The sequence below is a fragment of the Triturus cristatus genome, chromosome 7, assembly GCF_964204655.1.
Source record: "Triturus cristatus chromosome 7, aTriCri1.1, whole genome shotgun sequence".
Taxonomy (NCBI): domain Eukaryota; kingdom Metazoa; phylum Chordata; class Amphibia; order Caudata; family Salamandridae; genus Triturus; species Triturus cristatus.
This window is the reverse complement of record NC_140590.1, coordinates 626,486,913-626,631,091: the sequence shown is the minus strand read 5'-3', so window position 1 is coordinate 626,631,091 and position 144,179 is coordinate 626,486,913. Positions and strand designations below refer to the sequence as shown.

General features: G+C 47.5%; 1 protein-coding gene across 2 annotated transcripts; it reads left to right on the top strand.

The window, feature by feature from the left end:
• The first annotated feature begins 48,183 nt into the window (after positions 1-48,183).
• LOC146810238 (sterile alpha motif domain-containing protein 9-like) lies at positions 48,184-117,704 on the top strand. Of its 2 annotated transcripts, none has more exons than XM_085617231.1 (3): positions 48,184-48,387; positions 112,144-112,189; positions 112,276-117,704. In XM_085617231.1, the coding sequence occupies exons 2-3, from the start codon at positions 112,186-112,188 to the stop codon at positions 117,042-117,044; spliced, it is 4,773 nt and encodes a 1,590-aa protein (XP_085473357.1). In that variant the 5' UTR covers positions 48,184-48,387; positions 112,144-112,185; the 3' UTR covers positions 117,045-117,704. The 2 variants fall into 2 exon arrangements, with proteins under 2 accessions (XP_085473357.1, XP_085473356.1); XM_085617230.1 differs by lacking the exon at positions 48,184-48,387 and adding an exon at positions 100,560-100,841.
• The last annotated feature ends 26,475 nt before the right edge of the window (positions 117,705-144,179 follow it).

The following is a 144,179-nucleotide window of genomic DNA, read 5'->3' as shown; positions in this document are numbered from 1 at the left end:
AGGGCCAAAAACAAAACATTTACACATGAAGTCATGTCAATAGTCCACATACACAAGTACAATGACTACCAAGGATGCCACGAATGATGCAGCTGGAGAATGGCTCAGCATGCATGTGCCAAGGTGAAGGAGTCCGTCACACACCCAGTTAATGTACTCACAGCTCTGCACTAAATATTGGGAACACCCTGCAGGGAAGAAGTCAGGGTACACAGAGGAAGGAAAACACCTTGGGACAATTGCAACATGCAGCAACTGCTTACATGAATGGAGAAAGGTAGCTAACACCGTGTGAGGCACACTGATACCAGGGTCCCCCCTATGAGCAGCACACCACTACATTTCCCACACACCCAACACATGACCAACACCCACAACCATGTAGCAGCCCCACCAACAGCAATGCCAGCAATGCAGGAGTGTTCCAAGGGCAAAAAATAAATAGCTTTATTCAGCATGAGCAAAAAACTAGTATGACGTAAGTCCCATCATAACAAAGGCCATAGGGCAGTCCAGGAGTCCAAGCTGGATGGGGGACACAGTGGGATGCGTGTCCCCTAGCTTGCCTGCACAGTTACGAGTCGTCGTCTTCCACAGGGGTGAGGGCATCATGTGGGGGGGAAGGAACAGGCACCGCAGGGACAGGAGGGCAAAGGGTAGGCGAATTGGGTGCAGGGATGGAGGAGTCCACCACAGGGGGTGGGGCAGGGCCAAAGGTGGATTCTAGGATCTAACTGCACACCTTGGCAAGGTCCTCCAGGGACTCCCCTGCACCCGAAGGAACCACAGGCCCCAAGGAGGGGGGGGGGGGGTCAGAGGGATGGGTCGCAGCGCCACTGGGGGAGGATGTGGACAGGGGGGGGGAATCAGGCACCCTGACCGAGGACTTCCTTGACCGCTTGCGTGGTGGCGTCACTGTGGGGCTCAGGGACAGAGTGGCCATGAAGGAGTCTTTGGGGGAGATGTGGCCAGGAGAGCTGAGGGGAGGGGATTTGGAGGGAGTGGATTTGGTGGAATGCGGACTCCCACTCTGGCTGCGTGTCACACGTTTGCCCCCCGACCCAGTGGGTGTGCCTACTGAACCCTGTGTGTGTGTGTCAGGAGGTGTGCGGCGGACCTTCCCTGCTGGTGTGGTGCCTGTGTCTGTTGTGGTGGGTGCATGCTTACGTCTGTGTGTATGTGGGACAGGCATGGGAGTGGGAATTGTGGAAGGAGCAGGGGTAGGGGGTGGGACGTAGCGCTGCAGGAGTCCCACTGCTGCAGTCAGTGTGGAGTCTATGGACCTCAGCAAGTTGCGTTGGTCAGCCTGTGACGAATGAATGCCCTCCAAGTATGCCTCCATGTTGTTGAGGACCTGGCTGTGGCCATGGAGGACATTAAGGATCGCAGTCTGACCAATCTGCAACTGCCGCTGGATGTCCACAGACTCAGCATTGGCGGCAGCAGTGGAGACAGGGGCAGGGGGTGCGGTGCCTGGCAGGAAGGAGACATGTGGGGACCGGGCACGCTGGGAAGGGACACGAGCACGTGGGAGGCGGCTGATGGCAATGGAGGGGGCGGTGCCAGATGTAGGGCTGCTGTCAGATGGTGGTGCAGCCACCGCCCACTCGGAGTGATCCTCCTCGGACCCGTCGGCTTCATACTCTGTTGTGCCAGTCGACAGGTCCCCGGGTTCACTCTCCACCGCCTCAGTCCCACTCGAAGTGCCATCCCCGATGTCACCGCTGGCACTGGTGCTCCGTCCCTCCACGCCGTCTGTGTCCATGTCTCCCTCCGTGTCCCCCGACGATGCTGTGGGCAGGGTGAAGAGACAGAAAGTAATCATACACCTGTATACATATGTCACATGAGTCAAATCTACGTAGGTTACGGTGCATAGCCTGAAACAAAGGAAGAGTTACATCTACAAAACAAGGTACATATGTAGGGCATGCACGACACAGTTCCTCTACCCACCATGCCATGGAATAACTATGGAGAGCATGACACACTAGCAAATGAGATGATATGGAATTTTGACTGAGGAGCAAGGCCCTGGGGACAATCCAGCACTGCATCAGCACCACACAGCGTGGCAGCAAATAGGGATGAGCAGGGACCATAGGCAGGAACAAGAGGCACATGCAGCATAGGTAATACTGATAACATGCCCACCCTGACTGGCACACTGCACCTTGAGTGTATGTCCAGGCAAACATCACACACTGGCCAGTCCTAGCAAGGAGATGACAGGTCTTGACATGTAGGCCATGCCCGCACCACCCACCCCCTACATGAGACAAATCTATGGAGACACATGAAGCACGTACATCTCTTAGTCTGGGTGAAATACACATGGGATGCAACTAATCAAGGTTGCACACCAAATACCCAAGGTGCGCCTGTCCAAAGAATCATGTACAAATGGGCATCATCTGATGATTGCTACAAGACACACAGGCAATGGCCACCGTGAGTATGTACTTGGAAAATCCGGTCAGGCTGTACAGTGGACACTTGCAATACATCGCACGTCAATATACATGGTGCCAGGGGACAATGGCACAGAGCACAACCTATGCTGTAGACACAGAGATTGTCAACATATTCGGATTACACACATGATACCTAGGAAAAAATGCCCCTGGGGACAGTAGTGGCCACACAACTCCATGCTCCTGAATGGGAATGACTGCAACACACGCTAACATCCCTGCACTATGCGTAACGCACACTCATGCACATCATGTCACAGGCCACCACATAGGACATGCATACTGTAAGGCCTCACACTTGAGAGACTAACTCCCATGTCTGGACTCAGCATTAGTGCCAACTGACATGGAACCCACAAGTCCAGAACTGTACAGGGCACAGGTAAGGTCCCAAATCCTGTTACACACCACCCCCACACATTATGCTGCAGGCATTGTACACTTGGAGAAGGTGTCAGGCTACATGACCTTGTGATGGAGCGACTACACACAGACCAGGGAACACATTGCAAGGAGGGGAAGGGAGGCAGGAGAGCACAGCAAGTCTGTGGGGGATTGGATCAGCACAGCACCATAAACCCTGGAAGTGTATCCATGGAACATTGCACTTACAAATGCTGGTGAAACACAACAAACACACACATGTACCTACCCCCTTCCGGCTGCTGCATCTCCTGTAGACGCCTCTCCAAGTCAGGAAAGACCACCGCCAGCACACGTTTCTGGATGTGGGAGAGACGGCGGCGCCCGCGGTTCTTGTGGCTCTCAGGTGAGTCCCCCAGCAGGACCCGTGCGATCCTCCGCGTCCAGCACCGGATGTCCTGCCAGCGTTTCCTCACCTGGGACATGCGCCGCCTCCGACCTTCCGCACTCCTCACGGCGCTGACGGCGTCCAGCCATATCTGCTCCTTGGCAGAGGCGTCTACCTGTGAGGATGGACAAGTGACACTACATCAGTACACCTGGCACATGTCACAGGGACACAGATTAGAACACATTTGCTGTTTACAACAAGGCCTAGTATGCATCCAACGCATTGCACCTTTGTCATAGGGACATGATCCTCTGGGGGAAGGCCAAAAGCAGTACGTGCCATTGAAAGGACACAGGTGGAATGAGGGCAACTACACAATCAATGATCCAGGCTCACACTGTGCATCACACCCACCCCTCCTGTCTCAGGGCACTGCTGGGAGTGATAGGCCCCCACCCCACCTGTCGCAGGGCACTGCTGGGAGGACTCTGCACCCACCCCTCCTGTCTCAGGGCACTGCTGGGAGTGATAGGCCCCCACCCCTCCTGTCTCATGGCACTGCTGGGAGTGATAGGCCCCCACCCCACCTGTCTCAGGGCACTGCTGGGAGTGATAGGCCCCCACCCCACCTGTCTCAGGGCACTGCTGGGAGTGATAGGCCCCCACCCCTCCTGTCTCAGGGCACTGCTGGGAGTGATAGGCCCCCACCGCTCCTGTCTCAGGGCACTGCTGGGAGACATCAGGCATTCCCCCCCCTTGGGACCCCTCCTACAGTACATGGCATGTGTGTCACACCTGGACACAATGGCAGAAATCACAGTCACAAAAAAGGGACACAGTCTGTGGCAGTGGACACTGCACTCACCTGATAACCTGGTCGCCCATACAGCATGGGGTACCGTGGGAGGATCACATCCACCAAAGCCATGTTCTCCTCCAGGGTGAATGGCTGTGACCTCTCCACAGCCCTTGACATGGTTCCAGGGAATCAGTAGCAGCAGCTGGGTCGTGGAATCCAGAGATGTGCAGGCAAGTGCTCCCTCATGGGACCTGGCTGCCTTATATCTGCCTTGCTGGCCCATCTCATGCACAGGAGTACCGAGTGATTGGTCACTCACATTTGCATCCTATGTTTCCTCCAATCCCTTCAAACCTAGCAGTCTGTGGGTTCTCTATCGGTTTCATTCTCCTGCATGATGTCAGCCCCACAAACACATTGCAACAAAGTAGAAGTATTCCAACTGACATCTGCTGTGCACCTTCCAGAACAATTTCGAAATTTGAACTTGGTCTCCATGACAACCAGCATGCATGTAGGCCTTAATACTTGTCCCCTATGTAATTTTCAGCGTCACACACAGGTACGGTGCGTTTCGGGGCCCTAGGGCACCCCAAATGCATTGCAACGGCCCCTACACGCGTGCCTACGTTCACTATCATTATGGGTCTCCTCGCGTATGCGTACTCGTAGTGATAGTGAGCGTACAGGCGTGTGTACGGCCCGTACCACTACGAGTACGCATACGCATACGCGAGGCCACCCATAGTGATGGGGAGCGTACAGGCGTGTGTACGGCCCGTACCACTACGACTACGCATACGCGAGGACACCCATAGTGATAGTGAGCGTACAGGCGTGTGTATGGCCCGTACCACTACGAGTACGCATACGCGAGGCCACCCATAGTGATAGGGCCGTACGCACGCATGTACGCTCACTATCACTATGGGTCTCCTCGCGTATGCGTACTCGTAGTGATAGTGAGCGTACAGGCGTGTGTACGGCCCGTACCACTACGAGTACGCATACGCGAGGCCACCCATAGTGATGGGGAGCGTACAGGCGTGTGTACGGCCCGTACCACTACGACTACGCATACGCGAGGACACCCATAGTGATAGTGAGCGTACAGGCGTGTGTACGGCCCGTACCACTACGGCTACGCATACGCGAGGACACCCATAGTGATAGGGAGCGTACAGGCATGTGTACGGCCCGTACCACTATGGGTGGTCTTGCGTATGCCTACTCGTAGTGGTACGGGCCGTACACATGCCTGTACGCTCGCCATCACGATGGGTACACATACGGCAGCACTCCCATAGTGATATGGGAACATACACAGGCCCTCTTCGCAGCAGTACAGCGGTTTTCACACATCACAGTGGTGACAGGCGGCACACAGGTAGGGATAGGGCGGACATACTTGTCCATGGATGGACATACTTGTCCATGGATGGACATACTTGTCCATGGATGGACATACTTGTCCATTAATTGACATCAAGGCATCGTCTGTGCATTACTACATGTGTGGGGCACAGGTGTGACGGCCTGTGATGTGGCACATGACTCCTGAGTCGAGAAGGCACCAGATGTATGATGAGATGTGTACAGATGTACTGTGTGATGGTGCTATGTGTGCCAGGCATGCCCTTGACTCCTTTGACATGTGTGCATGTCGTACTGCACACTTGGGGTGAGCGTCACTGGCATGGCACGGACACCAACACACGGAAGTGTCCCCTGATGCCCGGTACAGGGGTTATCACACCTGACTTGTCACTACCCACGGTGCACAATGTGACTATGTCATGTATGTGTGGGGGCTTCCCATCAGGTTGATGTTGGAGCACCCTCAAAAGCTGCAGCCGTTGCAGCAACCAACATGTGTCTGTGTGTAGATTGTCATTGCACACTGTTCCGCACACCATGCCACATGTGGTATCGGATGTGAGGCGCACATGTATGCATGGGACACAGAGTAGCGTGACAAGGACATGTCAGCATCCTCACAAGGAATGTGTGGTGAGTCATGACATGTGCACCTTCATGGCAAGGTGTGTGGGCTGTCCTAGTGTAATGTCATGTGACCTGTGGCTCCAGTGTTCCGCTACCAGTCTCTGCAATCGGCATCCTACTGCTGCTGATGTGTGGGCGTATGTCACTCCTGACTTGCGTCTGGCTGTTCACTTGCACTGGGACACAGCTATTCCCATGGCGTGGCATGGGGAGGTTCTCAATCTCCGTGTGTAGCTGGGTCTTGGTAGGAGTGTCACCTGGCAGCCATACGTGTCCTGGGCATGTAGCACATACCTGACTCCCTATGTAGCATATGTGTATTGACAGATTAACATGTGCTCAGTACATATGATTTGTTGTCGTAGTGCACTCACTCTTCCTTGTCATTTCCAAATTACTGCAGAGCGCCGCCTCTTGCCCGACGAATTCCGGACTTGGCTGCCATGCAGGAGAATGACAGCATCCGGCTCTACCGCTTCACCCAACCGTTGATTCTGGAGTTGACGGCGAGACTGGCACCATACCTGCAACCGCAGCACAGGTATCCTACGGCACTGACACCCCAGCTGAAGGTAATGGCTGCCCTACATTTTCTTGCCACGGGTACCTTTCAAAATACCATAGCTCATGTTGGTGGCATGTCCCAGAGCATGTTCTGCCGTGTGCTGCATGATTTCTTAGAGGCCATGTTGATTCACCTGGATGACTTCATCAAGTTCCCAACCCCTGAACAGATGACTGCGGTCAAGCGTGGATTCTATGCCCTGGGAGGGATGCCCCATGTCATTGGGTCCATAGATGGGACACATGTAGCTTTGGTACCACCACACGCACGGGAGGTGGCGTACCGCAATCGAAAGCACTACCACTCCATTAATGCCCTTGTGGTGTGTCAGGCCAACATGGTGATTTCACATGTCTGTGCTCGTTTTCCAGGATCAGCACACGATGCCTACATCATGAGGCGTAGCAGGATGCCTGAAATGATGATGCAGCTGCGCAACGAACGGGCATGTGTTGTTGGTGGGTACAGTCTGTCTGTCCTGTATTTTGCATAACCTACCAGCACGACCGCTTCACCACTTCTAACGATGTCCATGTGCTTCCCATGTAGGGGACGCTGGCTATCCCAACATGCCTTGGCTGCTCACACCACTCCGCAACCCCATCACGCCGGCCCAGCTCCGCTACAACACCGCCCATGGCCGGACAAGGCGAGGGATCGAGAGGACGTTTGGCCTGCTGAAGAGCCGATTCAGGTGCCTACACAAGACCGGCGGCGCACTCCCATATGCCCCGGCGAAGGTCTGCAAGATCTTCATGGTCTGCTGCATGCTGCACAACATGGCAGTTGAAAGAGCTGTGCCACTCATCCTGAATCAACATGACGAGGACCATCCACCCGTGGAGGACGAAGGGCTTGGCAATGGGGCTAGTGATGTGGAGGATGAGGAGCCGCAAGAGGACATCCGGACTCGGCTCATACGCGACTTCTTTGCTTAGTGGTGAGTACCAGTGTCTGAGTGTGCACGCATTGGTCCCCGTGTGGCATGTGTTGTGATGTGTGTGTCCACCTGCATGTATGGCACGTGAGTCAGAGGTGTGTGTGGGTGTGTCACTGGAGTGATGGTGGCAGTGATGGTAGTATTTCCCCAGTCATAATTGTGACCTAGCATGTTGTCATCCATACATGTGTCGAGTAAATGCACATGCAAGTGGCTGTGCTTTTTGTGGCTGACTTCTTGTGTGTCTCTCTTCCCCAGGTACTTGCGCATGACGTCTGCTGCTTGCATTGTTGTGGCACTGCTATTCCTCATGGACATGACATCATGGGCTGACTCAGCGTTACAGGCACGGACACGTTTGGAAGTCTCCATAGGGTAAGGGATGCATCTGGGGTGTATTGGGTGTGGCAGGTGTTCACGATGTATGCACACTGGCCCTGTCGATGTTTGGTTCCTCTGCAGCCATGTAGCATCACCATGGGACACGACATGCAGCTGTGTACACCTGAATAGATGGTCTGCCTGGTAGACAGTCATCAGTGATGGGATAGGGGATTGTGATGATGGCATCAATGTGTGTGACACTGCCCTCGGACACATACGGTTAGCATTGGCTTGACATGGTGTGGGACTTCCACATCAGCGGATCTATGGTGTATGGCAGGCTCTCCGTGAGCAGCTGTGGGTGTTTAGCTGTTAGCCGACGCTTGTGTGCCAGTTCCATGGCGAACACGCATTTGTGCTGCAGAAGGGGGGTGCCAGTGTTGGACCCACATGTTACTCCACATGATGTGTTCATGTGTACTTCAAGAAGCCTCTGCAATCCCGAAAACATGACTAATAAAGGTGTCCCTATGCCTCCAAGGTGCCTCTTCTCAGTCAATGCTGGTGTGTTGCCACGGTGCATCCAGCATGTCTGGCATGGTATTCCCTGATTGTGGCTATGTGTCAATGTGTCGAGTAGCAAGATGCAAGCTGTGTGTGTGGGCTGAGACTGTGTATTGGGCATGATGTCCATGAATGTGTGGGTATTGTGACATGTGCCATCCCCATGCATCCAACGTTGTCCAGGACCCCATTCTCTGCATCCACCGGACTCAAGCTTGCAGGACATGGTTCTGCCACCTGTCTACACATACCTGGGTGCCCCCCAGGACACTGGACTGGATCCCTGACCTCTGCGCATGACTGTTGCTGTACTCAATGTGTCTGTCAGCACGGTTGTTCGGCCACCCCCTCAGCTGGTTGGGCCATCAAGGGTGTGTATGGTGCTCCATGTCTGTCTTGCCTAATACACTGTGACCCATGTGTCCTGTGCCAGACTCAGGCCCCAGGGTGTGGATGGTTGAAGACAAAAGATGACTCAGGCATGTTTAGACTTTACATGACATATGTTAGGTAATAATGCAACCAGCAGGCATCTACTCTTCATAGTGTGATTTATTATTGGGGGGGGGGGGGACAAAGTGAGGGGCTTTCCGGGAGTTTGGAATCCAAAGTTCAGTAGGGGAGTTGGTGTCCTTGCCATTTGAAATCCTCAGAGTCCATGCCACAGTCTTTGTCAACATTGGTCAGACAGTGACCAGCAGGGCCATGTGGCAGAGAATGTCTCTTGATGCTGTGATGCTGTTGCTCCAGTGGGCCAGGTGCCAGGCCAGGTGTCCTGGGAGATGGTGATGTAGCGCCGACCCTCACGGTCCTTTACGTGGACGACCCGGCCTCCTGCGGGGACCCTCAGCAGCAGGCCGTGACGACGTCTGGGATGCTCCATCGGATGTTTCCTCCTCCTCCTCCTGATCCCTCCCTGTGGGTGGTGATGTTCTCCGCCTTCTGGCACAGGGAGGGTCGGCCATGTTGTCGGCCATCGGACGGAGTGTATCGTGAATCCCCTGGAACGCCGTCACTTGCTCAGCCTGTCTGTCCTCCATCCTCCGTTGGTGTCGCAGTAGACAGGCATGTTGCTGGGCCTGCTGGGTCTTTATCTCATCGAGGGTCCCCTTGATCTCATTGAGGGTGGACACAACCTGGGCCATGCCCGTGGTGTCCTGCCGGTATGTGTCCATGATGTTTCGGACATGGGCAAATACCGGTTCCCCAGCCAACTGGTCAGGCTCGCGCCTCCACCGTCCTCCACTCCCACCACCCCTGCCCACTTGCACCTGGCCTGCCCTTGTGGGTACATCGGGTCTCCGGGACCCCTGAGGGGTGGCATTGGCGTTGTCACCTGCCTCCTCCTGGGTGCCCGGGACACCGTGTCCCTCCTGGCCAGCCTGGCTGCATTGTGGTGTTGGGGCAGGGATCCTGGGTGTCTCCTGGGATGTGGCAGGAGTGGGGGTGGTGGTTGGCACAGTTGTACCTGATGCAGGTGCTGCAGGTGGTTGGACACCAGAGGTGCCAGGTCGGTCGGGGTCGTCCACAGAGTGGTGAGAGTGGTCGCTGCCGGTGGGATCGGGCTCCCGCAGATCCGGGTCCTGTGAGTCTTCCCCCCCAGTGTTGGGGGTTGAACCATGACGTTGACCCGTGTGTGAGAGAGACAATGTTAATTTTGGTCCATGCAACATCCATGTTTCATCTGTTTCAAAGTTGGGACATTTCCTCTTGGAATTGGGATCTGTCTTGCATTCCACTCACAGTGCACTTGTGCATGGGTGTGTCCCTTGGGCACCACTTTGGCCCCTTTAACTATGTGTGGCACGGTCTTACTTGCTGCGTCAAGTGTGACTGCAGTCAGCAGTGGAGTGGGCAGGTGTGGCGAGCCATGCATTGGCGCCTTCCGTGTAGCACTGTACATGTGCACATGGAGTGGATCCACACACTTATATGATCCAGGTAGCTGTTGTTGTGCTCGTGAACAGGTTGTGACATGGCCCTGTGTTTTGCCATGGGGAAGAGGGGGGGTTCTGGGACTGGCCACCCTTGTCTACATGCACGCAGTCTACCTGCTGACGAGCAGACATTCGCACACGCCACACGGCTGATTTGCTCTCCCTGTGTCTCGCTCCCTCTCTGTCCCCCTCTCCCTCCCTCTCTGTCCCCCTCTCCCTCCCTCTCTGTCCCCCTCTCCCTCCCTCCGTGTGTCAGCCTCCTTCCTCTGTCCGTCTTCCTGTGTCTCCCTCCCTCTCTGTCCCCCTCTCCCTCCCTCTCTGTCCCCCTCTCCCTCCCTCTGTGTGTCACCCTCTGTCACCTCAGCCCAGCTTCCTAGGCACACACTTTTTGCAGATCTTTGAATTGCCCTTGGCTTGTTCATGTGAGTTTGTTTCTGATCTCCAGGCACCCATTGGGTGTAGTGTCTGTGTGTGTGCTGCTGCTGTGGTGGTGTGTGCTGCCACTCTTTCACAATGTTGGCTGTTCATTATCTGCTGTCATGTGCAAATCAGTGCCTTCACCCCCATGTGTTGATGCAAGGTGTCCCCCATTTGCTGGCAAGTCATTCCTGTGTTGGGACACACTGTTTGTCTGGCTGTGACCTGGGCCATATGGGCAGAGGGCATTGTTGTCTGCTTCGGAGTTGCACTATGTGATTTTTGGGGCCCAGCCTCCCGCCATCCGGGTTACCGTGTCATGTGTTGGTGTCTTCTGTGGCCTGTGACTTGACATTGTCCAGCTGGGTGCATGGGGCATGGTGGCAGCAGTGGCATGTGCGTGTTCATGGAGTGTGGTTGAGTAATGCGATGGCTTGGGGTGGTTGCGTGCCTGTTAGTGATTTTGGTTGTGGATGCCGTTCCCCCCATGTGAGGTGCGTTGTTTGTGTACTCACCCGGGTCTCGGAGTCCTTCTAATCCTTCGACTGCCTCCACCGGCAGTATGGCCATCACCCTCTCCTCCCAGGGCTGGTAGTGTACGGGTCTGCGGGAGGGCCCTCCTCCGGTGGCGTTGGCCTGGTCGTGTTCCTCCTGCCTCTTGGCTCGGACCCTCCTCCGCAGATCGTACCACCTGTTCTGGCATTCCTGCCTGGTCCTTCTGGTGTCCCCAACAGCATTCACAGCATCGATGATGGTCTGCCACATGGCTGTTTTTGCTACCATGCTGGTGTTTCTGACCAATGTTCCAAAGAGCTGTGGCTCGACTCTGAGGATTTCATCAACAAGAACCTCCAACTCTCGGTTACTGAACTTTGGATTCTTGGTAGTGGGCATGGTGAGGGGTGTGGGTGTGGATGGTGGGGGGGGTGTGGATGGTGGGGGGGGTGTGTGGATGGTTGTGGGTGTGTGGGTGTGGTTGTGCAGGTGTGTGTGTGTGTGAATGTGATGAGGGTGTGTTTGTGAAGGTGGTTGTGTGGAGATGTGCAAGTGTAAGGTGTGGTGAAGCTTGTAGTAAGGTGCTGTAAGTTGTCTGTGGTGTCTGGCAGCAGTGAGTCTGTTGCAAAGGCTCATGGTTTGTGTGTGTGGGCCCTTTTTATTGGTCCATTGGTGGGTGTGGCTGTGTTTGAAGTTTGGGTGGGTGTGTTATAAGGAGTGGTGGTGTTTTGGGCCTCTGTTTGTTTTTGGCAGTTGCAGGTCAGTGAAGGTGTGTTTTTTAGTGTTTGTTGGCCATGTTTAGTGGCTTTGTGCCATTCGAATAGTGTATTCTTGTGTTGTTTTGTTTTGTCCTGGTTGTGTACGTGCGTTTTGAGCGTGTGTACGGTGTGTACATGGGCCATTTGGTTGTACGGTGCTGTCCTTGTGTGTGGCTTGGCACGACTCGTACATGCGGTTGTGATGTTGGGGCATGGGGTGCGCTCCGTACTTAGGAGGTTGTGGTGGGGGTGCGACTCGAACGTACTGGGGTGTGGGTACACGGTGGTACGACACGTACAGGGGTGGGGGTAGGACCCGAACGTACTGGGGTGTGGGTACACGGTGGTACGACACGTACAGGGGTGGGGGTACGACTCAAACGTACTGGGGTGTGGGTACACGGTGGTACGACACGTACAGGGGTGGGGGTAGGACTCGAACGTACTGGGGTGTGGGTACACGGTGGTACGACACGTACAGGGGTGGGGGTAGGACTCGAACGTACTGGGGTGTGGGTACACGGTAGTACGACACGTACAGGGGTGGGGGTAGGACTCGAACGTACTGGGGTGTACATACACGGGTGGGGGTTCGACACGTACAGGGGTGGGGGTACGACTCGAACGTACTGGGGTGTGGGTACACGGTGGTACGACACGTGCAGGGGTGGGGGTAGGACTCGAACGTACTGGGGTGTACATACACGGGTGGGGGTTCGACACGTACAGGGGTGGGGGTACGACTCGAACGTACTGGGGTGTGGGTACACGGTGGTACGACACGTACAGGGGTGGGGGTAGGACTCGAACGTACTGGGGTGTGGGTACACGGTGGTACGACACGTACAGGGGTGGGGGTACGACTCGAACGTACTGGGGTGTGGGTACACGGTGGTACGACACGTACAGGGGTGGGGGTACGACTCGAACGTACTGGGGTGTGGGTACACGGTGGTACGACACGTACAGGGGTGGGGGTACGACTCAAACGTACTGGGGTGTGGGTACACGGTGGTACGACACGTACAGGGGTGGGGGTACGACTCGAACGTACTGGGGTGTAGGTACACGGGGGTATGACACGTACAGGGGTGGGGGTACGACTCGATCGTACTGGGGTGTACATACACGGGTGGGGGTTCGACACGTACAGGGGTGGGGGTAGGACTCGAACGTACTGGGCTGTGGGTACACGGTGGTACGACACGTACAGGGGTGGGGGTAGGACTCGAACGTACTGGGGTGTGGGTACACGGTGGTACGACACGTACAGGGGTGGGGATAGGACTCGAACGTACTGGGGTGTGGGTACACGGTGGTATGACACGTACAGGGGTGGGGGTAGGACTCGAACGTACTGGGGTGTGGGTACACGGTGGTACGACACGTACAGGGGTGGGGGTAGGACTCGAACGTACTGGGGTGTGGGTACACGGTGGTACGACACGTACAGGGGTGGGGGTAGGACTCGAACGTACTGGGGTGTAGGTACACGGTGGTACGACACGTACAGGGGTGGGGGTACGACTCGATCGTACTGGGGTGTACATACACGGGTGGGGGTTCGACACGTACACGGGTGTACATACAGGGGGGGTGTACATTAACGGGGAGTACGACTCGAACGTATGGCTGCTGGGGGGTGTGTTTGGCGCGTATGCGGGTGCCATATCTCCATGGTTGCAATGGGAGTTCGGTGCGGACGGTGTTTTTACCATACGGTTGTGAGTTCGGACGCACGGGTGGGATCGTGATTCATCGGTCGGACTTGACTTTTCACGTTTGTACGGTAAATCGTCCGAGGACGTGTCGGACACATTTTCCGACCCGAGGACGTGTGGGGAATGATTCCGAATGCGGTTCGTATGGACTTTTTACCATGCGAATCGTGATTGCCAGTTCGTACGGAACTTGTACGATTCGTACGGTAAAAAGACCGGATACGAGTCGCACGGGGATTTTTTCTACCGGATCGTAATCGGCACCTAAATGCACTGTTAAGTGTTGATTACATGGAACAGTCCCACCAGTTTCAAACACATGTAAAGTATTAGTACTATTTATTCGCAACACTTGTAAAATTGATAGCTATACAGAATATCAAACCTACTCTTTTATGTGCACTCTCCTACAACTTATATCATGTATATAATCCAATACAATAGTGTCTACCGCACACTTTCTAACGTACACACTGTAGCACACACTATTACACAACAAATACACAACACCAATCAACAAACGTTTGGTTCTCATGTTCTATCCAATAAACAAAGATACAGCTCAAGTGTGTACTATCTATGCAAGAACCAATAACAATGATTGTTTATCAAATTTGACAGGAGGAAGAAACAAAAACAGTATTCATTGGAGGACAAGAAACAAAACTAAAATCAATAACAGTCAACGATGCAACAGACTCGGTGAAAATAACACTGTGGAGAGACGCGGCGGACTTTCCAATCGAACTTGGAAGCTACATCAAAATAACCCATTTAACAGTGCATGAATTTAACAACCAAAAAATATTGAATTCTACTCGAAATACACAATTGCAAGTAAGTACAAAGTAAAATAAAATGTTTCTAAATACAAAAAATGCATTCTTTACAAATAACTTACTTACACATCTAGAACACAACACTAATTAAATTCACCATTTTTATATCACACGTAGTAACGTCAGTTGCTCTTTTTTCAACATACAATTTGCAATTCTACACATAACTCTCATACACATAGATAACACACCAAAATACTATATCACCTTTATATACATGCATATACATTCATACAAAACACTCTCTCTGAATATCTCAAACTACTTTTCTGTTTACCTTTCCTACAGCTCAACGCCTAACGACAAAATACAAAACATGTAGGAAAATACATTGCAGATCATACTACATCTTTAGGTCTAATAATTTTTGCACACATTTTAAAATGCTAGTCCATAACCATACCATAGTAACTATTTTAGTCCCTATCTATACCTTACCTACTAACACATGCAAACATCAAATAGCTTACTTTATATATAGCACTAACTTTCAATCAGAATAGCAACAAAATCATACATTACTACATCTCAAGCAAAGCAACATCCAACTCTCTATCTATGTCTATATTTACCTTTTCTGAAGACATACTACTAAACAACTTCCTTAAATGCACTTTTCGTTTTTACCTTAACTATTACTTAAATTCTAATTTATTTGCACTATATCACTACTTTCCTCTGCATATTCAAATTCTATTTCAAAGTTTTCACATAATGCACTACACAAACATACATTTCTATAAATATCTTTCACCTTTAGTTCATCTTGCATTACGTTTAGAAACACTCTGCATCAAAAAAATACAACACCTCCTTCATAAATTCCATAAGTACTAACACATAAGTACGCACTTTGGGTCTTTGCCTTTAACTAACCATACACACACTCTCCCAACCTCGCAGAAAAAATGAAATTCACAGTAATATCTTGAAGAACTTCATTCAGCATCTATTGAACTTTTCTATTTCTCTCAAAAGCACGTTCAAAAAAAGCACAAAAAAAGCATATACAGTAAAAATGGGTTTCGTAACAAATGTTTTTTTCTTTTCGCAGAAAATAGAGCCACCCCAAGAACAACTGCAAATCACAATATATGGACTAGAAAATACTATTCAGGAAAAAAGCACCATCACCATACAAATTGAAGATAATGAACATTTAAAATCTGTACAGATCAGCAATACACTTTTAATGGACCACCTAAATATTCCAGCAGATATTGATGACTTTGCAGAGGCTCTTATGCCACACCTACCAAAAACATTAAATATCATATTTCAAAATGAACACATTATCGGAATTCTAGACGAAGATTAAATTATGCAATATGCAAAAAAAATAACAGTTTTTGTAACTTTGAATAAAATAATAAATACAAAATAAATATTTTAGTTAATAAAAATCTCAAATAACATTTGGCTTACTGTTGCTTTTTTCAAAGAAATAATACTGTTTTATATGTACTTGCATGTATTTATATGCCCCATTCTGATAAGTAATTACACAATGACTTATGTATACATTTTGCAGGAATTGGGTACTAGTATTACAAAAAAAAAACCATAAGACATCACGATAATTTCTCAGTAATACTTACTGCACTCTGCTAATAATACTTACTCCTCCATTTAGAATATACAACTTCCTATTCAAACCTTGCTCTTTCTCTTCACAACTATTACTCATGTAATAGTACACTATCTAAACACTAACTCACCCAACAATACTACTATTGTTAAAGTTAGAGCTATTGGCATTGCTCATGACATTTTGGTTTGCTTTTGTTTATAAAACATGTAAAAAAAAAAACCATTAGTATTTACTGTATCAATAGCTTACTCAATATGTGTGTAGGTGACTGTGTGTGGGTGCAAATGCAATAGATCTCGCATTTAAGAGTGATTAAGCTATTGACATTGGAAATAACAATACCTTTTCTTTAACCCCTTCCCCGCTCATGACGGAACCGCTCCGTCATGAGCCACGGTTGCCGTGTGCTCATGACGGAACGGTTCCGTCATGACACGACCGTTGGCGGCCGCTCCGCCCACGCGGCGCTGTTTCCCCGCCTGTGCGGGGGGACAACGCAACTGGGCAGAGTCATGACGGAACCGTTCCGTCATGAGCACAGCTCAACTGTGGCTCATGACGGAGCGGCTCCGTCATGAGCACAGCGCCACCGCGCTGCCCCCCCGCACCCCCCAGCGCCGCGGCGGAATTCCCGCCGCGTCGAAGGGGTTAAAAGTTTTAAAAACAAAAACATAAACAAAAATAATGTCGTGAACAATGCCAATAGCTCTAACTTTACCAATGCCGAGACCATTGCATTGTAAATGCTTGTTTGTATATAGGCACTATTACACTTTGATTCCAGGATGGTGCGGGACCCTCTATCAGAATGGTGTTAAAAACATTTGTTAGTAGGGGGACCCACATGTCGTAAGTCTCCTGGAAGAAATCAATAGGGACTCCATCAGGCCCGGAGCCTTTCCGGGGGCACAAGCCTCCAGCCCCTTTCTAACCTCAGATAATGAGAAGATTAGCCTGCCTTGGGATGTGGGATCTGAGTCGGGGGTGAGAATGTTAAAGGGATGGTGGAGCCAAAAATAATTTCAAAATGTCCCACCCACGCTGCCTCATCTACATGTGTATTTAAGGAGGGATCTTTGGAATCTTTAAAATAGGGGGCATTTACAATTTTCCAGAAATCTCTACTACTACCGAAATAGCTGCTTGTTCAAGATCTTCCCTGGCCTGCTCCCTAAGATCATTCTCTTTTCTTCTTCTCGCTTGTTTGTAATCATTGCGTAGTGCTCTTATCTTAGTGGGATCTCTAGGGTAAATTTTTAGAGGGTTAACAAGGGCTTTTTTGGCAGTGGAGCATAGTGAATCAAACCAACGGGTGGTAGAGATAGTATTTGTCGCCTTTGAACGAGTAACTGCTTCTTTTAATTTCATCAAAAGAGCTCTAAACTGGGTGACAAAGAGTGAAGGGGAAGAACTCTCCTCCAAGCAATATATGATTTCTTTCTTGGCTTGAGCTAATATTTCAGGGACCAAATTTAACTTATGAGCCTGTGACCACTTCAGTTGATAGCTGTTTTTCCTAGTTAGAGTCATACCATCCATTACCTGTTGATTATCTTTTGCCTTGGACAGGATGCTTAGATGGAGAAATAAGATGGCATGGTCACTATAACAGGAAAATAAAGTGCCTGTATGGACCAATTTCCCGTCTAGCGTGGGAGATGCTAAAATAAATTTGATTGTGGGTTTTTGGTTTCCCCTTCTAAATGTTATCCCTATCTCACCCGCTTTTGCATAGTTTATTATTCCCAGATTCTACTTATGTAGTAATCTATTTAAAGCTTCACCATACTCATTATGCATGAAATGTTGAAGAGGATTACCATGAGGGTCTTCTCAATCCACAACCCATAGTCCCATTTAATTTGCTAAGGTGGATATTAGAATCCCCCACCCCTATGAGATTTACACGGCCCGCTTATGACTGCAATGAATTTCTCTATCTCATTTTCTAGAGCGTCTACCACTACCTTCAGATTTCTCCCAAATTCGTTATTATAATAGTTGATAATTAACCAGGTTTTTTCTTTCCTAAAATCAAGTTGAAGGAGCTGGAAATGGCTATTTGGTGAGCCAACCTGCCTGACTTGAAAGGGTATAGTGTTAGAAATTAAAGTTATGAATCCCCCCTTCGCCCTACCAGAGAGTGATGGAATTGCGGGGTTGTGAAAGATACGAAACCCAGGAAAAAAGACTGGATCTCCTGGAAGTATATAATCTCCAGTGATTGCCAAAGATTTTGCCAATAGGGGTTTCCTATTTTGGAGGCCATTCCTACCACATTCCAGGATGCCAGAGTGGTCGTAATTTCCTCTGTGACAGTCGGAGGAGGTATAATACTCAGGGCAGTCTCCTAGCTACTGGGGACAGGGGTTACTGCTATGGAAGCCCTCTCTAGAGATAGTGGCGTTAATGAGATAACCTGTGAACTGAGCACTGGAGGAGCCGGTGTAATTACACTCCCTATTAATAAGGGGGCTGGCGGGGTTAGTCAGTCACAGGATTCCAGATATGAAATAGCTATCAATCTGTTTTGCAACCTTATCCTAGAACTAGTGTTGGAATCCTCATTACATCTCAAGAAGGGGTGTTCCGGCATTCGTCTGACCCTATGATCCCTGCATGAGATTATACCCTGCTTATAGAAATGCTCCAATGGTAAAGGGATAATCTGCGAGTTCCTAGGAGAAAATCTATAAAGATTATGTAAGAGAAAATGTCTCGTAGAGGCATTATTAAAGTTAATCACCACGCAATCACCATTTATGGATTTACTTGTACTGCCCACCCACCCCACTCTCCTGGCCGATGATAATTTTATTACCCAATTGATGACTCCCCATTCCTGAGTCCTTAAGATTGTCTGTTAGCCAATAAAGTCCATTAACTGTCTCATAGATTCACTCTGGTTTTCCTGGAGGAGAGGAACATTCGCCAGGACCAATACCAGGAGGAAGGCTGCTGGTGGAAGGTGAAGAGCTTGTTGCGGGTGATCATCTCGCGCTCCGGAATAATTTTCTTATGTTCCTGCTGACTGAATGAACCCTCTTGTTTCCTCCTGGACTGTTGGTACTGCCGGAATACCTCCCTTGTACTCCTCTCTTGGGGGTTCCGACCCTCCCGTGGGGTGTTAGGGTTCGAATGACTAATTAAAGGCTGTGCTAAGACCCTAGTGGTGACGACCGGTGTAATTGACGTTGTCAGTAAAATGAATGGCCCCTGGGCCTCATTTAGTTGAACTGGGTTTCCGTTTGTGGGTAGTTCTGGAAAGGGGTCTCTTGGAGGCTGCGCTCGGGTAAGTAGTAGGTGGTTCTTTGATTAAAATAGGGTCCATTATAATGGTTATCCTTTTGCTCACTTCTGTCTATACTACATTATCCGGAACAGATTGTAACAATAAAATATTAGCAGATACTGGGGAAGATTTGCTGTGGTCGCCCTGGTTTGTGGGCATTTAAGTTTGGGGGCACGGGTTATTTTAGATTGTTTTGTCTTCAGAGCTCCCCCCTCTCTGCAGGGCATGGCAGGCGGATAATGCATGGAATCCTTTGGAGAGATATTAGGGGGAGAAAGATCCAGCCCCATCCTTGCTTTAGCCAGAGGAGTTAAATTGGAAGGGGGAAGCCCACATTGACTCGGTGGAAGATCCGAAGATGTAATCAGTAATGATGGCTGAGTGACAGGTGAGGACTCTTTTGGACTAGGCGACCCCGGAGGAAAAAGGAGCGGCTCCATTGATAAGCACCTTTCGGTGAGGTCTATTTTAGGACCCTTGCCGCTCTAATCAAAAACTAGTCCAAGGTCGCTCCCACCCCTCCTACTGTTTTTTTCACCAATTCCTTTCTTTTCACCATAATTACAACTGAGTATAACAGTACCTTATCTCAGATGCGGATGTTAGAGGGGGCCCAGCCCAGCATCTTCCGGGCTCGGACGGGCCCGCCCATGACCCGGACGCAACCCCATGCGCATTCTGCGCTGCAGGTGCTCCCTATGCTTTTACAGCGCTTGAAGGCGGAAGAAGCAGGAATCAGGTAGCTGGGGGAGCTGGAAAATGTAGTCCAGGCAACACCGCGGGGATTATGTATGGCTCCCCTAGCTCCCAGTTTAGGTGCCAACAAACCGGGAGTGCGACTGGGCTCCTGGTGGATTGTATACACTTGATTGCTGGGGTTTACACATAAATACCCAAAACATCACACGTATACACTGAAAACATGGAAGTGTCACACATAAGCAAAATGAAAACTTGGCAACTACGGGCACACACACACAGCCGCACCCGAGCACTTCACAGGTCTTTAAAAGACCATTTACGTGTTAACGAGGCTTTGTTGTTTTTCACCCCTTCTTAGAGCCCCTGCAGTTCCACTCTGCATTTTGCTGGAAGAATCAGCTGCCCCCATCCAAAATTTGGCTCTAGTTGCGCCTCTGTAGCAGAGATGCTCTGCTGTTTAAAATGTGGGGGGCAGTTACTTACCCGCATTTGGTGAGGAAATTTTCCTCAAGGTGGGAAGTGGCGTATTTTCAGAAGATGCTTAAGATCTTCTCAAGGATTTTCTTTTAAATAAGAACCGTGGTTCAAATGCTCAGCTCTTAAAATGATGTTTAAACAGACTTGCTTTATTTAATTACAGCCAATCACTCGGTGAAAAGTGGAATAGTCTGTGATCTGCGTGTGGAAACCAAAACTGAATGTGTTCTCCTTGTGTAAAGTAACTGGTGCTCAGGCAAAGCACTCCAATAATATGGCAACATTAAACGTGAAATGTGGCAGACAGCGCCTTACAAATCAGATCACTCAAGATTCCAGGCACCTGTCCTTTGGATCGAATGCACCAGCAGCGCTATGTCTTTATGCCACAATTGAGAGCTCTGGAGCGGAGACTGAGGGCACTGCACTTTCCTCATAGTGCCTGCTGTCAGTCAAAGCTTTTTCAAAATACATGGCCATCCAGTCTTGGCCTCTCGGCAGAGAGCACAAAGTGGTCACATACTCCTGTTGTAATTGTGATTCTGTTGAAATAGGTGTGATTGGACCTTTTTGATGGGGCTACACAGTCTTCAAAATAATAAGGCTAAAGTAGAGTAAAAGAAAATGCAGTGCTCGCTTGCTACTAAAGTCATCCCTAACTTTACGCCTCACCATTTTCAAATGTCACTAGCTGCCACTGGCAGCGACATTAAGAAGGCCAACAGAAAATGGCCACTGAAATTTAAAACGTTCCTCTGAACGTTATTTTTCTTCTTCTATGAGTTGCGTGATTAGGTCTGGGCTCTTTCTCACAGCCCCCCCCCAATCACGCATCTCCTTTTAGAATAGGTGGGCTGTGCCCCTGCGCACTTGTGCAGGTAGAATAGGGGCATGGCTAAGGGGACAAATCCTTTCTTTGACAGGAATGCAAGACAACAGTAAAAATGTCCAGATAACTCTGGTGATTAATGATCCTGCTGGAGAGCAATCCTTTGTCTGTTGGTAGTTTTTAAATGCAGATAAACTGTAGTTTATGTGGATAGCTCAGTAGGTGACTGCCTTGGTTACAAAGGTCCTATTGTTACTTGCAGTTCAGAAGTTACAATCCTAACAGGACAGTGACCTATGAACTGTCATCAAAGAGCCGCATACAAACCTGAAAGGTATAATTAGAACTTCTTTTTTTGTGTAGTTAATATTTCTCCAGTCTTTCATTATTCTAATGTTGCTATAAAGTGTTTGTTAGGGCAGACACACATTTTAATCAGTAAAGCCCCCCCCCCCGCCCCCACACCAGCACTGGCTTATGCTTTAAATCCTGTGTTTGTGCTTCTCCAGACCAAACTCTCTGAAAACATACTGCCAACCAGTATGGATGACATGTGATTCCTACTCCTGGTAATCCTCATTGGCTTATGCGACATTCCCTATAGGCTGATTTAGATACTTGTATGATTGATTGTCTCTGCATAATGTGGGCACGATGTAAAGTACTGTGACACCCTACACTATGAGTAGCGCTATACAACTAATGAAGTGCATATGAGAGAGGGGCTACGGAGATATGAGGGGCACTGGTGGAGGGTGGTAGTGAAGGAGTCTGAGGAGGAGGTCATGATGGGGAGAGGCTACGGAGAGATGAGGGGCACTGGTGGAGGGTGGTAGTGAGGGAGTCTGAGGAGTAGGTCATGAGTTGGAGGGGCTATATAGAGATGAGGGGCACTGGTGGAGTGTGGCAGTGAGGGCATCCGAGGAGGGGGTCATGGGGCGTAGGGGGATACAGAGAGATGAAGGCACTAGTGGAGGGTGGTAGTGAGGAGTCTTAGGAGAAGGTCATGAGGGGGAGAGGCTACGGTGAGATGAGGGACACTGGTGGAGGGTGGTAGTGAGGGACTCTGAGGAGTAGGTCATGAGTTGGAGGGGCTATGGAGAGATGAGGAGCACTGGTGGAGCGTGGCAGTGAGGGCATCCGAGGAAGGGGTCATAGGGGGAGGGGCTATGGAGCGATAAAGAGCACTGGTCGAGGGTGGCAATGACTGAATCCAAGGAGGTGGTCATGGGGTGTAGGGGGGCTACAGAGAGATGAGGGGCACTGGTGGAGGGTGGTAGTGAGGGATTCTGAGGAGGAGAAATGCAAAAACAACAGTTGATGGACAGAATGCAGAACAATGTCATACATTCACCCCAGTACAGAGATCTGGGCCTAAATCTATCGTTTTTTTGCTCACCATGCCGTTCCACTTTGAACCCAGCCATATGCAAACCAGTCTTGACCCTGTGCCTCATGGGAACAGTCCAGCCCGAACTGCCAAGCCAGGTCCTCCCTGGACTGGAAACAAGCATCCTAGGACCGGTTTTGGGGTTTCACCCCTCTTCAGCCAGGATAGCTTGATTCCAGTGGCATGGAGAGCACGGGCCCACGTCTGGGCATACCCTTCCCACTCGGGGTGACAAATGCAAAAACAACAGTTGATGGATAGAATGCAGAACAATGTCATACATTCACCCCAGTACAGAGATCTGGTGCTAAATCCAATATTTTTTTTGCTCACCATGCCGTTCCAGTTTGAACCCAGCCATATGCAAATCAGTCTTGACCCTGTGCCTCATGGGAACAGTCTGGCCCGAACTGCCAAGCCAGGTCCTCCCTGGACTGGGAACAAGCATCCTAGGACCGATTTCGGGGTTTCACCCCTCTTCAGCCAGGATAGCTTGAGTTCAGTGGCATGGAGAGCACGGGACCCACGTCTGGGCATACCCTTCCCACTCGGGGTGGCAAATGTAAAAACAACAGTTAATGGACAGAATGCAGAACAATGTCATACATTCACCCCAGTACAGAGATCTGGGCCTAAATCCATTGTTTTTTTGCTCACCATGCCGTTCAAGTTTGAACCCAGCGATATGCAAATCAGTCTTGACCCTGTGCCTCATGGGAACAGTCCAGCCCGAACTGCCAAGCCAGGTCCTCCCTGGCCTGGAAAAAAGCATCCTAGGATCGATTTCGGGGTTTCACCTCTCTTCAGCCAGGATAGCTTGATTCCAGTGGCATGGAGAGCATGGGACCCACGTCTGGGCAGACATGGCTTGGCAGTTCGGGCTCGACTGTAAACCCAGATCTGTGACTGGGGGTGAGTGTCTGAACAGTGTCAGCGCTCCGTCCATCATCTCCTTGTGTTTGCTTTGTTCGCCCTAGGTTGGCAGGGTATGCCCAGACGGGGGTCCCTTGCTCACTTTGCCACTGGATTCAAGCTAGCCTGGCTGATGACGGCTGATTAGCCAGAAACCTGTCCCAGGATGCTTGTTTCCAGTCCAGGGAAGACATGGCTTGGCAGTTCGGGCTGGACTGTTCCTGTGAGGCACAGGGTCAGACTGATTTGCATATGGCCATGTCTGAACTGGGGTGGCGGAGTGAGCTAAGGAATGATGATGGAGTAAACCCAGATCTGTGACTGGGGGTGAGTGTCTGAACAGTGTCAGTGCCCCGTCCATCATCTCCTTGTGTTTGCTTTGTTTGCCCTAAGTTGGCAGGGCATGCCCAGACGTGGGTCCCTTGCTCACTTTGCCACTGGATTCAAGCTAGCCTGGCTGATGACGGCTGATTAGCCAGAAACAGGTCCCAGGATGCTTCTTTCCGGTCCAGGGAAGACATGGCTTGGCAGTTCGGGCTGGACTGTTCCCATGAGGCACAGGGTCAGACTGATTTGCATATGGCCATGTCTGAACTGGGGTGGCGGAGTGAAGTGAAGAATGATGATGGATTAAACCCAGATCTGTGACTGGGGGTGAGTGTCTGAACAGTGTCAGTGCGCCGTCCATCATCTCCTTGTGTTTGCTTTGTTCGCCCTATGTTGGCAGGGTATGCCCAGACGTGGGTCCCTTGCTCACTTTGCCACTGGATTCAAGCTAGCCTGGCTGATGACGGCTGATTAGCCAGCAACCGGTCCACGGAAGACATGGCTTGGCTGTTCGGGCTGGACTGTTCCCATGAGGCACAGGGTCAGACTGATTTGCATATGGCCATGTCTGAACTGGGGTGGCGGAGTGAGCTAAAGAAGGATGATGGCTTAAACCCAGATTTGTGACTGGGGGTGAGTGTCTGAACAGTGTCAGCGCTCCGTCCATCATCTCCTTGTGTTTGCTTTGTTTGCCCTAGGTTGGCAGGTTATGCCCAGACGTGGGTCCCTTGCTCACTTTGCCACTGGATTCAAGCTAGCCTGGCTGATGACGGCAGATTAGCCGGAAACCGGTCCACGGATGCTTGTTTCCGGTGCAGGGAAGACATGGCTTGGCAGTTCAGGCTGGACTGTTCCCATGAGGCACAGGGTCAGACTGATTTGCATTTGGCCATGTCTGAACTGGGGTGGCGGAGTGAGCCAAAGAATGATGATGGATTAAACCCAGACCTGTGATTGGGGGTGAGTGTCTGAACAGTGTCAGTGCGCCGTCCATCATCTCCTTGTGTTTGCTTTGTTTCGACTAATTTGGCAGGGTATGCCCAGACGTGGGTCCCTTGCTCACTTTGCCACTGGATTCAAGCTAGCCTGGCTGATTAGCCAGAAACTGGTCCCAGGATGCTTGTTTCCGGTCCACGGAAGACATGCCTTGGCTGTTCGGGCTGGATTGTTCCCATGAGACACAGGGTCAGACTGATTTGCATATGGCCATGTCTGAACTGGGGTGGCGGAGTGAGCTAAAGAATGATGATGGATTAAACCCAGATCTGTGACTGGGGGTGAGTGTCTGAACAGTGTCAGCGCTCCGTCCATCATCTCCTTGTGTTCGCCCTAAGTTGGCAGGGTATGCCCAGACGTGGGTCCCTTGCTCACTGGATTCAAGCTAGCCTGGCTGATGACGGCTGATTAGCCAGAAACCGTTCCCAGGATGCTTGTTTCCGGTCCAGGGAAGACATGGCTTGGCAGTTCGGGCTGGACTGTTCCCATGAGGCACAGGGTCAGACTGATTTGCATATGGCCATGTCTGAACTGGGGTGGTGGAGTGAGCTAAAGAATGATGATGGATTAATCCCAGATCTGTGACTGGGGTTGAGTGTCTGAACAGTGTCAGCGCTCCGTCCATCATCTCCTTGTGTTTGCTTTGTTCGCCCTAGGTTGGCAGGGTATGCCCAGACGTGGGTCCCTTGCTCATTTTGCCACTGGATTCAAGCTAGCCTGGCTGATGATCGCTGATTAGCCAGAAACCGGTCCCAGGATGCTTGTTTCCGGTCCAGGGAAGACATGGCCTGGCAGTTCGGGCTGGACTGTTCCCATGAGGCACAGGGTCAGACTGATTTGCATATGGCCATGTCTGAACTGGGGTGGTGGAGTGAGCTAAAGAATGATGATGGATTAAACCCAGATCTGTGACTGGGGGTGAGTGTCTGAACAGTGTCAGCGCTCTGTCCATCATCCCCTTGTGTTGGCTTTGTTCGCCCTAGGTTGGCAGGGCATGCCCAGATGTGGGTTCCTTGCTCACTTTGCCACTGGATTCAAGCTAGCCTGGTTGATGATCGCTGATTAGCCAGAAACCGGTTCCAGGATGCTTGTTTCCGGTCCAGGGAAGACCTGGCTTGGCTGTTTGGGCTGGACTGTACCCATGAGGCACAGGGTCAGACTGATTTGCATATGGCCATGTCTGAACTGGGGTGGCGGAGTGAGCTAAAGAATGATGATGGCTTAAACCCAGGTCTGTGACTGGGGGTGAGTGTCTGAACAGTGTCAGCGCTCCGTCCATCATCTCCTTGTGTTTGCTTTGTTCGCCCTAGGTTGGCAGGGTATGCCCAGACGTGGGTCCCTTGCTCACTTTGCCACTGGATTCAAGCTAGCCTGGCTGATGACGGCTGATTAGCCAGAAACCGGTCCCAGGATGCTTGTTTCTGGTGCAGGGAAGACATGGCTTGGCAGTTCAGGCTGGACTGTTCCCATGAGGCACAGGGTCAGACTGATTTGCATATGGCCATGTCTGAACTGGGGTGGCAGAGTGAGCCAAAGAATGACGATGGATTAAACCCAGATCTGTGACTGGGGGTGAGTGTCTGAACAGTGTCAGTGCGCCGTCCATCATCTCCTTGTGTTTGCTTTGTTTCAACTAATTTGGCAGGGTATGCCCAGACGTGGGTCCCTTGCTCACTTTGCCACTGGATTAAAGCGAGCCTGGCTGATGACGGCTGATTAGCCAGAAACCGGTCCCAGGATGCTTGTTTCCGGTCCAGGGAAGACATGGCTTGGCTGTTCGGGCTGGACTGTTCCCATGAGGCACAGGGTCAGACTGATTTGCATATGGCCATGTCTGAACTGGGATGGCGGAGTGAGCTAAAGAATGATGATGGCTTAAACCCAGATCTGTGACTGGGGGTGAGTGTCTGAACAGTGTCAGCGCTCCGTCCATCATCTCCTTGTGTTTGCTTTGTTCGCCCTAGGTTGGCAGGGTATGCCCAGACGTGGGTCCCTTGCTCACTTTGCCACTGGATTCAAGCTAGCCTGGCTGATGACGGCTGATTAGCCAGAAACCGGTCCCAGGATGCTTGTTTCCGGCGCAGGGAAGACATGGCTTGTTAGTTCAGGCTGGACTGTTCCCATGAGGCACAGGGTCAGACTGATTTGCATATGGCCATGTCTGAACTGGGGTGGCGGAGTGAGCCAAAGAATGATGATCGATTAAACCCAGATCTGTGACTGGGGGTGAGTGTCTGAACAGTGTCAGTGCACCGTCCATCATCTCCTTGTGTTTGCTTTGTTCGCCCTAAATTGGCAGGGTATGCCCAGAAGTGGGTCCCTTGCTCACTTTGCCACTGGATTCAAGCTAGCCTGGCTGATGACGGCTGATTAGCCAGAAACCGGTCCCAGGATGCTTGTTTCCGGTCCAGGGAAGACATGGCTTGGCAGTTCGGGCTGGATTGTTCCCATGAGGCACAGGGTCAGACTGATTTGCATATGGCCATGTCTGAACTGGCGTGGTGGAGTGAGCTAAAGAATGATGATGGATTAATCCCAGATCTGTGACTGGGGTTGAGTGTCTGAACAGTGTCAGCGCTCCGTCCATCATCTCCTTGTGTTTGCTTTGTTCGCCCTAGGTTTGCAGGGTATGCCCAGACGTGGGTCCCTTGCTCATTTTGCCACTGGATTCAAGCTAGCCTGGCTGATGATCGCTGATTAGCCAGAAACCGGTCCCAGGATGCTTGTTTCCGGTCCAGGGAAGACATGGCCTGGCAGTTCGGGCTGGACTGTTCCCATGAGGCACAGGGTCAGACTGATTTGCATATGGCCATGTCTGAACTGGGGTTGGTGGAGTGAGCTAAAGAATGATGATGGATTAAACCCAGATCTGTGACTGTGGGTGAGTGTCTGAACAGTGTCAGCGCTCCGTCCATCATCTCCTTGTGTTGGCTTTGTTCGCCCTAGGTTGGCAGGGCATGCCCAGATGTGGGTTCCTTGCTCACTTTGCCACTGGATTCAAGCTAGCCTGGCTGATGACGGCTGATTAGCCAGAAACCGGTCCCAGGATGCTTGTTTCCGGTCCAGGGAAGACCTGGCTTGGCTGTTTGGGCTGGACTGTTCCCATGAGGCACAGGGTCAGACTGATTTGCATATGGCCATGTCTGAACTGGGGTGGCGGAGTGAGCTAAAGAATGATGATGGCTTAAACCCAGGTCTGTGACTGGGGGTGAGTGTCTGAACAGTGTCAGCGCTCCGTCCATCATCTCCTTGTGTTTGCTTTGTTCGCCCTAGGTTGGCAGGGTATGCCCAGACGTGGATCCCTTGCTCACTTTGCCACTGGATTCAAGCTAGCCTGGCTGATGACGGCTGATTAGCCAGAAACCGGTCCCAGGATGCTTGTTTCCGGTGCAGGGAAGACATGGCTTGGCAGTTCAGGCTGGACTGTTCCCATGAGGCACAGGGTCAGACTGATTTGCATATGGCCATGTCTGAACTGGGGTGGCGGAGTGAGCCAAAGAATGACGATGGATTAAACCCAGATCTGTGACTGGGGGTGAGTGTCTGAACAGTGTCAGTGCGCCGTCCATCATCTCCTTGTGTTTGCTTTGTTTCAACTAATTTAGCAGGGTATGCCCAGAGGTGGGTCCCTTGCTCACTTTGCCACTGGATTCAAGCTAGCCTGGCTGATGACGGCTGATTAGCCAGAAACCGGTCCCAGGATGCTTGTTTCCGGTCCAGGGAAGACATGGCTTGGCTCTTCGGGCTGGACTGTTCCCATGAGGCACAGGGTCAGACTGATTTGCATATGGCCATGTCTGAACTGGGATGGCGGAGTAAGCTAAAGAATGATGATGGCTTAAACCCAGATCTGTGACTGGGGGTGAGTGTCTGAACAGTGTCAGCGCTCCGTCCATCATCTCCTTGTGTTTGCTTTGTTCGCCCTAGGTTGGCAGGGTATGCCCAGACGTGGGTCCCTTGCTCACTTTGCCACTGGATTCCAGCTAGATTGGCTGATGATGGCTGATTAGCCAGAAACCGGTCCCAGGATGCTTGTTTCCGGCGCAGGGAAGACATGGCTTGTTAGTTCAGGCTGGACTGTTCCCATGAGGCACAGGGTCAGACTGATTTGCATATGGCCATGTCTGAACTGGGGTGGCGGAGTGAGCCAAAGAATGATGATCGATTAAACCCAGATCTGTGACTGGGGGTGAGTGTCTGAACAGTGTCAGTGCACCGTCCGTCATCTCCTTGTGTTTGCTTTGTTTCGACTAATTTGGCAGGGTATGCCCAGACGTGGGTCCCTTGCTCACTTTGCCACTGGATTCAAGCTAGCCTGGCTGATGACTGCTGATTAGCCAGAAACCGGTCCCAGGATGCTTGTTTCCGGTCCAGGGAAGACATGGCTTGGCTGTTCGGGCTGGACTGTTCCCATGAGGCACAGGGTCAGACTGATTTGCATATGGCCATGTCTGAACTGGGGTGGCGGAGTGAGCTAAAGAATGATGATCGATTAAACCCAGATCTGTGACTGGGGGTGAGTGTCTGAACAGTGTCAGCGCTCCGTCCATCATCTCCTTGTGTTTGCTTTGTTTCGACTAATTTGGCAGGGTATGCCCAGACGTGGGTCCCTTGCTCACTTTGCCACTGGATTCAAGCTAGCCTGGCTGATGACGGCTGATTAGCCAGAAACCGGTCCCAGGATGCTTGTTTCCGGTCCAGGGAAGACATGGCTTGGCTGTTCGGGCTGGACTGTTCCCATGAGGCACAGGTTCAGACTGATTTGCATATGGCCATGTCTGAACTGGGGTGGCGGAGTGAGCTAAAGAATGATGATCGATTAAACCCAGATCTGTGACTGGGGGTGAGTGTCTGAACAGTGTCAGCGCTCCGTCCATCATCTCCTTGTGTTTGCTTTGTTCGCCCTAAATTGGCAGGGTATGCCCAGAAGTGGGTCCCTTGCTCACTTTGCCACTGGATTCAAGCTAGCCTGGCTGATGACGGCTGATTAGCCAGAAACCGGTCCCAGGATGCTTGTTTCCGGTCCAGGGAAGACATGGCTTGGCAGTTCGGGCTGGACTGTTCCCATGAGGCACAGGGTCAGAATGATTTGCATATGGCCATGTCTGAACTGGGGTGGCGGAGTGAGCTAAAGAATGATGATGGATTAAACCCAGATCTGTGACTGGGGTGAGTGTCTGAACAGTGTCAGCGCTCCGTCCATCATCTCCTTGTGTTTGCTTTATTCTGAGGAGGAGGTCATGAGGGGGAGAGGCTACAGAGAGATGAGGTGCACTGTTGGAGGGTGGTAGTGAGGGAATCTGAGAAGGTGGTCATGGGGTGTAGGGGGCTACAGAGAGATGAGGGGCACTGGTGGAGGGTGGTAGTGAGGGAGTCTGAGGAGGAGGTCATGATGGGAGAGGCTACATAGAGATGTGGGGCACTGTTGGAGGGTGGCAGTGAGGACATCCGAGGAGGAAGGCATGAGGGGGAGGGGCTATGGAGAGATGAAGGGTACTGTTGGAGGGTGGTAGTAAAGGTATCGATAGAGAAAGAGGTCAGTGGTGGGGCACCAATAAAGACTTTTGCACCAGCGCTAAAGCTGGCCCTGTCATGGCCTTTCTGTTTTTGTTTATTCAATTAGCAGTCTGGTCATTAGGGCCTATGTGTAATCTATTTAAAAGTGTGTGCTCATTTTCTTTACTGTTATATTCAATGATTTAAGTTTGAGGGTAATTTTCCTAATGTTTTTTACCGGGAATAATGAAAATGGAGTCAGATGGTGGCTGATATGGAGCTGGAGCCAAAGGTCAGCTGTGAGCTAAGGTGCACGGGAAATGGATGGTAGAAAATGGATAATCAGGCCGGGATGGGAGTGTGCTGCAGAGTCCGGGGTCTCTGCAGGTAGTAATGAAGAGAGATTCTCTCTGAAGACTGGCAATGAGGGAGGCTGAGTAGTGTTACTTGCCTTATACTCCCACCTCAGAAACCTCCTCTTCCCATCAAAGGGACCTTACATCGGATACATTTCAAAAAGAAAAATGAAACGTTTGTTTCATTTTCTAAGAGCAGCCAGTGCTCCGTGGGACCACTGCCTGCTCTTACAAAATATTTTGGATCCATTCACAAAGGGGAAGGGATCCCTTGGTGACTCCTTCCTCTTCCCGAGTGGCTTACAGCCTACTTGAAGTAGGTGGTAAACTGCGAGTGTTTTGCAATTGCGGTTGAAAAAACAATGATACATACAAATGCGGCTCGCTATTAGGAAGGGACGCCCTTGGAATGCCCCTTCCTAATACAGTCTGGCACAATAGCGTTTGTACATACAAACACCCTTTTTTTGCAGTCGCAAACGGACCAATTGCCCGTTTGCGACTGCAAAAAAAGGTTAACCATCTGGCCCTTAGTAAACTAAAAGGCAATTCTGTTGTTATGTGTGCCTTACTTGTGGCTTAGATTCTTAGTGCAGATGAAGCACCATTATAGTAGACTAAATCAAACAGAAAATATGTTTTTAAATAAACTCTGAGTTGGGTGATAGGGCCCGTTTGGTGTTGGTACTCACTCTTAACTGTATTATCCTAATTCGTAAATAGTTGCTATGGTGCTCAAGGGTGGGGGAAATTACCCACACCCCCGATATGTGACCCCTAGGATCTACCTTACAAGTGACAACAAGCCCAAGCACTCATACATCAAATGATGTATGAGTGCTTGGGCTTGTTCGCATAGAAAATGTGTTTTGTACAGTGCACATCTAGAAAACATGTATTTGAAGGTGCCCTCTTATGTGATGATGAATAAAGGAGGCTCAGGGAAATAAAGGTTTGGCTAGGATCACACAATTTGGTCAAGCATGGAAGCTAGGATTGATCCCACGATTTCTAGTTTCACATTGTGCAATTCAGCAACTAGATGGGTGTCTCATTCTCCTGTATTGCATTACAGATTGATGCTTTATCTTTCATAATTTGACTATTTTAGCACATGAGAAAGGAGCTCACGGAAACCTATGTATGGATGAGTTTATAAGGGAGTTTTCAAAGAATAATAGAAGGTTACCTCTATGACTGGATGTAACGAAGTGGATTTCTGTTGCAGTAACCCCTCCCACTTTTTGCCTGATACCTGATGCACTTTTCCTTGGTGTGCCCTGCGTCCCTGCCAATCAGGTACCCAGGGCCTGTGTTCCTTCCCTAAAAATTGTACTAAAACCTACACCCAATTGGCATCTCTGGCCTCATGTCAGCCCCTGGTAAATGGTACCCTAGGTACCCAGGGCATTGTGACCAGAGAAGACCCCTAAGGGATGCAGCACTTATTGTGCCACCCTTAGGGGCCCTGTACCCTGACACACACTCACTGCCTTTGCAGGCTGAGTGTCCTGGTGCAGAACTAAACACAGAGTCGACATGGCACACATCCCTGTGTGCCATTCCCACAAACCCACTGCCCTGGCATACATCAGCCACCCCTCTAGCTGGGTGCCCTATGCCAGTGGTGAGGACACAGGTGCATGAGCCCTGTGCCCCTACAGTACCCAAGGGCCATTCCTGGTCACTGTAAGTGCAGTGATGCCATTAAAAGTAAATGGTGCTGGAAGGTTGTCATTACGAACTCCACAGCACCATAATAGCTACACTGAAGACTGACAAGTTTGATATTAAACTTCTCAGCACATTAAGCCCACACTGATGCCAGTGTGGGATTTAATGTAAAATGCACTACAGAGGGCATCTTAGAGATGCCCCCTGACACCTAACCTAAAATCCATGTCTTGTCTGAGAGGCTGCCTAGGCTGCCACACAGCAGACATGTTGCTGGACCCCTGGGTGGAGAGCCCCCACTCTCCTGGGCCTGCAACAATGCACATCCTGGGCGAGGTGCTAAGTCTCCTCCCCCAGGATGGGCAAGGGGAAGCTTCAAATGCATGCCGCCTTTGTGAGCTTCTCCAGGCCACTTGCTGTACTCAGCAACTGGCCCCCACCGGTTCTGACCCCCACTCTGGCGGGAAGACTGGTGGGAAACCCTACGTGAGGAAAGGGGGTGTGCCAGCCTGTGCCAACTCCACCCCTCAGGTGGGAGAGGCGAGGTGAAGCACAACTCCAGGCTCCGGCCATCTTGAGGATGGGGAGCCCTGCCCAATCACAGCTAGGCTCCTGCCCCCCTCCTACCAGAGAGGAGCAGGATAGGGGGTGTACTCACCCCAGGACAGGGACCCATTGGTCCCTGCCCTCACCCTACCTGTAATGCCCCTAAATTTAGTACTTAGGGGCACCCTTAAGCTTCCTTCCTCAGATCCCAATTCGGAAACAAGCAAGAAGATCAAGAAACCGGAAGACCCGCCGCGCAGCTGCTAAAAAGAGGACGACACCAACTGACTTGTCCCCAGCCCTACCGGCCTGTTGATCCTTGAATCTGCTCCTGTGGAACTTCGGCGCCTTCAGTGGTCATCAACCTCAAAAATCCCAGAGGACCTGACCACCTTGAGACTCTACCAAGACTGGGACTCCCACGAGCAGTGGTTCTGCTCAAACAGCAATACCCCTGGTGCCAGCCAGGAATCGCAAATCCAGCACACTCTGCATCCGCCGAGCCCGGCCTGTGCCCAAGTGGACAAAGACCCTGAGGACGTCCCCCCGGCGATTCTGACCTGGAATCCAGTGCACAAGGACCGTCCTCGACGACCCAGACGACGCCGGCAGTCTCAGAACCAGGGACCCCTCCAACCGCGACCAGCAGGGGGTAAGATTTTCTGACGTCAAAAGACACCCCTGCACCCGGCGCCCCACGGCCCCCTGTGCCCAACTCCTGGGGGCCTACCTATCCTCCAAGATCCCAACTTACCCCTTGAAGTGTTGGTCGCTCCTGAAGAGCCTCCGTCCCCGAGCCTGCAGTCTTTGTTCACTTTCCAAGATCTCCATTGAATAACATTGAGCGCCCGACGGCTCAAAAGCACCCTGCACCCAGCCGCCCGAGTGCCCCTGGCAGTGCAACCTTAACCTAATCTACTTCCCCATTTGCCCTGAGCAAGTGACCAGGAGCCCAGCTCCCACAGCCGCGTGGCCTGCTCACCAGCAGCCACCAACCGAAGAACCCCTGCCTCTCATTGGATAACATTGGGCCTAACAACCTCTGCACCCGGTTGCCCCTGTGCCGCTGAGGGTGTACCAACTGTACATACCTGACCCTGGGAGACCCCTGAGTCTATGCCCAGAACCTTAACTCTGCCAGTCGAATACTTACCTAAAAGCCGATAGCTCACTTTTCTTCCATAGGCTAACATTGACTGGTTTCACTTGGAAATTCTTCTAAGTGTGGAGTTTTGGAACTTTTAAATATTCATATAAAATCAGCCGAACACCGAATTCCGATTTACTCACCTGTTATCAGGAGAGACCTCAGTGCTGCATCTTGTAGCTCAGTACTGACCCTGAAAAGTAATTTTAACCGTACTTACCAGTAACTTGAATTTCCTTCCATAGGATATCATTGCCTGCTTTTTGCTGAAAAAGTTTCTATGTGTCGAGTTTTGAAACTTACAAATATCCTTTAAAAATCGTGCCAACGATAAAAACATAATTACTTGCCTGTTTTAGATAGATGTCCCAGTGCTGAACCTAGGAGCCCAGCACTGGATTACAAAAGTAACGAGAACATACTTTACCCGTAACTCGAATTTTCTTCCATAGGAAACCATTGACTGTTTTTCTGTGAAATTTCTTCTAAGTGTCGATTTTTCAAACTTATAAATATTCCTTAAAAATCGCCTGTATAACTTAAGCGCAGTTTCTCAACTGCTTACAGGGGGTACACTAGTGCTGGATCCTGGATCCAGGATCCAACACTGACCTAGAAAAAGTAACCATAACCCCACTTACCTGCTAAGTGAATTTCCTTCCGTAGGATAACATTGGTAATTTGATCAGAAAAAGTTTCTGTCAACTTTTAAAATAGCAAAATATTGCTTAAAAATCACAACAGTAACTAAAATGTATTTACTCACTTGTTTCCAAGAACTGTCCCAGGACTGAATCTAGGATCCAGTCCTGGAGTTAGAAAAGTAATCCTGAAAGTAATCAGTTGCATATAACTTAAAATTCCCATTGAGCTCAATGTATTATTGTGTTTGAAATGGTGTTGCCTATTGCAACAAATTGTAACTATTGCATTTCAAGTCAATTGCCTCTTGCAAAGTATTTAACTAAAGCATCTCATTCTGAGAAAGTATATTTTGATACCTCTTGTTGGTTCTAAAATAAAACAACCATATATTTTTATATACAAACTATTGGCCTAGAGTTCAGTTCTTGAGTGTGTGAAACCATTTGCTGACTGAGTGTGTACAACAAATGCTTTACACTGTCCTCTGATACTGCCTTACTGCTCGACCAAGCTACCACTTTAGAGAGTAAGGTTATATCTAACTTTAGCATCTGCCAAACCTCTGGGGACTGTGGACTCTGTGCACACTGTACCTATTTGGGAACAGTATATACAGAGCCACTTTCTCACACTGGACTGCTAGTTTTGAAATGGTCGGTGTGAAAACTGCTGACAGTTTTCATAAAATACTCATTTCTCTTTTTTCAAATGCGTTACTGTTTTTCAAGAATTTGTATCTTTGAAAGTCCATCGCAGAAGAATGACAAGAAAGTAAAATATATCAAGTTAAAATTTGTGCAGAGAAATACGTTTTGGACAAACTGCAACAAGTAAATAGCCAGCCTTTCTAATACGATGATGTCAAGGCTTTCGTGTGGTAATAGGTACTTCCTTAATCTTGAACTATTATAATATGCTTGGTATTCAAGTACTTGTATTGAAGCGTGGCCTGCTGAAATTCGAGGGTTTGCAGTTAGGTCCAGACATTGCTCTTACTTTCAAGAAACTCTCCATATGCACTGTATACACACAGAATCAATCCCTGGTATCATGGTGACTGTTTGCAAGTCGATATGATGTAATCTAGGGCTTGTAGACTACCTCCAGAAGCAACAAATTGGGCCCGAAGTGCATGGGTGGCTCCTACACTAGGGCGGGGGAGCGTTGCCCCACTGCTTTCTCGCAGTGTGAGAAGCAGAAACCTGAAATGGTAATAACTTTCAGTTATTATCGTTTTAGGTCTCGCCTAGCTATTGCGTTTACGCAATCGCAATGCGAGACTCTAGTGAGAGGGGCATTTCAATGTGCTCCCAAAAGTGGATTGCATGGCGAGCACGCGCACAATCACGTGCATCGTGCCGCCATGCAATCCATTTGGGGAAGCGCTTCAGCCCACTGGCGCCCTCGGCATCATACTTCAAAGGGTCCGCTCCCCCGCCTGGAATGCGCTCCCCCGCCCCCGCCAAGCGCGCGCGCCACGCTCCGCCGCGTCTCGCCGTGACAATTAAGCAAACATTTGGACAGGCAGGAGGTTGCTTCTGGGTCAGTCAGTGGGGGAATGTCACTCTTTACCAAAAGATTAATTATAACCCCCCCCCCCCCACCCTCCTCTTCCCGCCAACCAACAAACCCGCATATTCTCCTGTCGCACCGATGCTATGATGGGAACCGGTGACCAATCAGCAAAATATGCATTCTGATATATGCCTGTAAAAGCGCATATGATTAAACAGCAACACCTGTTATTAATATTTTTTTCCTTCACATATAGCGCACTGTTCTCGTTCCATAAAAAGAGCGCTAATACCACAGGTGCAGCTATGCTGTAGAAATCTGTTTAAAAAATGTACGTATTGGAAGCCAAAGTATTTTGGAAATACACAGTATATCGACAATTGGGGTTTTCAAGAACATTGTCGGATTACATTTGCGCAGTTTTATATAGCGCGAACTCGGCCCGAGGGAACTGAAGCGCTTTACATGAGAACCAGTTCAGATTCATACGGATTTAGGGGTACACACAGAAATGACGATGAGCTGTGGTTGGTGTTAATACAGAGGGCGCGACAGTATAATGGCTAGATGAAAGGACAGACTTTTTCAAATATATTTAAAGCGCCTCGTGCAGCAGGGGGCTCAGGCTGCCTCCCAGCGCTAAGGGTGGTTTAGAAGTGCACGTGCAGGAATATATCATGAGTTGGCCGCAGGTCCTTGGCCTTCAGCCATTAAAGTCACTGGTATTCAAAGCAGCAGCCGTTTGGGTAATGGAAATTAATAGTTGACTCTTCAAAGTCAATAGTTTTTGGTGCCCGAAGGGGCGTCAAAATCGTGTTTTCGAACTATCGTTACGGTGCTACTGAGTCGCTTTACTTTTTATGCCATAAATTAATTCCTTTTTAGGAGAGCAAAATATTGGGGAACCATTTTGGACAACGCAACGGTGGTTTAAATAACAATAAAAGTAACGTTGTTACAGCGCTCCATTCCACTCTTTTCCCGTTTCAGAGCACTTTAAATACCGCATATCACAATGAACCGATTAAATAGTTCTCAGTTTGCCGACCAAGGAAGGATGAAAGGACAAGTTGACCTTGCCCCACGTCAAGCTCCTGGACTTCATATCACCATTGAGAGCTAATTCCACTTAACCATATTGAGAAATAAATCAGATATAAATGACCTAGAGTTTAAGCACGATATTCTGTGATTGTGCTCTGGGGTTACGCCGGCAGGCTGATAAATATATATCGTACACAATAAATGACAAACAGCCATGTTTTAAAATGACTTAGTGTTAAGATTTTGCGGTTTCTAAGCGCTGTAAACTGCCATTTTTACTGTCCCCTCATTTCATTGTATCAACGCGTCTACACCCTTTATCAGTCCGCACGTTTACACGAGAGCTCAAGTGGAACTTTCTCTTTTTAAGACATAACCTTCACCAGTAACAGACGTTTAACTCGATTTTCAATTTTTTTAGTGATAGGAGTCAAATCACAAAATAAAGAAACATGAAGCAAACACTACCACAGGAACCAAATAGGACAAACAGGCAGGATGAGATCTGAGCGCTCTTGTGAAGATTAACCTAACTCGGAGATATATTCCAGGTGACCAGTTATAAATGGCTTGTAGCAAAGTCAGCATCTGTGAAACTACTACGGGCAAACCTTTAGACCCCAGTGACTTCTTGCAGCACGGTATTCGTCTCTAGAGGTGTATGATGCTTTCAGTCTCATATTTACTTCATGACATGATTAAAGTAAGGGGCGTGAAAAACACTGATTTCACCTACCGAGTTTTGCTAAGAGGGAAAACGACAATATTTCCGCAGTTCTGAAATGTTTACAGGTAGGTGACATTTTTTTTTGTTTTGTTGCAGTTTTATGTAGGGCAAACTCGGCTCGAAGGTTTTAGAGCTTTTTGCATGAGCACCAGTTACGTTACACAAGGACACACTCACTTTTGGAAGGCATCAGGAGATTAAGTGATTTGCCCAGAATCACAGGATGTTGTGGGGACCCTTAGACCACATCCTCTCCCTATAGGTTGTTTGTTTTCAAAAGTTGATTTTGCTTGTGTGGCTCTCATAGAAGCCTCTGTCGTTTATTTCTGTTTTAAATGGCACTACTTACTAGACATAGCAACAGATGATAAAAAACAAGCATTGGCATAGCCAATAGGTCTCGCCTTTGGGACCTTATAAGTGTTTAGCCAAGGATATTGTGCTGGATAACTAAACACGTATAAGGTCCCAAAGGCGAGACCTATTGGCTATGCCAATACTTGTTATGTTTGGTTTGGGTGGGCGGGGCTGCTCTGCGAGCAGGGCAGGGGAGGAGTGGTGTGCCCACTCCTGAGTGGGTAAAGACTATTTGGTCGGCGCTCTGGGGCCGCTCAAACCAGTCATGCACACTCTGTCCTTCTCCATGTTGATTAATTAAAATAAATATTATTAAATTAAACCCCAGCGAGACATCCCCCCAGCCCCTCACCCCTCCCCCGTCATGCAGGCCGTGACTGCTGCAGTGGTCCTCCGAAAGCACCCTTGGCCTACCCAAATAAAAATTCCTGGAGCCGGGCCTGCCCCCGATGCTGGTTATGATATTTCTCGACGTTCTGAGGTACACCAGAATAAATGCATTAATTCTATCAAAATAGGAGTTCATTGATTCACTCTTGTCAGTGGCGCAGTGCACTTCATTCCGCACGAGTGTATTGCTATTTTACGTCATATTTCTGTTATTCAGAACCTTTGGATTATCTTTCCAACCCACCATTGTCATTACATTTGTCTGCTAGCTGCGCCTTTCCCAGAGCATCAGAAACGAAACTGAAACTGTACACAAGTATCCCCACCCACCTTCTAAGTCGCTCCTACAAAAGGGTGGGGCGGCTCCTCATATTTTCGCCCTAGTTGCTAGAATACCAGTTGAAACGGACAGAAACGTGATCGTCCGCTGGCAGTGAGTCAGTCAGTCTGTCTCCGTGACAGGAAATGTAAGGCTGCCCGGGGTGGGGGTTGCGCAGCGGCCCGCCCCCTTGAGGGCGGCCGCCTTAGTGCCACAGGAAGGCACAGGGGTGGGAGGTCGTGTCCCTGGGCTTGACCTAGGGAGACCCCAGTCAGGTAGCTGCTTCCGGCGGGGAGGAGCCAAGGGGGGGGTACATATTCGGTCCCCTCCCCCTCCTCGCCCCCTTGTCCGCTCGTTTGCCTTGCCGGTCGTCCGAGTCCCTCGCCGCCGTCTGCGTTGGGGACAGCGAGGTTAGTGTGAATTGTATCGCGCCAAGCGCCTGGATGACGTACTCCGGCGCTGCGCTGTGGCACCGGGTTGCACGAGTGGATGTGGCACTTCAGCTTGGCCTGCCGACTTCGGTGCGGGGACCAGTGTTAGCACATCGGTGAGTCTGTTGCGACTAGTGTAGCACCCCCTACAAATGAATTTGTCTCGCGCTGCTCGGGTCATAATGCGAATGGGGGTAGCTCAGTTGGTAGAGCTCTTCGATTGCGTGTGGAAGGCCCCGGCAGGGCCAGATTTAAAGCATCGCAGCGAGTCCTGGCTTCTTGGGGGCTCCGAGTTTGTAAGTTAGTATTCCTTTTGAAGCACCGGATGCTGCGTTTCTTTCTTTCCGCGGCAATTAGCAAGCCTCACATAATTGTCAAGATTACTGGTGTGATTAATTATCTTCCTGGAGAGCGAGCAGGATTTTGGATAGTTGGGGGGTTTGACTTCTGTGAAGTTCGTGCAGAGGGTTAATACGCCTACTGCAAAGAACGTGTGCCAAGTATATAACAGAGTGCGTATGATGTAAATAGGTCAGCTGGTTACTATTTGCAAAGGAGGCCTCCTTTTGTTACTCGCAATTTATATTAGTCCTAATACTCAACAGTGAGCTACACACGTTCGTATAGAACTGCAGATACACCGCAAAGCGTACATTATTTGAACATTGATTAAGGTTGCAAATGGGTGCGCCCATTTTAAAAAGGTGACCCTCCCCCCCCCCCCACGCCAAGATGCGGCGATGGCGCAGGATTGTCAAGGGCTCTGAGCGCTGGAGGGGGAGTGTGAGTGCAGGCCCATTGAGCGCGGGTGCTACATCGGTGCAGGTTCGAGTGCTTTTGTTGTAGGCCCCTTGCGTAGTTAGCAGTGGCACCATTGGGAATAACCCGCGCTGCCCTGACGCCGTTGCTAGCAGCGGCTGTGTCTGCGCAAACATGCCTGTGAGTAACCGCGTGAGCCGGGATCCTACTGAGATGGCGCCAGAAGGGCTCCTGGGCCTTGCACTTTTATGGAAGTGACCGGGGGTCAAGTTTGAGAGTGGAAGAAGCGTTCGGAGGACTATAGGAGAGAAGGGGCAGGACTGCGGCAGTCAATGAGTAGGCCGATCCGCACCGGGCTGTCCAGCAGACTGCTTTTCTTGCTGGTCTGTTTTCGATCCGGGTAGTGTGCACGGGCTGTTGCAAGCTCATGTGATGGACTCCGATGTCCATCGTAGGTAGTGTTTATGAACGAGAGCGTTCACTAGTCTTGTAGAAGTGTGCCATATTGACATCGTCCCTATATCTTAAGGTGGAATATGCATGTGTCCTACATATTCGGGGGCTCTACAAATTGGTTTGCACACGGCAGGCGGAGAATGGCACAGTGCCGCCCTTATAATTGTAATTGTTTTGAACGCGATAGCGTGTGGATGTTGTCACAATCCTTATGTGAATCTCCTGAAATTAGTTATTTAGGCATATTGTTTTGAGGTGGGGCGGCCTGTTGCGCACGTGGAGCGGGGTCTCTGGGTGGCGGGCCGTGAGCAGCGCTGGCGGTCCCACACATCCGGGTGCCAGGGCCCTCCCGCGCGGGGGTGGTAGTGGATAACAACCAGAGCGCGGGTTACCACCCGGGGGGGGGGGCGGACCCCGAGGCAGGGCTCTGCTGGGTTAGCGTGGGGCTCCACTCGCACTCCACTTTTGGTTCGTATTCAGACAATCCATGCCTACCACTTACGCTGGGGTGAGTCGCATTGTATGGGGCCGGCTAGTAGTGGAGGACTTTTTGTTCCTCAGCCTATACAAGGCTAGAGTTGTAAATGCTCAGAAAACCCCTAAGAAAAAGAAGACCTCTGATGTAATATACAAGATTATTCCGTATCGAAGCCCCTTTTTTGTACAGGAGGGTGTGGTGCCCCTGAAATGTGCCCTCTCGAATGATGTCTCGTCTGCACTGGAGTATGGTTAATAGTATAATTACCATTCCCTGTGTTTTTAAGGTTATTGGTCCAAAGTGAAACCATATTGCTAAGCCGGAGGTTAGGAGAAGGGCTGCATTGGCTCCTGTGAGGGGTCAAGGGCTTGGGTCTACTATATGATAGGCGTGTGCCTGGTGTGCCATTAGACGTTTTCTTGTAAATAGAGGCTTAATAGAAGGACGAAGACGTAAGCCTGGATTATGGCCACTGCAATTTCTAGGAGTGTTAGCAAGAACAGGACAATTATTGTAATACAGAGATGGCTGGCATTAGGAGCATCGGGGCCAAAACGGCTGTGGAGATTAAGTGAATAAGCAATTGGCCTGCTGTTAGGTAGGGCGGTGCACCGGGGCCCAGCGCACCAAGTGCTTGTCTTGGGGGGTGCCGGGTTTGGAAGTTTATTTCGCTTCTTGAAGCACCGGATGCTCCGTTCACCCCGCGGCGATTCCAGGCCTCACATAAATATCAGGACAAGGCGTGTGATTCTTTCTTCCTGGAGAGCGAGCAGGATTTGTATAGTTGAGGTTTTGACTTCGGTGAAGTTCGTGCAGAGGGTTAATTTGCCTGCTGCATAGAACGTGTGCCAAGTAGATTACAGAGTGCGTATGATGTAAATAGGTCAGCAGGTCACTGTTTTCAAAAGAGGCATCCTTTGGTTATTTGCAAAGCATACATTATTAGAACATTGATTATTGTGGCAAAACAGGTAATTGGGCCAGAACGCGACTCTGAGCATGTGATTTTCTGCACTAAACATCCTTTAACTATATTGCCTACCAGTAGGGATGACATGAGACTCATACACCTTGAGTCCTTTGGCTTAGGTAACATTTGTGATACACCGATTCACACGCATATGAATTATTGGCTCTGCGTAATGTGTGTGCGATGCAAAGTGTTCGGACACTCTACAAGGGTAGGAGTGTCGCTATATACTAATTCAATGCAGCTGAGTGTGGTTAGGGAGACTTGGTCACTGTTAAAGGGGGCTAGTGAGAGAATGCGTGGTGAAGGTGGCGTTGGGGGTGCCAACAAACATGGTTGCACAAGGCGCCACCAACACCTAGGCCGGCCCCGGGTTTTACCCCCGGCACCTCCAGTTCTATCCGGTCGAGGGGGGGACCTCGCCTGGCTTGGGCGCCCCTCCTGTTCGCGTGCCTTGCAGTCCAGGTGCCGGGGCTCGCCATGAGCGCATTTCATCCATATATCCAGCAGCATTGTGTGCGTGGATGCGTGCACCAGTTATGGATAATTTTAATCAGTCTAAGCAGCCTGGGCTGTGGAAACGTGCTAGCGCTGGACGCGGGTTTCTGAGCAGCGGCCCGTGCACAGGCACACATTCATTTACAAATTAAAAACTGGTGAATAGCGAAAACAGTCCAGGAGCTTGGCTTTTGCCTGGTCTCAGCGCGGTTTCTCCTGCGGTCGGGACAATGCAGTGATAAAGTGTAGTTTGGTAGACTGTTGTAATGGAGATGCAACTTCTAAGTGACTGATTAGGATTTACAGTCTCATCATTCCGGAACAATTACATGCACATCGGAGCTACAGTTGTTGCTTAAGTTACGGAGGCAACTATCCAAAAAAAAAAAAAAAAAAAAAAACTGGGGCCGCACTTGCCACTCCCGGGCCCAATAGAGGGGCTTGTTGTAGGTAGTGCCCGTGTGTAGTAAATATAGGGATGAGATGACGTGCGCAGGATGTCAGGTCGCTGGAGTCAGGTTTAACGTTTCAACACCTTTGCGTTCACATACTTCTAATGAAATGTATTTCTCAATGTGCATAGATTCACGCCATGAATGGTGATCAGTCAGGTTCGCAGTAAATGTTGTAAATAGACCTGGTGAAGCAATGATCTGCCTGACCTTGCCTGGGTCACCAGTAATGACTACGGCTCTCACTGTTGGTAATGCACATCCTTCTCGGGATGGGCTCGGGGCCCGTAGGTATCCCATGCGCCTTCTGATTCTAATAATATTGACACTGCAAGGGCTTGGGAGTGTAAAACTTTAGTAAGTTTGGCTAGTAGTGTTGGTGACCCGGCCTTACCATGCCTGATCGGAGGCATTTTTCAAGAGGATATGCCTGTTAGCCACAATGATGTCGCATTATCCTATGCACCATAGAGGCTTAGTCTAGCCATTATTGATGTGAGATGGGAGGTTGATTGGGAGTATTCCTGCCTCAGCGGTTCTGGGGGGGGCCTGGTTGCAATGCTTTGTTGCAACGGCAAATTAGGCCGAGTGGACTTGGAACGCCTAGTGTTGAGTGAGTGTTATTGTTACCTGGTCGTTCTTGGCCTCCTGAGGGTAGGAAGACCTAGCAGCAAGGAACAGCTAGGGGTTTTCGTGTGCTTCAGTGATCAAAAAAAAAAAAAAAAAAAAAAAAAATGCACCGGGGGCCCTGGCTCGCACGGTAGTGGGCAAAGATCACTCACGCCACAGGTGCTGAGGCCTGGCGTTGGGCTCCCAGGTTACGTCGGAAGGGCTAGGCCTCCAGATGCTGAAAGGATGTCCGTTGTTATTTACTCGCTTTTGTACGATGGGTTATTTCCTGGGTCTTCCAGGGGTGTAGAGCATTAGGTGCTTGTCTTTCCATCGGGTCGGTTTGATGCGGGATGGTGGTTTTTTGGGGCAGGTCACAGGCTGCCTCCTCTCGCTGTTTTGTATTTCTAGGTGTGGTCGGGTCAAGTGACGGAGGAGAGCATTCATCGCCTGGTATGGCTGGGCATGAAGGAACGCCAGGCAAGATTGTAGCATAGGCAGATAGTGGTACTTATCGGGGACGGGATGTTGGTCTCAATGGCATGCCGCCATGCTAGGGGACCATGTACCTAGGTCACGTACATCAGGCAGTGACAGGTGAACTGGGACCATGTGTACTAGAATATACAGGAGTGGTTCCCACCTCGGTCGGTCAGATGGGAAGTTGTCATATTGATTCTCACTGGATACCCTCACTCCATCACGCCTATTGTAAGCTGAGGATGCCTGTTGACGCTGTTAGACCTGCTATTAGTTAGTACACTCACTGTTGTGCCTTGGCCCGTTTGTCTCGCATCAGGGCCAGTTTGGGGGGTACCGACGAGTTGTTTGCTCCACGGCTGAAGCGGGCGCTGCTAGAACAGGGCAAGATTGATGAGGCCAGGCAGCATGACAAAGGTCTTTTCGGCACTGGCAGAATGGTGCAGGCTGCGAAGTAGTGCCATTACAGCACATGGATTTGTCAACATTCAGCTAGGAAATGATTAGCAGCAGGAAGGTATTAAAGCATGTGAGCAATGTATAGCACCAGGTACTGTAATGCTGCCATCTTCACCCTGGGCTGGGGGGTCAATGCCTTCCAACTTTACGCCCAGACTCTGAGCAGGCAAAGGCATACTTGCGATGGTGCAATGGGCACTCAGCAGTCGAGTTAGATGGGTCATCATACCCCGGTATGACGCAGTGATGAAACCTAGGTTGTGGCTACACACGACCAGGCACTCGAGGGCAGTTGTGGCGGGGGTGTGCCAGTGCCAAGAGGGTGCGGGTTGCCTGAGTAGGGCTGCTGGCTTGGAGGGAGCACTACTCGGATCGCCACAAGGGCACGTTTGTTTCATAGAAGGTTGAATTGTTACTTTTATGGCATTGTGCCAGTTGCTTTAGTTATGCGCATGTTTCTTGGCAGCGTCAGAAACATTCAGAACTCAATGCTGGTGGTTAGCTTGTTGTCAGGCTGTTCAGAGGTATTTTAGCTCAGGCATGGCCAAGCATGGATTATAGGCCGGTGGTCTGCCCTGGGATTCGTGTTAACAGGCAGGTGAGGCAGCAGAACTTGGAGGGGCTTGGGTTTGGCCTCGGGGTACTAGGGCGGAGCCTGGTTGTTCACTTAGTAGCACGCCCTTGAGTTAGACGAAACAGGTACCTTTGATGCGAGCATCTGGACCGGGTAACTTCTCCCGACCTCCAGCACTGGCTGGCAGCTATGCAGGTGGCCTTCCAACAGGGCCATGGTCCAGATGATTAAGGGAAGCACCGGGGTAACACTTTGGGCTACAAACATGCAGGAGAACAATTTGGCTTTCCCAGTATTCAAATAGAGAAGCATTTTACACGTTGTTCTCCTCTGTGGTCACTCTGTCCTGTCTCTCCCTGGTATAAATGCAGAATTTTGGGAGGGCAAGGCTTCACATTGGGTGGTGACTGATGGAATACGATGGGCGTACTCCCAACGGAGTGAAAGAGGAAGGAAGGCAGGCTTGTCAACCCTTACCTCCTCCCGCACGGGCACTGCCAGGCAGAAGTGGGCGGAGCCTGGTTGCTCACTTAGTAGCCCGTCCTTGAGTTCGACGAAACAGGTACCATGGATGCGAGACCGGTACCGGGTAACGTATCCTGCCCTTCAGCACTGGCTGGCAGCCATGCAGGTTGTGGAAGTGGCCTTCCTCGGGGGCAATATGGTCCACACGATTGAGGGAAACCCCGGGGTAATGCTTTTGGGCTACCAATTAGCAGGAGAACAATTGGCTTACTCAGTATCCAAGATAGTGAAGAACTTTACACGTTGGTCCTCCTCTGTGGTCACTCAGTCCTGTCTCTCCCTGGTATACTAGCAAAAGTTTGGGATGGCAAGGCTTCTCATTTGGTGGTGACTGATGGAATGCGATGGACATACTCCAACTGAGTGAAGGAGGAGGTAAGGCGGGCTGGTCAACTCTTACCCCTCCCGCATTGGCACTGCCAGGCAGGAGTGTCTTGTCAAGGGGATTGTTCGTCAGCCATTCAAAGGCTACATTGGTCCAACGCCTAGTTATAGGTTTACGGTCATTGCAGTCAAAATCCACGGGGGAGTTAGAAAGGATGAGGGCACCTGTCCTGAGGGGCAGGCCGCCCGCCGGTCCAGCTGGGCGTAGATTGTCTTGGCTGGACCTGGGAGAAGCCCGGTATCAGTTGCTGTAGGAAAATAGGTCTACCTGGAGCCATGCGCAGTTGCGCAGAGCAAAGAGGTTTTGGGCTTCAGCAGGCATGATCTTATACACGCCAAGTCCACAGGGTGCCGGGAGGGAGATGGGGTGCACCTCTCTAGTTTAGGCACGGTTCTTTTCCTACTGGACCTAGGGGAAGCTTTGGCTGCAGCAGGTTGTAAGGAAATAGGTCTACCTTGGTGGGGGGCCCTGGTAGTGACGGTGGCCACTCCCAAGGCTGTGGAGGAGTTACAGGGCGATCCAGGGTCTGCACATACCAAGGGGTATAGCATGCAGCAGCACCGTGTGGTGCTAAGCCAGGATACCCAGGGATCTTTTAGCGTGTCCACTGGAAGACCTACGGCGCCCCGCTAACCGACAGGCGGTTGTGGGTCTGAGCAACCGGGGGCTGCCATGTATGCTCCGCCCACCCATCACGGGGGGGCGTGGTGAAGCATGTGGACTGGAGGTCCACGGATGGGAGGGGGGGACCCTCCCAACATTTGGTGGTCACCAATTGGCGTTGCCATGGTGACTCTAGGCTTATCAGACGGGCAGGCGGCATGGGGCTGGCCTGCCCTGGGATCGCCCGTAAGATAACCCACCGTGTTTGCATATTTATTATGCTAATAAACCTGCAGCAATATTTCTCCACTTACATTCAGTGTCATGTGTTTTATTATGATTATGTACTGATGTATGCTATGATAACGGTTGCCGATATTGGCACTATGTAAGGCTGCCCGGGGTGGGGGTTGCGCAGCGGCCCGCCCCCTTGAGGGCGGCCGCCTTAGTGCCACAGGAAGGCACAGGGGTGGGAGGTCGTGTCCCTGGGCTTGACCTAGGGAGACCCCAGTCAGGTAGCTGCTTCCGGTGGGGAGGAGCCAAGGGGGGGGTACATATTCGGTCCCCGCCCCCTCCTCGCCCTCTTGTCCGCTCGTTTGCCTTGCCCGCCCATCCGCTTACCCGGCATCAGGAGGGACAAGAAGGGGGGGGAAGGTTTTTCTAACAACTTTCACTTTTGTGTTGCAGGAGGAGTTACAGGGCGATCCAGGGTCTGCACATACCAAGGGGTATAGCATGCAGCAGCACCGTGTGGTGCTAAGCCAGGATACCCAGGGATCTTTTAGCGTGTCCACTGGAAGACCTACGGCGCCCCGCTAACCGACAGGCGGTTGTGGGTCTGAGCAACCGGGGGCTGCCATGTATGCTCCGCCCACCCATCACGGGGGGGCGTGGTGAAGCATGTGGACTGGAGGTCCACGGATGGGAGGGGGGGACCCTCCCAACATTTGGTGGTCACCAATTGGCGTTGCCATGGTGACTCTAGGCTTATCAGACGGGCAGGCGGCATGGGGCTGGCCTGCCCTGGGATCGCCCGTAAGATAACCCACCGTGTTTGCATATTTATTATGCTAATAAACCTGCAGCAATATTTCTCCACTTACATTCAGTGTCATGTGTTTTATTATGATTATGTACTGATGTATGCTATGATAACGGTTGCCGATATTGGCACTATGGGCAGAGAGCGCCATTCCTCCTCGCGCCCGGCTCACGGCGTCGCGTCCTCTCTCTGCTGGTAAATCTCTTCCTTGCATTGCGCACTTGGAGTCGGTCCTCGGCAGGACAGTGGATGAAAAGTCTGCAGATCAAGGGATCGCTTCATTCGGAAGAGGAGCCCCTGCTGACTGCCTGAGACGATACAGACCCCGTTCACGCATTCGCATGTAAGTATTCAGGGGTGTCAGACATTTTTAGAGGGGGGAGCTCGCGCGTTTGTCGATCCCTGGGTTTGCCGTCTATTACTTTTGACAATGACACTTCTGTTTCCTTTCACTGGCAATGGACGTTACAACAATCACTGTTTATCTTGTTTTAGGGAACATAGGCGTACCTAATGAACGAGAAAACGGTCCACGGAGCGTGGGGATAGGGGGAGAAAGGAGTCTCGGTGAAGTGGAATGTAAATAGTTTCCGAGAGAGAAAGAATTCGCCTGGCACCTTGGCTCGAAATAAAGGCTCTGAACCTCCCTTTCTATTTTTGCTACATTTGAGTTAAAAACCTCCAGAGGGTTACTGTTAACCGCATAATCGTGTGTGTTATTGAGCCAAACGTTCCACTCATCCCCAGATATTCATAAACTATCTATAGAAGGTGGTTGATGTGCACGATCGGGTGAATATATAATTTAAGTAATTTGTTTACACCTTGGTTGATTGGCGAATGTGAAGCACCGCAACACACAGGCCACAGAGGCAGCTGTGAACAGTAAACAATACCTAACCATATCACATAGCCAGGACACAGAGAGTCGCAATTCTATACAATAACACCGTGGATCCAGACCAAAGCTTGTAAGCGACCAAATAGGGTAAAGTATCGCCAGCAATACATTTTAAGTGTGTTACATGTCAGTACGGCGTTCTGTGACTATATAAAGCACAAACTGCTTGATGATGGGCAATATCCTGTAAATATATTCTTTGCAATACTTTATTTACTATTGCGTTTTGTCACTTCAGGCCAGGGGGGAGATCTGTAAAGTGATCAAATGTAGGTGGATCAGGTTAATATCTATTCTAGCATTACATTATTTTACGTTCATTATCGAACTCGCCATGACTCGCACTGGGTCCTTGAAGTAAAGCTGTAGATCACAGCTTCTTAACTTATCACCGTTTTCTAGACTAGTCCAACTCACTAATAGAACAAGCCTTACTCTAGTATGTTCCTGACTTCACTGGCCTCATACAGAAAACAAGCATTGGCATAGCCAACAGGTCTCTCCTCTGGGGCAATATGTGTTTAGCCATGCAACAGTTGATGTTGCACCAAGGATATTGTGCTGCATAATTAAATACTTATAAGGTCCCAAAGGCGAGACCTATTGGCTTTGCCAATGCTTGTTTACATTGCTATGTCGCTAAGCCCCACCCTAGTGCACTCGAAAAAAACACAAAGGTCAATTTCCTTGCTACAAATGTAAACAATGGTTATGTAGCAAAACAATATCCAAGAGAATTAGTCACCCTTTGCATTATTTTAAGCGTGACACATAAAACAAAGGACACACAGATGATGGACGGAATGCAGAGCAGGGAGTGTCTTCCTGCTCACAGAATAGTGCAAAAATGTGAAAGATAAATGGTGGGGTTCATATGTGCCCACTACAAATTATATATTATTTTTAATAAGAATTATTTTTGATTTGGATATTTCTATACACTTGTCTGTTTTCATTTTGTTGGTTATTCTTTTATTTTCTTATTTCAAAGTATTTTCATAGAAAATGTTAGCCAAGAACCAATAACCTAGCCACATCCTACCATTCCATGAAGCACCTCATGCACAAAGCATGCATATATTTATTTCATTATTTAGCAGTTTTTATAAGGCGCAATTATTTAGCAGTTTAATAAGGCGCTATTGTGCATCATTTTGGTTATGTCAGAGTGTTTTACAGAGTGGTGAAACAATAAAGTTGTATTGTAGGGTGGAGAGTTTAGAGCCCAGATGAACAGATGAATGACTAGATGCGTCTGAAGTCCTTTTATTGCAATCTCTGTTCTGTGTTAACTTTATTCATTTATTTATAGTTATATATGGCATAAACTAGACCTGGAGATAACAGAAGGCTTCAACTAAAATAAGATAAAAAAGTCCAATACAATAATCGGGGCCACTGGAATTCTGTGATTTTTGGGGCTGCAGCCTTTTCTGCATAATTATGGATTTATCTAATTTGCCACATAATCCATCATCTGCTGCATATTATGCAGATTTTAACAACAAAAAATGCTCCTAGCTCAAAGGAATCAAAAGTTCCTAAAAACGCACCAACACATGTTCCTGTGCAGTGAAAGGCCCATTGCAAAGGTGGACTGGTCATCTTTCAATAGCTTACCGCTTTATTCGGATGTTAAACTTCTATTAATAAGGTTAAAACTTTTCCCAGTGTTAACGTGTAAAAATGGCAAAATATTGAAGTAATACGGTCACAAAATGTGCCGCTTTACACCACCCAGTTTGCCTTTTCTTGAGGCATAATTCTAGTGGCCCGAACAATGATTTATGAATGCATCATTGAAGGTACCGGTCATCAGGTCCCACATCTAAGCAGAGATGAAAGAAAGAGAAGGGGCAAGCCACGAGTGTTAAAACCCTGCTGAAAGCGTGAGACAAGCCCTGGGACTGACAGAAAATAAAGGCCTGTATTAGTGAAACATCATCAAAGACTTGTAGACGACATGAGCGCGGACCCGAAGGGAAACTGCCAAGTGATGTAATTCCTGAAGCACTTGCCAGCCTCAGTTCTTCGCACCACAATAATTGGTAATGAGCACTATGCAAACACATCATTTGGTGTCCGGCCTGATCCAGGGAATGCATTTCCGGGTTGTGTCATTTCCATTATGGGGGTTGAGCCGCGGCCGGTCTTGTGTATCCTCAGTAAAAATAGACATGGCGACTGTTAATAACCCAGATATGTTTTTTAGGGCACATCCTGCTCATTTTGCATGGCCATCGCTTCTGCCCTGCCTGCTTTCGGCGCCAATAAGCAGCTAATGAGAAGGGCCTGGATTAATGTGCATTGACGTCCATTCCGCCCAGCTGAGCTCCAGTCCTGGGATAAAGCTTTTGAGAATACCCATGCATTAGCTCCGTTGACATAATGTGCAGCTGTCATACATTCCCTGGCATGCAAACGTGCAAACCTGCAAAATTCCCAATTAGTCTTTGAGTCTTCGCCCCAAGCCTTTCGGATACATATTGTGAAAAACGTAATTTACAGCGATGTACAGTGTATCACTTGTGGCAGACTCCATCGTGTGAATTAGCACAGAAGGGGGCACAGGAACCTCGTTAAAATCAGGATAAAAACTCTTATTATAGTGCCTAGAGAACAGACACGTCCAAGCTTTGAAAGCAAATGCATGTCTGTAACAAGAAGCGCGAGAGAAGCGCCAGCAAAAAACAGGAGACAGAGAGGGCGGAGCGAGTGAGTGGCCGGGACGTGTGGGCGAGGAGACTTATTACAGTGTCCAGAGAATAGACACGTTCAAGCTTTGAAAGCAAATGCATGTCTATGACAAGAAGCGCGAGAGAAGCGCGAGCCAAAAAAGGAGACAGAGAGGGCATAGTGAGTGAGTGGCCGGGACGTGTGGGCGAGGAGACTCTTATTACAGTGTCCAGAGAACAGACACGTTCAAGTTTTGAAAGCAAATGCATGTCTATAACAAAAAGCGCGAGAGAAGCACGAGCAAAAAAAGGAGACGGAGAGGGCTGAGCGAGTGAGTGGCCGGGACGTGTGGGCGAGGAGAGAGGTGCGCGCGTGCGCTTAGGAGAGCAGTCTTCACTTTTCAAGCACTGCACTCGTGCTTGTGGCGCACCGCTGCTCGCTCCCGCAAGGTGGATCCTGCCACAAGCATGAGTGCAGTGCTTGGAAAGTGAAGACCGATGGCTAAAGGCCCTCCTAGAGCAGCGCATGCGCGCTGCCTAGGCGAGACCTAAAAATGCAGTCAGCCCCAACAGGCTGTACAGAGCCACCACTCAGAGTCATCTCCCGGTGGTCTACACAAAGTGTCTCCTCTTCAGGGGAGGCGCCTCCGCAAAGGCGGAGGAGTGTCGCCCCACTGGCTCAGAGCCAGCAAGTGAAAAATAAAATGTTATACCATAATTGTTAAAATTTTCATTTGCTTGTGCAGGGAGGGTCTGGTCCAGGCATAGGAGGGAGGAGGAGGAGTGCTACGTGCACTTTGTTTGGCCTGCCGGCTCAGTCCGACCAAGCACACATGCACACCTAGGTTTCTCCAACAGGCTGTATTGAACAGCTGGGCTGGAGAAACAGCACAGACCCCCTGCCCTGAGCAGAGCGTCTTTTCAGCACACTCAGGGCAATCCCAGCTCTTCTCTCTTAGAATCAGAGCATTGCAGGGATTGCACAGGGAGTCTGATGCTGCCCCAGTGCTTGCTGGGACCAGGAAGCAGCACAGTAGAACACTGAGGCACGAGGAGCGATGCGGCCAGCAGCTTCAGGTAAGTGTTTTTTAAATGAATTATTCCCACCCACATCCTCCCCTCCTGCGCTCCCCCTCCACCCGCCCTATCACCTCTTCATTGTTCCGGCCGCCACTGTCTTGTGTATTGGAATACACTGCTAGCTGAGTAGAGAGGTACACAGCTCTCCCACCCAGAGATAATGCTACATGCACTTCTTGTCTGATGCATATTGACTGCCTTCTCACTAGCCCCTGGCTAGTGTGGCATGCATCAGGTAACCCAAGAGTGGTGTCTTCCATTTGACTTCAGCCAATTCTGCTGTCAACACGTCCATATTTATCTTTTAAATGGTGCTTTCATTTAGAAACATACTACTCATTTAGAAACACACTAGTCATAAGAGGTGCAGCAGGCAGCTTGTTTGAGAAATGATTTTGGAAAAGTCATGGCAGCTTATAGCAAACATCTTAAGGACATAATAGGCGCGTATACGGCACATATCACAGATGCGCTGATTACGTGTATTCACATTATAAATGTTGACATTGCAGGGGGTAAGGCAAGCAAAAAGTGTTGACCATAAACAAACGCCTACATTTGAAGGTATTCACAAACACTTGGATAAATAAATTGTTCGCAGTGGACAAAAAAAATGAATTAAAAAAGGGGCTTTTTACACATGTGCCCCAGTGGAGTATATACCATGTGGTCAGTCGAATTAAGTATACACAGCAAATACACAATGTACCTGAAAATCTATGATGTACATAGACTTCCATGAGTATTTCTGTTCCATTTTGTGCATTCGAAAAATGCGGAGAATCTAGGCAAATGGTAAAGTTCAGTCAGGAGTTCGACAGTTTTGCATGTTTTTCCTAGTCAGGCTCTGCGAGAGACTGTTGTAAACATAAAAGGGCTTGGAGCCTGCCCATTGCTTACCATTGTTGGCTTGCTTGGCACTCTTCTTTACAGCATTGTAATTCATCAATAACAAACAATGGTTCTGTCGGGTGTAGCAATTCTCCCCACACCAATCCAATCTACCCCAATACAGGCCTATCCAATCCACCCTACTGCAAAACAGTCTACTACACTCCAATCTGCCCCACTCTAATCCAGAACAATCTGACCCACTCCAATCCAAAACAGTCTGACCCACTCCAATCTGCACTACAACAATCTTCCCCACTCCAATCCAAAACAATTTGTACCACTCCAATCTGCACCACTCCTATCAGCCCCCCTCCAATCGACTCCAATCCAAAACAATCTGCCCCACTCCAATGCAAACCAATCTGCCACACTTTGATGCTCCCCACTCCACTCCAAAACAATCTGGCCCACTCCAATCTTCCGCACTCCCGTCTGCCCCACTCCAATGCAAATCAATCTGCCCCACTCAAATCCAAAACAATCTGCCCCATTCCAATCCGCCCAACTCCAGTCCAAAACAATCTGCCCCACTCCAGTCCAAAATAATCTGCCCCACTTCAATCTGCTCCACCACAGTCTGCCCCACTACAATCCTTAACAGTCTGCCACACCCCAGTCTGCCCTTGTCCAAACTAAAACAACCTGCCCCACTCCAGTTTGCCCAACTTCAATCCAAAACAATTTGCCCCACTCCAGTCCAAAACAAATCGTTCCACTCAATCCAAATCAGTCTGCCTCACTTCAGTCTTCCCCACTCCACCTCCAATCCACCTCACCTCAATCCACCCACTCCATCCCAATTCACCCCACTCCAATCCACCACAATCCTCCCCACACCAATCCAATTCACCCCAATACAGCCCAGTCCAATCCATCTCACTCCAATCCATCTCACCCCAATCCAGTTCACCCCAATCCTTCCACCAACCCAATCCACCCACCCAACTTCAATCCAAAACAATCTGCTCCACTCCAATCCAAAACAATCTGCTCCACTCCAATCCCAAACAATCTGCCCCTCTCTAATCCAAAACAATATGCCTCTCTCCAATCCAAAACAATCTGACCCTCTCAAATCCAAAATAATCTGCCTCACTCCAATGCAAAACAATCTGCCCCACTCCAATACAAATCAATCTGTCTCACTCCAATCCAAAGCAATCTGCACCACTCCAATTCAAAACAATTTGTCACACTTCAATCTGCCCCACTCCGATTCTCCCCACTTCAATCCAAAAGAATCTGCTCCACTCCAACTCTCCCCTCTCCAATCCTAAACAATCTGCTCCACTCCAGTCTTCACACTCCAGTCTGCCCCACTCAAATCCACCACAATCCTCCCCACTACAATCCAATCCACCCCACACCAATCCCAATACAGCCCAGTCCAATCTACCTCACTCCAATCCATCTCTCCACAATCCAATCCACCCCTGCCCCAATCCACCTCATTTCAATCCAATCCACCCCAATACAAAACAATCTGCTCCACTCCAATCCAAAACAGTCTGCCCCAATCCAATCAACCTGTCCCACTCCAGTTTGCCCCACTACAATCCCAAACAATTTGTCTCACTCCAATCCCAAACAACTTGCTCCACTCCAATCCAATCTACCCCACTCAAACCAAAACAATCTGCCCCACTCCAGTCTGCCCCACTCCAATTCGCCACACTCCAATTTCAATCCACCTCACCTAAATCCACCCATCCCAATTCACCCCACTCCAATCCACCACAATCGTCCCCACTACAATCCAATCCACCCCACACCAATCCCAATCCACCCCAATACAGCCCAGTCCAATCTACCTCACTCCAATCCATCTCTCCCCAATCCATCCCTGCCCCAATCCACCCCATTTAAATCCAATCCAACCCAATACAAAACAATCTACTTCACTTCCTCCCAAAAAATCTGCCCACTTCAATCCAAAACAATCTGCCCCTCTCTAATAAAAAATAGTCTGCCCTACTCAATTCAAAGCAACCTGCCACACTCCAATCCAAAACGCCCTGCCCAACTCCAATTTGCACCACAACAATCTTCCCCACTCCAATCCAAAACAATCTGCCCCACTCCAATCTAAAACAATCTGCACCACTCCAGTCTAAAACAATATTCCCCACTCCAATCCAAAACAATCTGCACCACTCTAATCCAAAATAATCTGGCCCTCCAATCCAAAACAATCCTTCCCACTATAATCCACCTCACCCCAATCAAATCAAATCGAATCCACCCCACAAACAATCTGCACCACTCTAATCCAAAATAATCTGGCCCTCTCCAATCCAAAACAATCCTTCCCACTATAATCCGCCTCATCCCAATCAAATAAAATCCACCCCACCCCACTCCAGCCAAACCTCGTCCAGCACACTCCAATCTACCCCAATCCAATCCACAACACTTCAATCTAATCCACCCCACTCAATTCCAGTCCACCCCACTCCAATCCACCCCATTTCAATCCACCCCACTCTAGTTTAAACCACCCCAGTCCACTCTACTCTACTCCAGGCCAATCCACCCCACCCCAGTACAGTCAACCTCACTCAATCCAATCCATCCAGCCCACCACACTCTATCCCATCCCATTCCACTCCAGTCCAATCCACCCCACTCAATCCACCTCACTACAGCCCAACCGCTCCCGTCTTGATCCCTCCATCTAAATTCACCCCACTCTGAACCACCCTACTGTAATCCATTCCACTCCAACCCAGCCTTCCACCGCACCACATTTCAATCCAACCCACTCCACCCCATCCAGTCCACCCATTCCAATTCACCCCACTCGAGCCAACCCACTCAACCCCAATCCAATCTACTCCTATCCAATCCATCCCACTACCTCGATCCACTCCACGCCACTCTCTGCCACTGAACTCTACTACCCTCTTCTCAGCTCTACTACACTCTACTCTCCTACTCCACTCTAGTTACTAATTGCCCTCCATCCATTTGTTTTCAAATTTTCACTTCATGAGTACAACCAAAGCCAACCAAATTTGGAAACAAGTAACCACAAAGTTCAGCTTATGTTCCTCTTGGAGAATTGTGATGATAGATTCTGAGTGACAAGCCTACAAACCGCTGTTATCTTAAGGCATGTTCCTTTTTGGTCTCGGTTACTAGTTCTGGCCTACAGCACCTGGTCTTGATTGGTCAGGAACACTGTGGTTGGGTTCTTGGTACCCAGCTGGTGAATCTACGTGGGCTTCGCAATTTGTCACGGTTTCACAAAACCCCCCAAAAACAAAATACCAAGCCAAACCTTTAAGTTAATACAAATATCTGAAACAAGAAGGTCATACAATACACACCAAAAAATGTAATAGGCAGTCACTTGTGGGGAGTGAATTATCACCATGCCCTGATATCTTTGTTTTTTTTTGTATGAGGAAATCAGTGAGTCATTTCGATTTATTTCACATAAAAATATCCATATTAATAACAAACATCGAAAATTAACATTTACATACCAAAAAAGACAGTGTTCATGTTACAAATGTACATACATTTGTTAAATAGCTTCTCTGGTAAGGGCATTACCTTGACAGGACACTCTTACATCACAATATACCCAGATATGACAGCCAGGTTGTACAGTTTAATAGCTGGTTTATGTCTGCCTGCCAACTGGTGGGATCTCCCATCTTTACACTTTTTACACATATATTGAAGTAGGGTGAACTATTCAGTGTGCTGCCAATAACAGTTTTGTCCTCAATATCCATGCCCTTCTGATTCACTGCGCAATATCAAACTGAATCAGTTGAATTGTGCAGTACTTGTCATCTTTACCTCACTTGTATATTATCAAGACTGATGTTAGCTAGCACAGTCCTAGCTTTGACTTATGACTTCAGGTGAATAGAAAATGTAATGTCTTCAGGATCACCTTTGTGGCAGTCATACCATTCAGACTGATGCTTAAACGATTTAACCGTAAAATATTTTAGGGGAAAAGATCTTAGTTTGATTTTATTTATGGGAAACACATTTATGAGGGCTTTCACCCAGTCCAGATACCAGATACTGTTCTGTACCAGACAGGCTTTCGCACTGGATGTTGTGAGTATCTAGGGACTTAGCCAACATTGCTTTGAAATCGTCAGCAGCAACTTTCTCCTATTAGAGATTACAGATATGCTTTACTGTAAATATTATCTGGCTCTGATCAAAGGTCAGACCTACTTAGATTTAAAAAAAAGTATCACCGATATGAAGACTTGAGAGATGGTTGAGGGCTCGGCCTGTGTCCTGAAGATTCCACAACCAGTCTTGAAAGACTCAAGCAGCGGGGATGACTGGACTTAAAACTGAAAAAAGTAGTGGTTTTAAATTTGCACAGCTTTCCCCTCCTAATTCTGTCCTTTGTGTTAACATTGGAGTAAAGTTAGGGAGATTACACAATCTTTGCTTCAATAAATTCAAACTCGCTGATGCCTAAAACTGTGCATCATATAAAGAACTTTTTTAACACCTTTATTTAACATGTTTTTATGCAAGACTTCATTGTGTACACTACAAGGGATTGCACCTATTCTGCAAAGGACAGGGCAGGCAATAATGATTCTTTGAGGCATTGACTTAGTTATTAGTAAGACTAAGTATACATTTTTATAAATTATCTATGCAAAGGCAGTCTAGAATACAGGAAGGTTTAACATTAGTATGACTATTTTATACCTTTCGGCTAATTCGGGGGTTAGCCAGCATATCACACACCAGTTGACCACACTTTGCATAATAATTCTTTATCTTGTATTTGCTCATTCACATATGTGATGTAAAGGGAAACCAGACACATTCAAAATGTTTAATTCTGCCATAAACAAAAGCTGTTAGCTTGGATAGTTTCCAAAAGTAGGCAATGGACTGCATAGCGGCTGACAAAATGGTCATCAGTTATCTTGTTGGAGATGCAGTGGGATATTCCTATCCTCCTTAGAATATTCATGCAGTACTATATTCTATCAGTGGACCAAGATCCAAAGAAGTGACCATGACTTCAGACATGATCTGAGTTAGAAGGAACCAAAGTTCGTAGAACCTAAGGCAGTACCACCACATATGAGATATGGGGCCATATGTAGGTAGCATACAAGTTACCACTTCTTAAATACCGAACTTTACCGATTCGGTATTTAAGAAGTGGTAACTCGTATGTAGGTAATCATTCGGTAAAATTACCGAATCCTGAAATGTTCCCCCTACATAGCAAAAGCCTAAATACCGGTCGGTAACGGTATATTTACCGAAAATCGGCCGTTTCCGACCGGTATTAGGCTACCTACATATGGCCCAAAGTCACAAGTTCAGGCTGACTGGGATGGAGAATGGGCCAGATACGGGTAAATGGACCAAGTTAGGCCCACTGAACAAAGTACCTTAAATCTGAGTTGCAGAGGTCTGCAAGGTCCTGCATTGAGGATGCGTCTTGCAGCCATGGTTTAGAGAGACTGCGGGTTACAATGCAAGATCCTGCGTTCGAGATGCATCTCGCAGCTCTGAGGATGCTGTCGTCATCAAGGATGCCTTTGATGAAAGGTTGTGATGCAAAGTCCTGCATCCAGGATGCGTACCGCATTGGTTGTTCCAAGAAGCTGTGTATTGCGAAGCGTGGTCCTGCGTCGGGGATGCATCATGCAGCGGCAGTTCCGATGCTGAGCTGCAAAGCGTTGTGCTGCATCGGTTCTGCTTAGTTCACAGCTGGGCTGGCAAAGAACCTTCAGGCCCACTTCCAGGGGCTAGGACTGGGATGACACCACTTGGGTGGCAAGACCCACAACAGGCAGAGTACAGGTGCTGGGTTCAAGATGGTTAGAGTCTTTCTGTCCCAAAGACTTTGATCAGGAGGCAATCCAACTAGCTCTTGGAGTTACTCTGGTGGACTAGGGTTCAAGGTGCAGGTTCAGTCCTTCTCACTCAGGCAGCAGAGTAACAGTCCTTCTTTCAGAGTGGTACAGCAGGCCTTCTGAGTCTTCCACAAGTCCAGATGTGTACTCAAGAGTTGGGTCCGAGGGTCCAGTATTTGTACTTGGTGCCACTTTTGAAGTAGGAGAAGGTTCTGAAGGTTTCCACCTCCAGGGCTGTTTGGAATATCCTACCACCCTGCTGTGGCCCATGGTTGTCTGAGGCTACAAAAGACTAATGTCAAACAATTTTTGAGTGTGCTCAACAGAGCCTTTGCGATGTGCAAGTGTGTTAGGTGACAGCTCCTCCCCATATCAAGTCAGAGATGGCCCATCCTGCCAACACCTATGTCCCATTTGTCTCATTGGCTGGGAGCAATACACAAAGATCAACTGCCAGCTACGCCCAGTCATGTGACCTAGGACACAGGCTTCAGGCATCAAATGGCTGGGAAAAGAAACAGCCAACTTCCTGAATGGTATTCTATTGGAGAGGTAGGCCTTGAAAGTAGTGAAAAATGTATTTGAGTTTTTTCCACTACCAGGACATGTGAAACTTGAAAGTACATGTTCAACTTTTTAAATACATTGCACCCTGCCCTCTGGGCTATGTAGGGCCTACCCTGGGGGTGACTTACATGTATTATAGAGGAATGTTTAGGCCCAGCAAGAGGGTTATCTTGCCAGGTTGAAATGGCAGTTTCAAACTGCACTCCAGGGCTGTAATGACAGACCTGAGACATGTGACATTGGTCTCCCATAAAGATGACCATCAATCTTATGAAGAGGAGATATGTTTCAGTGTTTTTATTACGTTCCTTTAGACTAAAGAATAACAATCAATTGTAGGAGAGAATCCTAACTTTAATCTTTGGACTCTGAGATTTCGCTCATAGCATTTCTCTCTTGTTCAGTCTCTTGGATCTTTGCATTATTCTCTGTATTCTAATGTGGAAAGTTAGCCATGGCTTTGTTATTGTATTACAGTAGTTTACAAAGAACATTATGCATGCAACAGTGTAAGACATTTTGTACCCACCAAATAATGTAGATGACGATTTTTTGATTAAATTCACTTCATGATAACTTATAGCAAAAGTCTATCAAATCATTTGTAAATAAGACATAGGCACTTAAGGGGGATGTTCATTGAGCTTGATAATGCCTCTATTCCCAATCATAAGCTTAATTGTTCTGATTTTCTTAGCAAAATGTTAACTCCTACATGCCAACTCAATACCATGATATTTGAAGTTTCTCTGAGTGTTTAATCACACTCGACAAGTCAGGGTTTATTGCCATTGGTACTGCTCAACAGCAAAAAGACCTAAAACGTAAGCAGCCCAAATACTTAACTTAAACAGGAATGTTGAAATGCTAAAATTGGAAAAACAATGCTTATTCATCCACACCAGAAGTAGTTCTTAGAGAATTTCACAACCTTATTCTCCAAACAAACAGGAAGTCTAAATATGATTGAACAGGAGTGGGAAATGCGATAGCTAGACCTTGTCCCAAATGCATACCCGAAAATGGTGCCCTTCAATAGTCAATAAAGGAGAACACACCCTCCGTTTTCCTTGCGTCTTTCATCACTTTGAGTTGTTGACCGTTTGCAAATTCTTGTTAGGAAAATCATATCCTGTAGCTTCAAGTTAAGGTAAGTCCTGAGAATCTTATACGAACTGAAGTAGACAACTGTTTAAATATATCCTTACAAATCTATTTCTGTCTGTTATTTCCTGTGACATTACTATTTCAAACAGATATTTATGTCTGCAGTGATCATGACATAACGGCCGCACTGCGCCCATTCCAGGAACCGTACCATATTTGTGCATCTGCATTACTAGAAAAACAGCCAACAGTCGTCGTATGTGGTGGTAATTGTTGGCCGCAATTTTTATTACTTATTACACAATCACACTTGTACAACTCCCCCTGACACCCCTTGGAGGCCGGGGTCATAAATCGTTGTCACGCATTATTACAAATGTGATGTCACGCATTGTCAGCTGGACATCATAAATCATGGGCCATAAATCATTATGCATCATAAATCATTCTGCCACAATTGGCCCTTACTTTGTTGCCATAAATCACTCTGCCTGATTCCCATAAATCAGCAGCCCTAAATCATGGGGCATAAATCATTGGTCATAAATCATTCTGTCACAAGCCATCATAATTTCGTTGTCATAAATCATTTTGCCTGAGCATCATAAATCATGGGTCATAAATCACCGGTAGGCCATAAATCATTCTTTCACAATCTGTCATCATTCGGCTGTCATAAATCATTCTGCATGAGCATCATAAATCATCAGCCATAAATCATCGGCTGGCCATAAATCACTGGTTTGTCTTTTTGCTCATGTGCAACTCCTAGGGTCGTAAATCACCCTGACAGCACATAGATTGTTCTTTGTTGTTTACCACGCCCCTTTGCGTGTGGGGGGTAGCCTTTTCCCTGGAGTTAGGCCCCCAACTCGCTACCTTGTTAGTCTCTTTTGTGCCCCACCTTCTGGCGGGGGCTGGGCTGCGAGTGCCGTCTCCGTTTGCTACCCCGATTTCGTCAGGCGCACTCACCCTGCCGTGCGGCATCCCAAAGTGAGTGGCCCTTCTTCTACACACCGCCCTGTTGGTGTGCTCCCATACAATACCAATACACTTGTTGTTTCCGCCACGCCGCCAGGGAGGCTTACGTCTTCCCGCGGCTCCCCCCACATCTGGTCAGCTCCGACGGCCATCTTCCCACAAACGCAATGATGTGCTCTGCTCCGTCTTTGCCCTTAGTGCCCTGGCACACTTGCATCCTACTTCAATGTCTGACAGTGCTGTCTCCACCCGCAATGGGTCATACCTCTCGTGGCTGACGTCCGGTAGGCTCTGATGGCAATCTTCAATCCACACGCCATGGTGCTCTGCTCCTTCCTCGCCATTTTTGAGGCGGGACGCTTGCGTCCTGTTCGGAGTCTTACAGCGCTGTCTCCTCTCACCATGGGCCATTCATGAAAACAAAATTGGGAGACAGTCAGCTACAGTTTGTGGTGGCATGATGCAATATACATTGCTCACATCCCATCCTCTACTTCACCCCTGCTCCTGGCAGGCTCTTCCGGTAAGCACCTCTACACCATGACCTCCACCTCTCCCAGGCTCCGCTACTTCGGTTTACGGTAACTACTGGATGGGTCGGTGTACGGTAACTACTGGATGGGTCAGGGGGGCCTCAGTGGAATCTCCAAGAGGAGTTTTGTAATCTTTACTCTTACTCAGCTGACTTCTGGTGTACCGCTAGGTCACCGCTCACCCCCGTGTAATGTACTTACTATTCAGCTGGTCCTCTGGGTATAGACCACCGCGCTGTTACACCTGGAGTGGAATGTGTTACCCGCAATCTGTTTTCGCGGCACCGCCTTTTTGTTCTGTGCTAAAGTACTACGACTAAACTTGCGAGGCTATGCCGCAATAAACCGGTGTATTACTGCTTTCCATGTTTGGACTAGCCAATATCTCCAAGGGGACACAATCCCTTCCGGTATACACAGGACCTAATGTTACCTCGGCAGGTCCGTATTACTCCTGCTCTGAATTTTTTTTTTTTTTTTTTAAATTACCCGGACACTTGCCAGAAATGTGGAGCACGAATACCAGTTGGATGACAATTTGGTAATTCCGTGTACTACACCTTAAATTCGTAATTGGCTGTCTTCATTAATACCCAGTCAACAGGATTGGATTAAATGTGAAGAGCATGTATGCTGCTTGCTCATGTCCGCACAACCATCCGGTAATTCATTGTTATGTGGTCTTTGCCGCAGGCATGCTAACCCAAGGCGCTGCATGCCGTGACTCAAAACAAACTTCCCCGAGTCAGAAAAACAATCTAGACGAGGCTCCGATCTCCCCAGGAGCACGTAAATCACCGGAGTCTTCTAGCCACGGAGTTTTTCTAGACAATTTAATTCTTCCTGAAAATTGCTCGAGGACGTGAATGGCTGCAGGGCTTTTTAAATGTTTTAACACTTTTAAAATTGAATTTGTTTCTTCTAATACCTTCAACTTCTAATGTGTTTACCACCCATCTTCAGGGACAGTTATGTGTGGTTTTTAATCCTGAAACACTGCAGCAGTTCACTACTATTACTGAAAATACTCTTGGTGACACCCTTCCAATACTCATAATTGGGACCCTGTTTTGACCCCAAAAGAAACCTTTTCTTGGGTGCTGCCAGAAACATTAACACAACCGTAACACAACATTTCTCTGCCCAGTGTCTAAGCTGGACTCCCCTAAACCTGGCCTTTAAACTAAGCAAAAGGCCATTCGTATTTAGACAGACTGTTTTTAAGGACCTTGCCCTACCGCTCCTATTACCAGTACTGCCAAGCACTAGAAACGAAAGTGCTCTTGTAGCCTGAACAAAGGGATCATGAAGCTGTGCCTGGGACTGCCGCATTGTGAATAAACCAGGTGTTTTGTTTGACAGCCATTAAACATACTCTGATGGGAGCCATTCCGCACCAACTAGCTTACAAAAGTTTCAGCATCCAATTGCCTTGTAACCGGGCCTTCCGACTTTCATAGGTGTGTAAATCAGCGTATACAAAATGTTACCTTACACACAGGACAACAAGGGGTGAATTTGCATGTTGTCTATACAGGCAGCCAGTATGGTTGCAGAGTGCTTGGTCTGGACCAGCACAAACTCTGATTTTAAAATGTGACCCAACTGAACCTATTTTTGCGACATTAGAACAATGAAAGTCCGGGGGTCAACATCCCTATGCTCTACTCCATGCCTTGCAATCTGCATGCTTTTGACTCTGAAAGCAAAGCCAATGCATAGCTCTGGCTGTGACTTTCCAAGCGTGCCTACCCCTAGCCGCCCCTCGCGTGTGGGAAAGGCAAGCACACCAAATAGGCATGTTTTGAAATCAGCGTTTTTAAAAACCTGGGTTATACTGTTGGCTTTTAGAAGTGGGGAAACTTCGTCTGGTGAGCGTTATTAACAACAGGTCTACGTATCTAACTCGCCTCCTAGCAACTACATTGCCAGGTTTGTAAAGTGCCAGACTCTGCTCTCGCCAGGAAGAACGTTTATTACCGTTCCCTGAAAATAGCTGAAGCACGGGAATGGCAGCTGGGCTTTTTATCACAATATAAATTGTAACACAGGCGCCCCCAAGCCAAGTCAGCACCCGGTGTGGTCGGACCGCTCTACAGCCAGCCCTGAGCTGCGCAGAATGCGTGCAGCCTGGGCCGGTGAAGTCGCAATTGATAAAATGTTTTAACCTTAGTTATTCACTTGGCCCGAAGGTACCAGAGCGCTTTGCATGAGCCCCCGGTTGTGCTTCATGCTGAGGGCATTCTTTGTTAGGCATAGGGATATAAAGTGATTTGCCCAGGTACTCGAGACCCATTCCCCGATGCGGGATCCCCCGCCCTAGCCGGTAGGCCACTTCCCCTAACGTAGTTGTTAACACTCTTGAGATGGACCCATTCCCCTCCGGCAAGCATACGTTCATTTTTTAAAAATTTTTTTTGTTAGGCGCGTGCCGCTAAGGTGATTTGCCAAAAATCCTGGAAAGCTGAGCCGAACCAGGGATCGAACCCTGTTCCCAAACTCCAAAGTCGGCAGCTGTGACCATACGGCCACAACCTCTCCTGTCCTTTTGGGTCATTCTCAGTCCCTCTCCAGCTTGCAAATTCTCAAAACTTGAGCGCTACGTGTTTTGTGCTCCAGGGAGTTAAACTCCTTTAAACTATCGTTTTTATATAACCCATTGTACTACCAGTAATTTTGCAAAGTTTGTAGTGTGAGCCCCTCACACTATTCAACAAATCGTGCACGTTTTCATTGACGTGGTCGCCAGCTCTGGCTGTAACACTCGATCCTCTTCCCATTAGCTCATTCTCAGCGGCGAGCGTTTACTCGCTGAGCTACCCTGCCAGCCACCTTCAAATGCAATTAAAACCCAAGCAGCGGGGGAGGAGCCTAGCGCTTGACCAAGATGGCCGCGTGAGCTCAGAGCTCCCGAGACCCTCGCGCCCTCCGTCGACTATCCTGTCTCTAATCCTGTCGGTATGCATGGCATCGTGTGGATGACTTGTCAGGGAGGCGATTGATGCTACCCGCGGTCGGATCGCCCACCGGGAACCGGACTTATGCCTGGCGGAAGATTGCGGCCTATCTCCGAGGGATGCCAGGGGCTAGAGTTGGCAGGATGCCCGACTCCTAGTTGAACAACAACGGCCAGGCGAGGTGTGAACTGTCGGACGGAGGTCCCCGTCCTTTCACTTTCGCTTTCTCTCCCTTTGTCGGCCCTGCCCCTGGAGAGCTCTTGGTGGCTTTATTACCCTATGGACGCTCTGCAGGCTACTCTGGCGGCCCACTGCAGAACTGATCACTCCTGATTCCTTTCGTTGAGAGGGACCCGTCTTATCTGAACCGACCTGCTTGGTGTCAACCATGTCGGGCAAAGCAGAGGTGGATCGGCTGAAGGCTAAGTCTACCAGGCGGGGAGCCTATACCCAAGTCAATAGCATGGACCGCTATGCTCTGCAGAAGGGATCACCGAGTGGGTCGAGCCAGTCGCCGGATACCCAGAAGGCGGCCTCGCCTTTGGCTCCGGAGCTCTCACTACAGGATGTCATGGGCGCGCTCGAAGGGATGCAGACTTCGATTGGGAGACAGTTTGATGCCCTGGCGCATAAGGTGGATGCCATCTTGGTGGATGTCAACCTGATCCGTGCGGACTTGGGCAAAACGAATGAACGGGTTAAGAACCTGGACCTCAAGACCACGGGCCTCACCGATGATGTCACGGAACTGCAGACCGAGGTTCGTAAGCTGAGGACCGAGAGTGATCTCGCCGCCCGCCGGCTGGAGGACTTTGAGAGCCGGGCCAGGCGCAACAACGTGCGCGTCATCGGGGTCCCGGAGTCCTCGGATGAGGCTTCGGTTGACCTGCTTGTCGAGGACTTGGTGCTTAATCATCTGCAGCCTAAGGGTCTTGGAAAGTTCTTTGCGGTTGAAAGGGCCCATAGAGTGCCGGGTGGGAGGCCCAAGGCGGGTGCCCCGCCGAGGCCGATCGTCGCCCGGCTCTTTCATTTTCGAGATCGGGACGCTATCCTGCAAGCATCGAGGGTGACGGGCCCGGTCCCCTTCCAGAACGCGTCGGTGAATTTCTATCCGGACTTCACCCAGCAGGTGCAGAGGCAGAGACAGGGCTTCCTGGGGGTGAAGAGGCGGCTCCGGGAGAGGGATCTGAAGTATGCCATGCTCTTCCCTGCCAGATTACGTGTGGTGCACGAAGATCGGACATTCTTCTTTGACTCTCCTGTTATGGCCGATGAATGGCTGGACGCTTTGCCCCGGCGACGGACGGGGGACGACACTGCCGAGGATGGGGACAGTGGCCGGGATGGGCAGGGCTGATATCTCGGAGCCGGTCTGACTCGATTTGGCTATATTTGAAGACTTGAATAGAGTGCAGTAAATGCGGAGGGTTGCGGGAGGACGAGGGGTGCTCATTTCCTCCCTTAGGGTACTTTTTGTAGATTTTGGGTTTTGTAGGGCGACAGGCACACTGCAAGTTGGGGGGGCTTTGTAAGCTGCAGCAGGGGTGCAGGGTGGGGGGAGTTTCTGGGATTTTGGGTTTGTTGTTGGGGGGCTTATTTCTGCAAGGCATGGTGATTATTTCCAGGACTGTTCCATGGTGGCTCTTCGGGTGTGGGGTGGGCCTCTTTACGTTTGAGGATGGGGGGTAGGGGCTTAAGTGTTATAAGCTGGAATGTTAATGGTTTGGGGGATCGCATTAAGCGTGGGATTGTTTTGCAATTCTTGAAACGGTCAATGCCGGATGTTGCCCTGCTGCAGGAGACGCATCTTATAGGTAATACGTGCTATGCTCTGAATAGGAAGGGTTATAAATTCATAGCACATTCGGGATTCTCTTCTGGGTCCAGGGGTGTGGGCATCCTAGTCAGAGCTTCGCTACCATTTGAGGTGGACTCCACCATTGTTGATGATAGGGGGAGGTTTGTGGCGGTGGCGGGGCGGTGGGAAGGAAGAACTTTGGTTTTAGTTTCGGTTTATGTCCCGCCGGCCCTGCAGGCCTCCACGTTCACAGATCTGGGTAGGGCCCTGCTGGATCTCCCGGGGGGTATGCTTGTGGTGGGAGGTGATTTCAACGCTGTTGGCTCCGGCCTGCTGGATAGATACCCGCCCAGAGACACAGGGGGGGCTCAGAAGTGGCTTCCAGACTTCCTAGACACGCTTGGCCTGATAGACTGCTGGAGGCTCCGGCACCCCACACAGAGCCAATACACGTTCCACTCCGGGGCACATGGTAGTCTTTCCAGGATTGATTACCTACTCACTCTGGCCGCGCATGCCTCATTGGTCTCCGAGGCGAGGCACATGGCGCGTGGTATATCTGACCATTCGCCAGTGTGGATCCGGCTGGATCTAGGTCGGGAGGGAGAAGGAAGGGTGGCCCCTATCAACCCGTGGTATTTCCGAGACCCCAAGATGCGCAGCGCGCTGGTAAAGAAAGTAGATAATTTTTAAAGGACAATCAGGGATCCGTGGACTCGGCAGTGTCGCTGTGGGAAGCTTTTAAGACCGTGCTTCGAGGGGAAGCCCTCTCCCTAGTAGTAGCTGCCAAGCGGCGGAGAGATGGCGAGGTTCAGCAGGTGGAGGAGGAGATCGCGGCTCTGGAGGGAGCGCTGGAGGAGGAGGTTAGAGTCCTCACTGCATGAGCTTTGCTTGAAGCAAACTGAGTATAAGGACCTGGTGACGAACGCCGCTAAGACCCTCAGTAGGGAACAGCAGGGCCGTCTGTATGATGTTGGTGACAAGGCAGGGAAACTCCTGGCTTGGCTGGACAAAAAAGAACGGGTCAATAGAGTTGTGCCAGAGTTGACGGGAGAGAGGGGAGAGGCGATTGTGGAACCTGAGAGGATTGTAAAGTGTTTCTCGGACTATTTCTGTAGGGTTTATGCCTCAGTGTCGGATAGGCCGCCCGAAGACTCGTGTGACCTCCTCCGTGATATCGAGTTGCCCTGTCTCTCCGATATAGATAGGGACAATCTAGATGGTGACATAACGGTTGACGAGGTGGCGGGGGCTATCCGCGCGTTAAACTCGGGCAAGGCCTCGGGACCGAACGGCTTGCCGGTCGACCTGTACAAGCTGTTTCCGGATAGGGTCGCCCCTCACCTGCGCGCCATGTTTCTGGAGGCGCGGGGGAGTGGGACCCTCCCGTTGGATCAGCGACTGGCGACGATTGTGGTTATACACAAAGAGGGTAAACCCCGAGATAAGTGCGCCTCATATAGGCCTATCTCACTTCTTAACGCGGAGCCGAAAATTCTGGCTAAAATCCTGGCGACCCGATTGATTAGGGTACTCGGTGACTTGGTCCACCCGGATCAATCCGGCTTCATCCCGCACCGAAACACAGCGTTAAATCTTCGGCGCCTTCATGGTGTAATCGCCAGGGCGGGCACGCTGCGTGAACCAGCTATTGTGGCGTCTCTTGATGCCACGATGGCCTTTGACACGGTGGAATGGGCATACTTGTGGGCCGTGCTGACCAAGTTCGGCTTTGGCCGCGGTTTTGTGAGCTGGGTGAGGTTGCTGTATGAGGGGCCTCTTGCGAGTGTGGTGGTGAATGGTCGGGCGTCGACTCCGTTTCAGCTTGGGAGGGGTACTCGGCAGGGTTGTCCCCTGTCGCCTTTGTTGTTCGCCCTCGCCCTTGAGCCGCTGGCTGCGTGGATACGTTGGCACCCGGATATACGGGGCCTTAGATGGTTGCCTGAACACGAGGACCGTATTTCGCTCTATGCTGATGATATCCTGCTGTATCTTGCCTCACCCAAGAAATCACTTATAGTGGTCTGTGACGTACTCACATCTTTTGGTAGGAACTCGGGTCTCGTTATCAACTGGAGTAAATCGTATTTGTATGTTCTTAGTGGCGAGGTTCCACCGATCCCTAGAACATGTTCGATACAGGTCGCTCAGCAGGGCTTCGTGTATTTGGGGATTTTTATCTCCATGGACTCTGCTGTGCGATTTGAGAAGAACCTGCTCCCCCCCCGGCACGCCTGAGGCGAGATGTTGAAGGCTGGCGGAGGTTGCCGCTCTCCCTTGTTGGGCGTGCGGCCCTGTTCAAAATGATGTCTATTCCCCGCTTCCTCTACGCACTGCAGAATACTTTGGACTGGGTTCCGGCCAAATACTTTCGGGAGGTCGAAGGCCTCCAACGAACGTTGCTTTGGGATGGGCGGCCGCGTATAGCTATCGCAAAGTTGACGCTTCCATGGTACGACGGGGGCATTGCGCTCCCAGACATCCGACGGTACTATTGGGCCACCCAGCTGAGCGCGATTAATCATGGGTTTTATGGCCCTGCCCTCAGCCCTGGGTATGCCATGGACAGGTGGTTGCTGCGTGGTGGTAACTACTACAGGGCGTTGTACTCGCGGTCCCTAGACTCGTCCCTCACGGGGCCCACTGGTGTGGCAGTGCGTGTGTGGAAGATGGCAACTGACTCGCTGGGCTGGAAGGATAGGCTCACCCTCGCTACCCCGCTGTTTGAATCGGAGAGACTGGGAAGGCTTTGGCATACAAAAGGGTTTGATAAATGGGACCTGATCGGCATCTCCAGGGTGGGAGATGTGCTGGATAAGGGGAAGGTGAAGTCCTTTGAAGAGTTGCAGACGGAGTATGAGCTAGGGCCCTCCGAGTATTTCCGATATATTCAGGTGCGTCACGCCCCCAGATCAGTCCTCGTAGAGGGTGAGAAGGTGCCTGAGTCCTCTCCTTTGGAGGACCGGGTCCTTGATGGCCATATGCCCGAGAGCACGATCTCGCTCATTTATAAGAAACTGATCAACGTCCGGGCGGACATGCTTCTGGGGCTGAGGGACCAGTGGACTAGGGATGGCCTCGAGTTGGATGATGAGGATTGGCAGTCGGCTGTTTCCTCTCCTAAGGAGGTCGCGATCCCGTCGCGTCTGAGGCTGGTGCAGCTTAAAATACTGCATCGAGTGTATGTGACGGGGCCACGGCTGGTTCACATGGGATTCTCGGAGGACGGCCTATGCAGGAGGGGATGTGGTATGGTGGGTACTTTCCTGCATATCATTTGGGAATGTGGTGTCATTACGGAATTCTGGAGGAGAGTCCATGCAGTGATGGGGGAGGTGACGGGCATTGCTATGCAGCCGGAGGCGCGGTGTTGCCTCCTGAATGTCTGGGGGCCCACTGACCACGATGAGGCACAGACCCAATGGGTGACTCTGGGTAACATGGTTGCTAAGAGAGATATCGCGCGATTGTGGGGCTCTTCGGGGCCCCCCACATTGACCGCGTGGAAAGAAAATATGGACTGGAGTATGTTCAGGGAGAAGACGGTCTATTGCGCTAGAGGCTGCCCCCGGAAGTGGCATGCCATCTGGGGGCGGTGGAATCAATACAGGGGGGGAATATGTCTTGCCCCGGATTTGGATCCTCCCGAGGAACAGCTTTCCTCCTAACCTTCTTTCCAGCTCAGTATGGTTTATGAACTTTTTTGGCCTCTGCTGTCCCCCTTCTTCCTCTTTACACTGTATTGTAACTGGTAGATGAGTGGGGTCCGGCCTCCCCTGGGGGGCTTTCACCATGGGCTTTCAGTGTTCTTGCCTTGCTGGGGTTTGTTGTGTGTTTTTGTGTTTACTTAAAAATTGAACCTTTGCACTTCTCCTTTCACGGTACTGGGGACGCATCTCTGTTTCTATATATCGATGCTGCCGAACCTCCGGGTTGTCGGCTGAATAGCTGTGTCCTGACTTTTGAAAATAAAGGTTTTTAAAAAAAAAAAAAAAAAAAAAAAAAACCCAAGCAGCATTGCATAGTTCAGCGTTCATTCTTCGACCGGCCAGAACCTACGGCTGACCCCAGGCTACACCCCGCCCCAAACGGACCATGCGCAGCAGTTGCCTAGAGTAGATGGGCCTGACCCTAGCAGCCGCCCGACTCTACAGTACTTTCCAGCCTTGTTGCAGCTAGCGCACAAACCCACCTTGCCACCGCTGCCGTCCAGCTTCGCCCGGTTCATAGCCGGAGCTGATATCCTCCTCTAACGATGTCTGGGAGTTCCGGTGAGCTCCGATGTCTGGGAGAGTTGGGGGTCGGTAGTGCATGGGCCTCTGGTCCCAAGCTCCGATGTCTGGGTGAGCTGGGGGGTCATACATCAAGCCACCAGCCCCCTTTTCGCCGTGGCCCTCCAAGTTCCGGCTGTGCTGCCTCCTGGTAGCCAGTGGGGGTAACCACAGTGGGGAATGGCTCGATCCTTGGAGGCTGGGGAGTGCAGCGCCGTGGAAGACCCAATAAACATGCCCAAAATTATTTTCTGCCGCCGCCGAGACTCAGACTCGGTTCCATAGGTCTCAAATTCGAAAGTCGTTGGCGCCGCTCCCCCAGCTCCCATGATAGGCAAGTGGGCTGCCACAGGGGGGAGCGTCGTCTTATATCTCCCCTTCCTATTGTTCTTGGAAGGGAGAGGGCGGGGGCCTCCGGGCCTTCCGCCCTGCGGCGCTTCCCGCTGGTGAGAACCAGTTCCGTTCCTTGTCGGGCTCTGGCGGCCATTATGGCGCCGGCCCTCGAGCCCCCTGCGGGGGCGGCCTCTGCAAAAAATTCAGGAGATGCCTACTGTCGCTAGTCTAGTGCTTGACTTTGTGTTTGCGAGATCATTTGCAATCCCTCCGGTCGATGGAACGGGTCTCTCTCCAGTTAAACAAAGGGAAATCAATTCTGAACGTTCAGTTGACCATCGCACTGAATCAATCATTCAGTGTTTTATCGTTATCTAGCTTCATCATTTTAGCACAGTGGCGTGCTTAGAATGTATCACTAATTTAGCAAGTTAGTTTTTGGCTTGTGTTGCTGCAAAATGTAGGCTCAGCTCCAATGTAGTGCAGAGTTCAACTAAAACAAGCATTTGCAATGCAATAGGTCTTGCCTTTAGGACCTTGTACGTTTTAGCTATGAAGCACACTATCCTTGGTAAAGTGATTCTGGTATTTTGCTGACCTCTGCTATTCGTTTTCTATCAAGGCAGTTAAATAGGGGCAGTTGCTAGGAAAAAAGTAGTCCCTAAGCAAAAGCAGAAGCAGACAAGCACCGGGGCAATGCTTCAAAGTCCTCACAAAGTACATTCAACACCTCTTCCAGACCGCACAGGCGTGGTCTAGCTTTGACCTAAATATGTTTTCTTCATGTGACCTTTTGCATCAACAATCGTTCGAGTCTGTGCCTTATTCTTTTTATTGTAAGTTTTAAATACTCCTATTTTGTGCAGAGACTCTGGTACCTCCTTCTCTGCGCTATATTACTCACCTCTTCTCTGCAGGCTTTGACTTGAGGCCTCTGCCTTCATCCATCGTTGCACTGCGCTGTCCGGTGCCCTGTGGTGTCTTTGCTTCTCAAGTCGGCACACTCCTCTTCTGGTGCGTGTAGAGTGCTGCTGTTACCGAGCCGAGGCATCCTCTGCATCGGTCATCACACCTCACTGCCCTGGGTGCCATGCTTCCCAAATCTGCTCGCCACCTTTCTTCCAGGGGTTGCAGAGAGCACTGCCCCGGTCACAGATTCTAACAGTATGTAGCCGGACAGTGCTCAGTGATTCCTGCTGTATGCCCCTCATAAGTCGCAGCCTCATTTGTTATTCTGCTTTCGATTTTTTTTTTTTTTTTAAAACCTTTATTAACATTTTAATCATTAACAAGGATGGGCCAACAACCCCCCGGGGCCGGCCGCTAAGCAATCAGAGCAATAAGATCAAATGTAAACATAGGCGGCACCTCGGAGAGCAGAATCTTCATGCTAATATAGTCCGGCCAGTGAGCCGCGCAGGTAGGACACCAGGAGAAAAAGGGTTTTTCATTTTATAATGGAACAAGACAGTAGGATCAGGTGCCAAACAATTTCCCAACAGCGATAAGGGGCAGGCAGAATAATAGACGTAAGCAATATACAGCAATCTATTAGATCAATGGCGCAGACACAGGAAATTCCGGATGGGGAAGAATATCAAAAACAGTTGCGCCTGCAGGCCCCCGTACCTAACGCCCAGAGAACACCCCGGAAACTGTGGCACACAGGAAGAGGCGACGATTCACAACAAAGGAGGTGTGCCGCGCTGATCCCAGAGAAGAAAAAACAAGAAGAAGCGGAGAAGAAAAAGGAGGCCATGGAAAAAGAGATAAAGACTAAAGAGTCCCCTCCCCCAACCCCCCACACTGCACCTCTGCAATGAGTATGGCCCCCCCCCCCCCCCAGCAGTGTGCCTGTCGCCCTGGAACTAGACCCGAAATATAGAAGAAACAGGGAAAAAGGAGAAAGAAAGAACCCCACCAGACGGGGGGGTGGAGAAAGGATAATAAACTGGAGGAGGGCCTTCAAAACATACCCCCGGCTTCTCCCTCCCGCACGGTGAGGTCTCCCCACAGCAAACAATAAGCAGCACCAAATCGACCATATCAAAAAAAGGGATGGGGAGCATTATGCACCAAATATGCCAATAGCTATGTCCTGAGAGTACGCCCCCGTGAGTCCGCCCGTCTACTAGATGACCACCCCCGAAGGATCAACCTCATCCTTGACCACTCTTTGCAATTCTGCCCATGCCTACCCCTCGACCCAGCACCATGTCCGATGTTACAAGGTAAAGGAGTGTCCAAAAACAACCGGGAAGCGACGCACACAGGTGGGGTGGAAGTCTCTGAATGCCAACACAGTCCGCATCATGGAGGGACGTCTTTCCCAGTGCTGCCCCAGGATCTGCGCTGCACACAAGGTCCAGGAAGGCTGAGCCAGCCAAAGTAGACAAATGTTGCTGGAATTGTCCCTGGGTCGCCGGAGGCCGTGCACGGGACGAGGCCACCACCTTCCACTCAGGCCCAATACCTCCGGAACAGATCAAACCCTCAGTTAGCCGATCACACGGTAGCATACTGTCCGGAGTGTCCGGCTGTGCACTAATCGCAGGGGTGGCCGCGACATTATCCTCCTGTGTGCAGTGTGGGAAGTCCCTGTGTACCTGTAGACCAGCATGCCGCCACTGTCCCAACGCTGATGCCACACCATCGAGCTTACTCCCCAAGACCCCGACGCCACGAGCCAAGGAGAAATGGAGGGCACCAAGGGCCTCTAGGAGGTCGCCGTACCCTAGCACAGCTCTTCGCGATCGCTCCGCCATACTCCCAAAAGGCACACACTCCCAATCCTGCTGCGACCCAGTGGACAGGATGGTAGGCTGCATCGCAACAAGATGGCCGCCGGGAAGGTCCGACTCGTATTGGGGCCGGGACCCAGGGGCAAGCGCCTCGAGGTCCACGTCGCTGGAGACAGGGGTCCGGGGGCAGGCACAAATTCAGCCGTTGCGTGGACACGGGCAACAGTCGTCCCCACCACGGACCAGCTCCCGCGAAAATCCGGGAGCAGCCCGCAAGGATCAGGGCGAGCTAGGGGCGGCGTCCGGGCAGCTCACCGTCAAAGGCAGGGGCGAGCACCGAAGAATCTAAGAATTGCACCCCCGGGCATGCCCTCGGTCCGCTACGCTTAGCAGTGGGAGCGACCACGGCGAGATGCAGGCCGAGGGTAGCACCGCTCCGGTGGACCGACTCCACCCAGTCACCACAGGCCGCTGTTGTTGAACTGCCACCCGGCCAAGGCGTCCACTCGAGGTCCCGGCTCCGGGGCTGCACGGGCCGCAAAGTTCAACTGCAGATTTCTCCGGCGGTACAGCAGCCAGAAACCTCGGAGTCACACGATCGGTTGCCACTCTCATTCACAAACACGATCTCATAGCGCAGACTGAGGATCTCGTGCAGGATATCCGTGCGGGATGCGGAGGTTCACGGAGCCGGGAATCTACGCTGCCGTCCTGGTCGCCATCTTGGCTCCTCCCCCTGCTTTCGATTTTTAAGGGGGGATGCCTCTACTTATTTCTTCCAGGATTTCTCTTGATGTATAGCATGGCGAGGCAGGCTTTATTTCCTCTCTTCACATTCCCAGCTCCCCATTTTATGGGACTGATCCTCTGACCAGTCCGGCCCCTTTCAGACTCTGCTCTGCGCTCCTGCTGCTGACCTCCTCACACCCTGTGCGCTCTCTCACTCTCCCTCCTCACTTGGGCCTTATTGTTGTTTTCCAGTTTTCTTGCCAATTTTAGTTTTTTCTTCGTGTTGCTTTGCTTCTCTGCTGTTTTCCAACTTTTGCCTCTTTGTGCCTTTCATCCGTGCCTCTTTGCTTCCTTGCTCTTTCTCAGCTTTTGCCTCTTTTTGCTTTCACTCGTGCCTCTTTGCTCCTTTCTACTTTGTCACCTTTTGCCATCTCCTCTGTCCCTCTTCCCCCTTTCTGCTGCTACTAACGGCTTTCACCCACTCCCTCCTCCTGCCTCCCCCCTTACCTGTTCCCCTGCATGTCCTCCCGCCTTCGTAAGCCCCTCCCACCTCTTAGGACTTTCTTAATTGCAGCTGCAGGGAGACCCCATTGACCAGCTGCCCCGGCCCAGCTCCCCACTTACCTGGACTGGTCCTCCAACAAAATCAGCACCCTTTCAGACCCAGCTGTACGCTCCTGTTGCTGACCTCCTCAGTCTCTTGGCGCGCTCACTCTCTCCCTCGTCCCCGCTCACCCGTGCTTCTTCACTCTTTTCCAGTTTCCATGCCCTTTTTAGGTCTCGCTGAGTCAGCGCGCATGCGCTGCTCAGAGAGACATTTTGTATGTGAGTTTTTTTAAGTGCTGCTGACTGGCCTAGCGCTTGCGGGCACGTGAGCGTGCACACGCACAGCCGCCATGCGCTAAAGCAGCACTCAGGAACGCCTTTCTGTGTCATTGCGATCACTTTCGATTTCACAACGATCGTGATCGCAATGACTTTTGTGGCCAATGCTTGTTTATAATGGCGCCCGGCGCTTCCTGGAGCTGCCACACGCATAGCCTACTGAGCCTCCATGGACCTGCGTTTACATGGGCTCTTGTGTGAATTTCACACAGCGCTCGCTTACCACTCTTGGGATTCTCTTCTGTGGGTTTCACAGCGCGTGTGCACCAGTCACGGGCTTCTCTTCTGTGGGTTTCACAGCACGCGTGCACCACTTACGGGCTTCTGCATTCTGGGATATCTAGTTCTTTAAATGAAAAACCGTCCGTCGAGCTCGCTCTGTCCCCGGAGCCAGTTAGCATTGTGGGACCTGTAGTTCTGGTTCGTTTGTTGCTTTCAGCTTTTGGGCCCCGCAATAGCAGCTCTGAGGGCCCAGGCCCCTCCTGCGTTTTCGCGATGCCTCGTTTCACGTGCTGTGTGCCTGGATGCTATAGCAACTCGCACCGCGACAGGGAGTTGCACTTCTATACCGTCCCCAAGGACCCGGAGCTGTGTCAGCTCGGGCTTAACACTATGGGCCATATGTAGGTAAATTACAACCGAATTTTACCGATTCGGTATTTATGAATCGGTAAATGTAATGTAGGTAAATAATTACCGATTCGGTATATGTCGGTATTTTAGAATCGGTATTTACCGATTCGGTAATGGCAACTGGCAACTGGCTTCCCTGGAGGCCCATAGGAATGAATGGGAAGCCAGTTGCCATTACCGAATCGGTAAATACCGAATCGGTAATGGGGGAGGCATCATCATGGGTGGCAGGGTGTCACATTGACACCCTGTTGCACCCCCGATTCGTCCATGTGTGCACATGTGGCGCACATACATGCCCTAAGGGCATGTATGTCTGCCACATTGCACTCTTCAAATGGAAAAAAAAAGCTTTTTTCCAGGTATTCGTCATTTACCATCAACTTTTAGTTGGTGGTAAATAACGAATCCCCACACCAACGACAAACTCCCCCTACATACCATTTCAGGATTCGGTATTTACCGAATCGGTAAAATTACTGATTCGGTAATTTTACCGATTCGGTAAATTACCGAATCCTGAAATGTGCCCCCTACATAGCAAAAGCCTAAATACCGGTCGGTAACGGGATATTTACCGAAAATCGGCCGTTACCGACCGGTATTAGGCTTCCTATATATGGCCCTTAGTCTTGCACAGGCGTCAGTGGTTCTTTCAGCACTTTTCGGCCCACGTCAGGAGATCAACTCTGCAGCCTGCATTTCCCTGGCAGTCGCAACGCTTACAGTTTACGTATGCCCACCATCTTCCCTCTGCAACGGGTGAATCAGCAGCGCCAGGCCAGCCGTGGGGCAGCCGAGGACGGAGCCAGCCAGCTAATCAAACTCTGCAAGAGTACACTGCGTGGCCTTTTTTTCAGCTTCGCATATCGCTTCTCCCAGCTGCACAGGTCTTCAGTAAGTGTTAATTCGCTTAATCTCCCCCTGCCATCCCTGCACCCCCCCCCCCCCCACCGACTCCCTCCGGTTGCTGCTTGTTTAGTTACTTTGATTTACTTTTAACCCCTTTCACTCCAACATCACATCTTTTCTGTATACTCCAGCTCTGAGGTCTCTCATTTCATTCGCACCCCTGATTCTCCATCACCACCTCTCTCCCGCCTTATTTTCACGAGCTTCACTTCTTTTATTCTGCTCTCCCCTTATGCGTTCTCCCTGACCTTTCCCGTGCTATCACCAACTGCAACGACCAAAAGCAGAGGGCCCTGGTAGTCCAGCCTCCTTTATGTAACTGCTGCTGCCTCCATGTGTCCCTGAAGGTCCGGGGCAGCAGGGCAGTACTAGGGTTATCAAATAACAAGCCATGAGGAGCAGCTGCGACCTCTGGCAACCTCTAATTGAGGTCCACGGGACTAACCTTGTGCACCCTGAAGCCCCCTCCTTGTTGTGCTGGCGCAATACAAATGTTAGAAACCTCGGCCTGTTATAGTAAGAAATAATAAATATGTGTCATATGTGTGATGTCATATAGTCAGTGAATGTTGGACACTTGTAATTGGACTACAACTGTAATTGTAATCGTATTTATATAGAGCTTACTACCCCAGACGAGGATTAGAAGCGCTTTACGCCAGGCAGCACAGTGCTCCGGAACCCGAGGTTAGTGTTTCGAACCTTATTACCAAGGAGGCCTTTTACGTAAAAGTACATGTTGTTTCTTAGTATAACACAACCTCCTTTGCCCTTTTGTTTAGCCTCAAAGCACTATAAAATGTTCCAAAGTATCTATATAGTGGGGTCAGGAGGGGCCATGGCAGAAAACCTGCAGACAATTAAACAAAGAAAACTGTAGGAATTCCAGATGATCAGTTACAAATGGCTTCCACTGAATCGGAGCTGCAGCATGTTGGATTTCTTTAAATAGTGCAATGTATGGTGCATCGGCTGAAGCCAGAGGTAATCTACTGGTAAATAAAAACACAAAATAAAACCAAGGGGCTCCACGAGACGGAAATAGCCAGCTCAACCATGCAACTGAAATATCCTGGAATGGTCTTCATAAGATTTCAACAGGAAAGCTACAAACCCATCTTCTGCAAAGAAATCAGGTAGAAGTCATTTGAAACTGGGATTTCCAATAGAGGGCAGGCTATGTTTGCTGCACATTTTGCATAAGGACTTTGAAGTTGGAAGAGACCCCTGAAAGCGCATACCTGTAGCAAGGACAGGCCACTGAAGATGAGCACATGGTGACCTAGAGCATGTCATCAAATGCAGCTTATGGGCCCCATCCAGCCGGCCACATCCAAGACTGTTCTTTACCCACAGAGCAGCCGCCGTCACCAGCTTCATCCTTGTTTCTCAGTGGGAAGGGCCTGGTTTAGACTTGGGCAGTAATAATAGGCCCTCTCATTTTTGGCGGTAGCACTACGTATAGTGGAAGATCCACCAAGTGAGTTCCTCCACTATACGTGTAGAAATCCACCAATGAAGTTCTTTCACAACATTGTCTCTGTAAGGGAGGAAACCCCCCCTGTGGATTCTCCACTGCATTTAGCAATTTTTCTGAAAACTGTAGGACTTTCTATTGCCATCAAACTCTAAATCAAGCCCCATATCTACACGCCATCTGTCCCTGGGATTTTTAAAGTTATTTATTGTTCTTGCTTGTGACCCTTGTAGGGTAGTGGTGTTTCTTCACTTCATTGTACTTTTCTTGAGTGTGTATTGTCTAATGTTCCTCCGGAGCCCTCACATCTTATACGCTAGTGCACCAGAATTCCAGGAGTATGTTCAGCTGAACAAGGCACTTCTGGGTTGTGTTTGCTCCCTTTTAGATTGAACACCTCTGACAGGTCCCTGTGCTTTCTTTCTTCCAGTTCGCAAAGGATTTGTTTCCTGAGCAAAGCTGCATTTATTGATTTGTTTGGCTAAAGTTTTTATATAGCACCTGGACACCACTGAGAAGGTAGCTGCTGGGAGGTTGAACTTAGCGGCATCCAGTTCTTTGCAGGCATAATCCAACTGTACAGCTTGGGAGGAGGGTATGTTACATAGCAAGTAAGGCCACACCTGGCAAACTGTACCCTGTTGGAATATGTCTTGTTTCTAGCGTTTGTTCAGCACATTCAACCCTTCTTATGACCCATGTATGTATGCATGCATGAGTGTATGTATGCATGCATGCATGTATGTTGTATTTGAACCAAGCCAAAAGCCAGCAGAGCTCTGTACAAGGTCAAAGTCAATGGGTGACAGGAGAGACAACAGGTTTGTGGATGGTTAATGCAGTGTCATGCAGGGTTCTTTAACTGTTTCCTAAATTGGAGTTCAGTGCTGAACTCTGCAATTTTTGGCCTTATCTTCCAAGCTTTTTCTCTGAGAAATATTCTTGACATAGGTGTGCACTGTTTAATTTTCAGGAGTAAGAAACACTTACAGAAAAAAATGTTTTGCAAATGAGGCCCTTTGAGTGTTTAGGTCGAGCCTAGCACAGCGCACATGTGCTGACCTAGGAAAACGACCTCTTGGGATCACTCTGGACTTTTCACACTGGACTGGTTTTTTTTTTTAGCATTTTTTCTATTGGGCTTTGCGTGCGTCTTTGTAAAAAGACAGCACGCAATTGGGCAAAGGCGGGTGCATGTCCCACCTTTCCCAGGAAATGTATCCGCCCACGGCCTACCGCTTGCGGTTACGAACAGTGACTCGCAGCGTGCCATCTTTTATGTGTCAGATTTCACACAAGCGCACACCACTCGCAGGACACTGCAGCTCGATTCCTCGCATCCCACGACATTTTGCCTGTGAGCAGCTGCAATGCCTCCTTGTTTTCTGTACTTTATTTCCATCCTCTTTGTTCTGCTAGTTTTTTTTGTTTTCACAAATGTAGCACTGACCCTGTCGCGCCTCTTTCCTTTTCACAGCAGCCCCTTGATCTCCCAGCAGTACGTCCTCCCAGGCAGGCGCCCTCCCCCGGCGCGCGGGCCTCTGATCTCTGAGCAGTGCGGCGCGCGCCTCATCAGCCAGCCCTGTGATCTCCTTGTGACTCACCAGGCTCGGTGCTGCCACGTTCCCCAGCTAACTTGGTCTATTTCCCTGTTCCATCTTCCTTCTTTCATGCCTCTCCTGTCACTTCTGGCCCTCTCTCTCTGTTTCTCTCCTGTCCCGTCTCTCTCTCTCTAATTACCACTCACTCTGTTGTCTATTTGTCTCGCTTACTCTGCCCCGTCTTGTTATTACTCCGTTCTTCCCCTTTCATTGCTGTCTCCCGAGTTCCCCTTCATTTTCATTATCGCAGAATGTGGCATCATTGGTGTGTTGTGATGTCGCACTCAATGGATAAAGGACTTTATCGTATGTTAGTATAATGGTATTGCGTTCGTGTGGCTGCGCTTTCTATTTTGCTTCTAAGCGCCCGCTGATTGACAGAGAGGTGTGTTTACTGTTTTACCTGCTCCCTTGGGTCGCACAGTCACTCAGCTTGTAGGATACCGGTGAAATTCACTCTCCCCTCACTTCCTGCACACCAACAGCCTCGAGCTCACCATGACATGACTAGATGACGTATCAGGACTTCGTGCACCACACCAAACTATTCCCATAGAAGTTATTTCCTACAAATACACACCTTGACCCCAAAGCTGCAGCCGCCTGCAGTTGCTCCTGACAGGGCCTCCCAGGTTACAATGACGCGTTGCACAAGTCCAATGTAACATAATAAAGACGTAACATAGCACCTTCCCTGTAGGTACTAAGACACAATGCAATTTGTGGTGCACCTTACATGAATGACTGTGTAATATCATTATGTGGGTGCTCCAGAAGCAGAGGGCTTGGGCGAGGTCACCCCGGCTTCAAGCAGCGATTATTCCATCAAGTCCAGACCGCAGGCCCATCTGTGCCATCAGGCCTCGGTGTGTGATTCCATGACTGTCTGCGAGGGCGGGGGAGAGGGTGCATTAGCACTCGGTGTGTGATTCCATGAGGGGACCTTCCAGGTCACTTGTCTGCATTACAGTAATGGCTGCTGAGCCTGGCTGGGTGTGTTGGTATCTGAGACCCCCCCCCCCCTCACAAACACAACTTACAATACAATATCAGGACAAGAGAAAACTGAGGGCATTTTTTATTGTAAATACTTTTTTTTTAATATGGCCGTTCAGTTGTACATGAAGCCTTCTTGGTCATATATAAGGTAACAAAATGCTTCTGACACTTTTTTATTATAACTTTTCAGCATGCTGCACAGCAGCCACACTTCTCTACAGTGTAGCTTAAAGACATTGGCAAAGTCAATAGCTCTGACTAAAAACTTACAAGGTCCCAAAGGCGAGACCTATTGGCTATGCCAATGCTTGTTTGCCTTTCATTCGTGCCTCTTTGCTTCTCTGCTCATTTCCAGCATTTGCCTCTTTTTGCCCATTTTGCCTTTCACTCGTGTTTCTTTGCTCTTTTTCAGCTTTTGTCTCTTTTCGCCATTTAATGCCTTTCACTCGTGCCTCTTTGCTGCCTTGCTGTTTCCCAGTTTTTGCCTATTTATGCTTTCACTTGTGCCTCTTTGCTACCTTCCGCTTTGCCACTTTTTGCCATCTCCTCTGTCCCCTTCCTTCTCCTCTTCTGCTGCTACTAGCAGCCTTTACCCGCTCCGTTTCCCCCCGCCCTTACCTGTTCTCCTGCGTGTCTTCCTGCTTTGCAAGCCCCGCCCACCACAACCCTATGCCCATCTTCCAGGACCTACTTAATGGTGGCCACGCGTAGTGGGTGTGCCAAAGGTAAGTCTGTCTGCACAAGTCCGTGCCTGGACCGCACCCAGCACCACAAACCCTGTTCCATCGACACCCTCTCAGAGCTACAACTCTGCTGCACTCCACATCCTCCACAACGGTCCCCGCCACGAACATTGCTGCCACACCGCCCCACTTATCACGGTAGGACCTTTCACCTACAGCACCAGCCATTTCTTATGCTGCTTCATCCACACTCCTACACCCCAAGCTCCCTTAGACCACTCCACAGACTGCACCTGCAATACAACAAACACATGCTCTCTCACCAAACACTCCACTGAGGTCTGGGACCTCGTCAACTCGCTCGCACCGATCGTCTTACGGAGACATGGCTCAACCCATCATCGCCCCCCGAAATCACAACAGCCACCATGGAGGGATACAAGATTACCGACTGCATCAACAAACCAGGGGGAGGGCTCGCCATCATCGACAGAGACTCTATCTAATGCACCACCGTCATGGACGACACCACCCTGGCCATGGAACACATGAACTTCAAACTCCAGACCAACAAAAGAAGTATCATCAAGGGAACCCTCATGTACCCCCTATCAGGACCACGAACCAGTTTCACAAAACTCAGACTTCATCGCCCGCCTTGCCATCGACTCCGAAGAGTATATACTTCTTGGCGACCTCAATTTCTACCTTGACAACCTCATGGATCCCAACTCCACAGACCTCCTCGACTGCCTGGACAACATTGGACTCATCCAACTATTCCACGACCATACACACGCTGCAGGTCAAACACTTGATCCCATCTTCACCTCCAGCAATGGAATCACATACAGCCACACCACCCAGCTTACCTGGACAGACCACTTTGCGATACACTTCAGCATTACTTCCTCATAGGCCCCCCACCCAGGAAGGCCCAGCCAACCTGACTACAACTGGAGCAAAGTCACAGAAGCAGACTGGATCAATGGACTCGCAACCAGTCAGCCAGAACCCACCAGCTGCCTGGAGTTCAGCATCAGAAAGTTTAACACCTGAACCACAAACGGGCACCAACACCCTTGCACCAGTCAAACACCAGACACAGAAGAACCAACAAGCAAGCCAGCTGGTACACTGAGGACCCCAGGGACTCCAAACACCACAGCAAACAGCTAGAGAGGAGATGGAGAACCAGCAAAAATGGCACTGATAAGATTACTTACAAAACTGCACTCAACCACTCCCACCACCAACTCCGGGAAATGAGGAAAAGAGCTCTCACAGCAAGAGTCGAAGCGAGCCTCATCAACAACAGGGAACTCTTTGCGATTGTCAAGTAATTCACTATCCCCCCAGCCACAGCAAACAACACCACCCCTTTCCATGAATTCTGCGACAGCCTCACTGGCTTCTTCCACGACAAGATAGCCGCGATCTACAGAAACGTCAACCCTCAGCCCAAACCATCCGACTTCATCAACCACCCCACCACCACCAGCACAACAGTTGCCCAGCTACCCGACTGGAGCCAACTCACTCCCCAGGACCCAAACTCCATCATGAAGACAGTACACTCAGGGGCCCCCACCCACCCATGCCCCGCCTCATCTTCATCCTAGGTTGGGCCAAAATCAACCTCAAACTCACAGCCATTTTCAATGCCTCTATTGCAACCACCATTTTTCCAGAAAATTGGAAACACGCAGAAGGTATCACCCTCCTACAGAAACCATCAGCTGACCCCAGTAAGCTCAAAAGCTACCGTCCCATCTCGCTACTACCTTTCCCGGCCAGTGTCATGGAGAAAGCAATCAACCAGACCCTCGCCAAACACCTGAAACTCCTTCCACTCATGTACAGCTCACAAATCAGGTTCTGCAGCAACAGCAGCACCGAAACCTCCCTCATCGCAGCCACAGACAACATCCACGCTATGCTCTACTGCGGTGAGACAGCTGCTCTCAACCTCCTCGACCTCTCGGCAGCATTCAACACTGTCTCACACAATATGCTCGTCGCCAGACTCAACCACATCGGAATCCAGGGAGCAACACTCAAGTGGTCACCTCTTTCCTCACAGGAAGAACCCAGCGAGTACGCCTCCCACCTTTCACCTCCGAACCCAAGGAAAACATCTGCGGAGTCCCACAAGTCTGTCACTAAATCCCACCCATTTTAACACCTACATGACACCACTGGCCAACATAGTTAGATCCCACGGACTAAACATCTCTCACGCTGATGACATGCAGCTCATCCTCACCCTCTAAGAAGATCCCACCAACACCAGGAACAATGCCCACAATTGCATGATCTGCATTGCAGAGTGGATGACGGAAAACTGCGTAAAGGTCAACATCGACAAGATGGAAGTGCTGATCTCAAGAAACAAGAACACCCCTCCCCCCGCCAGGACTCTTCCTGGTGACCCTCAGAGTTCGACCCCACACCAACCCCAACAGATTACACCAGAAACCTCGAAATCATTCTCGACCGCAAACGTACCATTGCCTCACAAGTTAACATCGTCACATCCTCCTGCTTCTCCACAAAATTTTCAAGCGGCTCCCCCAGGCCTCAAAGCTCACCATCAGCCAATCCCTTGTCAATAGCAGACTGGACTATTGGACTATGGCAATCCACTCTATACAGGAATACCAGGCCACCTCCTCCAAAGACTCTAGACCATCCGAAACTCTGCCACCACTCATCCTGGACCTCCCCCAATGCATCAATCGAGTAAGGCAGTTGCACTGACTCCCAGTCCAGAAACGTTGCCAGTTCAAGCTCCTCTCAAATGCATTCAAGGGTCTGCACAACACCGGGCCCTCCTTCCTCAACCACCGTCTCCACTTCCATCAACCCACCAGACACATTTGTTCTGCCTCTGTCTCTCGCCCAAGTACCCCACATATGCAGAAACAGAGCTGGAAGCCAACCTTCTCTCACCTCGCAGCAAAGTCCTGGTATGACCTCCCTCTACATATAAGGACCTCCACGTCACTGCTGGAATTCAGAAAAAAACAGAATTCCTGGTTCTTCGACTAGCACTCTGGTCCCTCCACCAACCACTGCTAGAGTCAGATTTCACATCCCTAGTGCCAAGTTACCCTCATAGTTGCTAAGCGGCGCTCTACAGATCCACTAACATAACATAAAATAACATAACATATGCACCAGTAAGAATCATCCAAAAGCTTTAGAGCCCTCTGTAATACATCATAGTGGGAACCCCAACCAGGAACTCAACAGAGACAAGTCTTGTAGGGTTCTCCTTTCTGGCCGGGCCCCAATATGGAAATCTTATCTTTATTTTTGCCCGCAAAGTTGTTAAAGTTGCTGTTGGGGATATGCCTCTTACTTGTGGTTGGATATAGATATGTGGACCATGTTGGCCAGAATTAAAAGGCATTTCTGAATTTGGGCTGTCCATTCCCCTCTGCTGCTAAGGCAGAGGATGGGGTTGTCAAATTCATCAGCTACCTCCAACTACATACCATTTATGTTAAGGACCTTTCTTTTACAATGTTGCCTCGCAGTAGGGTGAAACCTGGCATGTACTTACTCAGATTTTTATTTTCTTTGTATGGCATTAGGACTCAAAGGCATTTAACAATTTATGATGAGTTTGTTCTGTTCTAGGCAGCAGGACAGTATAATCAGCATAGAGCAGACTAGAGGTTGGCACTCAGCTTAGATTTGGTACATCAGGAGTGACTGACAACAATGCTGAAGGGAAACTGATCACAACTGGGGCTAAAGTGTATCCTTGCCTGATACCCGGGTTTACAATGAGTGATGGGTTCCATTTACCCGATCTGTATCCCACATATACACAGTTAATTACAATGCAGATTGGGCACAGCTACACGTACGTTATGCAGAGTTTACTAAGAAGCATGTTGAGCACAAGTGCATACGTGACCCAAATGCAGATCAAACACAAGGTCTCAAATGACTGTTGGGCATAGCTGCCTCAAATGCAGGTTGAATCCTGGTGATTCGATGATTAATTGACTCAAATGCAGGTTGTGCATAAGGTGACTCAAATGTACAGGTGACTCTTAAACAGAATGGCCACAGGAAACAAAAATGCAATCGTTTTTGAAGTCTGTGGATTGGACTATATACTATTACTTGGTAGCAGGGAAGTGACTGTGGGATAATGATAGGGTTCACATTTCAGTCTGGCAGGTGAGATGCTGGTGTTACAGGGGTTCTGGGCCATAGCCATATCTAGCTTCCAACAGGCCAAAATAAGAAAGAAGTCTTGGCAGACACCCTTTTAGCTCCTTTAGTTATTACCTCTAATGGCTTGGGCTGAAACTTTTGACATCAAGAAAAGATGCCTCAGGGTCACAATCCAAGAATGTTAGGAGTTGTCTCCAAAATTAATCAAAATGGTATGTTTATTTTCCTGCTTCTTGGTATTCTTTTCTCTCAGCTTTGGTATTCTCATGAGAAGCGTCCTACACTGAAACACAGCTTTTTGGAAAGCGACAGCAGAAAGGGCTCCTAGGAGGGAGGCTAAAGTCAGAGACTAGGAAGATAGGTGTAGACTGTGCAGTGTTCAGAGAAAACACTGTTTCCCGAATCATATAAAAAAAGCAATTTACTTTCATTTGTTCGTCTTCTTTTAGCCTTGGGAGTTCATTTGATGCATTTCCAGTCCAAGTAAATTTCTGGCTAAGGGTCAGCCGCCGAGGCTGTTAGAAGAAGGCTGGGTAGACAATAACAAGCAAGACAGTAGGAGGACCACTGAAGTGGTCGGTCAGAAGATGCCCTGTTCCAACTCCCTGAAAATGATAAAAATGCTGAGATACTTTTCTGCACCTGGCTTTTCTTTTCTTTCAGTCTTGGGAGTCACATCTAAGCCATCCTCCAATCCAGGCACAGCTTCTGGCCAAAGGTCAGCACGGGAGGCAACTGTGAGCATGCTGAAAGTGGTAGAAAATGTATAAGAGGGAGGTGGGGATTGCCAGGAACCCATGTTTCAGTGCCATGCCCCTTGAAAGTGACTTTTGTAGAAGAAGGAGGATTCTGTAAGGAAATCACTCAGATAAGGCCACATAAAGGTCCTATTCCAGGCAACTAAACTGTAAACAGTGAAATGTATGTTAATAATACCTTGTGTTGGAAACATGGCTAAACTGAAAAAACATTGCATTGTAAATTATCTTTTCTTCTGCTGTAACATTAGAAATTGTAAGCTGTAATAATGAAACATAGAACAGTATGTTATGCAGATCACTGTTGCAATAGTCCGTTTTTGGAAGTTTGATGGTGATCTCCAAAAGAACAAGGTTTCAGAAGAAAGAAGAAATGTAGAGTCTAGCAGTGTTTTCACGGGCCGATGATTAATCTTTCTTTGAAACCAGGAACTAGCGTATGTGTATTTGTGTTTCTGTTTCATTAGAACATTTATACATGCTGTTAGGCCAGCAAGATAGAAATGCCCTGACATAGTAAGTCAAAATGACTCTAATCTGATGGCCTAACCTCTGGTAGAAATATCAGGCACTGCAAGCTACCAACCTGCTAAGTACCACCCATGTATTATTCGTGAGCTGCTCCATTGTAATCTAAAGTTCTCCTTCGAAGTTGCTGAGTGGTGTGGCGGTAATGATTGAACGGAACTTAGTCAACCTTTGGCCCTTTACCATTAGAAATGTTTTAATTATCCGACTGGTACTGAAGAAGCATGGAATGCAGAGTCAGTTGTGGGCCTTTAACCCACCAACCTTTTTTCATCCTAGACAGGCACTAACAAAATGAGTGTCTGTAAGGTATACACGTCCTCATATTGGCCATGTTGGATCAGGCACTACACTTTCATTTCATATTGGTTTACTGATGTTACCTACACACTGTTAACATGATTTATTGAAATGTAACAGAACCATGTCTGCAGCTTACAACAGTTATTGTTAAGTCTAGCTGTCACCCCACATCATGAGATAACCAGAAAAAGAGATTTATGAAGCAGTACTAAGAGAGGAACATAGGATCCTCCCACATATTGTTCTTCCTCGCTACAAGTTTTTAATTGGGCAAAGTGTGTGTGCTTCCATTAAAAAATAGTGCTTGTATTGTACTGTTTGCCTTGTGGAAAAGCTGGTACGCAATACTGTATGTTTGTGTTGGTTGGGGTGACAAGGCAATGATTATGGCTTATCTATTAATTATGAAATGTTATGACAAAATTAGTAGCCCTGACTCATTTATTCTAAAAAGTATATTTTAAAGGTAGTAGGCTTGTAACAGTGAATTGTTATTGCACTGTGCTAAGGTTTGAGGACCAGTATTTTACTCCATAGAATCTTACAGATTAACACATTAGATAAGGAGTTTGATATGGCTCCCCCGTTCAGATAAACCTTGAGGATGTAAGATTTGCAGTGTGATTACCATTATTACCACCATATTGTTTTGCCAACTGTTCGATTTAGTACAATTCTTTTATTTTATGACTGTATGCCTGATGATTCCCATGTGGGGAAGCTCATGCTTAGTATTAGTTGGCCTGAGTTGGGTATGGTATCAAGCCAACTATAAAGGCTTGAGGCCTGATCTGCTCTCTGGGAAAACTTGGCAGATGCCATTGTACGGAACTGTTGATCATTAAAAGCTATTTTAAAGGCAGTAGGCCTTGCTTATTTGTTGTGAAAATCCACATAAATGCCACTAAATTGAATATTTAGGAGTCATCCCTGAACCCAAGAACTGAGATTCGATGTATCAACAGAAGAATGACGAAGAAGAGTCACTGCCTGACGAGTACTGCAGCAGAGCTTTGGACTTTGGGTCAAAACCCTGTCGTCCTCAGCCCTCGCTAGACAATCACGACAGAGTGACTCGTCCTTCGAGCTGGAGAACTACCAAAGCCTTGGGTAGCCTGCCAGCACTTTGAAAACCACAGACAGTCTCCCTTGGAGTAGAGGACCTACTCCCCTGCAGTCCGCAAGCAGCATCCGCTCTACCGCCTTGCAGCTCCCTGGCCCGACCGATGCCGCAGACGACCAGGAGAAGGTGCTCGTGCTCAGAAAGGTCAGATCTGTCTTTCCACCGAGTGTGAAGACACCAGGACCAACTGGAGCCGTGCAGCACCAACCCTTGGGGTACCAGACGCTCTGCACCAAACATCAACAGTGAGAGTCCAGTCCGGATTCACACTGCACCAGGACCAAGCAGCCTACGAAGGACACCAGCATCACTGATATCCACTTCGAGAGTGGCCCACCTGTTTTGACTGTGCCCCTGCCAGCTGTTTGTCCCTGGCCGGGATGTGCATCTTTGCGCACCCACCCGACCTAACCACACTGCACCCAAGCTGTCCAGCCTGGGTCCCGATGAACCCGCTGTGCTCCCTTGCACTAAAACCCCTTGCAACCTAAGCCACCGTTTGGGAGCACTCCGACTGGTCCGCAAGTCCCACTGTGCAGCCTCTTTTTGGGTGGCCCCATTTCACCGTAGCACGCCAGCTACCAATCTCACCAGCACCCTTTTCCCAGTAGAATCCAGGTGTAAGGAAGTGAGTTTCTGTTGCAGTAACCCCCCCACTTTTTGCCTGTTCCTTCCCTAAAAACTGCCTAACAGCCAAAACCCAATTGGCATCTCTGGTCACATGTCAGCCCCTGGTAAATGGTACCCTAGGTGCCCAGGGCCTTGTGACCAGAGAAGGCGCCTAAGGGCAGCAGCACTTATTGTGCCACCCTTAGAGGCCCTGTACCCTGACACACACACACACTGCCTTTGCAGGCTGAGTGTCTGGGTGCAGAACAAAACAAATAGTCGACATGGCACACATCCCTGTGTGTCATGCCCACAACACACACTGCCCTGGCATACCTCATTCACCCCTCTAACTGGGTGCCCTATGCCAGTGGTGTGGGCACAGGTGCATGAGCCCTGTGCCCCAACAGTACCCAGATCCATTCCTGGGCACTGTAAGTGCAGTGCTGCCATTAAGAGTATATGGTGCTGGGAGGTCGTCAACACAAACTCCACAGCACCATGATAGCTACACTGAAGACTGAGAAGTTTGGTATCAAACTTCTCAGCACAGTAAACCCACACTTATGCCAGTGTGGGATTTACTGTAAGATGCACGACAGAGGGCATCTTAGAGATGCCCCCTGAACCTAACCTACAATCCACGTCTTGTCTGAGGGGCTGCCTAGGCTGCCACGCAGCAGACCTGTTTTGGACCCCTGGGTAGAGAGCCATCCGCTCTCCTGGGCCTGCAACAATGCACATCCTGGGCAAGGTGCTAGATCTCCTCCCCCAGGATGGGCAGGGGAAGCTTCAAAGGCATTCCGCCTTTGTGAGCTTCTCCATGCCACTTGCTGTAACCAGCAACTGGCCCCTACCGGTTCTCAACCCCATCTCTGGCAGGAAGACTGGCCGTAAACCCCAAGGAAGGACAGGGGGTGGGCCAGCCTCTGCCATCCCCACCCATCAGGTGGGGGAGGCGAGGTGAAGCGCGTCCCCGGGCACTCACCATCTTGAAGATGGGGAGCCCTGCCCAATCAGGACTAGGCCACTGCCCCCCTCCCACAGGAGAGTGGAAGGATAGGGGGTGTACCCACCCCATAGCAGGGACCCAGTGGTCCCTGCCCTTTACCTTTACCTACCTGTAACCCCACTAAATTTAGTATTTAGGGACACCCTGAACCTTCCTTCCTTAGATTCCAGATTCCGAAACAGCAAAGAAGATCAAGAAGAAAGAAGACCTGCCGTGCAGCTGCTAACAAGAGGAAGACTCCAACTGCTTTGGCCCCAGCCCTAACGACCTGTCGACCCTCGAACCTGCTCCTGCTAAATCCTCTGTAAATGTGTTGATACATTCATGATGTTATCATTTGAAGCTGATGTTTACATATATGTTGAAAATATATGTTCAAACGAGTATCATTGTTTGGTGTTTCTTGAACATTTTTTTTTGTGAATTAGATTAATTGTTAGTAACTTAGTTACATATAGCACAGTGCGCAGCGTCAATCATTAGTTGATTGAATCATCGAATCCTGCTAAATCCCGGCACCTCCTGTGGCCAGCAACCTCACAAACCCCGGAGGACCTGGCTACCTTGTGACTCTGAGCATCTGGGACTCCCACAAGCAGTGGCACTGCTCAAAGCAAGTAACCAACCCCTGGCATCAGCCAGGACCCACCTCGACGCTCCTGACGACGCCTGCAGCCTCAGAACCAGGGACCCCCTCAACCGCGATCAACAGAGGGTAAGATTTCCGACACCAAAAGGAACCCCTGCACCCGGCGCCCTGCGGCCTCCTGTGCCCAACTCCTGGGTAACCTACCTATCCTCCAACTACCCAACTTACCTCTCGAAGTAGTGGTCACACCTGAAGAATCTTCGTCCCCGAGCTTGCAGCCTTTGTTCGTCCTTGAGCTTTTCCATTGCAATCCATTGAGCGCCTGACGGCTCAAAAGCACCCTGCACCCAGCCGCCTGAGTGGCCCTGGCAGTGCAACTTCTACTCCTACCTAATTCCCCATTTGCCCTGAGCAAGTGACCAGGAGCCCGGCTCCCACAGCCGCGTGGCCTGCTAGTCAGCAGCCACCAACCAAGGGCCCCCTGCCTTCCATAGGATAACATTGGGCCTAACTCACTCTGCACCCGGCTGCCCCTGTGCCGCTGAGGGTGTAACAACTGTACTTACCTGACCCTGGGAGACCCCCTGAGTCTATGCCCAGAACCTTAACTCTGCCAGTCGAGTACTTACCCAAAAGCAGATAACTCACTGTTCGAGGCATATGAGCTGCAGATTACACACTTGTGCATAGATCGCCATCTGGTGTTGGGCCCGGATGTTTGCAGTTGTTTTTCCTCTTGGAAAGTCTTTGGAAGTCACGAGGTCGGCGTTTCCTCCTTTGGATAGTATTGCGCATGGGCTTCGGCTCCATCCTCCTGTTTTTTTCTGCCATCGGGCTCGGATGTGATCTTCGCACTCCAGTTCCGAACAGCTTCCAGTTCGACGATCGACGCGCAATCCTCACCCCAACTCGTGGTATTGTTTTTGATCGCGATCTCCCCACTCAACGCGCCTCTCATCTGCAAAAACCTTCGATTCTGGTCGTCGACGACGGCCTTCGGGCCCACCCAAGCTCCGGTCCTGGCTAATGGAAAGGACTCCCTTCAAGAAGTGCGCTCGATGTAGTTCCAATTTCCCCCACACCGATCTCCACGAAGTATGCAATCTCTGCCTCTCCCCTGAACACGAGGCTCGAGATTGTCCGGCGTGTAAGTCCTTCCGGTCCAAGAAAACCATTCGAGACCGAAGGGCTAGAAGAACCATGGCACACTCGTCGACGACGATTCCGGACGACATCTTCGGGGAAGGCGTCGACGCTCCAGAAGAACATCATACCGACGAGGGACTCGTCAGCGCCTCCGAAGCCAACGATTCAGATGTGGAGGACATCACTCCGGCACAGAGGGTCGTGAGTACTAATCTACCCCCTCTCACGCCTCCGGGCCTAAGCAAGACCAAAGACACTGCTTCCCACACCGCACCTTCGGGCCCGGTAAAGAAGCCGATTAAGCCTTCCAGCGGCTCGGGCTCGAGCCAGCCCACCGTCGGTGCCGATAAACACTCTTCGACACCGAAAAAGAAAATGGCCTCCGCTTCGACACCGAGCCCCGCACCGAAACACTCGGTGTCGAAAACCAGCTCCAGCTCCAGCTCCTCGGACACCATCTTCGGCACCGACAAAAGCACACAAGGCCACCGGCACCGACACTTCGAAGCCGAAATCCACCTCGGCGCCGACCAAACAATCAGACTTTTCCAAGCATAGTTCCAAACAACGAACCAGTGCGGATAAAGCCAAAAAACCAACGGCCCAACGCCTTCGGCGCCGACGGACCAACCAACATCACCAGAACTTTTTACACCGGATCCATTACAAAAAACACTAACCAAGGATCCTAAAACCGGACATTTGATGCTCTCCATCAAAAAGAATCAGCTGGATAAACCTGCTCCGTCTCCACCTCCAAAGAGGAAGGACTCTGCTACCTCTCCTTTCAGAATACCTTCCTCACCTCCACCGCCTCCTCCACCTTCCCCTCCTCCACCGTCTCCGCCCCCACCTCATCATTCCCCAACACCCTCTCCGGATGATGATGATCAGGGGGATCCATATGATGACATAGGAAACGTGCCCCAAGCTTTACCTACAGGGGACCCCACTCCCACAGGCTCCCCAGACCCATGGGCCGATTATAATATCCCTGACATCCTTATCGTCCCACAGGATGATCTCTACCCTTCCAGACCTTCCCCACCAGAAGACTCACTGGGGTTCAACCATCTACTACAGAGGGCGGCACACTATCACAGGGTAGATCTCCATACCGACCCCGTGGAAGAGGATTTCCTCCTCGATACGTTTGACATCACACATAGGACTACCTCCATATTGCCTATGCTCAAGGGAGTTATAAAACATGCGCCAGTGGTCTTTTAAGACCCAGTCAGAGCCAGGGTCATTAACCCGCGCATTGAAAAGAAATATAAATCCGCCCCTACAGATCCTTCCTACATCAGAGAGCCAGCACCACTAGATTCTCTGGTAGTGTCCACAGCACGTAAAAGGGCCAACTCTCAAGCGTCAGGCGAAGCACCACCACCTGACAAAGAGTCTAAACTCTTGGACGCATCAGGCAAGCGTACTGCATCTCAAGCTACCAACATATGGCGTATCACTAATACACAAGCGCTACTAGCCAGGTATAACAGGGCCCATTATGACGAATTAGAAGCCATAATGCAACATCTCCCTGATAAATACAAACCTAGGGCCAACGAGCTAATTCAGGAGGGCAAAACCATTACTAATACCTCCACACGTTGTGCCCTAGATGCAGCAGACACAGCCTCCAGGGCCATCAATACTAGTGTCCTCCTCCGTCGCCATGCCTGGCTAAGGATCTCAGGTTTTAAACCGGAGGTACAGGCCTCCATCCTCAACCATCCCTTTGACCAGGAACATCTGTTTGGCCCAAAAGTGGATGAGGCCCTAGAAAAGATGAAAAAAGACACGGACACGGCAAAATCCATGGGAGCTTTACAATCACACCCTCCCAGGCGCTCCTTTCGCCGCTCTTCCTTTCGGAGCACTTCCAGAGGCTACTCCTCCGACACCGCTTCCACTTCATATAAGGCGCCTACCCAGTCCACCTTTACAAGGGGCTACCAAAGAGGCGGCTACAGGGGCAACAATAACAAAGGCAGAGGCAAAACAAACACCGCCCGCTCTGCCACCGCACCTACCCCAATGACTTCCCTCCACTCCCCTCAGACTATCCCACTCCGGTCGGGGGCAGACTCCAAAGTTTTCTCCCTGTCTGGGCCACCATCACATCAGACAAATGGGTAACACAAATAATTCGGTCAGGCTACTGCCTAGAACTAATATCTACCCCCCAAACATTCCACCCAGACAACGCCCAATGTCACAAGAACATCTAACACTACTAAAGCAGGAGGTAATCTCCCTCCTACAGAAAAGGGCGATAGAACACGTTCCTACCAACCAAAGAAATATAGGGGTCTACTCCCTATATTTTCTCATACCAAAACAGGACGAGACTCTGCGGCCCATCCTAGACCTCAGGCCCCTAAACAAATACATACACTCAGACCATTTTCACATGGTAACGCTTCAGCAGGTACTTCCACTACTTTCCCAAAACGACTTCCTGACCACTTTAGACCTGAAAGACGCTTATTTCCACATTCCAGTGCACAACGCTCACAGGAAGTTCCTCAGATTCGTAGTGGACGGCCAACACTACCAATTCAAAGAACTCCTGTTCGGAGTCACAACAGCACCACGTGTATTCACCAAGTGCCTAGCAGTAGTGGCAGCACACCTCAGGAGACAACACATCCATGTCTTCCCACACCTAGACGACTGGGTAATAAAAGCCAGTTCATACAGCCAGTGTGTACAACACACGCATGCCACTATCCAGTTACTTCACCAACTGGGCTTCACAGTAAACCACGCAAAGTCCCATCTACAACCATCCCACATAAAACAATACCTCGGTGCCACCATAGACGCCTCAAAAGCGCTAGCCTACCCCAATCCTGCCAGGATTACAAGCATTCAGGCTCTACGCGCAAAATTCATGGCACACCACTCCCTTCCAGCTCGAGTGTTTATGCAACTAATAGGGATGATGGCCTCTTGCATCTTCATAGTACCTCATGCAAGACTCCAGATGCGTCCTCTCCAAGAGTGCTTAGCACGCCAATGAAACCAGCCCAGGGTCAATTAACAGATCTGGTGGTGGTAGACGGTCGCACCCTCTGCAGTGGTGGACCACCACAAACCTTTCCACAGGTCGACCGGTCCTGGACCCGGTTCCCCAGATAGTACTAACCACAGACGCATCGCTCTCCGGCTGGGGAGCTCATCTATTAAATCTCACCGTGCAGGGCACATGGACACCTCAACAAAAGTTACTCCACATCAACCATCTGGAGTTACTAGCGATCTTCTTAGCCCTAAAATCTTTTCAAACACAGATTTCAGGCAAGGCAGTCCTAATCCGCACAGACAACATGACAGCGATGTACTATATTCAAAAACAAGGCGGCACACACTCTCCACAGCTCTCTCAGCTAGCACAGAGCATATGGAGATGGGACATACCCCAAAAAATCTTTCTCCTAGCTCAGCATGTCCCAGGAGTCCAAAACACTATGGCAGATCTGCTCAGCAGACAAACACAACAAATCCACGAGTGGGAACTCCACCCACAAGTTCTACACCCGTACTTTCAGATGTGCAGGCATCCACAGATAGACCTCTTCGCCACCCACGAAAACACCAAATGCCCAAGCTTCGCCGCCAGATATCCACACCCATTGTCCAAAGGAAATGCAATATGGATGAACTGGCCAGGCAGATTTGCGTACGCTTTTCCGCCTCTCCCACTCATTCCACTAGTGGTGCGCAAACTACAGCAACACTCCCTCACACTAATCCTAGTAGCTCCAACTTGGGCCAGACAACCGTGGTACACCACACTGCTGGAACTATCTGTAGTACCGCACCAAAAATTACGCCTCTCTCCACACCTCTTAACCCAGAACTATGGAGAGATCAGACACCCGGACCCAGCTCAGCTCAGCCTTGCGATCTGGCTCCTGAAGTCCTAGAATTCGGTTATCTAAATCTTCCCCCTGACTGTATGAACGTCATCAAGGAAGCTAGGCGACCCACCACTAGAGCGTGCTACGCCGCCAAGTGGAAACGTTTTGTTGTTTATTGTCACAACACCATCAATCCCCTAGACGTCTCCATTCAACACATCATAGGCTACTTACTCCACCTACAAAGGTGTAATCTAACCTATACGTCCATTCGCCTGCACCTCGCAGCTATAGCAGCTTACCTACAAAACAGGCAACATCTATCACTTTTTAGAGTACCTGCCATTAAAGCCTTCATGGAAGGCCTTAAAAGAATAATTCCCCCCAGAGTGCCACCCTCACCTGTGTGGAACCTAAATATCGTTCTCACCAGACTAATGGGGCCTCCCTTCGAACCATTGCACAAATGTGAACTCCAATTTTTAACCTGGAAAACCGCTTTTCTCGTAGCCATCACTTCCCTCAGAAGGGTCAGTGAGATACAAGCATTTACCATTCAAGAACCTTTCCTACAAATGCACCATAACAAAGTTGTTCTCCGTACCAACCCAAAATTCCTCCCTAAAGTCATTTCTCCTTTTCACCTAAACCAATCTGTAGAACTACCAGTATTCTTCTCGCAACCACAAACTGTTGCAGAAAGAGCTCTCCACACACTAGATGTCAAACGAGCCTTACTCTACTACATCGAGAGAACACAACCTTTCCGTAAGACCAAACAACTGTTTGTCTCTTTCTCTCCACAACACAAGGGCAACCCCATCTCCAAGTCGGGGATAGCTAGATGGATTGTCAAATGCATTCAGATTTGCTACCACAAAGCAAAACGAACGCTATCCGTTCCCCCTAAAGCCCACTCTACACGTAAAATAGGGGCTTCAATGGCTTTTCTAGGAAACATCCCATTAGATGATATCTGCAAAGCAGCTACATGGTCAACACCGAACACTTTCACTAAAAACTATTGTGTAGATGTGCAAACTAAGCAACAAGCTAGTGTGGGCCAGGCTGTACTCAAAACATTATTTCAAACCACTGCAACAGATACGGGTGGTCGCCGCTAAGGGTGGGTACTGCTATATAATCTATGCACAAGTGTGTAATCTGCAGCTCATATGCCTCGAACGGAATATGCTACTTACCAGTATGCATCTGTTCTTGGCATGTAGAGCTGCAGATCTACACACGCCCACTCGCCTCCCCGGCTACCTTTATCTGTTCCAGTTTATCTTATTTAGATACAACACACATGGGCATCTTCACTGTTTATTACTACGCTCCATCATTTCCCTGCTGGCGAAAAACAATCTGTGGATGGAGCTGAAGCCCATGCGCAATACGATCCAAAGGAGGAGTCACCGACCTCCAAAGACTTTCCAAGAGGAAAAACAACTGCAAACATCCGGGCCCAACACCAGATGCATACTGGTAAGAACAGATGCATACTGGTAAGTAGCATATTCCTTTCTTCCATAGGGTAACATTGACTGGTTTCACTTGAAATTTCTTCTAAGTGTGGAGTTTCTAAACTTTAAAATATTCACCTAAAATCAACCGAGTAACGAAACAGAAATACTCAGCTGCTATTAGGAGAGATCCCAGTGCTGGATCTTGGTGCCCAGCACTGACCCTGAAAAGTACTCACAACCGTACTCACCACTAGCTCGATTTTCTTCCATAGGAAACCATTGACTGTTTCTCAGTGAAATTTCTTTGAAGTGTCGATTTTGCAAACTTATAAATATTCGTTAAAAATCGCCTGTATAACTTAAACGCAGTTTCTCAACTGCTTACAGGTGGTACGCTAGAGCTGGATCCAGGATCCAACACTGACCTAGAAAAAGTCACCATAACCCCACTTACCTGCTAAGTGAATTTCCTTCCGTAGGATAACATTGGTAATTTGATCAGAAAAAGTTTCTGTCAACTTTTAAAATAGCAAAATATTGCTTGAAAATCACAACAGAAACTAAAACGTATTTACTCACTTGTTTCCAAGAACTGTCCCAGGACTGAATCTAGGATCCAGTCCTGGAGTTAGAAAAGTAATCCTGAAAGTAATCAATAGTATATAACTTAAAATTCCCATTGAGCTCAATGTATTATTGTGTTTGAAATTGTGTTGCCTATTGCAACAAACTGTAACTATTGAATTTCAAGTCAATTGCCTCTTGCAAAGTATTTAACTAAAGCATCTCATTCTGAGAAAGTATATTTTGATACCTCTTGTTGGTTCTAAAATAAAACAACCATATATTTGTATATACAAACTATTGGCCTAGAGTTCAGTTCTTGAGTGTGTGAGACCATTTGCTGACTGAGTGTGTACAACAAATGCTTTACACTGTCCTCTGATACTGCCTTACTGCTCGACCAAGCTACCACTTTAGAGAGTAAGGTTATATCTAACTTTAGCCTCTGCCAAACCTCTGGGGACTGTGGACGCTGTGCACACTGTACCTATTTGGGAACAGTATATACAGAGCCACTTTCTCACACTGGACTGCTAGTTTTGAAATGGTCGGTGTGAAAACTGCTGGCAGTTTTCATAAAATACTCATTTCTCTTTTTTCAAATGCGTTAATGTTTTTCAAGAATTTGTATCTTTGAAAGTCCATCACAGAAGAATGACAAGAAAGTAAAATGTATCAAGGTAAAATTTGTGCAGAGAAATAAGTGTTGGACAAACTGCAACCAGTAAATAGCCAGCCTTTCTAATACGATGATGTCAAGGCTTTCGTGTGGTAATAGGTACTTCCTTAATCTTGAACTATTAAAATATGCTTGGTATTTAAGTACTTGTATTGAAGCCTGGCCTGCTGAAATTCGAGGGTTTGCAGTTAGGTCCAGACATTGCTCTTACTTTAAGTAACTCTCCACATGCGCTGTATACACACAGAATCAATCTGTGGTATCATGGTGACTGTTTGCAAGTAGATATGATGTAATCTAGGGCTTGTAGACTACTCACTAGGGTGGAGGAGCGTTGCCCCACAGCTTTCTCGCAGTGCGAGAAGCAGAAACATAAAATGGTAATAACTTTCAGTTATTATCATTTTATGTTTGGTTGGGGTGGGCGGGACTGCTCTGCGAGCAGGGCAGGGGAGGAGTGGTGTGCCCGCTCCTGAGTGCGTAAAGACTATTTGGTCGGTGCTCTGGGGCCGCCCAAACCAGTCATGCACACTCTGTCCTTCTCCATGTTGATTAATTAAAATTAATATTATTAAATTAAACCGCAGTGTGACATTCCCCCAGCCCCCCACCCCTCCCCCGTCATGCAGGCCGTGACTGCTGCAGTGGCCCTCCGAAAGCACCCTTGGCCTACCCAAATAAAAATTCCTGGAGCCGGGCCTGCCCCCGATGCTGGTTATGATATTTCTCGACGTTCTGAGGTACACCAGAATAAATGCATTAATTCTATCAAAATAAGATTTCATTGATTCACTCTTGTCAGTGGCGCATTGCACTTCATTCCGCACGAGTGTATTGCTATTTTACATCATATTTCCGTTATTCAGAACCTTTGGATTATCTTTCCAACCCACCATTGTCATTGCATTTGTCTGCTGGCTGCGCCTTTCCCAGAGCATCAGAAACGAAACTGAAACTGTACACAAGTATCCCCACCCACCTTCTAAGTCACGCTCCTAGAAAAGGGTGGGGCGGCTCCTCATATTTTCGCCCTAGTTGCTACAATACCATTGAAACGGGAAGAAACGTGATCGTCCGCTGGTAGTGTGTCAGTCTGTCTCCGTGAGTCACGTGACAGGAAATGGGCAGAGAGCGCCATTCCTCCTCGCGCCCGGCTCACGGCGTCGCGTCCTCTCTCTGCTGGTAAATCTCTTCCTTGCATTGCGCACTTGGAGTCGGTCCTCGGCAGGACAGTGGACGAAAAGTCTGCAGATCAAGGGATCGCTTCATTCGGAAGAGGAGCCCCTGCTGACTGCCTAAGACGATGCAGACCCCGTTCACGCATTCGCATGTAAGTATTCAGGGGTGTCAGACATTTTTAGAGGATGGATCTCGCGCGTTTGTCGATCCCTGGGTTTGCCGTCTATTACTTTTGACAATTACACTTCTGTTTGCTTCCACTGGCAATGCACGTTACAACAATCACTGTTTATCTTGTTTGAGGGAACATAGGCGTACCTAATGAACTAGAAAACGGAGCGTGGGGATAGGGGGAGAAAGGAGTTTCGGTGAAGTGGAATGTAAATTGTTTCCGAGAGAGAAATAATTTGCCTGGCAGCTTGGCTCGAAATAAAGGCTCTGAACCTTCCTTTCTATTTTTGCTACTTTTGAGTTAAAAACCTCCAGGGAATTATTGTTAACAGCAGAATCGTGTGTGTTATTGAGCCAAACGTTCCACTCATCCCCAGATTTTCCTAAACTATCTATAGAAGGTGGTTGATGTGCACGATCGGGTGAATATATCATTTAAGTGATTTCACACCTTGGTTGATTGGCCGAATGTGAAGCACCGCAACACACAGGCCACAGAGGCAGCTGTGAACAGTAAACAATACCTAACCATATCACATAGCCAGGACACAGAGAGTCGCAATTCTATACAATAACATCGTGGATCCAGACCAAAGCTTGTAAAGCGACCAAATAGGGTAAAGTATCGCCAGCAATACATTTTAAGTGTGTTACATGTCAGTACGGCGTTCTGTGACTATATAAAGCACAAACTGCATGATGATTGGCAATATCCTTTAAATATATTCTTTGCTATACTTAATTTACTGTTGCGTTTTGTCACTTCAGGCCAGGGGGGAGATCTGTAAAGTGATCAAATGTAGGTGGATCAGGTTAATATCTATTCTAGCATTACATTATTTTACGTTCATTATCGAACTCGCCATGACTCGTACTGGGTCCTTGAAGTAAAGCTGTAGATCACAGCTTCTTAACTTATCAGTGTTTTGTAGACTAGTCCAACTCACTAATAGAACAAGCCTTACTCTAGTATGTTCCTGACTTCACTGGCCTCATACAGAAAACAAGCATTGGCATAGCCAATAGGTCTCTCCTCTGGGACAATATAAGTGTTTAGCCATGCAACAGTTGATGTTGCACCAAGGATGTTGTGCTGCATAATTAAATACTTATAAGGTCCAAAAGGCTAGACTTATTGGCTATGCCAATGCTTGTTTACATTGCTCTGTCGCTAAGCCCCACCCTAATGCACTCGATAAAAACACAAAGGTCAGTTTCCTTGCAACAAATATAAACAATGGTTATGTAGCAAAACAATATCCAAGATAATTAGTCACCCTTTGCATTATTTTAAGCGTGACACATAAAACAAAGGACACACAGATGATGGACGGAATGCAGAGCTGGGAGTGTCTTCCTGCTCGCAGAATAGTGCAAAAATGTGAAAGATAAATGGTGGGGTTCATATGTGCCCACTACAAATTATATATTATTTTTAATAAGAATTATTTTTGATTTGGATATTTCTATACACTTGTCTGTTTTCATTTTGATGGTTATTCTTTTATTTTCTTATTTCAAAGTATTTTAATAGAAAAAGTTAGCCAAGAACCAATAACCTATCCACATCCTACCATTCCATGAAGCAATTCATGCACAAAGCATGCATATATTTATTTAATTATTTAGCAGTTTTATAAGGCGCTATTATTTAGCAGTTTTATAAGGCGCTATTGTGCATCATTTTGGTTATGTCAAGAGTGTTTTACAGAGTGGTGAAACAATAAAGTTGTATTGTAGGGTGGCGAGCTTAAAGCCCAGATGAACTGATGAATGACTAGATGCGTCTGAAGTCCTTTTATTGCAATCTCTGTTCTGTGTTGACTTTATTCAGTTATATATAGTTATATATGGCATGAACTAGACTTGGAGATAACAGAAGGCTTAAACTAAAATAAGATAAAATAGTCCAATACAATAATCGGGGCCACGGGAATTCTGTGATTTTTGGGGCTGCAGCCTTTTCTGCATGATTATGGATTTATCCCATTTGCCACATAATCCATCATCTGCTGCATATTATGCAGATTTTAACAACAAAAAATGCTCCTAGCTCAAAGGAATCAAAAGTTCCTAAAAACGCACCAACACATTTTCCTGTGCAGTGAAAGGCCGATTGCAAAGGTGGACTGGTCATCTTTCAATAGCTTACCGCTATATTCGGATGTTAAACGTGTATTAATAAGGTTAAAACTTTTCCCAGTGTTAACGTGCAAAAATTGCAAAATAATGAAGTAATACTGTCACAAAATGTGCCGCTTTACACCACCCAGTTTGCCTTTTCTTGCCGCATAATTCTAGTGGCCTGAACCCCGAACAATGATCTATGAATCCATCATTGAAGGTACCGGTCATCAAGTCCCACATCTAAGCAGAGATGAAAGAAAGCGAACGTGCAAGCCACGAGTGTTAAAACCCTGCCTCTCATTGGATAACATTGGGCCTAACAACCTCTGCACCCGGCTGCCCCAGTGCCGCTGAGGGTGTACCAACTGTACCTACCTGACCCTGGGAGACCCCTGAGTCTATGCCCAGACCCTTAACTCTGCCAGGCGAATACTTACCTAAAAGCCGATAACTCACTTTTCTTCCATAGGCTAACATTGATTGGTTTCACTTGGAAACTCTTCTAAGTGTGGAGTTTTGGAACATTGAAATATTCATATAAAATCAGCCGAACACCGAATTCCGATTGACTCACCTGTTATCAGGAGAGACCTCAGTGCTGCATCTTGGCTCAGTACTGACCCTGAAAAGTAATTTTAACCGTACTTACCACTAACTTGAATTTCCTTCCATAGGATATCATTGCCTGCTTTTTGCTGAAAAAGTTTCTAAGTGTCGATTTTTGAAACTTACAAATATTCTTTAAAAATCGTGCCAACGATAAAAACGTAATTACTTGCCTGTTTTAGATAGATGTCCCAGTGCTGAACCTAGGAGCCCAGCACTGGATTACAAAAGTAACGAGAACATACTTTACCCGTAACTCAAATTTTCTTCCATAGGAAACCATTGACTGTTTTTCTGTGAAATTTCTTCTAAGTGTCGATTTTGCAAACTTATAAATATTCCTTAAAAATCGCCTGTATAACTTAAGCGCAGTTTCTCAACTGCTTACAGGTGGTACACTAGTGCTGGATCCAGGATCCAACACTGACCTAGAAAAAGTAACCATAACCCCACTTACCTGTTAAGTGAATTTCCTCCCATAGGATAACATTGGTAATTTGATTAGAAAAGGTTTCGAAGTGTCAACATTTAAAATGGCAAAATATTGCTTAAAAATCACAACGTAACTAAAACGTATTTACTCATTTGTTTCCAAGAACTGTCCCAGTACTGAATCTAGGATCCAGTCCTGGAGTTAGAAAAGTAATCCTGAAAGTAATCAATTGCATTTAACTTAAAATTCCCATTGAGCTCAATGTATTATTGTGTTGCCTATTGCAACAAACTGTAACAATAACATGCAAAAGTCAATTGCCTATTGCAAAGTATTTAACTAAAGCATCTCATTCTGAGAAAGTATATTTTGATACCTCTTGTTGGTTCTAAAATAAAACAACCATATATTTTTATATACAAACCATTGGCCTAGAGTTCAGTTCTTGAGTGTGTGAGACCATTTGCTGACTGAGTGTGTACAACAAATGCTTTACACTATCCTCTGATACTGCCTTACTGCTCGACCAAGCTACCACTTTAGAGAGTAAGGTTATATCTAGCTTTAGCCTCTGCCAAACCTCTGGGGACTGTGGACTCCGTACACACTGTACCTATTTGGGAACAGTATATACAGAGCCACTTTCTCACACCAGGCGGTTGCAGAAGAACTGCTGGTAGTACTTTTGACCTTGGCCCACTACAACTCCGAACCCTGAAGGTGAACCCCTGAAACCGACTGTACCTACCTTTATGCATCTTTCCTCCCATAGGATTGCCCTCTCTGTAGAAGCGCACAGATTTGAAAGCTTTACTTACCTGTGAATATTGATATCGAAAACAGTATCTACCTTTGAACAAAGTTCTTGGTTTTAAAACCTATATTAAAAGACGTGTTATTTTTCTAAATTGGTCTCAGATTTATTCTTTGAGAGTGTGTCTCATTTATTGCCTCTGTGTACAACAAATGCTTAGCACTACCCTCTGCTCACCTACACTACCACCAAAGGGAGCATTAGTATTATCTACTTTTGCCTCTGTAAACCAATTGCGGTCCCACTGGACTCTCGGCACATTGTACTTCGTTTTAGTACATTTTATAGAGCCAGCTTCCTACAGTGAATTACTATTACACTGTATTAAAGCCTGTACACAGGTATTTTTGTTACATGGGATCTCGCAGATGACCTTAATAGTCCAAAGGTTTTGGTTACTAACTCTGACAGATGCTTGCGGTAAAAGATTTTCACGGTGATAATCCTTGCTTGGCCCTCTTAGCAAGGGTTGTATATGGTTTTGCCAAATGAAATTTTGTACATATTTATAATTTTATGACTGTATGTATGCCGAGTGGCTGCCTTGTGGGAAACATTCTGCTATATACAGTAAACTCGGTTGGTTATGATGACAAATCAATAAAGGCTTTAGGCCTGATTAGTTGACTGGGAAAAGGACAGATACAAAAGGTATAATCTGTTCATAAGTTACGATAAAGGCAGTAGGGCGGACATTTATTGTGGAAGCATATCTTTAAGCTGATGGGCCTTTGCAAGTGAATACAATACCATTTAAGATCACTGCCTGATGATATAATGTGTGTGTATTTTATTGTGGGGGAATGAGTGAGTAAATGCAACAAATAGTTGGTAGATTTGATTAATGAGTTGGTAGGTGAATGAATACATGAGTGCAAGGGTAAGTGTCGAATCACCTGCATGATGGGTTAGAGTCAATGCAGTAAACCTGCATCCCAACACTGGTTGTTGGCAAATAATTCAAGCAACTCAAATTTTGTCAGGTGGATTTAAAAGGTTTTTCTGTGGGATCCTGTTACAAGTCATATTTTTGAGATCCCAAACAAAGAGTGAATGTCAGTTCTCAAAGTGTCAAACTATACCGAAACCATATAGGAATCTATCCACTGTAGATTATTGAGCTGCAAGAAGACAATGTTTTATACAAAATAAAGTGAGTATCGTTAGAAATGTTTTGAGAAGTGCTGGCTAACCTTAGAAAAGAGAATTGTATATTTATTCAGGGTATTTTGTGCGGTGTCAAAGCTATAGCCTTTGAAAGCAGATGACTGAGGTTTACTTATAAATGTCATTGTGATGCTTTGTTATGTAATCATTTACACATGCATTACTTTTCCTAGTTAGAACGCTGGTCAGGTTGATAAACGGATATTAATATAGTTGTTGGTTCCCTCTGGGATCAAACCAGATTGCAAGCCTGTCACTATTAAGGGATACAGACCATGAAATTGCAAAGTGAACTTTGAAAGTATCTAGTATTGAGCAAAGACTAACAAGGCTCGTTCACTGACTTGTATTTTTGTCTCCATGTGATCCTTGTAGAGACCAATGAGCGAATGGGCATAAGACTGAAAATTAGTGGTTAATTTACTAATGTTTTGCATGGGCACTTGCAAAGTGACGCAATGCCTTCTGTAAATTTACATACCATGAAAATGTAGTGGGTTCAGTGCAAAGTTGTGCATCAATATGCAAGCAACTGTGCAATCCTTGGTAAATCTAGGCTTTAGCGCCAACTACTCTGTGTTACAGCCAGGGGTTTGACTTTGCTAGTCATTACGGTTAAACCAATTTGTATTTGAAGGTCTAAACTAAAATGTCTAACCAGCGGGGCACTAGTTTCTTCAGGTGGAGCTCCACCTTACTACAAGCGCCACCTGAAGAAACTAGTACCCCGCAGGTTAGACAGAATAGGAGGTGGGATACTTTCTTGTTTATTTACAGTAATTTGGAAGGACACATCCCTCGTCTACGCCTTACACAAAGTGGAAGAACCTCTCTACCCTCCTGACTTGTGAAAGGAATCACCTATCCCTTTCCCAGGTTCTATATATATATATATATATCTGTAAACTAAATGGGCCACACTATTTTAGAAAATTATTTTGGTAAAAACACTATGTTTAAAAAAAAAAATAGAACAAAATAAACAAACGCCACTTCATAGAACCAGAACTTCCCCACTGAGTTGTACCTTTTGTACGTTTATGCAGCATGTGTTCTTTATAGTATATTCAGATTAAACAGCTAGGTTGTACATAACGGCACTACATATATGTGATGGTCTGCATGGAAAACCATGAATGTTCCAACATGTTTTTACCTCTGAAAAGCTGGTAAAGCTGTGGAGCAAATAACACATGCGGTCTAGCATGTGCCTCAGAGTGTTCCAGCCCTGCCTAGAGCAACTAATTTAGGAGCCTACAAACATAGCAAGTCATACACTGAAACTTATCTTAGCAATTCCGTCAACAGTCATGGAAAAACCTGTTCTGAAACTTATTTGGTCTGACCACGTTCTGATCCCTTTTAATGTAGGCTCCTCAGTTCCTTGCAGTACGCAAGGACGGACCAAGACATTGTCTAGACCTTGGCATAAAATCTCAGACTCCCAATTTATGGAGTCGCTTCAGTCTATTCCCTGTCATGGGACAGGGGACTTAGAGCAAGACGCATTGTGTGTTAATAACTGGCTGACTGATGCTATAGATACTATCGCTCCTCTAAAATCCCACTCCTCCAAGAGGCTAAAGCCTTCTGCGACTTGTTTTTTTTTAATTGCCCTTAAGTCAGAGAAATCAGAATGCAAAAGGCTGGAAAGGCAATGTAGATCCAAGTATGACAGGGCGCAAAAGCAATTTACCAGGCTGCTCTGAAAAAATACCATATGGCTAATCGAACGTTCCAAAAACCTTTATTTCTTCCTCCACCTCTGAGGCAACAAACAAACCCTAAGAGTTCTTCAAAATTGTCAAATCTTTTCTCTCTCCCAATGCAACAAGAAATACCCTCTATTCTTCTATCGCATTATGTGTGGGCCTCTGACTTCTTTTTAAAAAAAATCCAAACCATCTATTGTCAATTTCCGGCGCAGAGTTCCATTATTCAAGGAGCTACTTCCAACTCCTATTCCAGTCCATCACTTTCTAGATTTGCTCCCATAACCTTAGAGGAGTGAGCAGCTTAACTTGCAATTTGCAAGTCTGGCTCCCCCCTGGACACCTGCCCCCAAGCTATTTTAAAACGTGCTGCCCCTCTGGTTAATCCTATTTTGAACAAACTGCTAAATGACTCCCTAGACATGGTGCTGGTTCCTTCCAGCTGGAAACAAGCTTTGCTACTCTCCCTCCTTTCAAAGCCATTGGCTGACCCTAAGGCTTTTAGCAACTTTAGACTAATTTCACTTCTTCCTATGGTTGTTAAATTACTTGTGAAAAATGTATACCGGCATATAACATATTTTCTTGGGTCTAATCATCTGCTCCATGACTCCTAATCGGGATTCCGTGCTGGCGACAGCATGTAGACTGCCCTTCTTGAAGTCTCAGAATACAATAAAGAAAATTTGGACTCAAGCACTCCGGTTATGGTAATGCTTCTTGACCGTACCTCAGAATTTGATATGGTCTCTCACACAATTTTACTTGAGAGACTTGAAAGGATCGGTATTAGAGACCAAGCCCTGTTATGGTTGAAATCCTTCATTAGTGAACGCTCCCAAGCTCTTTTTCTTCCACCTTTTACCTCTGGTTCAAAACCGTGTGTAATACCTCAGGGCTCGGGCCTTAGCCCCATAGGCCCACCCTTTTTGATATATCTGTAGAGCCCACTGGCGAAACTAGTCGAGTCTTGGGGAGTGAGAGTTGTATCCTACACGGATGATTCCCAACTCCTCCTGGCCTTTTAGGAAAAAGCGCCCGCTACCATGGGTTCCTTCAAACCCTGTCTCAAATCAGTTTTTGACTGGATAAATACAAGCTGTTTAAAGCTGAACTGTGATAAGACTGAGACTGAGATTCTTTTCTTTGGCATTAAGACCTCCCCCAAAGGTCCCTTTTAGTGGCCTACGGTAATGGGTCCCCCCCCCCCCCCCCCCCCCCATCCGACATCTATGGTAAGAAGTCCTGGGGTGAAATTTGACTCCGACCTTACCTTTGACCGCCCAAATCAAGGCGTTAACCTTCCTTCAGATCTCTTGAGCTGACGAGCTTTTGGAGATGCACCTTTGTGCCAGAGAGGTTTGTGGCAGCTTTCTCAGCAACCCCAGATGAATTTTGTTTTTTTACCTCTACTGATGAAGGATAATATCCAGAAAGACATGTGTCTAGGGATTCACAGCACTAACCTGCACCAACCTTGGCGAAACACTTTAGCAAAAAATCAAGTAAGCATTCAAAGTGAACCACATTTACCATAATGCTAAGGAGTGAACTGGCTGGGAGGTGAAGCAGTGTGCTCCCATCCCCCTGCTGCTGAACCATGGAACAATCTGCCACTCTCTCTTAGAACCGGTACAAACCTGTTACGTTTTAGGAAAACCTTAAAGACACGGTGTCGCCAGGCCTCGGGAGAAGAGGAGGGGTACGAGAAAACCCTCTTTGACGACACCTTTCCACCTCCTCTACAGGGTGCAGGCGGCCCCTTTAACGCAGGCTGGCTCATCGCGGACGAGGAGACACCCCCTGTGACGTCACCGACAGGGAACCAATCAGCAGCAATCATCCCCCGTAAGGCGGAAGCCCGCGAGGACGACGACGCGAAAGCCCACGGAGGAGAGCGAGGAGCGAGGGAGACGGAGAGTGAGCTGAAGAGTGGAGAACGAAAGGCGGAGGTTGGTAGCTGAGCAGTGCGAGGAGCGAGGGAGACTGAGCGCGAGGTGAAGACTGGAGGAGGAGATTCGGAGGTCAGGACCGGACGAGAGAGCTGCAGAGCCAGGAGGCCACCTACACGGCGTCTCGCCCTGCCACGCGCCTGGAGGAGCGTGGCTGGGAAAGGTACGGGGCCGGATCCTGGGCTTACTGTCCACACGGGGAGGGAGATAGCTGTCTGGGGTTTTTTTTTTTTTGAATTATCGGGGAGGTCACGGGGCTTCTAGAGGTATTGTTTCCTTCTCAGGAGTGGAGAGACTCGACTCACTCACACAGACCTCATCTTGTACCACGTGTGTTTTTGGTGACGGACCCCGGTGACTCATCACTCCCTTTCCCCTTCACAACCCCAAAGGAAAGGAACAGACCACTAAATATTTACTCTCCCTTCCTTGCATGTCCACCGGAGGCCTACCACCTGACGAGGACCTCTGAAACGGAGAAGATAACAGCGCTCCTGCCCACACAGAGAGAGAGAGAGAGAGAGACACCAAGATATTGATTGTATACGTTAATAAACCCACAAACCAAGTATACTGTCTAGCCGTGTCCTTGTTCTACTCACGGGGAGTGCGACGTTTGGTGACACACGGCTCTTCACGGGGCAAAGGACGGCTGTAGGCAAGTAGCCCCAGTTGTAATCTTTTAGCAGAAGTTCTCTATACTGATAACTTATCAGCGCCATGATGTCCGCTGGGTGATAGTTGCTCTCTACAAATAATTAATAATAATAGGCTTCTTGTAGGTGACCTTTCCGCCGGTGCCACAACGGCTCCTTTGGAGGTAGCTGCACGCTTAACAAATGCATTCTATTGTATTGCCAGCCTTTGCAAGTGGCCTGGTTTAGTCTCTGTCTTTTGATTTTGCTTGGGCTGGTGTGTGGCAGCTCTGCTTAAGGGCATTGGTGCCCTTGTTATGCTGCTGCATCATGGTCCTTTCTGGCTTTCTTTTCACAACACTCTGGCATGATGGTTTCCTTGGCCACTTTCCTTTTAGTTTACTCTCTTGTGGGGTATAATTTGTTTCAAAGACATCTCTTTTGATCGCCTGCTCTTAACGTTCTTCTGATTCATTCTGCCCTTTGGACTTCCATGCTTTGACACCTGAGTTGGCATTCTGGGTGTGGGTAGTTTTCCTTGTGGTTGGGCTGTGCCTTTTCTGGTTAGATGATTTGGTGGATGATTGTTGTCGGTCGGATCTGTTTCGCTGTATTCTCATGATTTGAAGACTGGGATGAGAAAGTTAGGAGGTAGAGGTTTCATACTGGCGATCTCATTACACAATTTGTCTTTTTCATCCCATTTCTTATGAACCTCCCACATGTTCAACTTCGATTTAAGTCACTTCACCTGCTATAGCAGTCCATTCAGTATGATTCAGTCAGTGTGCTTAGTAAGCAGGAAGATGCTTACCATCAGGGTTGAAGGAGCAGGAGAAGGATACTGAACAGGAGATGATAGGGGCTTGTAATTGTACATGACTAGTAGTATTCCAATTTCTGCAAAATGAGCAGCACTGCAGCAAGGCTTGCCCTTTATAAACCTCAACACATCCTATCGTCCATCAGTCTTTTTCTGTGTATAGGAGTATATGTATGATGTCCATTGGTGACTGTAGGTGTGTGGCATTTGAGTGCATGGGTACCTGTTCATCTGTGGTCTTTGAATGCATTAGCTGCCCTCTCTATTTTGTATGTCTGCACGTGCCTGTAGTCATGTGGTTCACAGAGATTCCTGTAAGTGATGGTCTCGGTGTGCAGTGATAAAGTCTGTTTGCCTTTGCATCCATTTCTGGTGTTGTGTTTGTGTGTGGCTGGATAAAGTGTGTCTACGTGCAAAATTATTTCTATTCAAAAGCTAAATTAGGCCAGGTTATAACCTATATATTTTTGATAGTGAACAACCTCTAACTTTAAGGCATGACAGTTCAGAAAGCTAGTTTTGGTCAGTGGATCCATTAAGAATTGTTTAACGGGAGACTTTCCCCTCATTTACAAACGGTTGGTTACATCTGCCAAGTGGGCCTTCGATTTCCTGACAGCTCCTGCAATTTCCCACTTTGTACCTATTTTGAGAGATTAATATTAAGTATCGATAGTAACAATGTACAAGATGTACCTAAAAAAAGAATAACTATTTAAATCTATGCACTAAGGCTAAAATGATAGATATTATTACAATGTAGAGGATGTCTGAATTTGCTGTCTAGAGAATGTTTCCTTTATGTCTTAGCAAAAGAGGCATATTGTTAAGCATATGTGCAATGAGAATCCAATACCAAAAATTACAGATTGCCATACTGAGTAAACAAAATATGTTTGTCTGCACTTACTGAAAGCTATATTTGAACGTGTGCTGAATACTACATAACCTAACTTGAAGCTAAAGACTAATAAAATGCACACAAGTTCTTATAGAATGCTCTTTCTTTTTAGATTGTTTTTGGCAGTGTCTGAAAACATGTTCTTCATCTGAAAATGGGTATGTATTGGTTTGTTTTAGAATAATATTTACATGAGTATTTTTATTTCAAACATGTTCTGATTATACATTTGTGTGATTTCCAGAAGATAAACTGACCTTGGAGGAATGGGATGAAAGCCACGTCAGCTCTTGGTTGAAGAGCATACACATTAAAAATGAGTATATACAAAGGTTGTTTAATGAGGAAGTAACTGGACCAGCCCTAAAAGAAATAAATGAAGATTTTTTGAAAAAAATTGGCATGAAAGAAGGACAAATACAACTTCTAATAAAAAAAAGAAATGAACTTGTTTTACAATGTACATACACAAATACTGGGGTAGGATTGGAAAATATTGTACAGCTTGTTTCTAAAGTATCCCGTGATTCCCAGTCTCCTAACAGATCTGCTGTTGGCGAAGATGCTGCTTCGTCTGTTCTTAATTATGGTACTGCTACGGACAAGAGTCATAACAATACAACTGACAATCAAAGCACAACTCAAAAGAGTGTATCAGACTCTGAGATCCAGGATTACCAAAAAGTGAGCAAGAAAAAAGAAAATGAAAAACTACAAGCAACTAAAGAGGTTATAAGGAATGCAGAAGAAAATTTAATTTCAAGTGCATTTCACCCTTTTGACAGGGAAGTTCTTCATTTTACATATGTTAAAAATAGAATCTTACAACCAGAAACTGGCATAATAGATTTAATAACTCCATGTCACGAATACAAATCGTTTGCCACTGCCTCAGGATTAGATCGAACAAGAATACAAGCAAAGTTTGCATACGAGGTCCTTCGATTTGGCTCTGCCTGCATGAATGTTCGAACAAACGGCACAATACACTTTGGTGTAATGGACAGTGTGGAGAAGAAAGGCTGGAAGCATGGACAAATAGTAGGTATTCCTGTACGTGAAAAAGATATTTACGTGGATGCATTAGATTATATTGAAAGATGTTTTAAATCGTCATCTGAACAAAATGCTGCAAGGCTCTGCATTCATCCTCCAAAGTTTATTGAAGTTATTGACAAAGAATCTCCAGAACAGTCATTTGTTATTGAAGTTGACATTGAACCACTTTTTGACATAGTGAAAGGAAAGGTTTTTCAAGTATGCTTACCAAAATTTAATGAAAATTCAAACAAGGTAAGTCATGAGAAGAGAACTATCTATCAGAGAGTTGGGACAAAATCGGAGCCAGTGAAAGACGAAGAAAATGTTGTTTTCATTCAGGAATTGCAGGAGAAAGATGCCAGAAGAAAACAGGCAGAGTCTAAAAGTACATGTATTGTTGAAGCACAGGAAGACTTGGGAAGGAAATTATCAGTTCTGTTAACTAATGGCAAGAAATATATGGATGATACGTTATGGTACATACTTGTCACAAATAAATGTGAAATGAAGGACTTGCAGAATATAACCTTTTTGATGTGTATGAAAAAAATATTCTGTGTTTTCGATTTTGATGCAGATTCTGAATTATCAGGGCTATGCCTCAAGTACAAAGACCACCATGCAACAATTCTGCATTCACTGAAAAGCTATTCTAATGAAAGTGGAATGAGCACAAGTGAATTAAAAAAACATTTGAACTTATTTGCTCAAACCAGTTGGATATTTTGTAACGGGCGTAGTAATTACCCTGGAGATGACCAGTATTGTGATGAAAATACATGGGTCAAAAACAAAAAGAAATATTTGAAGAAAGCGGTTTCTTTCATCTGTAATGAAATTCTTCCCAATGGGTCTTTTATTGTTCTTTTCTTGTTACTATCTCCAGTGGAAAAACCAATTGTAGATACCTTTCATGAATTCTATGCAGAAATGAGTGGAATGGATGATATAATTTGTATTTCAGAGTCTAAAGAAAATCATGCAAAGTGGGCAAGCCTGGCCCAGGCATCATGCAGCCTGGAGACTATTGATCATAGAAGTATTGTTGGGATGAAACTGAGTCATATTGATGCCACAGTTCAGAATATGCTGCCTTTTATTACAGCCCCTTCCAGACGTTTGCCAGTTTCTACAAAAGGGGTGTGCGTCCTAGCAACACCTGAAGAAGAGAGAATGTTTTCACTTGAAATACTATGCATTGATGAATGTGATTCTACAAAGCTAGACCTTTTGAGCGATGAAAAAATACTGGAAATAGAAAGTACTTTTTATCGTGGGGGAAAGGTAAGTTGGAAGAATTTTTGGCTCGCTGATAAAAAGAAATGTGGAGAAGTTATAGAGCGGGAGGCATGTTCAGAAGTTGACACAATTCTACATGGGATTTTGCATGAAAACACTGTCAAGCTTCCTGTAGCTCGAATAAAAATAGCACACCAACCAGGAAGTGGGGGAAGTACTGTTGCACGGCAGGTTCTTTGGAAAAAGAGAAAAGACTTGCGCTGCGCAGTAGTGAAAACATCATGTCCCTTTACAACGGTCTGTCAGCATGCAGTTAAGTTAAGAGAATATGAGGAAAAAGACATCCATCAGTGCCTCCCAGTACTCCTCCTTATAGAAGACTGTGATGAAGAATATTTTGATGATTTAAAACATGAACTAGCAGATGCCATGGTTTGTAAAAAGATTAATCATCCAAGGCCTTGTTTCATCCTAATGAGCTGCAAGCGAGCAAATGACCCTGAAAAACTGTGCAAAGCATCTCCACTAGAAACTGTTGCAGTTACTCACAAACTGAAAGGAGATGAAAAAAGACTGTTTGCAAATAAAGCAGTAATACTCTGTCGCCAGTTTGAACCCGAGTTTATAATAACATTTGTTTTAATGAGTGAAGAATTTAATGAACAGTACGTTAGAAACTTTGTAGTAAATGTGCTGGAAGGGATTGACCACTCATCATCTGTCACTAGACTGATGAGGTATGTTGCATTATTAAATTTCTATGTGCAAAATTCGTACATCTCTTTATCACACTGTGAGGCATTCTTAGGCCTAGGGGCACACACAGATGATTACCAAAACTGCTTAAGGCAGTATAATTTTAAAGCTTGTTTAAGTGACCAGGCAAAACTCATCTTCATTGAGATAACAGAGCCTACCACTTGGATTTCATCTATTCATATAATACACCCCCTTGTAGCGAAGGAAATTTTACAACAACTCTCTGGAAGTCGCACTCAAAGTCAAATAGCTGCCGATCTTCTGGAGGAAAGAGTTCTACTTGAGCACAGGTTCGGAAAAGATGAATTTCTGAAGTTTATTAGAGATCTTTTCTTGAGGCGCTATAAGAAAAGTAGAGGGGACAGTGTTGACAGCTTTTTTTCTCCACTTATTGAACATATATGTGATATTGAAAAGAACTGTGATAAAGCAATTGACCTTTTGAAAGCTGCATATGAACGGTTTGGGAAAGATCCTTTTTTTGCACAGCAACTTGCCCGATTGAATTATACTCATGAAAAATTTGATGATGCAAAGAAATGGGCAGAACAAGCAAAGTTGCACTCACCAGATGACTCGTATATTTTGAATACTGAAGGTCAGGTGTACAAAAAATGGTTCAATGTTTTAATGGACAAAAAGAAAGGTGAGCGTAAATCAGAAGAGGTGTTTAAATTAATTGAACTTGCCCTAAAAGCCATGGAATGCTTCAGGGCATCAGAAAATGCAGCAAAATCAGACTTAGATTCTATAAACAACTCTGCATATTTTTCAGAGGTTGATGTTGGATGTCGGTTATTGCAGTTGCTTTCTTCACTGGAAGTGTTTAAATCCAGTAAGGAAAGTGAAAATGTGAATCTTATGCGTTACCTTCTTACAGATTATGTACCTGAAGAAATTTTTAAACCCTGGTATAAGTTTCATAGCCATTTGAAAGGCTTGTATGATAATATTTATCACGCACTAGAATACATTTCAGAAGATCTAAGCTATTTTCAGACTGATAAGAATGAAGATGATCAACCACACAAAGGCGAGGAACATGTTTACAGCCCTAGAAAATGGTTGTCAAGAAAAACAGAAGTTTTTGCTAAGTTTTTTTGTTCCAAACACCTCTTGAATGATGATAGCGTAGAATTAAAAAATCCAGTTTTAGTATCTCGATTAGTGAGACACATGAATATTTATAGGCATGGTGGTGGGAGCGTCACCACAATACTATCTTTACTGTCAGATCTTAAAGATAAAAGATCTGTAAGGAAGTTAGAAGAAATAATAAATCTCTATCCTAAAGATGTACAGAAAGAAAGCCTTGAAGACTTTGAGCTGGTGAACTACATTATGTGCCATATTGCATTATGTTGTGTATCCCCTAATTCACCTCAAATTTTACCTTTTCAAAAACTTAGGCACCTTAGCAGTAGATGGTTTGGACATAGGAGAACCTATCCACCAAGTGCTTATCTACTGCTTTCTTTGCTTTACTGGCCAGATGATTTGGAAGATAAAGAGCCCAGTCAGGAAAAAGATGACATTTTGACATTAGCACTTCAAACTATGAGGCGCTTGCATGAAATAAAAATAAAAAATATCCCTGTAAGAAAGAAAAGAACAAATGTTTTATTTTTCTTGAGTAAGGGCAGTGGGATTCACAAGATTGTACACAGAAGCAAGATGGAAAAATTAATAGAAGGTCCGCTAAATGAGCGGCGAATGAAATGGCAAAACGAAGAATTGTTTCAAATGCACAAGGTGCATCAAGTACTAAAACCAGTGCTTGGTTGGACAGAGGATGGGAAAGTGTTTGTACGTGGCCACTGCGAAAAGACCAAGATCAGTATTCTTCCTTTAAACTTTTCTTCAGTCCCTCAAGGTAATGAGAAAGTGACATTTTATTTAGGTTTTTCATTCACTGGTCTGGTGGCTTACAATATTCAAGTCGCAAAATTAGAACTCACTTTGAAACATTTATGATGTTTTAACCATGAAAGACAATTTACAGATTTCCATCTCATTTGAAGTAGTAAGATAAACTGTTTTAGAAGGTGGATATCTCATCCACAATTATGAAATACATGTTTTGTTTCAATGGTTATGAAAAAACATAATTGGTTCCATTCATAAATACTGGTAGTTTTGTGCTGTACCGAATTGGTCTCTGGGGGCTACCTGTAAATAATTTTGATCTGTAGTCAAGGTTACATTTTAATCGGTTTGAGTGAGAAAGTATAGGACAATACACTGTACTTTTAACTGTACAAAAAGAGCAGGTTTATTTCATATTTATTCACCCTTGCTAACCTATTAAGTGCTCTGTCGTGTCATTACACAACATGTCAACACTTCATAAAAACATTAATAAATCAATTCATTTTTATCCTGATTCATGTTTAAAATAATGATTTAAAAACCATTAGGAATGCAACTATATTTCAGTTTAAATGAATACTTTGAACTTCTGTTGTTCAGTGGTGTGTATCTGATGATCCCCTCTTCACTTAAATATTTACAGTATCTAAGCATAAATAAAATGAAAAATTGTATCAGCGACCTTTTTGTCCCTTTTGCTCAGCAATATTTCATTATGACTATCTTTAATTTTACATTAAAATGTTGCATATTTATTAAAACAAATGGCTTTCTTTTATTTTCAACAAAACTGCAAGGTGAGAGTAAGACCAACATTAGAATTCCACATTTGTGCTAATGAAGCATTGAGCCTTGCACGCCGTGTACAGAACACATGTATGTGCAACATTTCTATCGAAAATATATCCATTTATGCTGATGGTGTATGATCACTTGTAACTTCTTACTGTGTATATAGCTTTAATATTTAACATTTCCTTTTACTTCAGGGAAAGTTTGGAGATTACATGATGGGATAGTCATTAAGGGGCCAGGTTAACAGTGCAGAAAACGCCATTGGTACTGCTCTTGTGGCAAAATCAAAGTAAATATTGCCCTACGTACTTTGTATGGAAGCAAAATATTTACAATATATTCATCATGGTGCATGGTTTCATTTGACTTTGTTTCTTTTCACACAGTTCTTTATTAAGCAGTACTGTAGAGACGTGACAATAGTACGTGAAGTATAATGTGTCGCCCTTATGATAGATCACATCTTCGAGAGAGGTGGAGATAAAAATATAAAACCATTTTCCAGAAAATAGAACAAACCAGGTAAAGACATGAAAAGAGAAAGAACACCAATACTTCCATAATCTGTAGATGATGAAGACAAAACCCAACCTGTCCACACATTCAAAAGCAGAGGGGTGACAGGGCCAAAACACGTGCCATAGCAAGATCCCATCCTATCTGAGAGGGGTAATAGATAGAAAGTGAGGTGACGTAATCATTGATAACACCTAGCAAGCTGCAGTAATAGAATATAAGTGCCTGACAGTACAGAATATATCCAATAGAGACCTAGCAAGCTGCAGTAATAGAATATAAGTGCCTGACAGTACAGAATATATCCAATAGAGACCTAGCAAGCTGCAGTAATAGAATATAAGTGCCTGACATGACAGAATATATCCAATAGAGAGGAGTCTAGCCATCCAAGTTCGAACAGGTAGGACAAAGTGAAGTACGAGGGTATGAAGGTGTGGGCGACAGGGATCTGGTGTGTGCAAAACTGAAATGGAAGGGTGGCTCATAGGGGGTAGGCAGGAGAGCGAACAGAGGGTAAAGTATCCTGTGATGGAAAAGAGGAACTGAGATTAGGGAAAAAGATTTTGTCCAAATCAGAATGTTGATATGGAGACAACGGCTTTGAATTTGTATGGCCGGTAAGGTGAAAAGTAGAACGAGAGAAAAAGAAAAGCATTGGGTGCTTGTAAAACGCCCAGATCAAAGTAGCATTGTAACATTGCGCAATCTAAGAACATGCAGGCTTCCAGGTATTCAAAAGCATGCTAGCGACTCATCAAATTGGTATGTAGAGGAAAGGACCCCATCCCTTTTTGAAGACCAGAACTTGATCATTCAGTTTGTAAATATGAGCCTTTTACGTATAACCATACACATCATTACATTAAAATGCTCTATTTCGCCATTGCCAACAAAAGTAGAAAATTACTTTCTATAGTGGTTCAGAGGTGTGAAATTGTTTTAAAAATCTACTTGTCCTACCGGCAAAATGTCAGAGAAGGCTACTTTCCTTGTAAAGATATTCACTTCGCCCACCTACTCCCTGAATGAACTAGAGGGGCAGCCGGCACAGAGTACTTGCAGTTTGATCACTGCACCACACTTTACATAGAAGAACCAATGTGTCTTCCTGTGTGGCACACGGGGCGACAATTTGGGCAGGGAGCAGTTTAGTGCAGCATTGCCTCTGCCAGGCTATATAACCTTCCATCCACTTTACCCTTACCATTGGATGGTCAGGGCTGCTAGGGGGAGCGGTTACATAGGGGGAGGAAAGCCAAAACCCATTCACTGAGGTCACTTCCAGGGTGGAGGTTCCCTTTATATGCAGCCCAGCTCCAGGAGTCGTCATTCGTCCTCTTTTGGCGACTCGGTACAACGAGTAGCAGAGGCTGTTTCTGATAATTTGCTTTGGTGCGAGGTGAGCACAGGCCAATGTAATAAAATATATATATATATTATTATTATTTTTTTAACATGCATCTTGCTAGCCCGAGGCATTGAAATATGAGGGGCTGACATTAACATCCCTTGAGTGCAATGTCTTTATTCCTACTGAGATTCCCTGTACTTCAGGTAGATCTGACAGCCCGCTGGACATTTATTCCAGCCAAGCCAAGACTCTGCCCCTCTGTGACAGAGGTGTGGCGTTTTATAATCGGGTGTACCGGATAGCTCGGCACGAAACAGCTTGTCGGCTTTTCATGTGGCAACTTCCTTCGCACTCAAGTTCCACATAAATGCACGTACCATGCTCTGTCCGATCACACTAATTTGAGAGCTCCAGGGCAGGGCCAGCTTTAAGGTGGTGCGACCGGTGCGGCTCCTCGAGGCACCAACCCCGGGTGCGCTGTGTTTAGCAATAACCTACAGTTTAAAAGCACCTGCTGCAGAGTTCCTTGTGCATTCAGCTTTCAGGCAGCTATAAAGATTTAAAGATAACTCTTGTGATTAATGTTCCTGCTAAAGAGAGCACTCTTGAGTCTCCATAAAGTAGCGCAATCGGTCAACATGCCACCTGCAAAGAAGAGATCTGTATTTTATGTAGATAGTTTTGTGCTGTAGTACTCATAGTACGGCCCGTGGGCAGGCCTACTTGGCGGACCTTGCAGGTAATGTACCCATGGCCCCCCAGAGAGAGAGAGAGTTTAGAGAGAGAGTGAGCGGAGAGAGGGACAGTGGAGAAAGAGAGCGTAGAGAGACAGTGGAGAGAGAGAGAGACAGTGGAGAGAGAGTAGATAGAGACTCTGACTGACTGACTAACTGAGATACTGACTGCCTGAGAGACTGACTGAGAGGGAGATTGACAGAGAGAGACTGACTGACTAAGAGAGAGGGAAACTAACTGACGGAGAGAGCAAGAGACTAATTGACTGAGAGAGAATGAGAGACTGACCGACCGAGAGAGAGAGAGACTGACTGAGAGATAGAGAGAGAGAGAGACTGACTGAGAGAAAGAAACTAACTGACTGAGAGAGAGACTGACCGAGAGAGAGAGAGGCTGACAGAGAGACTGACTAAGAGGCTGAATGAGACAAGCTGACTGACTGAGAGAAACTGACAGACTGACAGAGCGAGAGGGAGACTGACAGAAAGAGACTGAGAGAGAAAGACTGACTAAGAGAGAGAGACTGACAGAGTGACTGACTGAATGACAGAGAGAGACGGACTGACAGAGAGACTGATAGAGAGAGAGGATGACAGAGAGAGACAGACTGACAGAGAGAGACTGACTGAGAGAGAGACTGACAGAGAGCGACTGACTGGGAGAGACTGACTGAAAGAGAGAGAGACTGCCTGACTGAGACTTACTGAGAGAGACTGACTGACTCAGAGAAACTGATGACGGAGAGAGAGAGAGACTGACTAAGAGAGACTAACTAAATGACAGAGAGAGAGACTGACTGACTGAGAGAGACTGACTGACTTAGAGAGAGAGACTGTGATTGAACTGGGGTCAAAGAGTGTATGAAGCTATGCAATGCCTCTTAAGATTGCTATTGTCTGCTAATAAAAATGTATTATCAAAATGTGCTCTTTGTAGTTACATCTGCTTTTGAAATACAGCATTGTCGCATTGTCTAATGTTTTGAAACGTTTTTAGGTCTCGGCTGCGAAAGGCTGCGCTTGCGCAGTCTCGCTCCGAGATTTAATGAGTTGGAGTGACTTTGAGAAGAGGGGCTTGCACCCGCCCCTCTTCTCTCCTGTTCTCCATTGGCTGGCCTCTTAAATGCTGGCCAGCCACTGGAGAAGAGGTCCAGTCACTCCGTTGAAGCCCCGTCCTTTTCGGATCGGGGGGCGTGTTTTTTGCGAGAAGTCTCAGGGAGGAGACAACAGCAAAACACGCCCCCAAATCCGAAAATGAGGCTCCCTTTCTCCGAGGCATTTTTGCTGTGCCTCGGAGAAAGACGGTGGTGTCTTCCGGTGCCCTCGGCTTGTAGGCATCAGCTGGGTCAGTTTGTGGTTATACTCTGTCATTTCTGATGACGATGACTCTCTCTGCTCAGGTGAATGCTTCGCGTATTATCGTTTACTGTGTCCGTGCATTGATGACGTACTCGGAGATCGTCGGTATTATAGTAGGGAAATCATATTGCTAATGCATGAACACGTTTATTGTAAAAGTTTAAATGTTAAAAGCCCGTAAATGGATATTGGGAGCGCTCGCTTGTGCTGAGCCGCATCACGTGCCTGGCGCCGACCTCAGTCCTGCTAAAGGGCGCTGCGGACATCAGAAAGTATTGTATCGCATTGCGTTTCAATATGGCCTCTGCAGTCGTTGAAACCCCTTACTATCTTCTAGAAGTAATTGAACAAGATGGGAGATGCAGGCTTGTGCTACATTTTTTTTCAAGTCACTGTAAATGTATTTAGTTTCTGAACTAATTGGGAAACGTGCAAAAAGTAAAGTAAAAGTAAAGGTAAAAGTGAAACAACACAAGGTGCGGAACTGCTGCACGGGTAAATAGAGCAGCCATCTTGAAACGGTAGTAGATCTCCATGTATTAGAAGTCCAAATCACCAGTAGTAGGACACGCCATTCGTGCACGGGCGTACAGGAAACACACGAGGCAGATTATATGGAATTTCCTACCTCCGCATCTTATCTCAGAATTGCTAGTCACTTTTTCCTAGGACAGAAGTGAAACTTCACTGCACTTACCGTGTGAAACAGGTAAAGCGTTGAACGCACAATTTGTTGATTGCAGCAGCAAACGGTCTTAAATCGTCATATAGGGTAGCGATTCTCACCCTACTGGCTGTATCTGCTTATCTGCATTCTTGCTTGCCATGCGCACTGCCTAGCCGTAGCCGATGGGAGGGGGGCTATTACGTAGCTTAAAAGTTATTGGAGTTTTCTGGGTTGGCTCGCACTCTGTTTGCAGTGGATACAAGGCAGCCTGCATGATCAGCATGTCTTTAGAGTGTGTGCAATTATGAGACTGATTCAGAAAAGTAAAATTACCCGTTTTGTGTACTATTTGTTTTTGCTATTCACAAGCTCATCCCTATTTTTAGGTCGAGCCTGAGGATTTGTTGTAGGTACTGCAAGGAAGAGAAGACCTGCCCACATTTGTCATTGGCTTGTGTTTTTGTCCTTCGAAACTGCTGTCATCTGATTCCGTAATAGGATTGTTAGTCTCTCCTTAGTATGGCCATGTGGCCATGTCGTCATTTGTATCCCCCCCCCATAGCTGGCCCCTTTACTTGGTTGTTACACGGTATGTCTCCTTTTTTAGGTCGAGCCTAGCGGCAGCGCACATGCTGTAGTCGAGTATGCTGTGGAGGCTTTGCCTTCTCTCTGCCCATATTTTTAATTGGCTGGTGTCATTGTGCTTGGTAAATGCTAGCTTCCGATTGATAATGAAGCTACAAGCTCCAAAACAGGGCCGACTTTAGGGCGGTGCGACCGGTGCCACCGCACCGGGTGCTGGCTTCCTGGGGGCGCCGTGTTTGAAAGTTTATTATGCTTTTGAGCACCTGCTGCAGCGTTTCTTTCCCCCGGCAATTACCAGGCCCCACATAAATGTGGTAAACCAGAAGATTGCTGCTGATGATACATTTGAGGGATTCTGCATGTGTTCTTTCTGCGTGCTCGTTGCTGCTCCTGTTGTAAATATTTTGTCTGCAAACTACAACCTGACGCGACGCACAGCGCTCGCAGCTATAAATGTAAAGTCTTGCATTTGGTTGTTTTACAAATTTGCTTCCAGAGCCTACTCTTTTAGAATCGTCAACTCTCACTTATCTGCAGGTACTTTTTTGTTTAAGAAAACCCATTCCAAGACAGCAGACCATGTATCATCATGATTGTGCACACATGGACTGATGTATGTCATTACCATGCATGCCTTTAGTACACATTGCCTCTACAACAAAAATGATAAGTTTATATCAGGCAACTCAAAAAACCAATATATATATCAGTTGCTCGCTTTTGCTGCGTTGCTTCTTTTCGCCAACAAACGAGTGGACCCAAATATGTGCAATTTGGATTTATTTACCGCTCAAAACAGCCACGCCATTACGCGTTTCGGCAGCTGCCTGCCTTGATCACATGACATATAGACACACACACACAACAAAACATTTTCTCTTGCGCAGAAAAAAGCCATTGAGACCTATTCCATGGAGTTCACGTGCTTTATTAAAACAGATACAGTTCATAAGTTGCCTGCAAATATTCTCTGTCCCAACGCGTTTCAACTCGGTTCTTGAGCCTCGTTCACGGGGAAATAATCACTTGCTTTTTTGAAATGACCATGATTTAACAGCAGGAAGCTCTGTGTCTGCTACATTGATGCTGCCTTATTTGAGTATAGGCCCCTTTCACGGAGCAACTTTGGGAGGTGATTTTTTTGTCAAAAGAGGCCCTACTCACTCTTATTATGCTTTGGAAAAAGAGGGGATTTCCCAATAATATTACCAAAGAACACGAGGCAAGGATGTGAGCTGGAATACCCTTCAAACTCACGGATTCCAAATGAAGTCATATACGATATGGACTATGATGTGGTGCATGCCTGCAAATCTGGTGAATTGTGGTTCTATTCAATGACTTTGCGCACTGAATTGGCTTTTAAAAATGACACTGCAGTGTGTGCAATAAGTCAAAATGCTGCATGAAAACACCAAGTGCCGATTTGTATTCACTGTGCATGCTAAAAGTAAATGACCTGCAGGCTCCGTGAATTGTGTAATCAAGGGGTCTATAAAAAACACATGGTCATTTCAAACAAGCATTTACAATGCTACGGTCTCGGCATTGTTAAAGTTAGAGCTATTGGCATTGCTCATGACAATGCCGTTTCTTTAAATGTTTTGAAAACAAAAACATAAATAAAAATAATGTCATGAGCAATGCCAATAGCTCTAACTTTACCAATGCCGAGACCATTGCATTGTAAATGCTTGTTTTTTTTTACTCTAGCCCCACGCCCCACTGACCCCACCCCTACCGGTGCGGCTCCTGACCACAAACCACACTGTAATTTTGGCCCCCTACAGAAAGTTTGTGAGTACCCATGGTTTAGTGGGTTAGTAAAAACCAGCCTTTACCAGTGCTTTAAAAACAAATTAAATGTATGTGAGAGAGGGGCTATGGAGCAATGAGGGGCACTTTTGCCGGGTAGTGAGGGAATCTGAGGAGGTCACGGGGAGGTGGGGTGCCAAAAAAGATTGTCCCACCGGGCTCGCCAGCACTAAAGCTGGCCCTGCTCAAGGGGCACAAGGAGGCTCAGTTCCCCTAATGCTTTCTGTAACAAATCGATTCCGTATGTCATGATCCTTCTACGGCAGCCACAGCCGCCAGTCCTTTTGAAGTGGCCAATAATATATACAATTTTCAAACAGGACATAAAAGCACATGGTTTGTGGCAGATGGCGTCCTTAGATTCGGCAAATTTGTTAGTATGAGGCAAGGTAACAGGGCGGAGATCTCGGTAACGGGAACAATGGTAAACATTGTGAATTCCATCGCTTTGTGATTGCGTGGAGTAGAGCTCATTCCATTTTCATACCATGTTTGTAGTCTAGCTTAAAATAAGTCCGTTCCCCGTTCGGAGGCTTTTGAATTGTTTTACCAGACAGTTGCTGTGGTTACCTTATGCTTTCCTGTGCAAGTACGTTATTGCTGTGCCCTTTATGCAGACACATTTTTTCACAGGTGATGGTACCCATTACACAGGGGCCAGCTGCTTTGGTATGAGTCTGTCGTTCAGCAATGTAACTCCGCCAGGATCATAAATACTCCTGCCGCTAATGGTTAATACTTACGTTTTCTAACTTGCTCACATAAACCTTGAATTTAGGCTGCACTGTAGCCTAGTTGGCTAAAGCACCTGTTTAGAATGAAAAAAAAATGAAGAGTACGGATCTCTGCCAAGTCTCAATTTCTTGGAAGGGGTGGCAGGTCGAGCCCTGCGGCTACATTTCTTCTTTTCAAAACTTAATTTAGCGGCCACAGGATTTGATGCTTTAATACAGTATTTGGCCAATGTTTCAACATGTTCCTTGACTTTTCTGGGGAACATCTCATCTCCGACTGACAGTTGATTATTACTAATTTAATCTCAGCACCCTTAAGAAAAAAATGCATGAACAGTAGCAGAGATAATCCACAGTCTCCTGTCTTGCAAGACGCTGCTTATGGGAGCACTCTCCGATTCTGTTACCAACGCCACATCGGTTTCTTGAATGTGAGCCCTGTCCACCAATACGAAGTGGTCTTCTGTAATACGTGGTGCACAGGAGACTGTGGATTATCTCTGCCACTGGTCATGCATTTTTTCTCTTAATAGTTTTTTTGACCTTTACCGGACGTTCTGGATGATATACTCAGTTGTGCATCTTGGTCTGAATGTTATTATATATGGGAAACATCGTGTGATCTTTGCCCTGAAGTAGTCTGTGGCGTATACCGCTTTAAGATGAAACACGTGTTGGCTAGGATCCTATTGGAAGTATTATGAAAAATAAAGAAAAAGAACACTTGTGGATACAGTTCAGTTCATAATGCTTTATTCGGTTTGTTTTACACAACCATATAGCAGACATAAAATATAAAACATCCAACAATCATACAATGAAACAATAAAAAAAACAAAAATATATAAGCCAAATACATTGAATGTGTGCAAGACATACTAGCTAGGATACAATCTCCTCTAACAATACCAATACATATTAAAATTGTCGGTGTAAATACAAGAAGAGAAGGCTCTGATAAACTCAATAAATTGACATGTGCTAGCTACTAAAGTGCTAAGTAATGTGCAAAATACGCTATATAAGGTGCAGTTCCCATGTCGGAACAAGTACAGATATCGCTGTACTCGACAAAGTGACAGATGCAACTTGCTAAAATACTGAGTGATTAAATAACAATAGATTTTCTGGCGGCCATACATTTTAAAATATAAGTAGCTACATAAAAACATATATCTGCGCTTTCCAGAGTAAACATTAACTGCATCGCATTCCTGGTAGACCGAACATTATATTTTAAAAAGATAGGTTTTAAAAAGTGTCTTCTTAAAAAAGTATAAAATTTACAGAACAACATAAAATGGCAGCAACTCTGTTTGGATATATCATCACAGGGGCATAGAGTGTTACTGTGCTGCCTAATAACAGGGAAAGACACAAGATGGTGTACTATACCAAGCCTTAAACGAGTAAGAACAAAACAGTGAGAATTTCTTGAGACTTCCGTTAGATATAACTAGAAGCCTACACTCACGTTGTTTTCACAGTAAAAGACAAAGGTACGTTGTTTTGCACAATCTGATTCTCTAGATTTTCTTGAATTACATAGAAAGGTCACCTTAAGCTCTGATTTAGATATACTGACAGCTTCATCCAGCATTAACAAGCATTTACAATGCAACGGTCTCGGCATTTTTAAAGTTAGAGCTATTGGCATTGCTCATGACATTTTTGTTTATGTTTTTGTTTTTAAAACATGTAAAGAAACAGCATTGTTCTTTAGTGTCCTCAATGTTTACATTACTTGATGTCCAACTGGGTTTTGATTTTGACCTTCGCATCACACTGGGTGCAACAGCCTTGGCCTGTTCCCTGACATCAGTTAAGGTCCTGAACTTCTCTGTGGTCTGGAGGGGAACACCAAGAGTGCACTCATTTTTGATGACTTGCTGTCACGGTTTTACTATGTAGACTGGTAGTGTACTGTTTTTAGAATCCGTTTCTGTGGCCAGGCCATTTTTAGATCTCACCTAGGCAACCCATGCACTGTAGCAAGGCCTGCTGTATCCTGTGTATGGGTATTTAAATCCTTTCTGTTCATTGGTCAGTGGCTTACATTTGTCCCTCCTTTTTCTCTTCTGGAGACTGCTCGTTACATGCATTAGCTCACTGTTACTGTTGCGCACTACTTTTTCTTTTGTCTCAGCGGATGTTAAATTTCCTACTCAAGTTTGCGGTTTGTATCGATGGCATCCCTCATTTTACGCGGCTGCATGTTGCTATGGGTGCGTCAAAGATGCAAACAATGCATTTGACGTCAAAGATGCAAACAATGCATTTGACTTTCAAAGTGAATTTCTTTGGGTGGGAGGAGACCAGGTACTCCTTTTTTTTTTTGCAGTTTTATCACTTACTCTACTCTGTCAGATCGCTTTGCATGAGCACCAGTTTTATTACCGATGAACACATTCCTTTTTCGGCACATGGAGAGAAGTGATTTGCCAGAATCATACCCCATCCAGCACAGCTGCCTGCTCAGGCACACATACTGCAGCTCGGACGTCCAAAAAGGAACATCTCTGGGCAGAGTGCCCCTTTCCCACCTACTAACCGCTATTGTTGCTACATCAGGTGGGGCTTTAATTTAAAGGCATCATTATAGAGAATAAAACCTACATACTGGGTACCTTTTTTCCCCTAGGGGTTAAGGCCAAAAACTCACCTTTTCAACAAGGCACATCTTCCTTCCCTACCAGTCAAATATATTTTTTTCAGTGACACCCCCCCCCCCACCCCCTGTACCTTCCTGAGACGCGCTACTATTACCATCGCCTTTACTCTGGGGTTTATCCTAAACAGTCTAATGCATGTTTTCATGACACTAATCACCTGCACGTGGATTTTGCACAGTTCCCCTAATATAGTTCCAAGCTCACCCTACCTCTCTCTGAATTACCAGTTCTTGCCAGCTACAGTTTTTAAAGAGTATTGACTTTTTCGAGTGAGTAATTCAGACATGGCAACTGTGTGTGGGTTTCTCTCTCTCTCTCTCTCTCTCTATATATATATATATATATATATATATATATATATATATATATTCTGTGAAGATGCACTCCTGTCGGAAAACGTAGCCCTCCGAGGGGTGGCACAGCGCCGGTGGAGTAACCCGGTAATTTAAATCCTTATAAAACGGAGTTCCAACTGTGCTCTCAGGTCCAGGAAAAAGACACCACACCATCCAAGTTGCTTCAAGGGGGTTTATTACTTCATAAACCCAACGTGACGCGTTTCACCCTCAACGGGCTTGCTCACACACCGTTATGCTACCGGACCACCGTATACATACTGAATTTGTATATGCATCGACATTGAAAGAGGACTTTCGCAAGGGTTATTCGGCGCCATATTGGAACAGTAAATATTTGCACAAATGCCAGTACTTTGTAGGTGCCATTGTATAACAATAACAAAAATCGTATATTTAGTCCAAACATACTCCTTGCTTGTTTGCAAACAGACATTTATGGACTGTGTCAAGACATGTTTTGTAATTTCAACAAAGACATTCAAATACTCAGGCAAATTGACTCATTTGTAGATGGAAAACGATTGAATCTCGCTCCTATAGAGAAAAGAGTATTCAGCGCCATTTAGGAACAGTAATTCTTTGAATAAATGACAGTACTTAGTATGCGCCATGGTACACCAGTAAAACGACTCGGCTATTGTGTCCAGGCATGCAAAATGACACTTATGGATGATTAATAATAGACACTCAATTATGTGATAATTAACTCGTTTGATGATGGAAAAACCGTATCTCGCTCCTAGTGAGCACGGGTGTCGTCCACTGCAATACTGCGGTGCCGTGAGATGAGGCTGGAGGATGTGTAGTACAATGTCATGAATCGCTCCCAGTGAGCTTAATTCTAGGGCATGGATGCACGATGTTGAATGAGCACTCGTAAAGCCTAAGATGCATCACAGGGACTATATTTGCGCAAAATAGAATTAATGAACAATTTTCGCATATGTTCACTTTAATTACATCTAATCATGCATGGTGGTATCGTACGCTAAATGGGAGCAAGTATGTGTGTGCCTGCTATCTGTATTGCTCATTACTGGTGCACCCTATTCCCCGTTTGCTTCCAAGTGTGTTGGTTGAGACACTTGACTATGTTGATCTGCAGACCCCATGTGTGTTGAAGTGTTGACTTTAACCCTGGTGTCTTGGGTCTAACTGGTGTTAAATGTAACAGCCTGTCATGCCTTGCATTGTTTCTATACAGTCCAGAAAGATTATGACATAACCATTCAATTGTTATGTGACACGCTGGTCCAAGGTGCATCCTTAACCCAACTACCAAACAATTACCAAAAAATTCAAAAGTGTCCCGTAATTCAATTTAAAATTTAAAACAGAGTTGGTCTTATCTGTTCACTGGAGAGCAGCTTGGGAAGAGAAGGGTAGGGATCCTGTGTCGCGGGCCCGAGACATAGTCCCTTCCTTTCTTCCTGTGAAAGAGAAAAACAGGAACAGTTGTCATGCACTATATTAGACATTACAAAGACAGTTGAAATACATATTGCGTTAATTGATTAACACGTTAGACTTGATTTTGCCTCGATGTAACCTCCCTCCTTGGTCACCCTCCCAGAGGTGATCATTCCGTTCATAAATGAGATTAGTGTCCTAAAGATTACTCTCACAAGTTAATCCCCATGCAGGTGTATTGCCATCTCCTCGTCCATGTTATGGCCATTTGGATATTTGGTCCCCATCCCAATTATGTGACGTGATTCACGTTGTCTTAGTTTAAGAGTACTGTTGCCTCCTCTCTTATTGGGTAGGATTCTTTCTATTGCATAGTATGACAGTTTGGTGTAATCTGAAAAATGTTTAGCCTCAAAATGTCGGGCAATGGGATACTGTTGGTCCTTGTTCGTAATTGCCCTCATATGCTCAAGGACCCGCTTCTTGGCCATGTGTGTGGTACTTCCTACGTAGCTAAGTTGGCAGGGGCATTCTAGCACATAGACCACGTTGGTGCTGCTGCAAGTGAGGAACTGTTTAATAGGAATCATGCTGTTTGTACTGCTGTTCCAGAACTCCTTGCGTAAGCGGCTGTTGCCGCAAGCCTTGCAGTGTCCACAGGGATAGAAGCCTTGTAAATCAATAGTATTGCTTCTTTCCATGCTAGGTAAGTCACTGTGTACAAGCATGTCTTTTAGGCTACGTCCTTTCCTATAGCTTATTGAGGGATGGGAGGGTATCGTCTTGCCTATAACTGGATCACCTTTAAGGAGCTTCCAATTCTGGGAGATCATTTTTCTGATTTTGTCTGACTGACCGTTGTACGTGAGAATCAGTCTGGTTTCAGTACTCTCATCATTTGTGGGTGAATTGGACTCAGGGGAGGATTCAAGGATTGTACCTCTGTCAACCGTTTTGATCCTGTCCATCGCCTTTTTCAAAACCCACATGGGATATCCTCTTTCTCTAAATCTCTGTGTCATGGTTATTTGTTCTTTTAGGAAACCCTCCTCTGTGCTACAATTTCTCTTTGCTCGAAGCAGTTCCCCATAGGGGATACTCCATTTGAGCGTGTTGGGGTGACTGCTAAGAGCATGCAGCAGCGTATTGCCTGCTGTAGGTTTACGAAACAAAGAAGTTGTTAATTTGTTGTTCGAGATTTCTACACATGTATCAAGATATTCTACCCTCACATTGCTTGTAGTATGTGTAAGTGTAAGGTTGTTATTGTTCTGGTTTAGTCTGGTAATGAAATTATTGGCTTCCTGTTTGTTGCCTTTCCAGATTACAAACAGGTCGTCAATATAACGTAACCAGAGTATTACTTTGGTAAAATCCAACTGTAGGCTGGGTTCCTTCCTGATGTCCTCCTCCCATGCTCCCATAAAGAGATTGGCAAAGCTCGGCGCGAAGCTTGTTCCCATCGCTGTACCGAGAGATTGTTTGTAGATTAAATTATCAAACATAAAAAAGTTATTTTTCAGACAGAATTTGATAATTTCAAGTATCATCAGGGTATGTTCTTTGAATCGGATGTGTCTGCGTTTGAGAAATCTTTCGCACGATTCTACTCCCTGTTCGTGATTGATGACAGTATAGAGGGAATTGACGTCCATGGTTATCAATAAAAAGTCATCTTCCCATCTGACATTATGAATTTTAGCCAAGAAGTCTTTTGTGTCCTTGACATATGATGGGAGAGATATTACAAATTCCCTGAGGAAATGATCCGCATAGCGCGATAGGTTTTCCAAAACGCATCCTCTAGAGGAAATAATAGGTCTACCAGGAGGATTGGTTTTGTTTTTATGTATTTTGGGAAGTAGGTACATCACTGGGAGGATAGGGTGATCTTTCTTCAGGTAGCAGAATTCCTCCCATTCGATCAACCCCTTATCCTTCCATTCGCCCAGTTTTTCCCAAATCTGTACAATGCTGTTGTTGTAATCTGTGCGATTAGACCTAGAGTAGGTGTTGGTATCACTCAGTTGTCTCGTAGCTTCTGCTACGTACATTTCCCTGGACAGTATGACAATGTTGCCCCCTTTGTCAGCGGGTCGAATTACAATGCTGTCATCTTCGGCTAGCTCTTGTATAGCCCTCCTTTGTGTAAGGGTCAGGTTGTGTTTGAACATTTGCATTTTCTTAGCCCAATTCTGTTGCCTAAATTCCAGAAGGTTCTGGCTCACCTGCTCCTGGAAAGTATCAATATTATCGTGGCTCATTATTGGTAGAAAAGTAGATTTAGGTTTAAAGTCAGAGGTGGCAGATGCATCGCATCGTATCTCCATCTCATTTAGGATCTGTTGAGCCTCAATATTGGTATCTCCGTCACTGATGTCATTTTGTAGTTCATGCATCGCAACCAACAGATCAATATCCCCTATCGTCAATTCCTCATCTGTTATGGAACTTCCTTTTTGGGATCTAGTTCTGTTTCTTATGGGTTTCAGAGAGTGCCATTTTTTAAGTTTAAGTTTTCTACAGAATTTAAAAATGTCAATTCTGTCATTGACATAATTCATGGGGATTGATGGGCAGAAAGAGAGGCCAAAGCACAGAGTTCTTTTGTCTTTGAGATTAATGGCTCTGTTGGAGAGGTTAACAATAGTTAAATTTACCATATTGTCATCCATTATGCGTTGGTCTTGGAGCGTGTCTGTTGTTTTCCCACTGGCTCCGAGTCGTAGTCTTTTCTGTCTCCTCTGGAGGATCCTCTTCCTCCTCTTCCTCTTGGGCCTCTTGTTCTTCCTCTGCCCCTTCCTCTTCTCGTCGGTGTTGCATCTCTCTGCGTCTCCTGATTGGTTTTCAGAGTTTGGCGACTCCGTCTTAGGAGCCGATATTCGTCTAAAAAAGACGTTGGACGTGGAGTGGCTTCCCCTTCCGATGTAGTACCCTCAGATGTAGGTGTCGTATCTGAGCCTTCAGTATTTGTGTCACTTGAATAAATGGTCTCTTCATCATTGTTGTTGGCTGGTATTTTGGTTGTCGATGTGTTTTTATTTTTATTTTTCGTATCTTTCTCATAAAGATGGTCGTATTTCCTGCTGTGTGTAAGGATACGTCCTGACTCATAATCGCCACAGTCTCTGTGGAGTTTCCTTTGTTTTCTGGCTTTTATATCATCTTCCACCAGTTTGAGTCTCTTTTTCATTTCTTCTAGAAATTTGCAAATTAGTTCTTGGTCAGGGTTAGACTCGAGTTCCTCTTTGATGCGTCTAATCTCTGTCTTGATACTGTCTCTATCTGTCCAGGCGTACTTCACCAATATCTTTAACATGTTGGTCGAGCTATTAGCAGAATTCGCCGACCATTCTTCCAACATTTGGGGATTCAAAGAATCGTATGATGGAGTTATGTAGATCCTTAGTCCACGAGGGACCATGCCTTTGTCTATGTAGTCCTGTAATGATGTCGCTTCCCACCACTTCGCGGTTTCTTGTTTATGAAGTTTCTCATACTTTCTAAGTTTCTCCATAATAGTTGGTTCGTTCCTCGTGGTGGTAAGAGCTGGGTTAGAGCCTTTCCCAGGTGCTCTTGCAAACAGCATTTGTGCTGCTGCTCTGCGTTCATCATCTTCTTCCATTTCAAGGAAACTTGAGCTCTCCAGTGAAGCAGCTCCTGGTTGAGGTGTGTGTCTATCCGAGACCCCCCTATGAAAATATAGGGTTCCCCTTGCCACAATTTATTGTATGCAGATGTCGCTATATCTTTGTAGGAAAATCCGTATTAATCCATCATAGGAAAATGTGTGAGTCCGTTGTCTGATAGATCTTTCTTTTTTCAGATTGGTTTAACATGCAGTTAAGGTTGGACAGCACTTCCGCGCTTTCGTTTGCCTATATGCTGTTAATTTGCCCACCTCTCGTGGGTTCCGCACTGGCGTCGTGAGAACAAGTTTATATATATACACACACACACACACATATATATATATATACACACACACACACGTTTAGTTAAAAAGAGGGAATAATCTACTTTTTTGGGGAAAATGTCTATAGAGTAGGCTCTTAAATCAGAAAATTCGGCAGTTGTGGCGCGCTCTCCCACAACCCAATTAGGGAAAAAATACAATAATAACTAAAGGAACGCAAAGCAGTAGATTTAAGACGCCCAAATGGGACACTTTTTATAGAAGTAGCTTCCTGCCCTTACCTGCTGCTCTACAATGTCGGGGTGTCCCCGGCGGGCTCCTCGGTACCCTCTGCATGGGTCAGTCCCCGAAGGCACCTCCGTGGTCCGTCAGGGGCGCCGGCGGGTCGAGGCACAAGTTTCTGTCAGAGCCCGGGCAGCAGCGGTGGAGGTGGAATGGCCGCGGTCTGCGAGCCCTGTGCTCGGCTGCTCTCCGGGTGAGGGGGCGGGGCAGGGCTGCGCTTTGCTCCCGCAGAGTGGCAGTTGGAGGTGCCTGGCCGCTTCGCTCCGTGTGTGTGCGTGCAGGCTCAGGGCTGGAGTGTGCCTGTCTCTGCGCTCTGGCATTACTCACCCCGCTCCGCCGCCGCTCTCACCCTCGGTAGCCCGCCCCCTCCTCCAGCCCGTGAACATGGTCTGCTCTCTGCTGCTTCCAGACCCCTGTAAACTCAGACCCAGCGTCGCAGCAGTCTACACCCGCGCAGCACCGACGCTGAGAACCAGCCACAGTTTCTCCCAAAGCTCTGGGGCTGACGAGCAAATATGAACATTTAGAGAGGAGGCTTGTTTTAAATAGAGCTGTGTTATTTAGTTACCACCACTACAGCATTCAAACATTTTTCAATTGAAACATTCAACTTACTGCTGCAGCGTTTCCGTGCCAGAGGCACCTTGTTAACTTTCAAGCACAGGGTCGTGGAGCTCCGGATGGCGGGAAAATAAAATGTACTCTAGAGGCCTCCAGCAATCGTTGATTCCCCCCCCCTAAACATTCATGCGTTTGTGTCGTGTTGGCAATTGGAAAGGTTGAATTTGATTTTAAGGTACTTCACATACGCAAACAAGCACACCACTGCTTTTCTCCGAGGCAGAGCAGAAATGCCTCGGAGAAACGCAGCGTCCTTTTCGGATTCGGGGGCGTGTTTTGCTGTTATCTCCTCTTGCCATTGGCTGGAGGAGATAATTAGACTTTCTGCAAAAAACACGCCCCCCGATCCGAAAAGGACGGGGCCTGATCGGAGTGACGGGACCTCTTCTCCAATGGCTGGCCAGCATTGAAGAGGCCAGCCAATGGAGAACAGGGGAGAAGAGGGGCGGGTTCAAGCCCCTCTTCTCCAAGTCATTAAATCTCCGACTTCCGGTTCTGCCTTCGGCAGACCGGCGGTCCTCGACCTAAAAAAGGATCTGAATTAAAAAGAAGCTTATACCAGTAATGGATGTGTCTGAGCCAGGGAATATGCAAACAGTGGTCCAACCTTAGGCAGTCTCTGATTACTTTTTGGGTGAATATAGTTTCGGTTTTAGACCAAATAGATCGCCATAAGGCCAGTGGCGGTAAAGCTACAAGATCTTTGATGTAATCTAGACCCACTTCTCTATGAATTAGCTCAGTAGAGGCTGATGCGGGGGCACACAATAGACGTCTCAAAAATGAGTTTTCGTCAAGTTGGATACGGTTACCACAAAGGGTATGGTGGCCCCACACGCCAGCCCCATACAAAGCAGATGATAAACATCTGGCTTTGTAAATCGAAATCATTTCCTTAATTCTGCTGTTCCCAAGCTTAGAGGCAAATCTAAATACACCGTTATTTTTTGCCATTTTAAGGCGCACATTCTCGCACTCGTTGTCCCATCTCCCATCACCAGAGAATGTAACACCAAGATAGCAAAAATTATTAACAATTTGAATTTTTACCTCATCCAGGTGAAAAGTCCTTTTAACCCCAATCTTCTTCCCGCAAAACATAACAAATGTTTTTTCTTTGTTAATTAGCAGCTTCCTGCTGTCAATAAACCGCAGGAAGCTGTCGATTAAGCGTTGGAGGCCGATTTGGGTGCGTGACAAGAGGACGGCATCATCCGCATACAACAGTATTGGGATTGGATCGCCATCTACTCGAGGGGCATCAGCTGGGACCTGTCTAAGGGTTGTATCAATTTGATTAATAAATTAGGAAAATAACAAAGGGGCTAAAACACAATCCTGTCTGATGCCTCTGGACACTCTAAAAAAAGGTGTGGATTCCCCGTTAGACCCGAAACGCACTTTACTGGATAGCCTTTCGTATAATCTAGCCAGGAAGTGTACGATATCTTTTGGTGCACCCATCTCCAATAATATAGGCCATAAAATTGAATGTTCGACCAAATCAAAAGCACTGCTAAGGTCAGCAAAACATAAAAATAAGTTCCCTTTTTTGACCGTAGTGTATTTGTTTATGATGAGGTCGAGGTTCAGGCACTGCTCAATTGTACCTAATCCCCTCCTGAACCCGTACTGAACTGGCGATAAAATGGTATTCTACTCTGCCCATATTTCTAATCTGTTTAAGAGGATTCTGCTCAGAATTTTAATTGATGAGTCCAGGAGGGAGATCGGACGGTAGTTACGTGCCTCGGACCTGGACCCTTTTTTAAATAAGGGGACAATTATAGATTGTCCCCAGGTCAAAGGAAGGTTGCCTTCTATAGCAGCATTGAAGATGCGGGTTACAATTGGTGCCCATAAGTTCATCTCCTGTTTATACAAATCCACGGGAACACCATCAGGACCCAGAGCTTTGCCCCCGCTACTCTTTGACAGCCCCGAATAAACCTCGTCCAAACTGATAGATAGAGGTGACGATAGCCATACAGAATTGTGGTTCGTTACAAAATCTAAAACCAACCTATCTGGGTTAAAAATATTGGTAAAATGGTCTATCCAAGCGTTGCAGTTTACATGTGATGTTAGTTCAGGAATGTTATCATTCTTTAGAAAGGGGCAGTTAATGGTCTCCCAAAATAGTCTACTGTTATTTGTATCTGCCGCTAAATTGAGTTTATGCCATAACTCCTCTTGTATTTCTTTTTTCCGAACTTCCAAGGAAATCTTGTAATTAAGGCGTTCAGCCTTGATACAAGTGGTATCCCTGGGTTTAGCGGCCAGAACGACCTTTAATTTTGACAGGGCCTGTGTACAGTTATTGTCAAACCAGCCAACTAGCCTAGTTTTCGTTGGCCTACTCCTACCTGTCAGTAAGCCCTCAATAACAGTGTTAATTTTATGAAATTTAGAGAGCAATATGGCAGGTACTATCTCATTACTTAAACAGTAGTCAATTTCTGTTGTGCATTTGGTTATGATCTCGTCCAAAAGTACAACAGGGTTAACATTGGCCCACTTGATTCTTACCCCATTAGATCTCTCTGCAACTATATCTCTAACAAAACTGCTGGGGTCTGGATGTATGTACCCCCAGGTCAGTAATGTTACAGAGATACTATTATGGTCACTTACTGCTTGCTCTGTTATCCATAAATCGATATATGCAGTGTTGCAGGAGACGAGAATATGTTCGATGTTAGAGTGGGCATCCCTACCTTTAAAAGTTGGGCATTTAATGTTGCCCTTTTTCGTGGAGCAGTCAAGTAGTTCTAGGTCCAATTTGGCTATCAAGTTATTGAGTGCAGTTCCATAATCATTGTGTGGGAAATGGATATATGGTATACTGGCATTAAGGTCTGGCTTCCCCCAAGAAGCCACATGTCCTTTGTTTTGCATATGGGCAGGCCTGTATATTAAAATCTCCAGCCCATAAGAGGACTGGTTGGCTCTTAGATAGGGTCAGCATCTTATCAATCTCTCTCCCAATTTCATATACTATAGGACCCCTGCGTGCATCAAAGGTATTATTATAATAATTAATTATAATTAAATCCTTGCCTGTAACATGCTCCAGGCGTAGTAACTGGGCGTAGGGGGCCACCTCATGTTGAGTGTTAGGTTTAAACTTGATTAACTTGGTTGATGTTAAAATTAAAAGGCCACCTTTTGCCCTTCCTGCAGCCGAGTTCACTGCCAGTACCCAATGAGATGTATAGCCTTCCACATGAATTGGTTCTTTATACCAGGTCTCTTGGAGACATATAATGTCAAACCCTTGCGTAATGAAGTCATTCCAAAAAGGAGTGTTCAGCTTCGCACTGAGGCCGGCTATATTCCAGGTCGTGATGTTAAGTCCTCCCTCTGGTAATATAGCATTCTTGAGTGTAATGTGGCTAATTGTCGATTTGACGACCCTGTCTCAGGAATATTTTGTTCTACTGCTGATATCCTCAAGGGTGCTTCATTGGACTCCACCACGTGGGGTTTTCTAAATATGGCACTCGATCTAGCCCCTAATGATGCTTCCCTGTTAGTGGTGTGACTATTGTAGTCACCTACTGCCCTCGGTATACAACAACCCAGGGAAAGCAGGGAACTACTTAGTGCCCCTCCTCTACCCCTCAGTCATTCGACGGCCTCTAAACTACTAAACCGGTTTTGCATAAAAATAGGGTCTAGGGGAAGAGGGCGTCTAAACCAACGCCCACGTGGCAATCCCCTCCCATTCCTATGGACAATTGTCCACCCGTCCGGTTTTATAGCAAAGTGGCCAGGGGGATAGGAGTAAGTCAAAGGAAGGGCACTAATAGATGCACCTGAGTTAGAATGACTCCAGTTGCAAATGTAATCAACTATTTTGGGGTCATCAAAGTTGATTAGAATACAATCCCCCCTTATATTTTTCGCCAAATGGCCAACCCATGGCACCCGCCTAACCATGAGTATCTTACAGGTTTTGTGCAATGGAAGTGGTCTATTTTTGTTGAGCCAGTGCACAACCCTGTTTCTCAAAGTTATGGGGGATTCAACTTCGTGTTTACCCAGTTCGGGGACCCCTGTTAGGATAACAACAAATGGGGAAACTTCAGGAGGCAGATTTGGGATGTTTTCTCCCCTTGGGGTCTGGGATATAGAAAGCCTAGAATCCTGTTTGGGCTGGGTTGTATTATACTGAGCAGGTTGCATCTGATCGGGCACTACTATGGGTTTATTAGTTGCGATTAAATCCTGGTGGTTTGAGGGTAGTGCTGGCTGGTTATGAAAATCTGCCGGGGCATTTTCTGCTCTAGAATTATCCAACAATTTGGGAACCCCAAGTTGGTCAATGTTGTTTACAGAATCAATGTGACCCCGAAGCCCTTGTTCAATCCTAAGTAAGTGAAGTTCGATCTTATGTATTCTTTCCTCTATAGGGCAGAGGAGAGACCTGATTGCATCATAAATGTTAGATAGATCAGAGGTCCTTCCCTCGTCCCTATCTATTACATTTGTCCCCCCACTAGCTTCCTGGCGCACCATTCTAGCAGATAATGAGTGAACTGGGGGTACGTCCTTATCTGCTAGTACAATCAGAGGGAGCTGCTCCAGAGGAGCGGGGGGCATTCTAGAATTTCTCGGGTGACTCACAGGTTTTTTTTTTTTTACCTATCTTGCCCTTCCCACCATTTATGGAGGTAAACCCTTGCTTGTTTTTAGGGACGGCCCCAGGATGCCTCACACGCAATTGCCTGGTGCTTGGCTCCTGCATTGTGCTATGGGCAAACGGCAGTGAACAGGGGGAAGTCAACAGTGAGTCAGAGACCGTGGATTGTTCTCCCATAGGAACAGCAACTGTTCCGCTGGGTAGCAAATCCAGGGTCGAGGAATCAATTTCGGAGCGTGGGGTAACAAGACCTTTAGAAGCTTGTTGTAAAGGGGAGCACACATTGGCAATATGGCCCATGGAGGACCTCCTAGCCGCCGCAAGATCCTGTGAGACTCGGCGTTCCAGCAACGTAATTTCTTGGTCGATGACACAGTTAACCTTAGTGATGAATTGGTCCATAGTTCCAGTAAGATGAATATTTGGCACTCTACCTTTAGTGTCTTTAGCTAGCATAATGAAGGCAAAAAGTCACAATAACAGGTTTGGGCACAGTGGGCTTCACAGGTCGGGCAGGAGGTGAACAGGACAAATGAAACCAGCAATCAGAGTAACTCCCACAATATATCCTTATCAATGACTCTCCTACAGAAGAAGAAATAACTGCAGTACCTTAAGGCATATGCAGGTGATGCGTCGTTAGAGGGGTCGCCCAGTCCAGTCAGCTCCTGTCAGTGACGGGCAAGGACGGGCCCGCCCTTGGCCCGGGCTTTGCCCGGGCGCCTCCCGCGCTGCGGGGCACCGGCAGTGGAGATATAGGGCCCAGGCGCTGCCTGATGACGATAGCGGCAAGCGCCTGGGTCTAAGGCTGCTGGGAAGTGGAGTTTTTCCCCCCCGTGTGCCGTTTCCCTCACGGCGGTGTTAAGTGCACAAGGATACGGTTTGGCAGCTTCTCTGCTCCAGAGTATGGATCTCGGCTGTGGCCGTTCCCCTCACGGCGTATTCAGGCAGGCTCCTCTCAATAAACACGTCCCGCGCTGCGGGGCACCGGCAATGGAGATATAGGGCCTAGGCGCTGCCTGATGACGATAGCGGCAAGCGCCTAGGTCTAAGGCTGCTGGGAAGTGGAGTTTTTTCCCCCGTGTGCCGTTTCCCTCACGGCGGTGTTAATTGCACAAGGATACGGTTTGGCAGCTTCTCTGCTCCCGAGTATGGATCTCAGCTGTGGCTGTTCCCCTCACGGCGTATTCAGGCAGGCTCCTCTCCATAAACACGTCCCGCGCTGCGGGGCACCGGCAGTGGAGATATAGGGCCCAGGCGCTGCCTGATGACGATAGCGGCAAGCGCCTGGGTCTAATGCTGCTGGGAAGTGGAGTTTTTTCCCCCCGTGTGCCGTTTCCCTCACGGCGGTGTTAATTGCACAAGGATACGGTTTGGCAGCTTCTCTGCTCCCGAGTATGGATCTCAGCTGTGGCCGTTCCCCTCACGGCGTATTCAGGTAGGCTCCTCTCAATAATCACGTCCCCACTTGTGGATACATTTATTTGGAACTGTACCTAATACTATGGACAATTATTACTCAGGATATAATATATTTTGTTCTTAATCGTGTGGACTTCGTCTGCATTTCTGGTGATGGTTGGATGGCTATTACCTATATCCTTGTGAGCAACCTGATATTGTGAAGCATACTGCCCACAACACAGCGCATCAAGTACCCAACCATCCTCTTCTGTTTTATTTTGCTTGCAAATGCGCTTGCTATCTCTTTAACTTGGTGACTTTTTGGGCTGCTAGCGGGGGTCGCGATAGTCTGTGGACAGTTCTCCATCTTGGGTGCTCCCTTCCTCCATTCACTGACGCAAGGCCTCATCCTATCTCTGTGCATCTCACCTTGACAATGGAAAGAAAAGAAGGACTTGTCTCTTCATTGCCTCTGAATGTGCATGGATCCACAAATTTCCTACCACCCAGCGTTCCCCGAGGTCTCCCAATAAAAATGGTATCTGACTTGCGTGGGTGGGTCAAGTACCCGCGACAGGCAAGGGCCCAAAACATATTGAGGCGACATCAAAATCACTTATCACAAAACAACCTGGTTTTGCCAGGTGGGTCACCTGGGTTTTTGGCCCCGTGCTCGGCGGCCCTCTAGGGAAACCTACCAAACCCACACATTTCTGAAAGCTAGACACCTGAGGGAGTCCAGTGAGGTATGGCTTGCCATGGGTCCCCCAATGTTTTCCTACCCAGAATCCCCTGCAAACCTCAAATTTAGCTACAAAAAAACACATTTTCCAAATTTTTGTGTGGAATCACCGTGCTGACACAAATGACCTACCCCACTGCGTTCTCCTTAGTCTCCCGAGTAAAATGATATCTACAAACGTGTTTTTAAAAAAAATGTAGTGCTTAGAATTCTCGGTGCTATACCCTTAATCCCTATGTTTTGAGCTCTTCCCAGTCACAGGCCCTTGCCCCCCCCACACAAGTGAGGTATCATTTTACTCCGGAGACTGAGGGGAACGCTGTGGGGTAGGACATTTGTCCCGGCACCGTGATTTCACCCAAAAATATGTGGAAAATTGTTTTTTTTCCAGCTAAATGTGAGGTTTGCAGGGAATGCTGGGTAGGAAAATGTTGGGGGATCCAAGCAAGCCATACCTCGCTGGACTCCCCCGGGGGTCTAGTTTTCAGAAATGTGTGGGTTTGGTAGTTTGCCAAGATGGCCGCCGAGCCTGGGGCCAAAAACCCAGGTGCCCCCCATTACAAAACCAGATTGTTTTGTGATACGTAATTTTGATATCTCCTCAATACGTTTTGGGCCCTTGCCTGTCGCGGGTACTTGACCCACCCACGTGAGTGAGGTACCATTTTTATCAGGAGACCTGGGGGAACGCTGGGTGGTAGGAAATGTGTGGATTCACGCAGATTCCAGAACTTTCCCACACAGAAATGTGAGGAGAATGTGTTTTTTTTGTTTTTTTTACAAAGTTTGAGGTTTGCAAGGGATTCTGGGTAACAAATTCTGGTGGGAGCCAGACAGGTCACCCCATCCTGGATTCCCCTCGGTGTCTAGTTTTCAAAAATGTATCGGTTTGCTAGGTTTCCCTAGGTGCCGGCAGAGCTAGGGTTCAAAATCTACAGCTAGGCACTTTGCAAAAAAAAGGTCAGTTTTCACTGTGAAGATGTGGTGTGTCCACGTACCTTTTGGCCCGTTTTCTGTCGCGGGCACTAGGCCTACCCACACAAGTGAGGTACCATTTTTCTCGGAAGACTTTGAGGAATGTGGGGTGGGTGGAATTCTGTGGATCTACGCAGATTCTAGAACTTTCCACCTCAAAAATGTGAGGAAAATCTTTTTTTTTTACAAAGTTTGAGGTTTGCAAGGGATTCTGGGTCACAGAACCTGGTGAGAGCCAGACAAGTCGCCCCATCTTGGATTCCCCTTGGTGTCTAGTTTTAAAAAGTGTATAGGTTTGCTGGGTTTCTCTATGTGCCGGCTGCGCTCGGGCCCAAAATCCATAGTTAGGCACATTGCTAAAAACAAATGCCTGTGCCTAGTGGGCTTTCTGCTGCCTTGGGGGAGGGGAGAAGTGGGGGGGTGGGTTGCCCCAATATTCCCCCAAGGGGGGCAGAAAGACTGGCTATTTTTTGGGGTGGTGGGTGCGTAATCGCTGGCACCTAGTGGGCTTTCTGCCCCCCCGGGGGGCAGATCAGGGGCCACTTCCCCCTTCCGCCCCCTGGGGGGGTGGCTGAAAGACTTTGGCATTTTTGGGGGAGGTGTGGGCATTGGCATGCCCGTTCTGGGCTGATCTCACCCTTTAAATTAAAAAAATATATATTTTCTAAGGCCTAGTGGGTTTTCCCCCGGGGGGCAGATAAGGGGATATTGCACCAATATCCCTCCTGGGGGGAGGGCAGAAAGACTGTGGTAATTGTTTTTGGGGTGGAGGCATTGGCATGCCAATTCTGGGCAGCTTCCACCCCTACATCATTAAAAAAAATCCCTGTTGCCCAGTGGGCTTTCTGTTCCCTGGTGGCAGAACAGGGGCTACTGCCCCCCCCCCCCCCCAGAAAGACTTACATTTTTGGGGGGGTGGAGGCATTGGCCTGCCCATCTTGGGCAGCCCCCACCCCTACATCAATTAAAACAAATATTTGGTTTCTAGTAGGCTTTCTGCCACACTAGGGGGCAGTTTGGGGGCTACTGCCACCATCTGCTCCCGGGGAGGGGGCAGAAAGACTGAAATTTCACTGGGTGTGGAGGGTGGGGGCATTGTCATGCCCATTTTGGGCAGCCCCCACCCCTACATCACTACAAAAATAATCTGGTTTCTTGTGGGCTTTCTGCTCCCCTGGAGGTCAGATTGGGTGCTGCTGCCCCGTCTGCCTCCTGGGGGGCATAAGGACTGACATTTCTGGAGGGTGGGGGCATTGTCATGCCCATTTTGGGCAGCCCCCACCCCAACATCAATAAAAGAAATCCCTGGTTTCTAGTGGGTTTTCTGCCTCTCCCCCACCCCCGCCCCCCCTCCCGGGGCCAGATTGGGGGCTACAGAAAGACTGTTTGCCCAAAAAATATAGGGGGTAGCAAAGGCTCCTGCCCAAGGGGCCACTCCCCCCTCCCTGGTGTCTAGTGGGTGTATCGCCAAGCAGGGATCCTCTAGGGAGGGATACCATTGGAAAGGGGAGATTTTCCCCTTTCCAATGATACCTCTCTCGTCTTTCTACGTGCTCGGGGGGCTGAGATAGCCCCCTGAGCACGTGAAAAGTGGAACTGAAATGAGCCAAGAGGCTCATTTCAGTTTCGGTTTCACTGAAATGACCTCAGCGCGA